Below are 122,328 nucleotides of genomic sequence, written 5' to 3' on the forward strand. Positions count from 1 at the left end.
AAAAAAAAAAAAAAGTTAAAGTATATTAAAAAAGTAAATTGACATTGAGTATTCAAAAAGTTAGAGAGAGAAACTAATTAAAGTACATGGGAAAACAAAGTTTACATGTAAAAAGTTAAATTTGCACAAATATTGTTGCAAATTTGAGGGAATTTTGGTGAAAAATAATGTTAATAGTTGTTGGAAAAAGCAAATGGGGTGAACATTTTGGAACTAAAATTTGTCCATAAGGGACTATTAAAAGGGGACGGAGAGAGTAAAAGTTAGAGCAACGTTATAAAAACTATAAAAGGTTAATTTTTTTTAATGAAATTTTTAATATAATGGTCAATATGAATAATAAAGATTACTATGTTAAAATTAGGTCACTATTCAACATAATGTCGTACTCTAAGGGCATGTTCAAATTTACTTAATTTCAATTCAGTTCAATTCAGCTCTAATCAGTTCAGTTTAGTTCAGTTCAACTCCAATCAGTTCAGTTCAGTTTCTAATTTCCTTCTCTTATAAAATATTCATTTCAGCTCAGTTCAGTTTAGCTCCAATCAGTTCAGTTTAGTTCAGTCTAGCTCCAATCAGTTCAGTTCAGCTCAGTTCAGTAAATGTGAACAGACTCTAAATTCATAATAACATTAAAGGTCACTCAAATTTTTAAAAAAGTTAATATGTTAAAAATAAGGTTACTATGTTAAAAATAAGGGTCACTATATTGAATATAATGTCAGTTACGTGTAAATAAACCTTAGGTCCACGTGAGATTTTCTGTAAAAAGAAATATAAAGTTAGCATTTTTTTTTTTGTGTTAATGAAAAATGTTGTTTTAGAGGGGAAAAAAAAGAGAGAAAGTGACATTTGTCGTTTTGGTATCTGTTTTAGTATTATGTTATTACTAGGTTAAATCCCGTGTCATGCACGGTAATAATTAAACTTTACAACAAAATTTATAAAGAATGGTGTTAATTCAACAAATTTATCCAAAAAAAAAAAAAAATATTTGTAACAAAATAATAGTATCTAATTAAAGATATTGATGGTCAAAGTTGTGTCTCAACAAATATGCAAATTCAACCATAACTTATAAAAAATCGGAGGAGTATAATATAATAAAATGATTTTGTTAAGTTGTTCATATAAACGTTATGTATATTTGTAAGCTAAGATTTATACAAATTATCCTACCAAAATTATTATTCCTATTTTTAATTAAAATAAATTTTAAGTCGGAGGAAAAAAATTATAATAATATTATGATAATCTGGATGATGATATTTGTCAATACCTTAATTTTAAAGTATGTTAGTATATTTGTAACTAAAAGATTTATAGTATATAAAATATATGTTGAAAAAGAAAAAAAACAATTGAGTATGATTGGATTAAGTGTGTTGTCAAAATGGAAATAAGTATTATGGTAGGTTATAAAATGGAAGTCATTAAAATTTGGCGAAAAAAAAATATGAAAGAAAAAAAGGCGGGAAATTTTTTTATAACATCGTGACAAGTGTCACTTTAAGTTCGCTTTTAGTATAGGTTAATTGATGATTAAAATTTGGCAAAAAAAATAGGAAAGAAAAAAAGGCGGGAAATTTTTTTATAACATCGTGACAAGTGTCACTTTAGGTTTGCTTTTAGTATAGGTTAATTGATGATTGATTGATGATGACTCACAAATATAGTTGGGCTTAGGCTGGTCCACTATGTCCATTATGCAATAGTTACTATGGGCTAAAACCTAATTTTTATTTTTATTTTTGCATATAAACCAAATTGCCAATACGGCAATACCCGATTACTTTACTATAAAGCCATGCTAAACCCTAAGAGCTTGAGAAATTTCGATTGAGCAACTATGGCGGAATTTCCGACAGAAATAATCTCCGAAATTCTTTCACGATTACCTGTAAAATCACTACTCCGCTTTATATCCGTCTGCAAATTCTGGAATTCCTTAATCAAATCCTCTAATTTCATCAAATCTCATCTCAATCAAACCCTAATTTCCAACTCCGATCGTTATCTCCTCAAATCATCAGCAGACTCCTCTTTTTTCATTTCCCAGATCGACCTCCACCATAACCATTTCTCCTTCTCGGAGCTCGACCTCCCTCTCGAATACGAGGATGTCGAATTTTTTAACTCCTGCAATGGCGTCATTTGCATTTCTGATTACCACAAAATCGACGTATTCTTATTCAATCCTCTTACTAAATCATATCGTAAACTCCCTGTTAAACGAAACCCAAAACATGATTTTGTGTTGTTCGGATTTGGGTATGACAGCAACAACGACGATTACAAAGTTTTGAGGATTCTTCAAAGGCATAATTGTGGGAAATCTAGTCATGATGATGTTCAATTGTATAGTTTGAACAACAATTCATGGAAATCTGTTCAAGGTATTCCGCATCCTTATTATCTCCCTTTTGCTGATTGTCATGGTGTTCTTGTTAATGAGGTTTTACATTACATTGTAAGTTCTGATGAATTGGAATTGCAGCAATGTAAGATGATTGCTGGTTTCGATATTCGGACCGAGAGTTTCTCGCTTATAGACTGCCCTATCCATGATGAAAAGCTAAAGACTTATTGGGAATTTGTGGAATTTCATTTGAGGGAATTGGATGGGTGTTTATCTGTTGTGTTAGCGTATCTTACTAGAGATAATGCTATTATGATGCCTATTTTTGATGATGATGGGTGTAATCGTGAACTCAAACGAGCTGATTTGTGGGTGATGAAGGAGTATGGAAACAATGAGTCCTGGGTTAAACTGTTTAGTGTTTGCAACCTGCCTGATATTGAGAGATTTGTTGGTTTTACCCCTGTTATCTACTCCAAAGATGGGCGGCGGATTTTGATAGTGATGGATTGTTTGGAGGCTGGTTGGTATGATTTAGAGTCCGGGGAATTTGAGAAAGTCACGGTTCATGGGCTGCCTTATACTTATTTCGACACTGATTATTTCGTGGGCAGCCTTGTTTCACTTGAATTTAAGCCGCACCCAACTGGAATTGTGAAAAGGAAGAACAAAAACTAGTAAACTGTCTAAACACTAATAAGAACATTTATTGATTTTCTGTGCATATATAATTTTTTTTAAAATATTTGTGCTTATCCTGTGTCTTATGACTTGTTTGGTTCCTAATTGCTACAGATATAGATCATGGAGAAATTCCTAATAGCTTTTCGTCCATGTTTGCTAGGGATGTCCATTGCTCTGATCAAGCTGAAAGTCATTAACCTGTTAGATTTAATAATGTATAGGTAGCTGGTAGCCTACTATAAGTGCATTTTGTCTGCTGTTATCAGAGATTACTCTAAATTGTTGTGTACTCTTATATGATATTTCTTGCGTCTGGAACTCTAGAATGCAGAGGTACCCATGTTTCCCTTATTGTTTAAATTGGAGATATTCATTTGACATTGTTTCTTCAATTTGAATCCTATTATAACTTGATGTAGGATATGCTCAGTATCTCCTTATTACTGATAGTATTCGATCTTTAACACCTATGAGTAATAATATTATGTCAATTATAAGTATTATTGTTATTATTTTGTTATACTCTTTATTATAAAATTGAAATTAAATAAATCATGTTAAGTGATTTTGCATCTATTTAGTTAGCATTGTTATTATCTTAGAAATACCATATTATATGCAGTGAATAGGACTTAATTCTAACTCTGAAGCTCTGCTTTCTTTTCTGCAGTAAAGATTCAGATACTTTTCTTGCTAAGGGTTTCAAGCTGAAGCTATGAGCCTATTGTTTATGCTGGGAGTTCAGAACTATATTACTGTATGTAAGTATTAAAGTATTCTTGTTCAGTTGCTTCATTAGCCCTGTTGTATCCTTGAAGACCTTGACTAAATGACTTTGAAAAGAATCATAGTGTTCTTTGTTAGATATATTTTGCCTAAGCAGAAAACCTGAATATTTGCTTACAAAATCCATATACTTCATATACTACGTATTATATTTAAATTGGACAAAACAATATGTTTCAAGCTGATAAATATAGAATGGGCATTAACCTTTTTAGGGGTGATACTAAAAGTTAAAACCCTCAACGTGTTGGTTCTATGCTTAGCTTAAATTTTAAGTCTTTTAACTTTTGCTTCTTCATAATTATTGTCTTCAACTCTTGTTTTTTACCCTTGATTGTTTTCTTTAGCTAGACTTTAACAGAGATACCTTTCGATAACAATACCTTGCAAATACTAGGATCCATGGTACCACATTCTGATAATGTATCAAGCCTACCCTGTTTCATTAATCCTTTCTTATGAATACTAGTACTGCAAGTTTTTAATGTTTATGACTTGTAAATTCAAAGGAATTCCCTACTCAAAAACCAGAGTCAGATAGAGAACCATACTGATATTGGAAGGGGAATAGTATTAATCAGTCTTTTGTGAATAGAAATACTCTGTACAATCTGGTTTGTTGGTGACAATGTACTTTTCCTGTCTATTTGCATCATCTTAGATTTTTCTAGATCCAAAACTTCTTTATGTATCTTGTTACTGGCTTCTTTGCACGTTGTGCTTGCAGTATAAACTGGGCAGAGTACTACTGAGCAATAGATCTTTCCCCTTAAGTGGTTTTACTGCATTTCATTAAGTTTGTCCATCTTGATTTTCCATAAGATGTGTATACTAAATCCAAGGTGATCTAAAAGTCATAAACTTGGTATATTGGAGCCATTGATCAGCTTGTTGGACTATCCACTGCAAGAGAGATAACCTTTTGGATCTCTTGAACTGTTGGACCCATGGTCATCAACTTCCAACTTGACTATTCTTCTAGGCGTGCATTGTTATCTTATTGGGCATTGTTTCTTACTGACGTAAAACTCTCTGCTGTAGGTCTAGATAGGCATGCAAACTGATGCTCGATTGCTCACCCTCCATGAATTTCTTGAAGGCGGAAGTACTCGGTGTTCCAGATGATATATGACCCAGATTTAAGATACAAGGTTACAGGTGCCAATCTGAGGTGAATATGCAGCATCTAGACATGTCATCCTTTCAGCTTGTAATCAGAGATGGTTCTCTTACTGCTAGAACTATGACCAATTTTAACAGTTTAACTGTTGTTTTTTTGTTGCATTTGCAAAGAACAGAAAAGGTTGATCATTTGAAGTAGATTTGCTTATTGTTTTTGGTGATGGGATTATGAGGTATTGGATTCTATTCTGCCCTTCCTAATAATAAACTCACATTGGCACCTTACATCTAAGACACTTTTATGAGGTAATAGACACTTTTCATAACTGCTAGTACTGCTACACCTTGCATAAGATTTTCTAAATGTTGAAAAACAATTAGACTTGACCTTATAAGAGAATTCAATCAAAGCATGATGTAATTGTCCTTTCAACTAGTTTATTATTTCTTAAATTTTAAGGTTTCAAATGCTACTATTTTTTTTTTTTTTTTTACGGGATCAAATGCTACTTCTTTCGTCTCAATTATTTGCTCCATTTTGAACAAATAAAATACTTACTCCGTACAATATTTGGTCATACAACACACATCACCAACTAATCTATGCAATTTTATTGATCATCTTATTATTACATCAATCAATAATTATACGCTATTTAAATTTTTTCATTTTTTTTTTGCTTCATTCGTCTTGAAAGAATGACCTTTATGACCTAAATCTAGTTCCAAAATGATCATTCCATTTGCATTAAAATACTCTTCAATTTGTAATAATATTTATGCAAAGTTAACTTATCCATCTAAATTTTGTTTTCCATGTATCTTTACTACTTTCTTTTCTACTTTTTGCACACCCATATGAATTTTCTATGTACTTATAATAGAAGTATTATATTTTTCACTATCTTAAGAGCAACTCCAATGGTTGCTTTTAGGGACTAGCTTGCAATTTTAATAATTTTCAAGCTAATAGCCAAACCATTGGAGGATAGTTTAATAATTAGCTTGGCCAAGCTAATGCCAAGCAAATTAGCTTAGCTAGGCTAATTAGCTTAGAAATTAATTGTCTCTAATAAAATACTAATTATTTAAAAAATAAAGCTGAAAAATCTAAATGCTAATTAGCTTAACCGTTGTGGCATAAATTAGCTCGAAGGAAAATAGCTTTGCAATCCTAGGTGGCATGGCAAGCTAATTTGGCCGTTGGAGTTGCTCTAATACCCGTAAAATCAATCCAAAAGAATATTTTTTGGGGAATATGAGTTATTATGACTTACAAGTATTATACATACTCTGTATCATCAATTTTAAAATTTTTATTCAACCATTACATTAAGAAATAAACATGTCCTTTCATATTACATTAATTCACTCATTACAAACGGAGTGGTAGTAAAAAAAACATGGAAAACGAAACGCTAAAATCCGTTACGTTTCCCAAAAAATATACAGCACTTGTATAAGTAAAAATAGAAAGGATTTCAAACTAATCCGAACCTTCAACTGGAGCAACAATGGCGGCACTTCCTACTGAGATAATCACCGAAATCCTCTCACGATTGCCTGTTAAATCACTTCTCCGCTTCAAATGCGTCTGCAAATCCTGGAATTCCTTGATCAAATCCCCCAATTTCATCAAACTCCACCTCAATCAAACCCTAATTTCAAATTCCGATCATCATGTACTCAGATGATCAGAATGCTCCTCACTTCATTCCGCCGAAATTGACCTCAATCTCCACCATAACCACCTCTATTTCTCTGAGCTCAACCACCCTCTTGAAACCCAGAAACTCTACTTGTTTGGCTCCTGCAACGGCGTCGTTTGCATCTCCGATCCCTCCAAAAACGATGTCTTCTTATACAATCCTCTTACCAACTCACACCGCAAGCTTCCCGCCGATCGAACAACTCCAAATCTTATCCATGAAGCTGTATTGTTTGGGTTTGGGTACGACAGTAAGAACGACGATTACAAGGTTTTGAAGATTGTTCAGGGGTTGAAATTTGAGGGATCTTTTAACAATGAAGCGAAATTGTATAGTCTGAACAATCATTCATGGAAATGTGTTGAAGGTATACCGTACTATGTCCTCTATGGTGATCGTCATGGTGTTTATTTTAATGAGGTTATACATTTTATGGTGAATTATATGGAGTCGGATTCCAAGTCGTGTAAGTTCATTGCTAGTTTCGATCTTCGAACCGAGAGTTTCGAGCTTATGGACTTCCCTAGCTATGATGATAAGTTGAGGAATCCTTTGGAGTATTTAGAGTTGTACTTGAAACAATTGGGTGGTTGTTTGTGTTTAGTTGTGAATTATGATACTGATAATTATGCTCATATGTTTCCTCCAGGTGTTGAGTTAGGTAATCAAATACTATATCGCACTGATTTATGGGTAATGAAAGAGTTTGGTAACAAAGAGTCTTGGGTTAAGTTGTTTAGTATTTGCGAGATGAACATTATTCAAAGTTGTCTATGTCTTAGGCCTGTTGTCTACTCCAAAGACGGGCGAAGAATTTTGATGGAGAAAGACTATTCTGAGTTTGCCTGGTATGATCTTGAGTCCAAAGAAGTTACGGAAACCGTATCCCATGGCCTGCCAAATAAGTTTTTCGATGCTGGATTTTTCGTGGGCAGCCTTGTTTTGCTTCAAGATAAGCAGCATTTAAAGAGGGAGTCCTTGCCAGTAAAGAGCAAAAGGAGGTATACATAATTTTCGGCTATCTTGTGTGCCTATTGGCCTATAATCATATCCCTACTGCCAAATCCATGCCTCGTCTTGAAATTGTTTGGCTTGTTATTTCAATGTAGTTATGTACTTATGTAGACTAATCCTAATAACTTGGATGGTCACAATGCATGTTAGATTAGATTATGTTTAGGTAACTTGTAACTATTGTAAGGGCATTTTTATACTTCGTAGTTGTTATCAGGGTATGCACTATCTCGCTGCTATTGTTAATTTGTTATGATATCTGCTGGAAGTCTAGAACATATTATCCACTAGGTGCCTTGGCCTACTGTCTACCATTGAATGCCTTGTCTCACCTAAGTAATTAACTAATTTTGAATAATAGATTAAAAAAATATATATATTCTCATGTATCATAATGTTTAAAACTGATTAAAACTAATTTAGAGTATATTCAGTATCTCTTTATTACTGGTATATGCTTTCTATTCTTTACTTTTTCTGATTTGAAACATCTTGTGTAGTATTTTGTACTAAGTATCATTTTTGTTTCTTTTTGTTTGAAACTACATTTAGCTTAGTAAGCATTGCTATGATCTTGGGAGGATCAAATTGTAATGGAAGTATTCATTTTGAAGCTTTTTTGTTTTTAATCTGCAGTAATGATTCAGATAACTTTCTTTCTGCGGGTTTCAAGCTGAAGCTATGAGCCTATCACCTAACTGAAGATGGGAGCTCAAGGACTATGTAAGTATGTATGCAAGTTGAATTTGCAGTCTAAAATTCTTCAACTGCTTGATTAATTAGTGCCATGACTATTGTTTATTAAAACCTTATAAACCAGTTATGTTTGTGATTCCTAAGTACCCTCGCAATTCCAATTGGGACTAAAAGAGTAACTAAGGATGAATGCATGTGGCATGTACCATTAACTAGAGAGACTGATTAGGGGTAAGAGCTGGTTCTTTTTTTTTTAATACATAAATGAAATTATGAAGGAAAGGTAAATAGATCTATATAGTCCCCCTATCTCCTGGAAAGTCCTATGATCTAAGTGCTATGGGATAAATATAAACATAACTTTTGTGCATACTGGACCTTAATTGGGTTTCATTGCATTGTAAATATATATAAGAACCTTAATAGGGTTTCATTGCATTGTAAATATAAAATCCATGAAGTTTATTTGTTCTTTTTTAATTGCCATCTATAATAAGATGTGCATACTGGATCCCCAAGGTGGTAACATTAAGAATCATAAACTTGGAATGTAGGAGCCTTTATTTAGGTTGTATGTTGGACTACTTATTTCAACAGAAAAACCTTTTGGATCTCTTGGACCCAGAAGCTAACCACACGATTGACAATACTTCAAGTAGTGTATATCATAATGTCACTGGCTTCTGGTTCAAGAAGAATTCTCTGCAATAGGTCTGGATATGCTTGCCAACTGATCTGCTCACCTTCCATAACTTTCCCAATAACTGAAGAGTTGTTACAGATAATAATTGGACTAAATAAGAATCACAAGGATAAAGGTGGCTGGTGCTTAATTTGATTAGCAGTTTAGGCATGACCAACTCTGACTCTTGTGTTTTTGTGGCCTTTGCTAAACCCGAAATGGTTGAGCCTGTGCACTTGATTGAAGCATATTTTCTTGTGGGCTATATATGGTGTGAGATATGGAGGCAAATTATATATGGCCTTCTGTATTGATAATAATTTGCTTTTATTTTTAGCTGTTTTGCCTTGTTGTTTTGCTACGTTTGAGTTCAAGAATTCATGAGCTGAGGCGTAACTGAACTTAATTGTTTTCTATTCCAGGATTGACCCATGGCCGAGGGCCTGATCAAGGTGGCCATTGGAGCACTGGCTACGTAGTGATTCCATAGGAGAGAAAAGACAGGGTAGTAGTTTGGTTTTTTTTCTTTTTTTTTGATGGCTACTGTGGGTAAATCTTTTCTACTGTAAGCCATGCTAACTTACAAATAGTACAGTAGTTTATGAACTTCTCGTAGTTTCTTGTGTTAAATCTAGTTATTTGAGTTAAATCCTGTCTGTAGTTTTATAGCAACATTGAGTTTGATGGAAACTTGTGTGCAGCATTCAGTGGAATGGTGTAGAATTGAGCTTGAAAAGCAGTATACAGCAATTATTCCTGGATGGCTGGATGTAAGGAGTTTATGCTCTATTTCTCATAGATAAGCTAGAAACATAACCAAAATTCACAATATTTTGTATTTCAGTCTAAATAAGTTGATAGTTGAGTTGTCTATACTCTGTAGTGGATTAGTGCGGCTGAAGTGGGTAGTTTGAGGGAAAATTCGTAAAGGATTCCAATGACATTAACCTAAACTATTATATTTCTTAAAATTAATAGTAATTAATATGACAAAGATTTACCAATTTGAGCTTTACTCAAAAGTCCTTAAGTATCATCTAGAAATTCCTAAAAAGGAAAAAAAAAAAAAAAAAAAAAAAAAAAAAAAAAAAAAAAAAAAAAAAGTAGTGATCAGGAAACTTATGAATATTTTGAACTTAAAAAAATATGAAAACAAATTTATATAAATCGAAAATTAAATTACTGTGAAATTCGTGTATCGCATGGGTGCTAACCTAGTAATCTAATTATCTCGTGCTTAACTTACTAATCCGTAAAAGGGAGGAAAAATCAAAACAAATACTCTTACTATGTAGAGTAGCAGTAGTAGTAATACTACTATACTACGGAGTACTACGGAGTAGTATTGAACTTTTCAAACCCTCAAAAACTGCCATAGTTTGAGCAACAACAATGGCGACTCTCCCAATTGAGATCATCACTGAAATTCTCTCTCGATTACCTGTAGAATCACTTCTAGAATTTAAGTGCGTCTCCAAGTCATGGTATTCCCTAATCAAATCCCCAAATCTTGTCAAACTTCATCTCAATCAAACCCTAATTTCCAGTTCCAATCGCAATCTTCTCCTCTCCTACTCCTCTGATCATTCTTCCGATACCAATTTCCACCATAATCATCTCATATTCTCAGATATTGATCTCAACCACAATCACCTCCTATCCTCGGAGCTCGATCACCCTCTTAAACACCGCGAAATAAACTTTGTAGGATCCTGTAACGGCGTCATTTGCATCTCCGATAAATTCAAAAACGACATTTTCTTGTTCAATCCAGTGACGAAATTTCGTCGAAAACTTCCGCCCAATCGTACTCATAACCCCAGGAATGATAAGACTTTGGTGTTTGGTTTCGGTTTCGATAGCGAAAACGATGACTATAAGGTTTTAAGGTTGATTCAGGACAGTCATTACAGTGAGGTTCACCATAGTAAGGCTGAAGTATATAGTTTGAGGGAAAATTCATGGAGATGTGTAGAAGGAATCCCATATTTTCTGTTGTTTGTGTATCGACATGGTGTTTTGGTTAATGAGGCTATGCATTACATTGTGGTTACTAAAGAACTACAAATGCAATGCAAGTTCATAGCCAGTTTCGATTTTAAGACCGAGACTTACTCGATTATGGACTGCCCGGATTATGATGATAAGTTGGGTGGGTGTTTGGATTTAGGTGAGTTGGGTGGGTGTTTGTGTTTGATGGTTATGTATCGAACATTAGTACCTGCTTCCCCTTTCGAGGACCCTGTTGATAGAATTAATTTTCGAATGAATCGTGCTGATTTGTGGCTGATGAAAGAGTATGGGAAGAAAGAGTCATGGGTTAGGTTGTTTAGTATTCCCCAGACGGCGAGTGTTGGGATGTATCTACAGATTAGGACTATTGTTTAATCTAAAGATAGGAGAAGAATTTTGTTGGAGTATGATTCTTTGGGGCTTGGTTGGTATGATTTGGAGACCCATAGTTTTAGTCCGTTTAAGGGACTGCCAGAAGCACCAATATCTTCCGGGTTTTTCGTGAGTAGCCTTGTATCCTTGGAGATTAACAAGCAGAAGTCTGATTGTGATACAAGATCGTCAATGCCAAGAAAGAACACTAAGAAGTAACAAAAACTTTTTAGCTTATGTTCCTTGCATAGTTGCATATATTCGAAGATCAAATGCATAAATTTATTTTCACATATATGAGGATGTCTTGGATCCTCACTAGCTGTTTAAAGTTCTTTATATTTAACTGTTTAAAGCAAAACACATCTATCAAATAACAATTAAATATATTTTTTTTTTCCCGTCAAAAAAAAAAATATTTAATTGTTATTTGATAGATGTGTTTTGCTTTGTGGCTTGTTCGGTTAGCATACAGATAGGAATTTTTCAAATGAATTAGAATCGATGTATGTAAGTGATGCATTGTCCTTGTTGCGTTACCTGGTTGAAAGTTGAAAGCCGTAGTGTTCTTTTTCCTTATAATTATGTACCTCCTAAATTGGACTCAAAACGTGCAAGGAAGGATCCTGAATAGCTTGTGAGTGCCTTTTGCATTAGATTTTAGTTCTGTTTCCTCTGTACTCCAACTCGCCAATGACCTTTCCAATTTGCCATACCCCTTGTGCATGCACATGTGTGATTTGTCTAACACTTAATAGAATTACTTGGATGTGATACTTGTATCAAGTAATTGGAAAAAGAAAGTGAAATCTATAGGAAAGTCAATCATGCATATTAGATACTTCTAATGTTCCCAGCACACTCGAAGAGCATGTATACATATAGATGGCTCTCAAATGTCATCAAGGATTGCAGCTCTGACTAGATCTTCTTGTTTGCTGTTCTACTTGTACTCATACATTGTTGAGTTTTGCTTCGAATAGTAGCTGTTGTAATTCTGAGAAAGCAGAGGCCACTGCCAATGTTTCCCTTATTTCACTTAAGTAGAGGTTTTCATATATGTTGAATGTTCCTTAAGGAGTTCCACTTCTTTGTTACCATTCTAAAGTTCTCCCTTCTTTCTTCAGGAAACTGTTGGATGATTTTCTTTCTACAGGATTCAAGCTCAAGCTATGACCTGATTGAGCTACTTTTGGGAATTAGTTCAGAACTATGTAATGGTAAGCCGTAAGCATGAAAGTCACATTGCTGTGATCTTATTTTTTTTGTTCTCATTAGCTTCTTTGAGTTATCTTTTTTTGTATACATATAGTAGAGATTGTGGTTTGATATCAGCTGATGAGGTTTTCTCAATCACTCAGTCACTCCTTGTTTGATAAATCTTCAGGATGATGCCTTGAAATTGGGTAAATTGTATGGTCTTATTTAATTTGAAAAATACAGACCAAGCATGGAGCATAACTTATTGTATGCTTGATATTAGAAATATCATACTTGATGAAATTATGTCAACTCGTCAAGTTAAAGCTACACAAGATTGAACTCTCATACCGATTTTTGCATTTGAAAACATGAAAAGTAACTGTTTGAAAATACCGGAGAGGTTGTTCGGGATAGGACAAACTGATATTCAGGGGGAAGTGAGGGCTGGAATAAAAAGAGTTCAGAGTGTTACCTTACTAAAGTATGAAGAGGCTTTAGTTATTTACATCTCGTTTGACCTATGCTTATTAAGTTATTATGTTCAAGTGGTTCATTTATCAGTCTTTTGCTGGTTTGAGGAAGCGCAATACTTGTAAAATGAAATTCTAGGCGTTGTCCTCTCACGTTCACACTTGGCCATATGTTTCGCTAGTGAGGAAATTGGGAGTTTTTTTTTTTTTTTTTATTTATTTAATTTTTTTTTTTATTTTGCATTGTCACGCAGTGATGTTTCCAATTTAATGTTTTGAGTTTATGAAATTAGAGAATAATCTATGCTCCTATGTCTTCCTCTCCGCACTTAGGATAGCACAAGGAATTTAGATCTAAATTAAGATAGTTTTATACTCTGTACAAGTTATGATTCGTAAGGGCCATGACTCCAGCAAGAAAGCTTGTATGTTCTTTGTTGGTAGAAGCTGTCTACAGTTCTATACTCAAGCTCAAGGTGGCCTTATTATCAAGTTTCTGACACACATAAAATATAGCAACTTTTATCATTCTATTAAATTTGTGGAGGAGAATTTGGGCTTTTTTCATGTATATTTTGTACTGCTCGTGCTAATATTAATTTGCTAGTCTCTGTGCAGTGTTAAGAATTCTGATTTGTGCACTTATGATTGTTTTTACGGTCATTTTGCTTTGACGGCTATCTTAATTTCAGAAGGCTGAAACATTTTTTTTTACTCTGTCCTCAGCGTCGAGTAACCCTTGGTTGAGGCTAACATTGGATCGAAGAGCATTGGATAAATGATTTCGGTATGAAGACCACTGCATGTTAGCTATGGTAGCTTTCTTTTGTCAATACATTTGTTATATCTGTCAACTACTCGTATGATATTGCGGGGGCGCCAATGCATCAACACTTCAGTACTTGTACGACCTCTAGTTATTTACTTATGTGTGTTTAATTTTGCTTTAATATGGATCAAAATTAATGCATTCTACTAATTAGGTGAAACTTTGTGTAAAATTAAGCTTGAGCAACCTACTACTACATGAGCTTGATCTCTCATATGCACCAAACAAGTTAAATTTTTAACGAGCCAAGTTCAATTTTGAGAGCTTTTGTGATTAATGGTGAATCTAAGATTTTCCAGCAAGGGTTAGCACCAATCATCAAAATACACTATTATGCTTTCCATAATTTAATGCACATATTATAATTTCATACATGTCAAAGTATAATGTTAACCCTTAATATTTTTATTTTATATGCAGTACTCAAGTAAAAATTATTTAAATAACATAAGAGCAACTACAATGGTAAGCTTTTTGACAATTAACTTGCCATGACACATAAGCTTCTAAGCTATTTATCATTTTAGCTACTTTTTGCTCCAATAGCTAGCTATTAGATTAGTAGTAGTCATTGGATAGAAAATACATGGAAAGAACTTAATTGGTGCAGTGAACAAAGGCGAAGCCACTCTCTTGTGAGAGGGTTCAATTGAACTCACTTGGATTCCAAAATCCAATGGAAAGTCAACAAAAAGCTGAAATTGTTGTTTAAGAAAATCCCCAAAGAACTTGAGTTGAACCCACATATCTTGCTTAATCACTCATAAATTACTTACTCTGTATTATATAAGGGAAGTTTTAGTATCGTTTTCTTGCTGCACATTTTCTGTAAAGCAGGCAAATATAAATGGCATCTTTAGAACGGCATATATTGCAATACTCCTGTGTCAAAGTGTGTAGAACTTTTTTTTTTTTTGACAGAAAGTGGTTAGAACATCATATACCTCAAACCCGCCAACATTGGTCAAATTTTGTTAACTTTGACTTTGACTTTATTGAACCCACTTGGACAAAAGTCTAAATCCGCCAGTGGCAATGAACATTTTATTTTGGCAAGTTTAATCCCAAGCAATTTTTTTATTTTTTTTAAGGAAATCCCATGCAAATTAGCTAATTGGTACAAATGCCCTCTCTAATTTGGGCACCAATGTATTTATCAATCTATCCATTTCATCTCACTTATTACAATAAAGGTGTCAAAAATAGATTCGACCAATCGATATATGTCGACACGTAAAAGCCCGATTCAAATTTTATTTGTATGGACATAATAATTTGGCATTGTTCAAATTTGAAAAATAGTTGACCTAACTTGGCCTAATCAAACTCGATCTAGTTTCCTAGATCATAAAATTGAAAATTAGTTGCAATGGTTATCAATTTCGGATCCCAATTTATTTTTTTTTTTTTTCACTTAGGATTAAGGTAATACTTTCTCCATTTTTATTTAGTAGACACATTTAAATTAGGCACACATATTAAGTAGAGGAGAAAGAGGATGATTAAGCAATTGGGGTAACACTAAGAAAAAAAAAAACTTAGGGCCTGTTCTCATTGACTGAACTGAGCTGAGCTGAACTGAACTGAGCTGAGCTGAACTAAACTGAACTGAACTGAACTGAACTGAATTTCAACGTAAGAGAACAAGCCTTTAACCAAAAAGGAAATGTTTTAATTTAAAATAAACCTCATAAAAAGAAATATGTGTCAACTACAAAAACAAGGTAAGATTTTTTTTTTTTTTTTTTTTTTGGGTAATGATATATGTAGCCCATTAGCACCTAGGACTATGTATAAGCATCAAAACTTTCAAAAATGGAATTAAATTGAAAATTCATGACAAAATCATACACAAATCGGTGTAATTAATAGTAATTTATCCTTAATATTTCCTTTTAAGTTTCTTAGGTTTATCTCCTCCTGGTGAACACCAACTTAAGTATTTAACTTGGTTCGGACATCAGAGGTTCAGACAAGAAAGGAACAAAAAAAAAAAAAAAAAAAAAAACATACTCCATCAGTCAGCCATAACTTGACACCATATCTGCTAAACCCCTCAAACTTGAGCCCGAGCTCAAGCAACAATGGCGACACTCCCAACTGATTTAATCGCCATTATTCTCTCTAAATTACCTGTCAAAATCCTACTCCGTTTTCTATCCGTCTGCAAATCCTGGAATTCCTTAATTAAAACCCCCAATTTCATCAAACTTCACCTCAATCAAACCCTAATTTCCAACTCCGAACGTCATCTTCTTCTCTACTACCCTTTTCTATATTCTGCAGAGCTCGACACCCACCATGACCAAATCACCTTCTCGGAGCTCCACCACCCTCTCAACCCTCAGCAAGTTCACCTCTTTGGCTCCTGCAATGGCGTCATTTGCATCGCCGATCCCTCCAAAACCGACATCGTCTTGTTCAATCCGATCATCAAATCGTACCGTAATCTCCCTGTTAATCAAATTTCTGAACCTAATCTTGGTTATATGTTGTTTGGTTTTGGGTACGATAGTAAGAACGACGATTACAAGGTTTTGTGTTTGGTTCAGGGGTTTACAGCTAACCAGGTTTTCTTCACTGAAGCGAAATTGTATAGTTTGAACAACAATTCATGGAAATCTGTTCAAGGTATCTCATTTTATATCCTTTATGCTGATTGTCATGGTGTTCTTGTTAATGAGGCTTTACATTACATGGTGAACTCCAATGAAGTGGGTGGTTTAGAAGGTAAATTCATTGCTAAGTTTGATCTTCAGACTGAGAGTTTCTCGCTTATTGATTGCCCGAAATTGGTTGATGAGAGTGAGAGTAATTTGATGATACAAATAACAGAATTGGGTGGGTGTTTATGTGCTATGGTGAATTATCATAAAGTAATTATACTGGATGGTCTGAAACGTGTCGATTTTTGGGTAATGAAGGAGTATGGAAACAAAGAGTCTTGGGTTAAATTGTGTAGTATTGGCCAGGATTGTATTAGGAGTAATTTGCAGATCAAGCCTATTGTTTACTCCAAAGATGGGAAAGGGATTTTGCTGGAGATAGACTCTTTGAAGTTTGGTTGGTATGATTTGGAGTCCAAAAATGTTGATAAATTTACACCTCATGGACTGCCCGGGGGAGCTTTGGAGACGGCGAGTTTTGTTGGCAGCCTTGTTTTGATCGGAAATGAGCTGTGTTCCGAAAAGGAAACCTTGCCAAAGAAGAAGAAGTAAGCTGAGTTATTAGCTATATCAATTTATTTATTTTTCTGTGCTTCCAAATTCAAATGTGCATTTTCTCTTAACAATGAGTTTGATCCTGTTTGCTTAAAAAGCTTTTTCTGTATTGTTCTGTGACTTGTTTGGTTGATATGCAGGGGAAATAACTAATAAATATTTACTAAATTACTATTGAATTGTAAGAGACGCTTATTGCTCTTGAGTCTTGGCTAAGCAATAGTCATAGTATAATGTTTAGCTAACTTATGTTTAGGTCGTTGCGAACCTATAGTAACATGGTAGCACATTGCCAAAAATCAATTGCTATTGCCTTTTATCAGGGATCTTGCTTACTTTATGGTATAAGGGTATTTACAATTTCCCTATGAAGTAGAGGCCATTACTGACAAGTTCCTCATCATATCAAATTATTGTTTAATCAATTGTCTGAAGTAACTCTGAATGTTGCTTCAATCTTTAATCCGGGATTTCATCAGGAGTGTATTCAGAAGCTCTTAATAACTCCATTTTTTGTCAATTTTACTCTCAAAACTATTCTATTTATATACCATATTTATTTTGCATCTATTAGTAAGCTTTTGGAAGGAACATTTAGAATGTAATGTCAGTAATGAATTTTCTGACTCTCTCCCTACTTTTCTTCAGAAGTGCTGTGGATAATTTTCTGTCTATGGGGTTCAAGCTGAGGCTATGACCTAATTGAAGATGTTACTGCTGGGAATGTGTTTAGAATTGTGTAATGTAAGTATGAAGCCATCTACATTAATTTGAATTTTCTGTTTGTATGTGTATTTTCGCTTCAGCCTTGTAGTAAATTTTCTATTTCTAAACATTATAAATCAACTAGGGTGTTCCCTTACACTTTGAAATGAATAGTAGTGTTTTTCTTTTTACTGATGTTGGGTGAACACTGAACAGCATATCGGAAATCTTCATTCATATTTGTAAATTCTGTAAGAAGGGTTCATTCAGAATTTAGATTGAACCAAAAAAAGACCTTCGACCTTGGTATGCATTATGTTAAATTCGTCAAACTAGGTGGTTTGTGTTTGTGTGGGATTATGCTTAGTATTGCTTTATTTACGTGAACTTTTGCTTTTCCAAAACTCTTTCTATTCTTCTATATGGAGTTTTATTGGGTAAAGAAGAAGGATCTTCATATGGTCTTTATTGATTTAGAGAAGGCATATGACAAGGTGCCAAGAGAGATACTTTGGTGGACAATGTTGAAGAAAGGTATCCCACGAAGGTATGTAGACCTAGTTAAGGATATGTATCGGGATGTGTCAACAAATGTGAGGACATGTGGAGGGTTGACAAAAGATTTCCCTATTACAATCGGATTGCATCAAGGGCCTGCATTAAGCCCTTTTCTTTTTGCAACGGTTCTAGATGAATTAACTAGACCAATTCAAGATGAGGTTCCATGGTGTATGTTGTTCGCAGATGATATCGTTTTGGTGGATGAGACTAAGGATGGGGTTAATGTCAAGTTGGAGCAATGGAGGCAAAGGTTGGAATCTAGAGGGTTTAAGCTAAGTCGGAGTAAGACTGAATATTTGGTATGTCGTTTTGGCACTCAGAGGGGGACAAGCAATGAAGTGGTGAGTTTGGATGGAAAGGATTTGACCATGAGTGAATGTTTTAAGTACCTAGGGTCGATCATCCAGAAGAATGGTGACATTGATCAAGACGTGACCCACAGGATTAAGTCAGGGTGGCTTAAATGGAGAGCGGCCACGGGAGTGTTATGCGACCGCAGCATTCCCTTAAAGTTGAAGGGAAAATTCTACAGGACTGCCATAAGACCAGTGTTCCTCTATGGTACAGAATGTTGGGCTTCTAAGAAAGAGCATATTAAAAAGATGGAGGTTACGGAAATGCGCATGTTAAGGTGGATGTGTGGAAACACTTTAAGAGATAGAATCAGAAATGAGGTTATTCGCAAGAAAGTAGGTGTGGCAGGCATTGTAGATAAATTAAGGGAAAATCGTCTGCGTTGGTTTGGACATGTAAGACGGAGACCCGAGGGTGCACCGGTGCGAAGAGTGGAAGAGTGGGACCATGGAGGGATTAAACGAGGAAGAGGGAGACCAAAGATGACTTGGTTGGAAGGAGTGAGGAAGGATATGAAGTGCATGGATTTACGTGAGGATGAAGTTTTGGATCGTAAGGGATGGAGGAGAAAGATTTATGTTGATGACTACACGGAATAATCAAATTTGGTTCATGTTAGCCGACCCCACTTTTGGGATTAAGGCTTTGATCGATTGATTTCTATTCTTCTATATCCCTATTGACCTATTTGCTAAATTTGTAAACTGAGATATTCCTGTATGAGTATGATACTTTACGAATTCCAGGGTGTGCAGTGCGACTTTGTTATGTTATGTTATGTGTGATTAGCTGTATCGTAGATGCTTCTTTTATTTGTTCAACAATTAGCTAATGCTTTAGAACTCTAAGGAACCCTCCCCTTGGAAAAGATACAGTGAAGGATACAGAAACTCAGGATGGGAACTGGCCAGGACAAAATTGATATATGTTGGGATTGGAGAAGAGTTCTGAGTAAGGCTTTGGTATATATTTCTCATGATTCTTGCTTGACAAATTCTTACTATGTTCAATTGGTATAGACGTATGGGAGTGTTCCTCTAAATGCATGTAACTTGGTGAAAGTATATCAATGACTAGCTCATTTACATAGTTTTTCAACACTTCCTCTACAATTTGGGTTGCACTTAAAGCTGTGTAATCACTACTAATTTTATTTATTAATTTTTTTAAAAAAAAGGCCCCTAAATTGATTGGTTTTTATATGCACTGGATACTTGAGCAAGAAAATTTGTGCTACTTGGTTGCTATTAATTGTAGGGAACATTATGGTTTACAGGGGGTGCAGTGTTGGAGCATTAACAGCATAGTATGGTCTAACCATTGTGTACTATGCAGGTCTTAGAGTTGTGAGTCTTTGATAGTTGAGACTAACAATAGTTAAGCTCTTCAATCATCTTAAGGAGAACTAAGGGGAAGAAAAATTCTGGTTTTGGTACTATTGTTTATGATATTCTTAATATTGCTTCTAGGTTCTCTCATGTTTCTTTCTCAAATTTCAAGAGAGATGGAAACTTGTTTGTTCATGGTTTAGCTAAGTTGCGCCTCATATTAGAGAGGAGTGGGTGCAATTAGAAGTTCCAAGGGAAGTTAACGAGTTATACTGTAAAGTGAACAAAAGGATAATCAAATTATTTAAATATTTTGCACACTTGAATTTATGTTGGTCTCGTAAGTCGTAACATAAAGAATCATAAAAGTCAAAAATATATCTTTATGGCTCCTCTATGTTCTGCCTGTAGTAGAACTCTGATGAAGGCTGGATTAAACTTACCAACTGATTTTTCTCTCTTTAACTTTTGTGATTTTCAGATTATATAAGGACTAATTAGTAGATTGGTGATATGAGGGTGAGATAATTGGTGTCAATTTTAATGTGAACTTTGCAGTATCTAGCTGGCTGGCTTACATTGGAAAGGGGCATTGTGAATATTTAGTTTTGCTTGTGGCATTAGCTTTGTTGATTTTTTGTGTGTCCACTCTTTCTACTTCTTCCACTTACAACAATAGCTTGTTCGCCAATAAAACCATATTAGCACAATCTTGTTTATGATTTGTATTTCCAGTACTTTGCCTGGGTATTTCTTGTAAATGGCAGTGCTCTTGTTGATAATTTTGATAATTGCTCCTCTCTTTGCAACTTTGAGTTTTTTTTTTCATTGCTGCTCTTGTCGACTTAATTGTTGGTCTTGTTGATGGTTATATTTGGATCACTTAAACTGACATTTGCCAATGTGTTCTTTTGTCGGAATAACAGATGGCTAAGGCGACGATTAGAGCCCTACCTTTTATGATTTTTACATGAAGAGACAGAGAAAAGGGCCATTGCAAGGATGTGGAAGCATTTCTTGTTGTAAATTTATTAATATATACCATCTGTAGTACTTATGGTGAAAACTTCTATTGGGGAAAACTTTATGCTACTTAATCTGCTACAGCAATTATTGTAACTTGACTAGAGTTGAGTAGAGCTGTCAAAGTTGACCCGATTCGAAATACCGACTGAAACCCGATTATTAACCAACCCATCTGAACCCTAAAAAATGGTGACCCAAACCCGACCTGAAACCAACCCTAGACCCAAGTTGACTTGAGTATGTGAGACTCGAACCCGAACATGAACTGGTCTGAGATGACTTGACCTAAATGTAACCCGTAAATTATTGACCTAAACCGAACCCGATTTGAACCGAAATTGACCCAAGCTCGTTTTAAACAGTCAAAATCTGAATTTAACCCAATTTGTTACAAACCTGACCCGAATTCAACCCGACCCATACCTAACCGGACTCGAATTTAACCCAACATGTTACAAATTCGACTCGAAATCAACCCGACTTGTTATTGACCTGATTCAAATACAATCTAACTTGTTATTTACTCGTCTCGAATTTTACCCTAACCAAAAAATTCAACCCGATCTGTTACAAACTCGACTCGAAATCAACACGATTTGTTATTGACCTAATTTAAATTCAACTCAAATTGTTCCTAACCCGATTTCAAATCACCTTAAATGCAATTTAGACCACCTTATTATTGTTGATCAAAACATTTTGTCTAGGGAGACCAAGTCGGTCCAGCCAGCAAAAGAAAGGAGCAACATCCTCAAATTTAAGAGTTAAATTTAGTATATATTTGTTGTATAGTCAAAGGAGATAATTATTTTCCTAAATTATAAACTATAGTTCCCAAATATATTGTCATATATATTATAGTCAAAGAAAAAATAATTAGCTTGATAAAAATGATAGTTATCTACTATCTTCGTTACAGGTTATGTGCAACGATTTGACATAAATCAGAGAGGTAAAATGTCTAATCGTTGCACATAACCTGTAACAAAGGTAGTATTTATAGTTAGTTGAAGCCAAATATGACCTGACTTGGAAATGACCCGGCCTGATTGTAACCTACAAATTATTGACTTGAACATAACTCGACTTCAATCCGAGAATCACCTGACTTGGAAATGATCCAACCTGATTATAACCTGCAAATTATTACTTGAACCGAACCCGACTTTAACCCAAGAATGACCCGACCTAATTATAACCCGCAAATTATTGACTTGAACCAAACCCGACTCAAACCCGACCTGATTCTAACCCGCAAATTATTGACGCTACTCGAACCCGAGAATTACCCTAACCCGTTTTAACCCGTGAAAACCCGAATTAAACCCGACCTATTGTTCACCCGACTCGAATGTAACCCGACCTGTTATTAACCCGACCTAAACCCTATAAGAAGTATGACCCGACTCAAGCATGGCCCAACCCAAACCCGAATCCCACAGGTTATGGAATTAATCCAAATTGACTCGACCCGAGTGGACCCGACCCACTCTTACCGACCTAAACCCAACCCGATTACTCGAATTAACAGCTCTACCCAAAACCTCCAAAATTTCTCAAAAGCGTGGATATTAACCTTCAATTTTGGAATTTTTTGACTTTTTTTCACCCGAAAATAAAAATTGCCGAAATGTTTACCATGGTCCCTAATACCCTCCGGAAGTCCAAATAGCTAGGTGGAACCATCCAATTTGCCTTTAAACGAACAATTTATCGGTTTACAACTTGCACCGATTTCATTAACTCAAGCTTACCATGAACATTTATGACAACATATAATGATCATATATGGATCCAAACGACATTATATGACCCCGAGATGTATCCCTTAAAATCTCAATGATTTTCGACACCGGACCCTGAAACATTCGAAATTTCTCAAAAAGCGTGGATATTAGCCTTTAATTTTGGAATTTTTTGACTTTTTTTCGTCCGGATATAAAAATTGTCGAAATGTTTACCATGGTCTCAAATACCCTCCGGAGGTCCAATTGGGTGGGTGGAACCATCCAATTTGCCTTAAAACGACCAATTTACTGATTTACAACTTGCACCGATTTCATCAATTCAAATCTACCACGAACATTTATGACAACATATAATGATCATATATGGTTCCAAACGGCATTAAATGACCCCGAAATTTATCCCCTAAAATCTCAAGCCTTTTCGACATCGGGCCTGAAAACCTCTAAAATTTCTCAAAAAACATGGATAATAGCCTTTAATTATGGAATTTTTTGACTTTTTTCACCCTTAAATAAAAATTGTGGAAATTTTTACCATGGTCCCTAACACCATCTGTGAGTCCAATTGGGTGGGTGGAACCAACCAAGTTGTCTTTAAACGGCCAATTTACAGATTTACAAGTTGCACCGATTTCATTAAGTTAAGTCTACCACAAACATTTATGACAACATATAATGATCATATATGGTTCCAAAACGCAATATATGACCCCGAGATGTATCCCCTAAAATCTCAAGACTTTTCGAGACCTGGCCCCGAAACCTCCAAAATTTCTCAAAAAGCATGGATATTAAGCCTTCAATTTTGGAATTTTTTGACTTTTTTTCGTCCGGAAATAAAATTTCCGAAATGTTTACCATGGTGTCTAATATCCTCCGAGAGTCCAATTTGGTGAGTGGAACCATCCAATTTGCCTTTAAACGGCCAATTTACCGGTTTACAAATTTGCAATGATTTCATTAACTCAAGCCTACCACGAACATTTATGACAACATATAATGATCATTTATGGTTCCAAACGGCATTTTATGACCCCAAGATGTATTTCCTAAAATCTCATTTCATTTCGACACCGGGCCCCGAAACTTTCGAATTTTCAAAATAAATAATGGATATTAACATTCAATTTTGGAATTTTTTGACTTTTTTTCGCTCGGAAGTTTAAATTGCTGAAATGTTTACCATGGTCCCTAATGCCCTCCGAGAGTCCAATTGGGTGGGTGGAACCATCCAATTTGCCTTTAAACAACCAATTTACCGGTGTATAACTTGCACCGATTTCATTATTCAAGCCTACCACGAACATTTGTGACAACAAATAATGATTATATTTGGTTCCAAACGGCATTATATAACACCAAGATGTATCCCATAATATTTCAAGACTTTTCGACATCGGACCCCAAAACCTCCAAAATTTCTCAAAAAGCGTGTATATAAAAATTGAAAATTCGAAAGTTTTTGACTTTTTTTCGCCTGGAAATAAAAATTGCTGAAATGTTTACCATGATCCCTAATTCCTTTCGGAAGTCCAGTTGAGTGGGTGGAACCATCCAATTTGTCTTTAAACGACCAATTTACCAATTTATAACTTGCACCGATTTAATTAATTCAAGCCAACCACGAACATTTATGATAACAAATAATGATCATATATGGTTCCAAACGGCATTATATGACCCTAAGGTTTATCTCATAGAATTTCATGACTTTTCGACACTGGGCCTCGAAACCTCCAAAATTTCTCAAAAATCGTGGATATTAAGTCTTCACTTTTTTAAGTTTTTGACTTTTTTCGCCTGGAAATAAAAATTATCGAAATGTTTACCATGCTCCCTAATACCCTCCGGGAGTCCAATTGGGTTGGTGGAACCATCATGTTTGCCTTTAAACGGCCAATTTAATTATCGATTTACAACTTGCACATATTTCATTTACTCAAGCCTACTACGAATATTTATGACAACATATAATGATCATATAAGGTTCCAAATGGCATTATATGACCCCCAAGATTTATTCCCAAGAATTTCAATATTTTTCGACACCGGGCCCCGAAACCTCCAAAATTTCTCAAAAAGCGTGGGTATTAGTCTTCAATTTTGGAATTTTTTTGACTTTTTTTCGCCTGGAAATAAAAATTGCTAAAATCTTTACCATGGTCCCTAATACCCTTTGGGAGTTCAATTGGGTTGGTGGAACCATCCTAAGCTATTTGCCTTTAAACGGTCAATTTAATTACCGGTTTACAGCTTGTATGGATTTTACTAACTAAACCCTACTACGAACATTTATGACAACATATAAAGATCATATATGGTTTTAAACGGCATTATATGACCCCAAGATGTATTCCATAAAAATTCAAGACTTTTCGACACCAAGCCCTAAAACCTCCAAATTTTCTCAAAAAACGTGGATATTAGCCTTCAATTTTGGAATTTTTTTATTTTTTTTCGTCTGGAATTAAAAATTGCTGAAATGTTTACCATGATCCCTAATATCCCCCGGGAGTCCAATTGGGTGTGTGGAACCATTCAATTTGCTTTTAAACGGCCAATTTACCAGTTTACAACTTGCACCGATTTACCGGTTTACAACGGCCAATTTAATCAACTTGCATCGAACCCGACTTGAACCGAAATTGACCCAATCCCGTTTTAACCCTTCAAAACCAGAATTTAACCTGACTTTTTACTAACCTGACCTGAATTCAACCCGACCCGTCCTTAACCCGACCTGAATTTAACCTAACCTATTACAAACCCGACCCGATATAAACCCGACTTGTTATTGACTTGACCCAAATTCAACCCGAATTGTTATTAACCTGGCCCAAATTTTACCATATCTATTACTTACCTAACCCAAAAATGCAACCTGATCTGTTACTAACCCGACTCGAAATTAACACGACTTGTTATTGACCCGACTAAATTCAACCAAAATTGTTCCTGACTCGATTTCAAATCACCTTAAATGTAATTTAAACCACCTTATTATTATTGATCAAAGCATTTTGTTTTGGGGGACCAAGTCAGTCCAGGCCAGCAAAAGAAAGGAGCATCATCCTCAAATTTAAGACTAAAATATAGTATATATTTATTGTATGGTCAAAGGAGATAGTTATCTTCCTAAATTATAGACTATAGTTCCCTAGTATATTGCCATATATATTATAGTCAAAGGAAATAATAGCTTGATAAAAATAATAATCATCTATCTATAATTAGTTGAACTCGAATATGAACTTACTTGAAAATTACCCGATCTGATTGTAACCTGCAAATTATTGAATTGAACATAACCCGACTTGAATTCGAGAATGACCCGACTTGGAAATGACCCAACCTGATTATAACCCGCAAATTATTGACTTGAACTCGAAAATGACCTGACTTGAACCCGAAAATGACCTGACTTGAACCCGAAAATGACCTGACTTGAAAATGACCCAACCTGATTATAACCCGCAAATTATTGACTTGAACCGAACCCGACTCAAACAAGAGAATGACCCGACCTGATTCTAACCTGCAAATTATTGACTTGACTCGAACCCGAGAATTACCCTAACCCGTTTTAACCCGTGAAAACCCGAATTAAACCCGACCTATTGTTCACCCGACCCGAATGTAACCTGACCTGTTATTAACCCGACCTAAACCCGACCCAAACCCGATAAGAAGTATGACCTGACGTGACCCGACTGAAGCATGACCCAACCCAAACCCGACCCGCATAAGTTATGGAATTAATCTGAATTGACCCGACTAGAATTGACCCGACCTAAACCCGACCCGTTTACCCGAATTGACTGTTCTAGAGTTGAGGTTGAACAAGCTGATCCTCTATAGCTTTTTAATTGGAAAAATTAACATAAATAATCCGAAATATTAGTCCCCTTCTCATTTTAATCTCAACTAATGTTTAAATCGGAATAATCCCAACTATAAGGGTCCCTTCTCAAATTAGTCCCTCTTACCTACAGCCTATAATACATGTAAATTTTTTTTTTTAAAAAAAAACTTTTATAAGAGAATAATCAACTTTATATTTATTTATTTAGTTAGTTTATTATTGTCACCCACCAGCGTTCACCCTCAACCTCAACCCAACCATAGCCACACTTAGCCAACCACTAGTCCACCAACCCAAATCTTGCAACCACCATGGAACCAACACCTCTTCACTACCACAATGCCAGACCACCACGACCGTATACCACAACAATAACCCCATCCACCATCTTTGTATCACCCACCTCTTCCGTCCCTCAACCAGTGGCGCCCCCCCCCCCCCCCCCCCCCAACCACCTAACCCCACCTATATCCAATTTGCTACCTCGCCAATCCGCCATCAACCGCGTCTCCTCCCCCTTCTGCGCATCCCATTTCATCTCCTCGTCCAACCGCTCTATTCCTCTCCCCTCTCTCAAATCGCCTCCATTTTCTCTCATATCTCCTCTTCCTGTTCAACAGTCGTTGGTGTGATTAATGTCGATGGTTAGTAGCGCTTGATGGTGATTCATGGCCGGGGTGGTAGAAATGATGGTTTCGGTGGATGGGCTTGGCTGGAAAGATTCTTTAAGTTGCTGGGGGTGGATGTTAAGGTGGTTGCTGGGGGTGGATGTTAAGGTGGTTTTAGTGGAAGGACTAGGTTGGGTAGGTGGTGAGATCGGAACATTTAGAAGGTGGTGGTATGAATTTAGATTTAAGAGGATGTAGGTTTTTTTTTTTTTTTTTTTTTTTGGGGGGGGGGGGGTGGGTGGGTAAATTATAATAATGTGAATAATAAAACAAATAATATGTTGAAAAATGGCTCTATTTACCTGATTAATTGGTTAATAAAAGTTTGAAACTAATTTAGGAAGGGACTCTTATAGTTGGCATTATTCTGATTTAAAAAGTGGTTGGGAAGTACAGCCAAAAAACGCAAAAAGAACATGTAACTATTTTGAAAATAACATACAGTTATTTTGTAATAAACATATGTAATATTAATAAAGAACATGATAATATTATGTAATAAACATTAGATTTCATTCATACGATTAAAATGAGAAGGGAGCCAATAGTTTGGATTATTTTTTGTTAATTTTTCCTTTATTGGTATCTTTTTATGAAATAAAGCTTACCTTTTGAAGTCAAGTGAATAAGTGCATTTGGAATGTATATTATTAGGGCTGGCAAATGGATCAGGTCGGGTCGGGTTCGTGTTCGGGTCAGCTGATTTCGGGTCAGCTACCCCTCAACCCGAACCTGATCCATTTAAGTTTTCGGGTTGAGAACCCCAACCTGAACCTGATATTTTCGGGTTCGGGTCAACCCGAAAGTAACCTGAATTGACCTGATTTTTTTATTTGGGTTTAAATCAGGTCATTTTGACCTGAAAATGATCTGATATTAGCCGGGTTCGGGTCAACCCGAATTTAACTTGATTTTTAAATTAAGTTATTTAGCAATTCTAATTAAAGATTAGATACAAAAATATAGTACACTAAATAAATTACAAACCAGAATTAATGTTTTTAATTTTTTTATAAGACTTTATACAAAGTAGTTCTAAAATAATGTACAATGATGGAGACTTGAAGCAAGTTGAAGCAGGGGCTACGTATGTTTGTGGCGTGTGAGGATCAAAATCTGCCAAAATCAATAAAAGCAAACATCAATAATAAAGGACTCAATCCCTACAATACAATAATATAACAAACACAAACAACAAATAACAAATAACAAAAAATACAATATCATATAAATTATGGTTTGAATAACAATTAAAACAGCAAACAACATCAAAATTAGGCTTTGAATAGCAAAGAAAACAACAACAACAAACATGTAAGAATATTCAAACAAAAAAAAAAAAAATCGTATAAAAGCAAACTTCAAAATAGCAAGTACTATACCTTAAAAGTTGAAGTGGTAAATCTTTAAACACTTAAATTATGAAGGAGAGGAAGATCTAAGGATTATAAAAACCGAGAATTGTTGATTTAGATCTGAGGTTTGAAGAGATGAGAGTTGAAGAGAGAGAAAGAGAGAGAGAGAGAGAGAGAGAGAGAGAGAGAGAGGAGCCTAAACGGCTGATTGTGTGTGAGGAGGAGGCATTTAGGATTTTAGGGTTTTCGTCTTTTAGATACTAGTTACATATATTATTGGGCTTGGGCTGAATTTAATCAGTTTTGGTTTTTTTATATATTTTTTTTAACCTTAAAATATTCGGGTTATCAGGTCGGGTTCGGGTTGACCTGACCTGATTTTGACCTGAAATTTATTTCGGGTTAAGTGGGTCGTTTTCGGGTTGAGATTTTCAACCTTAACCTAACCCATTTAATTTCGGGTTCGGGTTCGTGTTGACCCATTTAAGTTTTCGGGTCGAAAAACTCAACCCTAACCCACTTTTTTCGGGTCGGGTTCGGGTCGGGTTTTCGGGTCGGGTCAGTTTTTGCCAGCCCTATATATTATTAACTTGTCCTCAAAACAAATTGTCTGGGCTCATCCCCAAGTCTATTGGATTACTTTCAAGCTTGATGTTTTAAAACTGAAACAATTCACTTGAAGGGAAAATTCTAGAGACATCAAACAAGTTTAGAGGTTTGATAATTCTGGAACTTAGTGAAATAAGCTATTAGGGGAGAAGCCAAGGTTTAGTGCAAAAACTCATCCCTCTCTTCTGATTATCAGATAACAAGTAAATCAACTTCTTGGAGCAATTGCAGTGCCACTTTGCTCACTCCGTTGGCTTCACATCTCTTTACTCACTCATCCGCATATTGGCATTGCAAAATTTGCAATATTACGATTATTAACCAATTGTAATATACAGGTACACTGTAACAACTGTAAGCAGGATCTATTCATAAACTATAACTCCATGTTGAAAATGATCAACAAGGTTTATCCAAAAAACATCAGTCAAATCAAACAAAACTTAACTAGAGTATTTTACAGTATTTTAGACCCATAATTTGAGGTCAATCCAAGATATAAAAAGTACTTAAACTAATACCCCTAACTCAAAATTTCCTTCCTATTTGATCAGCCTAGAATTGTATCTAATCAGTCTCAGCCATAGCTTACTCCTCTTCAACAATCCTTCCCTTCTCGCTGACATAGATACCGTCCAAGAACTTCCTGATATCCTTGTTCTTAACATGACATTTCTAATCAAATACATACATGACAATTAGAAAACTTGTGATGCAGAGTCAAGAATAAAATGCAACCACAAATAATAATAATGAAAAAAAATAAAAAAAAATACCTGGTTAATTAAAGCAGCAGATCGAGAAACAAGTTCAATGTCGCTTCCATCCAAGACAAGCTCATCCTTAACCTTCTCGGATCTCAAGATAGTAACACCGTCCAACATGTCAACCTTCCTGACCTGAAAACATTTAGAGGTCAGTAAAGAAAAATAGTTTGCATCAATGGGGAGTAGAAATCATAAATCAATAACAATGTTCAACTCCTTTAACGTTTACTCATAATATAATTAACAATTGTGTTGATAAATTTATAAACTTTCTTGCTTCTTGCATCCACGAGCATTAGAAATGAATGGAACGAGAATGGATGATGTATGAGAAAATCAGGAAAGCAAAAAAAATACTACACATAAGAGAACCTCATTTGATCATTTGGAGCTCTACCAAATAAGGAAATGTGCCCGAAGTACTCGATTGTAATCAAAGGTACAATAGAATTGTCGAATCAATACTGAGTTCCTTAGCTCTCTAAATCAAAGACGCGGTTCTTCTATAAGGAATTGGAAAAAAAATATATATTGTATTCAATCCTAGTTCTTGTTGCAATTTGTCTAAAATCAATTGAATAATTCCTATTGAATATTCTGGTGTACACTTACAATAAGAGATTCGATTGGATTGGGATTATGATGGCAATTTTAACTTACTGAATTCTGTGACAGTTCTTATGATGCATAACTATAGTTCAACCAATTGTTATGTTTCATCACCCACTAAAACATATACAATGATCTAAATCATGAATCCCATATAGAAAAGCAAAAACAGTCAAATATGATAACAAACAATTCTGGAAAAGGTCAACAAATTAGCAATTCTAATTACTCTTCAAATTATAAACAAATTGATAATATTATAAAAGCAGAACAAAAATCGATCATTTTAATCAAGAAGCAACCAAAAAAATTAACTGAGAAAAAAAAAGATTACCCTCTTCTCGCCGAGAAAGTTACGGATCTCAATACTCTTGTTAGAGTTAGTAATACTGGCATTGATGGGAAAATGAGCATAAACCATCCTCATTTTGTAGCGATAACCCTTGGTAACACCGGTGATAAGATTCTCAATGTGACTGATAGCAGTACGAATAGCAGCTGAAGTTTTCCTGGTTCCAAACCATGAATCAATGTTCAGCTTCCTCTTACCTTCTTCATCAGTAACCAATTGGAAATCAAGGTTCAGATGCTTGAAGTTGCGGGTGAGGGTGCCCCTTGGTCCTGAAACGACGATGATCTTAGCGTCGACCTTGATGTCGATCCCATCTGGGATTTCCATGGAGTCGGCGGATAGTACTTGCTTCATTCTTGAGGGTGTCTGGTTTTTCTCTCTCCTAGGGTTTTTTCCGATGAAGAACAACAGGCGTTGGGGTGGAGGTGGACTGAGAAATCAGGATTATTGATAGAAGGGATTATGGGCTGGTTGGAATATACGAAGGTGTTGTGTTGTTTGGGCTTTGCCTTTCTTTGTTTTTGTTTGTTTTTTATTGGTTTTAATTAGATTAAAGACATGTTCTCTTACGTTGAAATTCAGTTCAGTTCAGCTTTCAATTTCCTTCTCTTATAAAATATTCATTTCAGTTCAGTTCAGCTTTCAATTTCCTTCTCTTATAAAATATTCAGTTCAGTTCAGCTCAGTTCGAACTCAGTTGAACTGAACTGAACTGAATATTTTATAAGAGAAGGAAATTAGGAGCTGAACTGAACTGAACTGAACTGAACTGAGCTGAACTGAATATTTTATAAGAGAAGGAAATTAGGAGCTGAGCTGAACTGAATATTTTATAAGAGAAGGAAATTAGGAGCTGAGCCGAACTGAACTGAACTGAACTGAGCTGAACTGAACTGAACTGAATTTCAACGTAAGAGAACAGGCCCTAAGTCTCGTGTTACACACGATTTTTACAAAATTTTATAATGAATTATAATGTTAATTGAAAATCTACCAAAAAATATTCTCATATTTATAAATGAAATTGAAAAAGTTTGAATCTTAATTTATGCCCGTAATTGAGCCTCAAATCTTGGTGTTTGTTTTAGTATTATGTTATCGATTGATTAGTTTTAAATCTTCTACGGGATTAGCCCCGTGTTGTCTTGAAAAATACATGAAAATTAAAAGTATATTAAAAAAAATTGTTGCAAATGTACTCAAATTATGGACTAAAAGACATATATGGCCGTACAACAAAGTAGTTTAGATTTTCTAGTATGGTTTAGATTTTCTTTAAAAAAGTTTAACTTACAAACATTAGTCAAGAACTCGAGATCAAGTGAATAGTGCAAAAATTGCCAATAAAGCATTTATTAATACAAAGGGAATACGAGGTGTGGTACATAATATTAGATGTATACGTACATTAAGCATACTTTAAATTTCAAAAAACATGTGTAACAATCTTATTAACATTAACATGTTTTGACAATAGAGAATAATAACACAAATTACCATTTTTTTATTATTTTTTTTTTGTGTATGATTTATCATGTAAATCATGGTTGAATTAGCCTCTTTATACATTTTTCCATATGTAAGCTTTAACTTGAAACGAAATGTTTCGCGATATTTGTTTTCAAATTCCACACACATAGCAATTAACAATAAAGAGTGAAGAATATCCTACGTGGTTAGACCGTTAGAGCTTCTTTCTCTGTTCGATTTTTACCATTCGCTTTTATGGTAGAATTTGTTAAATAAATCCGGGTGTACGGTGTACTATACAACCGACGGGTGTACAGAACAGACTCTCCCTCTATAGCTCTCTAAAAAGTAAACACCAAAAATATATTAAAAAAATATAATAATAATAATAATAATAATAATAATAATAATAATAATAATAATAATAATAATAATACCAAAAACCCAAAAAAAAAAGGGAGGGAGATAAAGAGTCGTTGATTTCTCGTCTTTCCAGTTCCCACTACAAATATATTTGCAGCTCTAATCAAACCCAGAGGCCAGAGCTCAAGCTAGAGCAACAATGGCGGCACTCCCCACTGAGATTATCACCGAAATTCTCTCACGATTACCTGTTAAATCACTTCTCCGCTTCAAATGCGTTTGCAAACCCTGTAATTCCTTAATCAAATCCCCTAATTTCATCAAAATTCACCTCAATCAAACCCTAGTTTCCAATTCTGATCGTCATCTTCTCATTTCTTCAGAAACGTCTCTCTTCATTCTGCGGAGCTTGACCCACATCGTAACCATGTCTCTTTCTCGAAGCTCAATCATCCTCTTTAACGCCGCGACGTCGTGTTCTTTGGTTCCTGCAACGGCATACTCTGTTTCTCCGATAAATCAAAAATCGACATTTTATTGTTCAATCCTCTCATCAAATCATGTCGTAGGTTGCCCTCTAATTACATTCCAGAACCTTCTATGGGTTCGGTCTGGTCCGGGTTCGGGTATGACAGCAAAAACGACGATTACAAGGTTTTGAGGATGATTCAAAAGTATATAAATGACAAAGTTTACTACAATGAAGCCAAAGTATACAGTCTCAACACCAATTCATGGAAAAGTATTCAAGGTATTCCATATTATATCTTTTGTGAAGATTATCATGGTGTTCTTGTTAATGAGGCTTTACATTATACTGTGATTACTAATGAATCGGATTTGGTATGTAATTTCATTGCGAGTTTTGATCTTAACACTGAGAAATTCTCACTTATTGAATGCCCCAATCATAATGAAAATTCTAGGAGTGATTTGGTGCCACTTTTGTTGGAAATGGGTGGGTGTTTATGTTTGGTGGCTAATCATCACACAAGTGCTCTTTATCACCCTCCTCCTAATAACTGTGTGTTGAGTAATCCTCTAGTCGAAAGTGTCGATATTTGGATGATGAAGGAATATGGAATGAAAGAGTCTTGGATTATGTTGTTTAGAATTTGCCAGCTGCAGAGTTTAGGGATTTATGTACAGATTAAGCCGGTTTTTTACTCGAAAGACGGGAGGAAAATTTTGATAGAGATAGACTGTAAGGGACTTGGTTGGTATGATTTGAAGTCCAAAAGTGTTGAGAGACTCAGAGCTCATTGTATTCCGAATGGATTTATGGAGATGACGTATTTCGTGGGCAGCCTTGTTTCCCTTGAAGAGAAGCAGCATCAAGAGAAGAAAGCCTTGCCAAAGAAGAACAAAAAGAAGTATGCATATTTATTCTTGCTGTCAAATCCAGATGCATGTTTTTTTTTTCCTTAATTTATACCTTTGAATGCTATTCTTATTGCTCTCAAAACATGTTAAACATATCCTAGTTGTTCTATGACTTGTTTGTTTCGTGTTTGCTATGCAAAGAACGAAAATTCCTTATAGCTTACTATTGATGTCTGAAACAAATGCCAGTTTCTATTAGCTTGGAAATAGTCTTATTTAAATGTTATATATTTGGCAAAAACACAATTCATGGTAAGGCAGCTGCTGACTTATAGTAAGTGCATTTCTCTCATTCCACCAAAGTATGGATTTAATTTTTTAATCTTCTGCATGTGTTTGTTGAAGCAGATTTAAATTAATGAATTTGTAGTATTCTCTATTAGAAAGCATTGCTAATATCTTGGATGGGCTATTTGTATGCAATTATTGCTATGGACTATTCTGAATCGCTTCTTTTTTTTCAGGAATGATTTGGATGATTATCTTTCTGCAGGGTTCAAGCTGAGGTTGTGACCTAGAAGATGCTACTGCTTGGGCTTTATTTGGAACTGTGTTATGTAAGTGTAAAAGCTGTCTTTCATCGGTCTCAACCCCCCCCCCCCCCCCTTTTTTTTTTATAAAGGCTGTTATAGTACTGTAAATTGATGTTGTGGTTAAGTTGACAAAATGCATAAAAAAAAATCATTATCCTGGATGATCAAATTATTATTTTACATACTCCATAAGTAAACATCATTTCCTGGTCCTATTGAAGTATTACAATCATTGGGTAAGCCATCATCCCAGTTCCTACTATGTACTGGCATCTGAGTCTTGTGATCGGGTCTGACTCCTTCACTTGTTCATTCTTGACACATGTACACAAATGTTCCTTCTAATTGTTGGTGTAACTTCCTGCATGATGCATATAGGTTAGACTAACCATCGAAGATTAGGTTCTCATTGTTGCCCTTTTATTCCTTTTTATAGTCTGAGAGGATTGTTTAATCTTGCCAACCATTTGTTTGTCAAAATCCATTTTAGTGCCTCTTTAATCTGCCACAATAGTCATGGCTTGGCAGTTGCTCCCTAAGCACCAGTGTTTCAAGTTACTTTCAACAACTATTGAGTTAGGTCTCAATAACCTGTTGACATGACCTTTTTTAATTTGCTTCATCACTTTTGCGCCTTTTTTAATTTATTATATATTTGGTCTAAAATACAAAGTACTTATTTGTTGAGCTATTATAACCTTTCCTTTGAAAGTGATCTGTCGGATTAGTGTTTGCTGGGCTGTTATTAGGCTGAACAGAAAATCTTATTTTACCTTTACTATAAAGATACAAAAGTACTCAGAAAAGTCATAATGTTTGGTTTTGGAATCATAAATCTATGATTAAGGATGTATTTCAAATTGAAAAACTGCATAATTTAGGCTAAAATACAAAATAAGACCAATCTTAGATCTTTTTGGGCATGGTTTTTAAAGTTTCAAACCCTCGAACTAGATGGAAAGCACAACCCCTCCTCCCTCCCCAAAAGGAGTGATTGTAAATTTAAAGCAAGGGAGCATTAGGCTAGGACAGGATTGATATTCAGAGTAAAGTGAGGAATGGAAAAGTGTTCCAAAGAACATTAGAATTATATTAGATTACTCTAATCAATTGGTTTGTGTCAATCAGCATTTTGAGAATAAGATGTTTCCTTTAAATGCCTGTGACTTGTTTGTGAGAGTATCCTTTCTAATGTTTGTGGTCTTTTGTTTGTTAATTTGCGAATTTCATTTTTGAAATTTGGATATCAATTATACTTCTCTGCAATTAGGGCTTAAACAATAAAGTTGGCATGGATCTATTATACTAAGAGGGCCCGTTGCTTTAGTGATTCTTATTTGTTTAAGGCCAGGGCGCCTTGAGTTTCTAAGAAATTTTGTTACATCCTAATTGAGAATATAAATTTTTAGATTAATTGCACATGATAGTTCATGGAATTGTCATGCTGATTGCTGATTTTGAAAATATCTGTGTTTTTGCACTTCTGCAGTGTTGGGATTTTGCTCGTCAAAGGTTGAACTATTGGTTGTTTTTTTTGCCATGCCATGATCATGGCCTTTGGAGGAGAAGTGACTAGTTGATTTCGCATGAAGGCCATTGCAAATAGTTTTAAGTGTGGCTTTTTTGTAGTATATATATAAATACCTTGTTAAAGTGGTGGATGTTTTTTGGAGCTACTGGTTTTTTATCCTAATCTAAGATGATAGTGCAAATGTGCAATGCAAACTGCAGGTGTCCCAGTATAGATTACCGTAGCTTTATGCTGTAATCTGATTTACTAGTTCTCTTGAGCTTCTCTGAAGTCTACTGCGATGTAAGAATGTTTCTAGTCTAGCAGTGAAGTTTGAGTATAATTGAACAAGCTGTTCGTTGCTGAAGTACTTGATATTACTGCTCATTACTTCGTACACATTTCTATGATTTTAATTTGCAACCTCTAATTCAGATGCATTCAGATACCAAGCTTCTAATATCATCATTAAAAGGAATTGAAGCTTGTTAATACTTGCTCTGCTTTGTATTAGTCGACATTCTATTCATAAAAATTAACTTTCGTGATTTATACAAGTTGATAAAAAAACGTACTCCATTGTTATACGAGGTCATATTAGCAAATGTAAAATCATTACGAATATAATTTTTTTCTTTATCGATAATTGGAGATTTTAAGTATAGAAAATTTGAATTTATGCACTGGCAAACCGTAAACCTATCTAAAGAATCAAATTTTACTGTGTGCGTGATGGATACTCTAGGCTTCCATTTTGGTGGTACTCTAATAGAATCTTCCCCAAGAAGCTTCACAAAAACAGATCAAAGTAGTGTGCAAGAGACACTTCTTCTACTAGACTACTACAAGTATACTAGAACAACACTGTATTTCTCGAGCTTGAGATTGAGCAACAATGGCGGTACTTCCTACTGAATTGATCATTGAAATTCTCTCAAAATTACCCGTCAAAACACTTCTTCGCTTTCTATGCGTTTGCAAATCTTGGAATTCCTTAATTAAATCCCCCAATTTCATCAATATCCACCTCAATCAAACCTTAATTTCTAACTCTGATCGTCATCTCCTACTATTTTACCCGTCTCTTCGATCTGCTGAGCTCGACCTCCACTATAATCAACTCTCTTTCTCTGAAATCCACCACCCTCTGCAACCCCACAATTTAAGCTTGTTTGGTTCCTGTAATGGCATTGTTTGCCTCTCCGACAATTCAAATAATGATGTTGTCCTGTTCAATCCTCTTACTAAGTCTCATCGTAAGCTGAAACTCCCATCTGTTAGCATTTCTGCAGACTACATTGTTAAGTTTGAGTGGTTTGGGTTTGGGTACGATAGTGGAAATGACGATTACAAGATACTTAGGATGGTTCAAAAGCATAAAAATGACACGATTTTCAGCAATGAAGCGAAAGTGTATAGTCTGAACAACAATTCATGGAAATGTGTCCAAGGTATACCATATTATCTATTCTATAAAGATTTTCATGGTGTGCTTGTTAATGAAGTTTTACATTTTATAGTTACCAAGGAGTTGGATTTTCAATGTCAGTTGATTGCTTGTTTTAATCTTAGTACTGAAAGCTTCTCGTACATGGAGTGTACTGGTTATGATAAGGAGTTGATGAGGACTGAGAGGCTTTTGTCGGAATTGGGTGGATGTTTGTGTGTGGTTGTTACGTATCATGTTCGGGATTCTTGTATAATGGAAGAGGCTGATTTTTGGGTGATGAATGAGTACGGAAATAAAGAGTCTTGGGTTAGGTTGTTTAGTATTAGTCTGCCAGGAAATATTGGGGCTTATCTACAGATAAAGCCTCTAGTTTACTCCAGAGATGGGCGAAGAGTTTTGTTGGAGATTGATAGTTTGAGACTTGTTTGGTATGATTTAGAATCCAACAAAGTTGTTGGTTGTTGCAAAGCTCATGGACTGCCAGACGGAGCTTTGGAGATGACTAAGTTCGTGGGCAGCCTTGTTTCACTTGAAGTTGAAGATAAGCTCGGTCAGGAAAAGGGAACCTTGCCAAGGAAGAACAAATTGAAGTAAACAGATTTCTAAAGCTATATTACTTGCATTTCCCTTTTTCCTAATCCAAATTTCTGTTATGCTATTCAGTGTGTTGCTATGACTTTTGTTTGTGTTTGCTATGTAGGGGATATTTCTTATAGCTTACTGATTGTCTGATTGATGTCTGAAATGAATGCATAAAGCACTTTGCTAGGTGACAGTCATATTACTGTCACATTATGTGATTGGCTAAGTTCTAATTCATATATATGTCATCTATTTTAATTGCATGCATTTCAACAAATTTTATCAGGGACACAATTCACCATTATAATTTCATGATTTCTGTTAAAAGTTCGGACTGAAGAGGCCACATTGAACGTTTCCCTCGTTTCACCCAAGTAGCTTTTCTATTTTCTTAATGAATGTTTGTTGAAGTATAATGCTAGAGCAACTTAATAGAGGATTTGTTCATAAGTAATTTATTACAAATTAGAAAATTTTGATTCTTACTTTATTTCTTTGTAATTGTTAAACTTAATATTAATTTGTGTCTTCTCTCTTCGACCATTTGGTTTTATTTGATTTTCGAAAGTTGACATATTCAAATTTAGTAATGTTGCATCAATTAGTAAGCATTGCCATAATCTTGGAAAGACAAATTTGTATGTAATGAGACTAATGACTTTTATACTCTTCTGAAGCACTTTCTTCTTTTTCTTCAGGAATGATTTGGAAAATTATCTTTCTGTGGGGTTCAAGTTGAGGCTGTGAAGATGCTAATTGAACTAGTTCTGAACTGTGTAATGTAAGTATGAAGTTGTCTTTTATTGATCAAATCTTCTGTTCACGTGACCTTTTTTTGCTGCATTCTCACTCATGTTTGTTATTGTTAATGCACGTAACCCTTCACTTGAAAGGAATCATAGTGTATTGTTTGGACTATGCTGGCCAGCCTGCTGTTGGCAATCTTAATCCCTTCTTTATAAAGAAGATGCATTTACATTAGACAAAAAGTACGGTCTTAGGCCATTTCCACTTCCAAATTAAAGAAAAATTAATAAAGAAAACAGACAAGAAGCATTATATTAGGCCAGGATAGCAGGTCTTATATATATATTCAGATGAGTTTGAAGAGTTGAAATGATTTCAGTGTGTTAGTCCACAAATAAATAGGCTTTGCTTTTTAGTTCTCGCTTAGAAGATAACTTCTATGCTCAATTAGTTTATTAATTTGTCTTTTAAGGATGAGACAATTCCATGTAGTTGACTTGTTAATTACATAGATTGATGCTGAAGTCCAACTTCTAAGTAATTGGGGCTTATACCATGTATTGACATAGCACAACTAAACTAAGAAGACCCATTAAATTAATTAAGCAAGTTTTATTTTCTTAAGTATCGATCAAGATTTCTGCTAGAAAGCTTGTGCTTCCTTGGTTCGGAGATGTCCATACTAGAGCCCAAGGCTGTCTAAACAGCAAGGATATGAGAAACTTAGGATATGGGAGATAGAAAGCTTGTTATCATTGTTAGAAAGAAAAACTTTTGGAAAATTTTCCTCTTAACATGTTCATGGATATCTTGCATGGCTCTTGCTGATTTTAAATTGCTTGTCTTTGTGCAGTGTTTGGATTTTGCATTGTTAATATTTGCACTTTTGGTTGGTTTATATGTCACTACTGCGCGACTTGTGCCTTGATCATGAAGTGACCATTGGTTGAGTAGGTGGCCATTGTAGAGAACTGGGCTGATGATTTGATGTAGAGGCCATTGGAAGTAATTTCATGATGTAATACATAAACTAAATATTCTAGATATATGGTTAATGTATTTTGGCTTGTATTGTTGGTAGACTGATAGTGTTTTGTACTGATGTGTGAAGGGTATTTCTGAGTTCCTTGTAAGCTATGCTAATGAATCAAAAAAACTCCGTAGTATTTGGTGTAATATGTAATCTGACCGGTTTCATGGTGTTTGATTCTGTTTGTGGTCTGATGTTATTTTTTTTTTTCTTTTCAAATACTTGTATGTGTAGAGTTGTGCTTAATCAAGCCGATTAATTCTAGTACGTGATTGATCATTTAGGAATGGGGCTCAGTTGTCACAAAGCTGATTGGCAGTTTGCTGGTTTGCAACAAATTTCACCCAACCAAACATACTTATATATACTGACTTGTTTAGCTAGAAGGGCCTCAGGTACTATTGATTAAAGTGATTACTATTTTAGGTTAAAGAAAGCAATTAGATTAACTTAATACAGCACAAAGCAGCCAATTACAGTACATAGATACTGCTCATTAAGGAGAGAGTCAAAACACAGTGTCGCAGCACTCACATAGTTCAACAAAAGACTACTAGTAGCACAATTAGCACTAGAATTTGTTCATCTCATTTGAATACAAAAGTTGCTATTTTACTTAAGTAGCCTAAAAAGAAACAGCATCAGCTTCAGTTTTGTCAGACGGCAGGATTGGATTGGAGGCCAACCAAGTAGGCACAGGCCAGAAAATCTTGGTAAACTTGGAAGGCAAATCAACACCAGTCATCACTCGGCCGTCTTTCAAAGTATGGAGTCCACAAAATCTGCTGAACATTTGCAACTCTGACTTATAGCTGTGATCAATATCATCACAATGCACGTCTCCATAGCAGTAGTATCCATGCCCCTTGAATCCTTCTTGGGTGAAAAATATGCAATTCCCTCGACTCCAACCTATTTCTCGAGCTGATAGAGAGAAGCTTACATATTCGCTCACAAACAACAGTCGGTCTCCTAGATTCTTCACTGTCTCCCAATAGTACTCCTTTTCGCTATTTGGTGAGCTCGAGCAAGAACAGCTCAAGGTAGATACCATAAACTCAAGTGGTTCTCCTACTTCACTCAAGTAGTCATGAATGACAAACTTCTTTTTTACCTTGTCATAGAAAGTAGCCTCCATAATACGGGCACTCATGTTAACAACTTTGTTAACCAGGCAAAGTTTCCCACACGATTCCACCAAATAGGAGTAAATCATAAACCCTTCACTTTCCACTTCCTCCAAATGTGGCCTTGCAATTGTTTTCACCTCGAATGTTCGAGGATCAATCGATATCAGCTTACCCTTGTAATCAATAGCATAAAATTCACCCTTATAAGCAATAACATCACTGAAACGACGGCTTTCGAAAGGGATGATAACCCATTCCTCTGCTCCAGACTTTAACAACCCCAAATTCCCATCAACATACAAAGCCAGAAGCGAGTAATTTTCAGCAGTGGCGCCTGATTTTGGAAGCATAACAATCTTAACAGCTCTAGGACTGTCATCAGAAAAACTGTAACAGGACAAACTGTATGATCTTGCAACTTCAGAGATTCTATAATCTAAGAAGCTAACCTCAGCTTTGAAATCTGGCATTGGTAAAAATACATGAGCAGGAGAAATGGGATTCTGAAGTGTCCATGTATGAAAAGGGCCTGACATTTCATCGACTCGAGTGAGCCAGACATCAGTACTGGTACTGCTGGTTTCAGTTTCTGCAGGTTTAGAAATGAGGTAAAAGACACTCTGGTGTAAATATCCAGTGTCATTGTCGATGCAATGGTCGGATCGTGGTGTGTTAATCTTATTATGGGTAGGGAGGATTACCTCAAGAGGGAAATGCAGAGGGGGGTTAGGAGGAAAAATAGAGGCACGCCAAGAGGTGCAGACACTACGCAGCCTACGACGGTCAGTTTCGGTGTTGTTTAGGCCTCGAAGGACTAGGGAGAGGATGTCAACAGGGAGACTACTCCAATCTCTTACAATTTGTGGTTGGTTAGCCATATTTGATGGGATAATTTGGATGATTTGTAAAGGGTTTATCCGTTTATCAGTTTATGGTTTACTTGTGTAAGAGAAAGTGGTGAAGACAGTAGTTTGTATGGAGTAGTGCTTTTTATAATGCTGGGTTTTGATAGATTTTTCTAGGGAAAGTTCAAGAAATGGGGGAAGCGGCGCTTCATCAACATATTTTGGAAGATGGATGGTGTGTATACTGTATAGCCGTATGGGGAATTTATGAGTTTTAGGTTAATGAAATATTGGGTATGCACTTCTTTCAAAAAAAATATATATATATATATATTGTGACGTTGGAATATGTAGAGATACGGAGTATCATTTTCTTTTGAACAAAGAAATATCAGTATTGATGTTATGATATCATAGCAAAATAATACAGTACCTTATTTTTTTAAAATAAATAGCAAAATAATACAGTACCTTATTTTTTAAAAATAAATAGCAAAATAATACTCATAATAGAGAGTATAATTTATTGGTAAAAAAAAAATTGGTGTCATTATATACTCAAATTTAATGATAACTAGCGTTCAGACTCAAGCAATACACGAATTATTTATAGGTGTACAATATAAGTTTTTATTTTGTACTACCTGTGTTTCATATATTTTGCAACTTTTATAAAAAAATGGATGCTACATATTGTTTGCAACTAATGTTTTCTTTCTTTTTTAGGTTGTTATTTCTCTCTATATATCTCTCTTCTTATCACATTTATTTCAATTTTTCTCTCTTTATCTTACACGCACAAACAAATTTTGGCTAGAAGTTCGTGCACCCTTCAAAGTTGTGTGAAATAGAGGTAGTAATACATTTTATTAGAAAAATGAATAGTTTATAAAAGAGAAGAAGGGGTAATACATTTTGATTCACCTTCTACAATTACAAGTTGGAGGAAAGTGAATAAAAAAATAAACATGCATCCATTTATTTAATTAAAGCTAGTGTCTTTTTCTTTTACTTATGAGAAATGATATTAATTAATAAAAAGCTGAGGTGACATTAAAATAAAGTTTACACTTTATATGTGACATGATGGTTTGTGTTTTTAAATAATACTCGTAAGTATAGATACATAATAATAATACAATATTAACAAGTAAGAGCTAAGGAATTTAGGGCTGAGCAAAACTACCCGAACACCCGATCCGTAATCGTTCCGAAAATTAGGGTACCCATTCCGATAATCATCACAATCAAGTATGATTTGTTATCAGGTATGGTTATTAAGTATCATTTTAAAATTAACGGTTAACCGATCCGATTTGATAAACAGTTTTTTTTTCCTACTTAAATATATTTTTCATTAGTAATATTATGAATGGATTTGGTCAAGATCATGTGGTATTATTGTTAATTAGTGTTAAATGATATCATAATAATTGTTGGATCCCCGATAACCGATTTGAAAATCCAGGTACCCGAAGTTCGGATACCCAAACTTATCGGTTCGGCTTATAAATATCACTTTTAGTGATATTGAGTATCGATTATCTGAACCGTTAGTACTAACGATACGGATATTCGCCCCGTGCATCTTTTCAAGTTTCACAGTCCGTGATCCTAAAATCAATTTTCATCAAAAAAAAAAAAAAAAAAAAAAAAAAAAAAGTTAAAACCCTAACATTCTAAATTGACTTTAATTACTCGATCAACAATTGCGCCTTTGATCACAAAGTTTCGAACCTTAGGGCTTGAATTCAATCAACAATGGCGGCACTCCCTTCTGAGATACTTGCCGATATTCTGTCAAGAATTCCAGCGAAACCTCTTCTCCGCTTCAAATGCGTCTGCAAATCCTGGAATTCCTTGATCAAATCCCCTAATTTCATCAAACTACACCTCAAACAAACCCTAATTTCTAATTCCGATCGTCATCTCCTCGTTTCATCTGAATACTCATCATCTCTTCATACCGCCGACCTCGACCTCAACCTTAACCGTATCTCTTACTCGGAGCTCCACCACCCTCTGAAACACCACAATGCTGTCAAATTGGTTGGTTCCTGCAACGGCGTCGTTTGCATCTCTGATGAATCCAAAAACGACGTCGTTTAATACAATCCTCTTACCAAATCACGTCGTGAAATCCCCGTCGATCAAATTTCAAACCCTAGTAATGATTTCATTGTGTTAGGGTTTGGATACGATAGCAAGAACGACGATTACAAGGTTTTGAGGGTGGTTGATGAGAGTGAAGTGATATTGTATAGTTCGAACAACAATTCATGGAAAACTGTTGGAAGTTTTCCATATTATCTCTGTTATAGAGGATTCAGTGGTTTGCTTGTTAATGAGGCTTTACATTTCATGGTAACCAAGGAATTGGAGTCGCAATTTAAGTTCATTGTCAGTTTTAATCTTCAGACTGAGAGTTTCTCGCTTATTGAATGCCCGAAAGATGATGATATGTTAAGGAGTGATTTGATGTTTTTCTTGGCTGAATTGGGTGGGTGTTTGTGTTTGGTGCTTAATATTCATAATGAAAATCTTGCTGATTTAACCCCTGAGATGTTGACTGTAAGACAGTTTGCGAATCGTGTCGATTTGTGGGTGATGAAAGAGCATGGAAAGAAAGAGTCTTGGACTAGATTGTTTAGGATTTGCAAACCGGAGAATTTTGGGGCTCTTATTGAGATTAAGCCTGTTGTTTATGCTAAAGATGGTCGGAAGATTTTGTTGGAGATAGACGGTGAGAGACTTGGATGGTATGATGTCAAGTCCAACAAATTTGATAGATGCACGGTTCGTGGGCGGCCAAATGAAGTTGTGGAGACTGTGTGTTTCATTGGCAGCCTTGTTTCGTTTGGAGATAAGCCGCGTCTTGAAAGGGGAACCTCGCCAAAGAAGAACAAAAAGAAGTAAAAAGTTTAATTTAATCTATTTTTTCGCATTTCCTTTTCGCCAAATCCCAAATGTATGATCCCTCTTTGTGCTGTACTTTCTTTTACTTGGTTGTGGTTCATTTTTAGGTTGATCATCTATTCTATGTGTCTTTAAACAGATTAGGTGGCCCTTTTATTTTACTACTATATGTTTGTTATGGATTGTTGTTTTTTATTTTGGAGTGAGGTTAGACCTAAATTACAATAGTATCACATAAGTTATGCGTTACAAAACTGTTAAATTAGACTAAGGTGGTGATGTAGCACCATAATGTCAATGCCACACAGGACCAAAAGTAGAGAGTGAGATAAGGGCGGGGGAAATACTACAACAAAATTCACCAGCAGTGATTGCTGTTAGAAGTTAGAAAGCAGAAGCTGCTACCAACGTTTCTAACGTCTCACTCAAGTAATTTTTTTCTGAGTGTTTGCTGAAGCTAGCATGTTTTATTATCTTAAAATGATATGATTATAAAATTTTGATTCTCTACCTTGATCTGGTTTTTTTCTTCCTTAATCAATATTCTAATGTTGTTATTTTGTAACTATTAAGTATTGTCATTTTCTTGGAATAGGATGTTCTTTTAGCTAGGTGAAAGGCATAGGATTTGTTGGCCTTAATGATGTTTTTGTAGAATTGTAGCTGCTGTTTGGGATACTAAGTATGAGAGCAAGATTGAAGAATCCTGAATAGCTTTTGAATGATGTTCTTTCTATCAAAGTGAGATTCTGATCAAAGATTTATGAGGCCTTTGTTATGCATCTTTGACATTAGAGTTTCAAAGTTCTCACTGCTACCGGACAAATTGTTTGCTTTATTACTCCTACTCTCAATTACATTTCCATACCCTTTCATCACATGTATCTATCACTTCAATCAGGTAGTCACTTAGATGTGATTTCTAATGTATATAAATGCAGGAAAGCCATCCATGTCTTAGATCCTTTTAATGATTAACACTCACAAAAAAAGACGAATTTAGATGCCTCATTAGGGGTGAGTGCAGCTCTGACTAATCCTTCTGATTTTCGTGTCATCCTAATAGGACAAGTAGACTAGGAGAGGTGCAATATTTGGTTGATTTAGCAAAACGAAAGTTGATACATTGCAATCCATGAGAACCTTTGAGGGCTGAAGAAAGCTCGTTCAATCGAATTACCTGTGTGCTGTGTCATAGTTTGTTTAAGATTATGTCAATTGTAATTGCGCTTCTGTGTTGTACTTTTACATGGATACATTTATAAGTTTTTAATGGCTGTTGTGGTATCTATGAGAATGCAGAGGCCACTGCCAATGTTGCTCTCATCTCATCTAAAAAGAGGCTTATATATGATGAATCTTGAATGTTCTGTCAATCAAGCTGTATTCCTATGTTAATTTAATCTACATATTGACCTAATGACTTATGGAGCTCTTTGTGAATCGGTTATGATGATCCTAGCATGTTGCCTATTCTGAAATTGTGTTTCATCTATTTTATAGGTGTCCCATTATCCATCCCTCCTCCCCCCCCCCCCCCCCCCTCTCTTCTCTTTTTTTGTGTTTTTGTTTGCGTCTAAATAGATGCATGTTTCCTCTTGCATCAGTTGATATTTGGGTAGCTTTGATAGGGTCTTCTTTCATTATTTTGTCTAGTAAGTATCCATGATAAATTATTAATGCACATTCTGAAGCTCTCCCTTCTTTTATTCAGGGATAATTTGGATAACTTTCTATCTAAGGGGTTCAAGCTCAGGCTATGAGAATTGGTTACTGATGAGATAGTTCAGAATTATATGGTAAGTATGGAAGTCATCTTGCAGTGATCTAAATTTCTGTAAACATACACAAGATTGCTTGAACTTTTGCATCAAAAGGTCATAGTCTGCTTCAATTTGACCTATAAGTTTTCGTTCATAATTATTTGTGAAGTACCTTTATCGGCTTATGAACTAATTTCTTTTACAATTTCCAGGGCTACAACTTCTTATGTGGCAAAAGGCTCATAACATGTTTCTCTTTACTTACTGTCGTTGAAATGACCCTTGGTGGAGGCGGTATATTGGACCGAGGAGCTTTGTCTAGATGAATCCAGTATATGAGGAATTTGCAAGTAACCTACTTTGTATGTTTTGTTGTACATTTATCTACGTATGATCATATGGAGTATTAGGTACTTTATTTGACAACTACTGTTGGATAGATGATATGCTTTAATAATCTTGGGATTCTATTATTTTGTGTTTTGTGGCTTGTTTGGTTCATTGTTGCTTTGCTGAGGAAATTCTTAATACTCTGTAGCTTACTATTGAAGTATTGATGATTGAAAAAGATGCTTGTTGCTCATTTGAACCAATTAGCAAATTTTTTTGTTCAAAATTTCTCGACAAGTAGACCTTGAGATGGAATTGCTTTGTGTTCAAGTGCCCAAAATTCTCACTTGTTTCTGGTTTAATTAAAGTTTATAAACTCAATTGATGATATTCAAGTGCTGGAGTTGCATGTGTGGTAGTTGTGTATCTTATATTTTGATGAAAAACTTTTATGTTCTTTAATCCGCTGCATTAAATAGTTGCTTGTGTAGTCTAGTACTTTTTTTGATGTTGCGGAAGATGTTAGTTCTCCATCTACAATTAATTGGATTGAGTCAAATTCTACTTTAAAACCATGACTAATCTCAATAATTTGTAACAAATTATTTGTTTTTATTTTTAAATTGTCGTTTCTTTTCATCTCTCTCTTCATCACATGTAACTTTAGTCTTTTAAGTCCTTTACCAAAATGTTGTTCTTAATTAGGAAAAAAAAAAAAAAAGAAAAAGGATATGTACGTAGTATTGAATTGGGGAGTGTTTCCAAAATAAATAAATACATAAATTGGGGGGAGCATATGTAGTACGAGTACGAGTAGTATAAATACATGTGCATGAGGTGATTCAAAATATTTTGTATATGCTAATCTATTTTCAATAAGAATTGGAGCAGTCTAAAGAATTTGAAGAGTTCAATCAACTTCCGATCGATCTTGGTAATACAAGTAATTGTTTTACTCGTTGTAATGTAAAGCAATTGATTAGTCAGATACGAAGCACGAGAATCTTACTCGATAACCAAAAAATGGCATAAATACACATCAACTGCCAAAGGCTCTTCAGTTTCCTATGCATTACGGATCTTCCAAATTCATGTTCCCACTAAATTAATACTCGTACATACGATTCCCCTATATATTATAAGAGAGGTAGATCTCTCATTTTATACCATCCAAATTCCATCTCTTTAGCCAACACCATTCAGTAAATTATCATAACCAAGCTAAATGGCTGATACATTAGAGAGCCTTAGAGACTGGAGATATTATATTACCAAAAGCTAAATGCCCTTACTCGGATCAGTAGCTAAATGGCTGATACATTAGAGGGCAGATTTTATGCTACTGATCCGAGTAAGGGCAAGGCTGCTAGTTATTGATCCTGTGACAGTCGAGGTGAAAGAGATCATTAATGGTCACTTGGAAGAGTACAACTCTTATGGGCTTTACCATTACTTGGTGGAATCATGTGGGAGGTTATACCTGGTTCATAAAGTGAATGATATTGGTTATTACTATGATTCTGATATAGGAGGTTATGATGGTGATTTTGAATGTGGAGAGCCGCTTGAGCTTAAAGTATTCGCTTTGGGGTGTTCCATTTCACTAAATGGGGAGGCTAATTACTTTTGGGAGCAAGTTAAGGGTTTGGGTGACCGAGTGTTTTTTTTGAGTAAGTACGTTACATTTTCTGTTTCAGCTCAAGATTTTGGTTGGGATCAAGGGAATTGCATATTTTTCACCCAAGAAGGGTTTGAGGGGGATGTATCTTCCTATTTAAACGCCTACAAATCAAAGCCGGAGTATTGTGGCAGAATTAGCAAATTCTTTGGAGTCTATACCTTAGAAGATGGTAGAATTATCACTGCTGATGATTTGCCTTCTAAATACACCAGCATTTTTTGGCCTGTTCCAGGTTGGATTGACTCCGGCCATTTCAACTAGCTAGCTAGGCAATGGTTAGATAAGAGCAGAAGACTTGTTCATTGTTGGTGCCTTTGTTTTATTAGAGTAAATTATTATGGAAACTTGTCATTTTTGTTATGAACTCTAGTCCGATGATTTTTGTATGTCACTGTAAAATAAAATAAAAGTCGCGCATCTTTAAATTATGCTTAATACATATATGCTCATATATACATCATACATTTGGTTGATTGCTACTTGCTACCCCTGTATAGTGTATCCTGTAAAATGTATGCATAGATAGGTTATGGTAGATTTGTAACTGTAGTAAAAAAACCAAATTATACACTCACTTATCCTAATTATAAAACTTCAGTTTGAACCAAGTTGGATTGAGTTTCACAGCTTATATTTTACAACCTTATTAAATTGAAATCATGAATTCATGATATCAATCTAAATAATGCCACAAGTTACATTATGAGCTTGTGCATAATGTTAACACCAAATTCTATCTTTTTTCCTACAAAGTCAAATCTATTGAAGGCAAAGTCACCATCATTTGACAATTATACTCATACATGTTAAACATGTTAATGTTGAATAATTAATAAATAGAGGAAGTCTATATCATGTATTGACAAACACGAAAAAAGAAGAAACGAAGCTATATACTCGTATATTTGTATCATTGTGTCAACTACCTATATCCCTTGGCCCTAAAATCCTACATTAAGGAGGGAAAGTAATAAAAGAGAGTGAGGAGAAAAATAAAATAAAGAGGGAAAGAAAAGGAGGGAAAAAAAAGAGCGGGAATTGGAAAAGGTTAGAGTAGAACTATAAAACCACTTTTGTCGTTTCATTTCAAAACCCTCTTCATAAACACTCATAACTTGTCTTCAGCTCAAGCTTGATCAACAATGGCGGATCTCCCAATTGAAATTATCACCCAAATTCTCTCTCAACTCCCTGTTAAATCACTTCTTAGCTTCCTATGCGTCTGCAAATCCTGGTATTCCCTAATCAAAAACCCTAATTTCATCAAATTACACCTCAATCAATCCCTAATTTCCAACTCCAATCGTCATCTCCTCCTCCATTACTCTTCTCTTCATTCCGCCGAGCTCGATCTCGAACCTAATCGGATCTCTTTCTCGGAGCTCCGCCACCCCCTCAAACCTCGTAAAACTGTGATTTTTATTGGTTCTTGCAACGGCGTCGTTTGCATTTCCGACGAATCGGGAAACGACGTATTCTTGTACAATCCTCTTACCGGATCACACCGTAAGCTCCCCTCTATTCCAACCATAGACCTTGACAAAGATTGTTTAGTTTACGGGTTCGGGTATGACAGCAAGAACGACGATTACAAGGTTTTGATGATGATTCAAGGGCTTAAAAACCGTAAGAATTCCAGAAATGAAGCGAAAGTGTATAGCCTGAAAGAGAATTCGTGGAAATGTGTGAAAGGTATTCCATACTATCTCTACTATGCTGATTGCAATGGTGTTCTTGTTAATGAGGCTTTACATTACATGGTAAAAAGAAGGATATTGGGTTCGAAGCTGTGTAAGTTTATTGCAAGTTTCGATCTTCGAACCGAGAGTTTCTCGCTTATGAAATGCCCCAAATATGATGTTAACCTAAAGACTTATTGGCTGATGCGTTTGTATGAATTGGGTGGGTGTTTAAGTCTATTTATCAATCATCATTCATGTGACATTAATAAACTTTCTCCTTATGAGTTACATGATCCTATACTGGAATCTGCTGAGGTGTGGGTAATGAAGGAGCATGGAAGGAATGATTCCTGGACTAAGGTATACAGTATTCGCGAGCCTAGGAAGATGTTGAGTATGGTACAGCTTAAGCCTCTTGTTTACTCCGACGAGCAAAGAGTGTTGCTAGAGATTGACGGTAGGATACTAGGTTGGTATGATTTGAAGTCCGAGAAATTTAATGAATACACAGTTCAGGGGATGCCATTTGAACCTGTGGGGATGGAGTATTTCGTGGGCAGCCTTGTCTCGGTTGAAGATGAGTCGCGATTTCAAAGTGGAACCTTACCAAAGAAGAACAAAAAGAAGTAAACAAATTTTCTTCTATGTTGTTTGCATATATATTTTGTTGTTCAATGATGGATTGTGTTGTTCTGTGACTTGTTTGGTTAATGTTTGCTATGCAGGGGAAATTCCTTAAGAGTTTACTGGTGATTTTTAAAGTAGCTGCCTAATGATCTTAGCTTTGTGATAGTGTTACTTTCATTATTGTATATGCTCTTAGTTGTGTGGCAGTCATACACTCATGGCTTATGTTTGGTATGATTACGATTAATGTCTAGAAAGCCGAGGCCACTACCAACATCTCCATTCCCCTTCTTACCTAAGTATGGATTGTTATCGTCTAAATGTCTATTCAAGTTATAATGCTATGTTTGGAAGCTATTATCACTAGTAGAGTAATAAATCTTTACCATTTTTCTTCTGATTGTTTGACATTTAACAAAAATTGTGTTATTCTTCTCTTACTTTGTGGTTACTTTTATTTTCCGGAACTAAATAGGTTCTAATTAGTAATTTTGCTTTGCTATTATCTTGGATAGATTAATTTCTATGTAATGACTCTTATTGACCCTTCTAAAGAACTTCATTCTTTTCATCAGGAATGATTTGGATAATTATCTTTCTGTGGGGTTCAAGCTGAAGCTGTGATCTTTTTTTGAGGATGCTACCAGCTAATTGGATTTTGATCTGAATTGCGTGTTGTAAGTATGAAATTTGTCTTTCATTGGTCTGAATATTGTCTTTACACTTTTTATTTTATTTTTTTGGTTTCATCCTTGTTGACATGTTTTATTGCTAACATGCAACTGCTTCACTCTGAGATTATTCATATTTCAATGACACTATTGGATGAGGAAAAAGAATGTGTTAAATCCTTTTTTAAAATCCATATATACAAAAAAAATAATAAGATGCACTTAAGTTGGACAAAAGATACTTCGTTTAGACCAAGTATACACCTTATGCATGATATGTATAGATTAAAATACTCATTTGCATCCAAGAGAGGATCGAGAAAGTCTGTCACGAAAGCCACACAAAAGACTTATGTCATCATCATTATGTGTTCCAATCTAACCAAAATTCATGAACCATCTCTGCCATAAGATATGTGACTGTAATAGTTGAAAGTTTCATAATGTCCAATGGTTGTGTTCATTTGCTTGTTAATTCACAACTTACATGTAAAATTTAGTCAATGATTGATGCTTAGTAGTCCAACTTATCTACATTGGGGATTATATCTGTAATTGATATAACAGTCCAACTTCAATAATAGCACTATTAAACTAAGAAGATCCTTTGATTGAGTCTTGTAAATTCAAGGACCCTGACTTTGGCATTGAGAAGCTTAGAATGCATTCATTAGCCATTGAGTTTGAAGGGAAAACTTTAGATTTCTTGCATATGATATGCTCATGAATATGTGTTGCTGCTATTGAATTGCTCTTTTTTTTTTTTTTTTCCTGTTTTTTGCAGGGTTGGGAATTGGCATTGTTAAAGCTTGCACTTTTGATCTCTCAAGGAGCTTGCACTTTTGGTTGTTTTTTAGTGCCATTAGAGAAGCGCTGATGATGTGCTATGTAGGCCTTTGGAAGTAATTAAATGGCGGCTATCTTTTGTAGTACATTTGTTAATATCTGGTGAAGGCACGGTAATATTCTATTTTCTACTGCTTTTGCTGCTAATCTACTTTTGGTAGACTGATAATGTAATGCATCAATCTGTACTTGTTTGTGCCTAATGTGGCCTCTACTGAACTACTGAACCAATAGATTAGCATTGTTGTAGTCTGTTTCCGGTGGATGTCATCTGAATGATCTGATTCAGTAGATGAATTGTAATGTGAAACTTTAGTATGAATTTGAGTAAAGCCACTATCAAACTGTTCTTTGTTGAACATTATTAGTAACTGAAACAGAAATGAGGACGGAGGAACAATTACAACTTTTATAGATCGTTACTAATTAAAATAACCATAGATTTTGGCATTTAGTCATGATTACACAAATTATTCAAACATACAAAATCCTTGATTCATGATGGTAAACCCTCCGTCTACAATAAGATTATGTCCAGTAATAAACTTTGAAGCATCACTTGCAAGAAATAAAGCCGCATTAGCAACATCCTCCTTTTTACACCAAGCCCCTTTAAGACTAGAGTGGACCTTAGTTATAGTTTCATCGTCTACATTAGCTTTTCTTGTCAAAGGGGTTGCAACCAAATGTGGTGATACACAATTCACTCTAATCCCATACTTTCCAAGTTCCACGGCAATATTTCTTGTAAGACCCAACACCCCATGCTTCGAGCTTGTGTAGGCATGGGTTCCTATACCTCCTATAATAGAGCAAATACTAGCCGTCGTAATTATGCTACCTTGTTGAGCTGGAATCATTACTCGAGCCGCATGCTTGGTGCCCAAAAATGGTCCAACAAGATTCACCTTGACAACCTCTTCAAAGTCGGATTGTGTGACATCAAGGATGTTAGGATTGAGAATGTCTACTATTCCTGCATTATTGAACATGATGTCTAGTTTTCCATGTTGGGCCATGGTTGAGTCCACTGCATTTTGAACATGGGCTTCATTAGTGACATCGCAATGGATATATGACGCCATTGATGGGCCTAAATCCTTACAAACGGATTGGCCCAAATCATCTTGGATATCAGCAATCATAACCTTGGCACCATTTTCTGTAAAAAGTTTAGCGGTGTATTCTCCGATTCCACTAGCACCTCCTGTGATGAGAACAACCTTGCCTTCTAACCTAAGAATAATAGAAAAGACGTATTGGTTCAGTAGGGTCTATGTTACAAAAAAAAAAAAAAAAAAAAAAAAAAAAAAAAAAAAAAAAAAAAACTGTGAACAATACAAAAAATCATTATCAATGTTAAAAGTATAGTACCAACTACCAAGTGATAAGTGTAAGAAATATTTAAATCATCATTAATATGCTTACCTTCTTGCAATAGCAGAGAAAACTGAGACGGTTGTCATTCGAAATTATGAATGTACTATGATATATGGTATCGTTTAAAGTGGATGATTAAATTGAGGCTTTAGAAATAAAGAGTAATATTTTGTTGAGAATACTACTGATGATTAGTGATTGCTTATAATCTCAATTTTATTTTTTATAAAGCTTGTTGTATGAACATGATGTGGATAGATAAGGTTGTTGGACAAATGGCACCTCCTTTTATCGACTATATCATTATATTGGGTGGGACGTGGGTAGTTAGGTACTAGTGTACTGCTAGTATAATTAGCAGACCATGAAACAGTACGATGTTATCACATAGGCGGTCCATATTATTTAATTGAGTAGTTTAGTGACTTTAGTTCTTGTAAAAAACAAAAAAGAAAAAAATTGCAGGACTTTAATCACTAATTGATACTCCGTATTGATTATTGAATTGACTGTTGACGAGTGACAATGAAAATTTAAAAAGAAAAACGTAAGGTAGAAGATTTAAAAAATAATTATTAAAAAAAAAAAAAAAAAACACATTAATTTTTGTATTATAAAATATTACTCGTAATTTTTATTAAAAAAAATTAAATTTTTTTGTACTTTTTTTCCTTTAATTCCTCCCTAGAAAATCATAACTAAAAGTAAAGTAATAAAAGCATAACTAAATCAACATAGAACATAGGAACTTGCTAACGAACGTGCATTTAAAATATCACCTAAAGTGATATTAATTTGGGAAAGCATGATAAAATCACGCGTCGATCGATGTAATTAATGTTAATTTTAATATAATCTTATTACTTTTAATTAACTTATCCAACGGCCCCGGCGTTCGTTAGCTTTTGCCTAGAACATAACTAAAAGTTAAAGAAAAAAAAAACCTATTTCATTCAAAATATAAACTATTTCACTAAAAAAACTTAATCATAGTATCACAAAAAATAAAACTACTTCTTTAGGGTTCGTTTGGCATTGCAATGGTTTTCTGTTTTTTGGTTTTTTGTTTTCTAAAAGTATATGATATGAGTCCAATAATGAATCAAAAATTATATAAACTTATTAAAATTATGATAATTGTGAAAACAGACAACAGAAAAGTGGAAACACCTTTTTTTTGTTTCCTGTTTTTGGTTTTTGGTTTTCAAAAAAACAGGAAACTAAAAAGCAAAACAGATGCCAAACAAGCCCTTAGGAAACCTTTTTTTTTTTGTTTTTTTTTTTTGGCTACTTTAAGAAAAAATAGAATCTAAAATAATCCAGCCTTAAACTGGTCTTCCTTTAATAGTCCAAACCTTTCATGAGCAAAACCACGCTCACATTGGTTTTTTCTTTTAGCAAAACCACGCTCACATAAAGTCCCTGTCTCACGATACAGGGAGAGTCGTTTTTTTCTTTTCCTTACTTTTTTAACATTGCCAAATAAAATATATTTTCTTGACATCGGGATATATGATGCCCACTTCATTTGATCTTTAAACACTTACAAACCATCGTCTAACAAAGTTGATGTGAATAAATCACACCCCAACAAATAATTCTCCAACTCACTCAGTATCATATATCAAACTATCTACTAAAACCACGAACATGGTCTTAAATAATTAAGTAATTTTAGCGGGTAAACCAAAAATTCATGAATCCCGCCAGTGGGTATACCGCAGTGGCGATTCCAGGAATTGCTTGTTATGGGTTCGGACTCTCCAAGCAAATACCGGATATCAAATAGTATCATATAATTCAAAATAAAATTTGCATTTGCTAATTCGGGTGTGCACAATATATGTCATGTACAACGACAATAAAAAATTAAAAAAAAAAAAAAAAAAAAAAAAAACACAATAAAAAGTTTAACAAAATTACAATTAAACTCGACTTTCTACGATTTTTGCGATTTTGACACACGTTCTTTCCAAAAAATATTCTAATCCTTTCATCTCCAAATTATAAAACACAATTCCAAAATATATACACATTAACATTCTACTTTCTATTTCACGAATTCTGATATCACATTTTCACAATTCACATCATTTACCCAAATACCCATTTATTAATTAACAACTTTACAATTCCAATCAACACAACTTCAAATCTTCAATTAACAGTATAACTAAAAATATAATTATATAACAAATTTTGAATTCAATAACAATTTAAAACTTAAAAATAAAATTAAAAATTAAAAGCTAAAAGCTAAACTTAAATTGAAGAACAGATACAAACTTTCAAGATATGAAAAGAAGTTCACGAATTGAAGGGTGTTAGACTGTGAGGGTGATGCTTCGTATAATTGGGATTTGGGGGGAATTGGAGATTTTGAGATAAGTTTTTTTGTAAATAAAAAAAACAAAAAAAAAAAAACAAAAAGGAAAAAAAAAAACCGAGATTTGGGGTTTGTGGGTTCCGAACCCCTGACTTTTCTCCTTAAAAGTAATGCTCTAACCAGCAGTCCACATGTTGTGTATTGTACTTATGCGCATAATTTAATATTTAACCCTTTATAAATTATTATTTTTTTTACAGAAAATCTATTCGTTTTTTTCCAGATCTAGTATGGGTTCAGCTGAACCCACTGAACCCATACTAGAATCGCCACTAGTATACCGTATAATTTGATAACCCATTGGCACATGAAATTTTGGTAAACTATTCCAAGATCTAACCGGACTAAACCAATAAATCATCATGTACTTATACAAAAGATAATCTAGCCACTTTATTAGAAAATAATCCTAACACCTTACAAATTTCCATAAAATAATACTAAATAGACTAATATATATTATTTACTAAATCGTATCTTAACATAAATTACCTATTATTATTTTCCTAATATTAATACGGAAAATATATCACACAAATATCTCATCTCTAGCAATTCTTCACACTCAGTAAACTAAATTCTAGCCAACCACGGTGCACTCGTACTTACAAATTAAAATGCTAGATTTCTAGCTGAATCATCCTCAACAAGCCACTTAATTTTATGAATATATTATTTTATATATGCCAACTTTAGCTTTGTCATCCAATAATTGGTTTGTAACTATTGTAGGATGCGAAAGACATAAAGAAATCCTCGAGCACAATCACAAGTAGCTTAATTACCTAACGGAGCGTTTGGTACGTGTGATTAAGGGGGTGTTTTGTTCACGAAATCTATATATAGTATGAGGTATGGGTTTAGAATGGTTCAAACTCATACTATGTGTTTGGTTAATGGTTTTTATAATTTAAAATCCGTACATCAAACCTCTAGGTTGTGGTTTAGAAACCTATAGGGGAGGTAGGTTTGACTCATACCTATACATTTAGGTATCAAATTTTAAAAAAAAAATAAAAAATCAATCAATAATATAATAGTAAAACAAACACCAAGAGTCCAAGAATGACATGTATCACTTCTTGGTGCTACTTTTTTCCTCCAAAATATTTTCTCTATACTTTTTTTAATTCACTTCCTATAAAAAAATTCATTTTTTATATAATTGTGATTCACTTCTTTACAAAAATATTCACCAAATCATATAATTGTAGTATTCATTTCCTAAAAAAATATTCTCATATTTTCCATATCTTTCATTTTATAAAATATTTTTTACCAGTATATCTTTTACTTTTTGATTTGGAACTTAATTTTAGATATAAATTAAGATTTAAACTTTTTCAATTTCATTTAATAATATGAGAATTATTTTTTTGGTAGATTTTGAATTAACATTATAATTCGTTATAAATTTTTTTAAAAATTGTGCATGACACGGGATTTAATTTAATTCATTTTAAAATTGAACCAAGCACATGGTATATGGTATCAAGTTCCAAACAACCATATCATCATGAATTCATTTCTGATTCTAACCCCATACCGCTATGTGAATCAAACGTCCCCTAAGAGGGTGGGAAAGGTAATAAGAAAGAAACTCCCACTCAATAACTCAATTCCCATATTTCTATTGCCTAGTAGAGCTGGTAACTTGGGAAAGGAATTTAGAGGGATATGTGTTTAGAGTAAAAAAATACCCTTTACACGTGGTCCAATCCTATAGTGACACGTGGCCCAGTCAAATGATGATACGTGTCCCAATGGGTAGATGACACATGTAATAAGCTCATAAAGAGCACCTGAAATGAGAGAAAAAGGGCCTTTTTTACATCAGAGCCCAAATCCCGAGATTCCTGTAGATAGCCGCAAAACGGCGCCCCCCCCCCCATTTGACACGTGTCAGTACCTGATTGCGCAACCAATCAGGACACGGAAATTTAGGGCACAAACCCTTAAGGGGCACAAACTCCCACCCCTATAAATACCACAATTATTTATGATGGGGGGGGGGGGGTGGATTAACATAACATTTAATAGAGCATCAAAACAGCTCCAACTTCTCTCTACTTTCTCTCTGTAGCTTTTTCCGTTTCCCGTTACTAACTTAACCGTCAAAGGCGAATATTCCAATAACGGAATATTCGTTGTTTTGCAGGTGTCAAGTCTCGTTGCTAGCAGTACGTGACTAGTGTTCCGAGGAATTCAAAAAACCCCCTGAAACAATGTGAAATGACTAAATTGCCATTAATGAGAAAGGGGAGGAGGAAGGTGAAAGACATTAGTAAGGGCAATGATGTAAATTTCTTAGTTAATTTCAACATATTTATAGCAATTACCAAACAATGGATTATTACTCACTTTCATTACTCCACCTTAATTCCCCAAAATCCCATCTATACCCCACCTTAATTCCCCAAATTTCCTTTCTCACATACCAAACGCTCTGTAAGGACAGTGGAAAATCCAGTATCCATACTGAAATTTTTATTTTAAAAACAAAAAAACAAAACAAAACAAAACTGCAGTTAGAAACAAGCTTTATAACAATTTCCGCTTGTTATAGTTAAAATGGAGTATAGCTGATTGATGGTGGCTGAAAGTCTGCAACACGCATGAACACAAAGTCCGTACAACAAAAAATGGGCTACCTCTTTTATGATTAAAATGTTTTCTTCAAAAGTACGACCTTGATTGAAACTAGACTGAATAAAAGGATGCAAAAGGAAAAGGGACGAAGTTAATCCCTTAGATCAAGCCATCACGGACCTTGCCAGAGCTGGGGTACACGAAGCTTAACGTGTATGCCTCTTGGCTAGGGCTTGGAAAACAAGTAGTGGGGTTGTTCTCGAGAAGGAAGATGGCTCATGGATCAGTGGAATGTCTATAAAACTAATGGCTAAAGCCCAGCGGAAACTGAGATTCTCACCATTAGTGAAGCAATGTTGCTAGCAAAAGAATATGAGGTGCCTAAACTTTAAGGAGATAACTTAACCCATGAATTTGTTGTGGTCATTGCGGACGTAGCTACTCTTGTAACTAGACCGTGGAACTGTATTCTAAATAACGTCAGGAGAGTTGTAGCACATGGGCTTGCAAAATGTAGGATACAAAAGTTGAGGACATCAAGAAGATTCACTCGCTCATACCCCCCAAATGTAGATACATACTTTCAGAGAGATATAGATGGAATTGCGATTCAAGGACAACCTTAATTCTTTCATGGATTGTTATTTATTTCAGTTAGTTATGAGATTGAATTTGGTGTTATTTACGTTTCTCTAATTCTGAGGTGACCGGTGTAAGAAGAAGTATAATTATGATCTGAGATCTCTTAATGATGTAAAACTTTGCTTGCTAATTAAATGGTTTTAATTCTCAACTTCATTTTTTTTTTAAATACAACCTAATTGAGGAATTAAGGAATTAAGAGAACCAAATAAACCAAAATTAAAATATGAATGATATTTGAAAGTCGGTATACCGTATCATCAAAAGGTACTATACGCCATTTTATGAATGCTTATTGAGCAATCGCAGCCCATGTATGACAAAATTAATATAACCATGCTCCCATGACCACGTCAAAAAACTTCACTGCCTTTGGAAACCGCAATATAAGTTTAAATTCCAAATGTTAATGAACTTTTTTTTTTAATTATATGTATCAATAGCGTGTAATATACTACATACACAGTTTTATGTAATTTGTTAATTTATAAATAATTTTAATATAATTTATTTTGAAGTGGGTTCAGGCTTATTTCAAAATACACAGTTTCATGTAATAATATAATTTATAAATAATTATAATATAATATAACAACAAAAAATAAAAAAATTAATATTAAGAGAAAATAATTTTATCGACGCACAAAACTCAAATGTACGAGTGGAAGCAGCAGCTGACGTACTCTAATTTGTTGGATCGGATAGTAGGTAACATCAACTCACTTATAGTGGGCCTCTATGGAATTCTCGGATGAGAAGCCTGAAACAAGGTAGTTTTCCCCCTCCCCGCAACAAGTATGTCCATTGACGATGGGGTGGCTCGGATGGCTGACCATCCCCTCCAGTAGGGTGTGTATTTCTAGCTGCAATAAGAACCCAATAAACAAACAAGCTGCAATAAATCGACGAACAAGAAAACAATCATCTTCTAAACCCTATCCAACTGGCTGGGTGGAACCATCCCATTTGCCTTTAAAAGACCAATTTACTGGTTTACAACTTGCACTGATTTCATTAACTCAAGCTTACCACGAACATTTATGACAACATATAATGATCATATATGGATCCAACGGCATTATATGACCCCGATATGTATCCCCTAAAATCTTAATGCTTTTCAACATTCAAAATTTCTCAAAAAGTGTGGATATTAGCCTTCAATTTTGGAATTTTTTGACTTTTTTTTGCTCGGATATAAAAATTGCCGAAATTTTTACCATGGACCCTTATACTCTCCGGGTGTCCAATAGGGTGGGTGGAACCATCCAATTTGCCTTTAAACGACCAATTCACTGGTTTACAACTTGCATCGATTTCATTAATTCAAGCCTACCACGAACATTTATGACAACAAATAATGATCATATATGGTTCCAAACAATATTATATGACCACGAGATGTATTCCCTAGAATTTCAAGACTTATTGACACCGGGCCCTAAAGACTCCAAAAATTCTCAAAAAGCGTGGATTTTAGCCTTTGATTATTGAATATTTTGACTTTTTTTTCGGCCGAAAACAAAAATTGCCGAAATGTTTACCATGGTCTCTAATACCCTTCGGAAGTCCAATTGGGTGGGTGAAACCATCCAATTTGCCTTTAAACGGCCAATTTACTAGTTGACAAATTACGCTGATTTCATTAACCCAAGCCTAACACAAACATTTATTACAACATATAATGATCATATATGGTTCTAAACGGCATTATATGACCCAGATATTTATCCCCTAAAATATAAAGCCTTTTCGACACCGGGCCCTAAAATCTTAAAAAAAAATTCAAAAAGCGTGGATAGTAGCCTTCAATTTTGGAATTTTTTTACATTTTTTCGCCAGGAAATAAAAATGGTCGAAATGTTTACCGTGGTCCCTAATATCTTCCGGGAGTCCAATTGGGTGGGTGGAACCATCCTATTTTTCTTTAAACGACCAATTTACCGGTTTACAACTTGCACTGATAAATTAACTCAAGCCTACTACGAACATTTATGAAAAAATATAATGATCATATATGGTTCCAAACGACATTTTATGACCTCGGGATGTATCCCCTTAAATCTCAAAAAATTTCGACATTGGGCCTCGAAACATTCCAAATTTCTCAAAAATCGTGGATTTCAATTTTTGAAATTTTTTTCGCCCAGAAATAAAAATTACTGAAATGTTTACCATGGTCCCTAATACCGTCCGGGAGTCTCATTAGGTGGGTGGAACCAACCAATTTGACTTTAAACGACCAATTTACCGGTTTACAACTTGCACCGATTTCATTAACTCAAGTGTACCACGAACATATATGACAACATATAATGATCATTTATATTTCCAAACGGCATTATATGACCACGAGCTGTATCCCCTAATATCTCATTTCATTTCGACACCAGGCCTGAAACCTTCGAACTTTCTCAAAAAGCATGGATATTAGTCTTCAATTTTGGAATTTTTTTACTTTTTTTCGCCAGGAAATAAAAACTGTCGAAATGTTCACCATGGTCCCTAATACCCTCTGGGAGACCAATTAGGTGGGTGGAACTATCCAATTTGTAGTTAAACGACTAATTTACCGATTTACAACTTGCACCGATTTCATTAACTCAAGCCTACCACGAACATTTATGGCAACAAATAATGATCATATATGGTTCCAAACAGCATTTTATGACCCCGAGACGTATCCCCTAAAATTTCAAGACTTTTAGACACCGGGTCCCGAAACCTCCAAAATTTCTCAAAAAGCGTGGATATTAGTCTTCAATTTTGGAATTTTTTGACTTTTTTTTCGCTCGAAAATAAAAATTTCCGAAATATTTTTCATGGTCCTTAATAACCTCCGGGAGTCCAATTGGGTTGGTGGAACCATCCAATTTGCCTTTAAACGGCCAATTTAATTACCAGTTTACAACTTGCACAAATTTCATTAACTCAAGCCTACTACGAATATTTATGACAACATATAATGATCATATATGATTCCAAACGGCATTATATGACCCCGAGATGTATCCCCTAAAATATTAATACTTTTCTACACCGGGCTCCGAAACCTCAAAAATTTCTCAAAAAGCGTGGATATATGCCTTCAAATTTGAATTTTTTTGATTTTTTTTCGCCCGAAAATAAAAATTGCCGAAATGTTTTCCATGGTTCCTAGTACCCTCAGGGAGTCCAATTAGGTGGGAGAAACCATCCAATTTTGCCTTTAAACGACAAAATTACCGGTTTACAACTTGTACCGATTTCATGAATTCAAGCATACCACGAACATTTATGACAACAAATAATGAACATATATGGTTCCAAATGGCATTATATGATCCCGAGATGTATCTTATAGAATTTCAAGACTTTTCGACACCGGGCTCCGAAACCTCCAAAATTTCTCAAAAAGCGTGGATAATAGCCTTTAATTTTGGAATTTTTTGACTTTTTTTTTCGCCCTAAAATAAAAATTGCCGAAATGTTTACCATGGTCCCTAACACCCTCCGGGAGTCCAATTGGGTGTGTGGAACCATTCAATTTGCTTTTAAACGACCAATTTACCTGTTTACAACTTGCACCGATTTATTTACCGATTTACAATGGCCAATTTAATTAACTTGCACCAAACCCGACTTGAAACGAAATTAACCCAAAACCCGTTTTAATCCGTCAAAACCCGAATTTAACCCGACTTGTTATGAACCTGACCTGAATGCAACCCGACCCGTTCCTAACCCGACCCGAATTTAACCTAACCTGTTACAAACCCGACCCAAATTCAACCCGACTTGTTATTGACCTGACCCAAATTCAACCCGACTTGTTATTGATCCGACACAAATTTTACCATACCCATTACTTACCCCATTCAAAAATTCAACCCGATCTGTTACTAACCCGACTCAAAATTAACACGACTTGTTATTGACCTGACCTAAATTCAACCCAAATTGTTCCTGACCCGATTTCAAATCACCTTAAATGCAATTTAGACCACCTTATTATTGTTGATCAAAGCATGCATTTTGTCTTGGGAGACCAAGTCGGTCTAGGCCAGCAAAAGAAATTAAAGGAGCATCATCCTCAAATTTAAGAGTTAAATATAGTATATATTTGTTATATGGTCAAAGGAGATAATTATCTTTCTAAATTATAGACTATACTTCCCTATTATATATATTTCCATATATATTATAGTCAAAGGAAATAATTAGCTTGATAAAAATGATAATTATCTATTTATAGTTAGTTGAACCCGAATATAACCTGACTTGGAAATGACCCGAACTAATTGTAACCTGTAAATTATTAACTTGAACATAACCCGACTTGAATCCGAGAATGACCCGACTTGGAAATGATCCAACCTGATTATAACTCGTAAATTATTGACTTGAACCAAACCCGACTTGAACCCGAGAATAATGACCCGACCTGATTATAATCTGCAAATTATTTACTTGAACCGAACCCGACTCAAACCTGAGAATTACCCTAACCCGTTTTAACCCGTGTAAACCCGAATTAAACCTGACCTATTGTTCACCGGACCCGAATGTAACCCGACCTAAACACGACCCAAACCCGATAAGAAGTATGACCCGACGTGACCAGACTCAAGCATGACCCAACCCAAACCCAACGCGCATAGGTTATGGAATTAATCTGAATTGACTCGAACCGAGTTGACCCGACCCATTCTTACCCGACCTGTTTACCCAAATTGACAGCTCAAATTATGTGATAGATTACAAATAATTTTAATTTAATTTAATTTAATAATTCAACCTTTCACTAGTTTTTTTTTTTTTTTTAGTCCCAACCTAACCTTTCATGAGCAAAACCACGCTCACATCAAGTAAGTCCCTGTAGGGAGAGTCCATTTTTTCTGTTCCTTTTTTTTTTAACATTGCCAAGATAATTTTTTTTTTCGCTTCGTTTCATTTGATATTCAAACACATACGAACCATAGTCTAACAAAATTGATGTGAATAAATCACACCCCAACAAATAATTCTCCAACTCACCCAGTATCATATCTCAAACTATCTACTAAGGGCCTATTCTCATTGATTGAACTTAGCTGAACTGAATTGCACTTATTAGAGCTTAACTGAAATGAATATTTTATAAGAGAAGGAAATTAGGAGCTGAACTAAACTGAACTGAACTTATTAGAACTGAACTGAACTGAACTGAAGTGAAAATAATCGCATGAGAACAAACCCTAAAACCACGAACATAGTCTTTAAAAATCAAGTAATTTTAGCAGGTATACTTAAAACTCATGAATCCTGCCGGACCCACCGACACGGGAAATTTTGGTAAACTATTCCAAGATTTCACGTCCCTTACTTTTTAAGAAATTATTATTCAACTACTACCTCCGTTTCCTATTATGTGCAACAAAGGAATATTTTATGTCTCACAAATAATGGAATATTTTATGTCTCACAAATAATAACCCTTTGTTGCACATAATAAGAATCGTTGGTAGTATTTTTTTTTTCAATAACATTTTTAATTTCCCAATAGACCCCACTTACAAACTCACCTTCCTAAAACTATGTGCCGGTCAAATCGATGCAATTAAAAAAACAGAGGAAGTACCCTTTCATAAAATCATAAAATTTCGACCATGCATATTCGTTCCTTAATACAAAGCCTCTTTTTAGCATTTAAGAGGCTTTGTATTAAGGAACAATGGAAGTAGTTTATTTAAAATAATACGAAACAAACATGTGTAAGTGTTTTGTGGTTTGGATTTGCCGAAAAGAAGTCTAATGCTGAGTACATGTTTTGTGGTTTGGATTTGCCGAAAAGAAGTCTAATGCTGAGTACATTACTAACTAATATCGTGCTAAAAGAGAAAATAATGGTACAAAGTTACCTAAGCCAGAAAAATGAGGAAGTAGTTACTAATCCTTTACTTTAAACTGAATTGAATTGATGCATTTTTGCTGCCATTGTTTTAATTAGAATAAAATTAACCACTAATTAATACAAAGTACGTAACAATTTGTGTTCTAGAGATATTCTTTCTACTTATAGCATCCCCTCTAAATATTCTCTAATGACATCTTGGCGTAGATGAGGATCACCAATTTCTCGAAAAGCCTTGGGTCCATCATAAGTAAGGTGATATTGAGCTCGAAATGAACAAATCTTTCCATCTGATCCAAATTTAACCAAGGTTTCACGTACTCTATTATGCCCGACGATAAATATTTTCTCCCGTAAAATTTTTGAGTGCTCAGGATCATAGGGACATACATACCAAGGCTTCACACTTTCAGCTAATTCGAGATCATCATAAGCTGCAGCAAGGTCATCTTCTAACCGAACAAAGACTACTTCAAGATCGTCAACATCTGCCTTAATCTCAGGATACCATGTTAACAGTGGATGATAAAGATCTTTACTTCTTTCAGCAAAATAAACAAGGACATTCTTTCCTAGGAGATCAGCCAGAGGATATGTTGTGCTGCCTTTATAAACATAATTCTTTGACCCAATAACCAACAACGACTCCAAGGTGAGTCCATGAAGCCGCTTCAGTTCCTTTTCGATAAGGCCCTCCCTAGTGAACGGATAACCATCAATTCCGCGTCTCTTCAGGATTTCTTCACCGTGCAGATCCACATATTCATTATCAGGTCCTACTATGACGAGCTTAAAGTCATCACGACAGCCTACAAGTCGCTTAAACTTTAAGCTAACATTGTTGTTGATGGGCAAGCACCACCACGATATTCTCTTCTTCTTCAACAATCTATCAATTTTACCCTTGTGAGCCCGTGGGTCAAGGCAGTTGTCATAGGGCATGTAGAACAGCACAATCTCAAACGATAGCTGATTTTCTATACATTGTTGATGGACCATATGGAGAGTGGAAGTGAACATTCCATCAATACACAAGTACAATGCAACGACCTTCTTGTTAAGTTCTGAGATGGTGATCGTTTCCTCGTTGCCATTTTCAAGAACATAAGAGGAATCGCACTCCAAAAGTCCTTCAAGGCTCGAGTGAGATATTCTGGCAACACATACTTGATCGAATTTGAAACCGGACACTTTCCTTCCAATAGTCTAGGGCCTTTGGCCTCAGAACTGACAACAGGCCATGTTGATCTAATAAGCCTGTTAATGAAAGTTACAAAATCCATAGGGCTTACAGGGAAAAGATCCTGCAGATACTGTCTTGCAGCATTAGAATCGTAATGCAAGATGTTTTGATTAGCATTGACAAGCAACCAATTAGAGGAGCCGTGAGCATTGACACCAAGGTAATCGCATAGAGAGGCCCTGATCTTGGAATGCTCATATGGTACAACAAGAGAGAAATGAGGTAAGAAAAGAAGCAAGTGGTTGAAACCAGCCTCTCCGAGATCTGAATCATTGCCCGTTAAGGCCACAACCATCTCAAAATCGTCTCTGAAGCGATACAATTCTGAACATACACCCACCGGGTCTTTAGGAAAGACCTCACGGAAGTTGAATTCTCCTTGAGGCGCTTTATAAGCAAAAACCAGAACGTATTTGGATTGAAACGTATCTTTGATAATAACTTGGTCGCCATTAATTCGATCAAGATAATCCAAATCAGAAAAATAGGTCAGCAAAGATTCAACAGTGGAGGAAACATCTTTCTTTTTTGACAGAACCTCCTTTGGAGAAACAAATACCGCAAGGTCTGAGGAAATTTGTCTTTGCTCAAGGCAACCACCAATTTCAAACTCTACCCTACTTTCCATCCTGTAATTCAATCAATTTCAACTTTAAATTAATTCCAGACCAATGTTTCATCTACAATCTAGTTCTCACCGCACAAAAACTAAATTCAATCAATCAAACATTTTACTAGAATAATAATAAACTTTACTAAATATGAATATCTTAATAAAATAATAATAATAAACTTTAGAAGTTGAAATCCAAGAATAATAAACTTAAATTGAAATTCAAGGATAATAAATTTTAATAAAATGAAATTCCCTAATCCAGGGGAAAAAGGTCCATTTTCATTGTTCCGTCCTAACATTAAAGGGTCATAAACAAAACACATTAGCAACCAAATTTGAATCAATCATCAAAATTAGGCTTGAAAATTCGCATAAAAATTCTTCTCGCTCAAGAATATCAACATTGAAATTTTATAGCAGCAAAATCGGTCGTTATAATCTTGAGTAATTATAACGAATACTTGAGTAGTCCAGAACCCTAAATCGACTATACTTACAATAAAAACAAACTAAACCCTAGATTGTGAAATTGATATTCGATGCTTAAAAAAAATCTTACCTGTTTCAATGGAGAGAGAAAACTCAGAAGCCGCTTCAATGGAGAATTCAGAGTACGCTTAAATAGAGGAGAGAGATAGAGATAGAAGGCTAAGATGTGTTTTTTAATTTTCCTCCAATCTCATTCATTGATTCATTGACTATACCTGCTGTACTCAGAAAGTATATATGGAACTTTATTAATTAATTAAAACTCTGAATCATTTAATTGGACAATCAAGCACCAGTGGTCTAGTGGTAGAATAGTACCCTGCCACGGTACAGACCCGGGTTCGATTCCCGGCTGGTGCATTTTTTTTTATAATTTTTTTTTAAATATCATTATACTCTTTTTTTTTAGGGAATATCATTATACTCTTTTTTTTTTTTTAGGGAATATCATTATACTCTTGCATTTTACTTGTATTTTTTAGGAAGCTTGCACTATTTTAATTGTACGCGGATGAAAAGGAACAAAACGCACAAAAGTATAATGTACTTGACACTTACACTTATTTAGGAATGTCTTTTGATATACTTCATAGTTCATATATAGTATTAGCATGATGATGCTTGTAATTCCAACATATACTATATATATATATCAAGTACAATAACACTAACTAATAAAACAAAACCTTTATTTTCCCTATTTTATTAACATTACTCATTTAATTATTTAAACAAACAAATGAAACATTTTTATTACAGACCATAAGTCCATAACAATCTTTACTTGATTTATTCAAACATACAAAATCCGGAATTCATAATAGTAAATCCTCCATCTACAAAAAGATTATGACCACTAACATATCTTGATTCATCACTAGCAAGAAATAAAGCCGTATTCGCAATATCCTCCTTTTTACACCAAGTATCCTCGAGATTAGAGTATACCTTAGCAATATTTTCATCATCTAGATTTAAAATGGTCTTAGTCATAGAAGTCACAACCGCGTGTGGTGAGACACAATTCACCCTAATCCCATACTTTCCAAGTTCTACCGACGTGTTTCTCGTGAGCCCCACCACGCCATGCTTGGAGCTAGTGTAGGCATGGGCGGCCGCTCCTCCTATGGTGGAGCAAGTACTAGCTATTGTAATAATACTACCTTTTTGGGCCGGGATCATTACTCAGGCCGCATGCTTTATACCCAAAAATGGCCCAACAAGATTAACCTTAATGACATTAAGACATCTTCAAACTCCGACTGCGTGTTGTCAAGGATGGGCTTGGGATAGCATGCTGCTATGCCAGCATTATTCAACATGATGTCGAGTTTTCCGTATTGGGCCATTGTTGAATCAATTACGTTTTTTACGTGGGCTTCATTTGTGACATTGCAATTAATGAATGTACGAGGCTACTAATGGGCCTAATTCTTTGCAAACTTCTTGGCCCAAATCATCTTAGATGTCAGAAATCATGACTTTTGCACCATTTCGTGTGAAAATTTTGGCAGTGTGTTCACCGATTCCACTAGCACCTCCTAAGGGCAACCTTGCCTTCCAATTTGAAAATAAACCATTTTAAAATTTTGTACTCAAGAAAGATCACTGATAAACTTTAGTATATAAAAAAAAATTCTAAATGTAAGTACTCTAGAAGAGTAAAAATCACTTCCTTTTTGGATTTACAAATAGTGGACCTTACATTTTTGTCCTTTAATTAATACGTATATATAATGAGAATAATCACAAGCTTAGTATTACAGGTATTTATATTTCAAATGAAAGATATTTTAGTCTTAAATCATACATTGTTCGGGACTAACCTAACATTTAATATTCTAACCAATTGTACTATGAATAATATGATTAAGATATACTTCCTCCGTTCTTTTTTACCTGACCCGCTTTAACTTTTACACTATTCACCACCTCTCCTTTGACCGTCTTTTGTTAATGATATTTAAGGAGAAATATATTCAAATGATATTTTTTTAATTCGTCTAAATAAGTACAATCGTAATATACAACTTTTATAATTTTTATTTATGAATAATTAAAGTTATTGATCGCTAAAGTTTTGCATTGACAAGCGTGATAAAAGAAACATCTCAAGTAAAAAAAGAACAGAGAAAGTAGAACAATAAAACGAGTCAAGGGTTTACTTTCTTCCATTCTTAGGTGTGAGACCTAGTCAAGGGATTTTTTTTCTGCCATATTTCCCAATCATATATTCATATCTTTCTTTCATTCTACATTTCTACTCTCTTTCTTTCTTGCTTCTTTATTTTGTCTTTAATGTTTTTTTTTTTTTTGAATAGTATTTTGTCTTTAATGTTTTTTTTAATAGTATTTTGTCTTTAATGTTGACTACTGCCCACTGCTCATACATTTTCTTTTCCTCCCAAGTGCTTTGTTTTTTCAATACAAAATTACGATTATACCCGTATAGGGAGAGTGGTAGGTTTTGGAAGCCCTACTAGCTCATATATATATATATATAAAACACACACACAAAACATAGAATACATTTGTATTAACTACTACTCGTACTACTAATCATATTTAATTAAATTAAATTACACATCAAAAACATGGAGGATCTAATTATTTCAGCTATAATAAGGCAAGCTAGGCAACCACTTCATCCACAGCATCGATTGAAGCACTCACTTCATCCACAGCATCAATTGATATTCAACACCATTATTGATGTCGGGTTAGATTTACGACATTGCATTATATTATTGTGTGTTTTATGGGAGCTTTATACCAAAATAATCATGTTGGCCTATTTTATGAATTATGAGTAATAAGCTTTTAAAATAACTTTTGAATAAGCTTTATACCGAATTAGCTAATTTAGCAAAACTTTTTACCAAAATGGCTATTTATAAATTCAATTTCAAAACTATCTAAATTATTAACAAAATTATAACTTGGAGGGGAATTTCTTTTTTTTTTCCCTTCCATATGTAACGCTTTGGTTTACATTATTATTATTTTTTTGTTTTTTTTAGGTTGATTTGGTTTTTGCCAGATTTTGATATATATATATATATATATATATATATATATATATATATATATATTTGTGAAAAAAAAGATATAATAGCGTTTTCTAAGTATTCATGCTCTAAAAATGAAACGAAATACAATCAGATATAAAGCACCCCTGTTCCAAACTTTTAATTATTTAAATCTTGTGAAAGTTACTAGAAAAAATTACATTAATATATATGCAAAAAATTTAGCATCAATCACATTAATAATAATAAAAAAAAAAAAATCAATTCAGAGATGAATTCAGAGTCTCTAACTACTGTATTATGCTCAATTTAAAATAGTAGTAAAATAAAAAAAAAATACAAAAAAAAAAAAAAATCATAGACCTACAACATGAGAATGATCCAAAGAAAATTTATGATTATGTAATCGTCGTATAATTTCAGTTACTTGGATAGAACAATTCTTAAAACTAGGATAGCATGAAAATAAACTTACAACCATTCAATCATATAAACAAAACAAAACAAAACAAAATACTTCCATAGTACGAAAATTAGATAAAAATGTATAATGGGAATGGTAGTATTGTGCGGCTATAATTAAATTATAAATTCAAATTAAAAATGAAAGCCAATAATTTATTTTTAAAAAACCAGCCGTTTACATGTAAATAAAAATAGGGGAAAAAATCCTTCCAAGGTCGATATTTTACTTTTAGAATATGAATTTATAAATAGTTGTTTTGGTAAATAGTTTTGCTAAATTAGCTAATTCAGTAAAAGATCATTTGAATAATGCTTATAGGTGTGGTGTTATTTTTCGGTGTGATGCATGCAATAAGAAGGCGGAAGCCTTCATGTATAGTTGCACAGAATGCAACTTTGATTTGCACAAGGAGTGTGCTCTCCAAGTTGGTAGTTGTACGATAACAAACGACAATATGATATGTGGTACCGGTAATCCTACAGCAGTCGTTGACTCTTCTCTCCAAACTGTAATAAGGCACTCACTTCATCCACAACATCAATTGGAATACTCCTCCTTAGGTGGCAAAATCGGGTTAGATATTTTTTTAGAAGCTATGTGTAGTTCATCTTATTTTTGCTTATCTGATCTAAACTTATATTTTTCATTATAATTAATTATACTGATTGTGATATAATAAGCTTCTAGATAACTTATGAAATCATACATGTAAATGATTATTATAGGTATTATACTTATTGGTGTAATGCATGCCTAAAGAAAGACGAAGGGTTAAGGTATTGTTGCAAGGAATGCAACTTTGACTTGCACAAGGAGTGTGCGGCGGCTGTCCCAGTTGGTAGTAGTAGTATGATACTCCAAGCATCTGCCCGCAAAGACAATATGACCGAAGACGACGACGACGACGATGTTCCTTACCCCAAAATATCCAAGAGAGCATTGATAAAAAGAGCCAAGGATCAACTAATGGAAGAAGTCAAGGATAAATTCAAGGAACTGCTTTATGAGGATACCACTTGGGAAGTAGTTTTTGATATTTTGCAGACTTTGTTTATGTAATCTCAATAATTATGCTGTTATGCATATGCAATAACAAAATGGAAAAATACACTTTATTAATCTCAATTTTGACCAATTTACTTTGAATAATCCCAACAATCGATTATTCTGCAATAATCTCAACTTTCACCTCCATTTTCTTCTATCAATCCTAAAAACCAATTATCTGCTGAAAAGCTTTTTAAAAAATTAAAATGCCACGTGTCACTCTTGCATTTGTCCAAAAAAATAAAAAATAAAAGAAAAAACCCGCGGCCTTCATTACCAGATCCGGCCACTAGCCCCGTCCCCTCCTTCCTAGCCTCACCGGGAAACCATCCCCCATCCCCTTTTCTCCGCTGCAAGCACGCAACCACTGTACTGTCTCTCCTCCACCGCAAGTGCGCAACCACCAGGCCACCATAGTTAACCTCATCCTCTTTCCACTATACCCTAACCATCTCTTCTCCGCCGCAAGCCCGCAACCACCGGTCCACCATGTTGCCCGCCTTCGTTCTCGCAGATTGGGTCTCACACCATTAACGTTCTTCTCCATTTGTTTCTTGTTTCTTTCTCGGCGGATCTGGATCACCTTCCCATCTAGCTTCCACCTTCGTCCTCGCCGATCGAGTGTTGACGGAAGCAGCTATGTCGCGAGCAGATGAGAGTTGTTTCAAGGGGAAGGGTTTAGGGTTTTGCCGATTTCGACGGTGGATCTGCGAATAGGGTGTCATTTTGGTAGGGGAAGGAGGTGGTTTACTGGTATAGATGGGTTGGGTGGTCAGGGAAGGAGGTGGTTTAGGTGTGTTAGTTGGGTGGTCAGGGAAGGAGGTGGGTTGGCTGAGTTAGTTTTTGTTAATATTACACATTATTATTATTATCAAATGAAGCATCTTTATTATTATCAACCATAAGTCCATAACAATCTTTACTTGATTATTCAAACATACAAAATCCTGAATTCATAATAGTAAATCCTCCATCTACAAAAAGATTATGACCACTAACATATTTTGATTCATCACTAGCAAGAAATAAAGCCGCATTCGCAATATCCTCCTTTTTACACCAAGTACCCTTAAGATTAGAGTATACCTTAGCTATATTATCATCATCTAGATTTAAGATAGTCTTAGTCATAAAAGTCGCAACTGCATGTGGTGAGACACAATTCACCCTAATCCCATATTTTCCAAGTTCTACCGACGTGTTTCTCGTGAGCCCCACCACGCCGTGCTTGGAGCTAGTGTAGGCATGGGCGGCAGCTCCTCCAAGGGTGGAGCAAGTACTAGCTGTTGTAATAATACTACCTTTTCGGGCCGGGATCATTACTCGGGCCGCATGCTTTATACCCAAAAATGGCCCAACAAGATTAACCTTAATGACATCTTCAAACTCCGACTGTGTGTTGTCACGGATGGGCTTAGGATAGCATGCAGCTATGCCAGCATTATTGAACATGATGTCGAGTTTTCCGTATTGAGCCATTGTTGAATCAACTGCGTTTTTTACGTGGGCTTCATTTGTGACATTGCAATGAATGTATGAGGCTACTAATGGGCCCAATTCTTTGCAAATTTCTTGGCCCAAACCATCTTGGATGTCAGCAATCATGACTTTTGCACCATTTTGTGTGAAAATTTTGGCAGTGTATTCACCAATTCCACTAGCACCTCCTGTGATTAGGGCAACCTTGCCTTCCAACCTGAAAATAAACCATTTTAAAGTATTGTACTCAAGAAAGATCGCTGATAAACTTTGTATAAAAAAGTTTCTAAATGTAAGTACTCTAGAAGAGTAAAAATCATTTCCTTTTTGGATTTACAAATAGTGGACCTACAAAGCATCACTATGATTCACAAATAGCTTGAAAGCAGGGCCGGCCCGGAGGGGTAGGCCTCGAGTGCGACAGCCTAGGGCCCACGCCAGAAAGGGGCCCAAAAATTCAAAAAAAAAAAATCAATTTACATAGCTGTAGAATTTAAACTATCTAAACTGTAGTTTTTACTCGTTAAAAAATAAGCTACTTTTAAAAAAGATAATAAATGCATTTAGTTAGCAATTAATATTAAATTACTTAGATGTCAATTAGGTGGAGATAATTATGCAATATAACCTCTTCTTCTTCTTCTATTCTTCCGATTTTATGAGTATCTATTTCAAAATATTAATCTTTTCAATTACACCATTTCATATCTATACAATTACCGAAATATTATGCAAAGTTATTACTTCAGTATTGTGTATGGAGACTTATTATTCAAATAATTTAAGTTATTTTTATTTAAAGCTATTGCGTGTTCTCTCAAAAAAAAAAAAAAAGCTATTGCGTGTAAAAATATTTGTTTACGTAAGGGGCCCTTTTCTTACATTATGCCTAGGGCCCATAAATTTCTAGGAACGGGTCTGCTTGAAAGATGAATGGTTTTTACAATTTGAGATCAAATCTCGACTGGATCATTTAATCTTTATAAGTTATTATTGACAACTAAAAAAATACTATTAGAGAAAGAAAAAAAATATATAGATAAGCTGATAATATACATGTTTAATTACCTTTTGGCCATGTTTAATTACCTTTTGGCCACAGCAGAAAAAGCTGAGATGCCTGCCATTTAATTTACTAGTATAAATAGTACTTCCTTGTTCCTAAATGCTAGTAGTTGTTTTCTTAAATCTTAAGAGTTACTATAATTGTTTATTGTCTAAGACAACCTATTTATAAAGTCTCTTGTATGTAGTATTGTATCCAGAGATTCATTCATAAAGCTTATCGTCCATGTTGGGCTATTTTAGTATTATTAAGAGTAGTTGCCATAGTTCATTAGTACAAAAACACAAAAAACAAGAAAAACACCCTGAAAACTGTAGTCTGTAGATGTTTGGCATAGTTCACAAAGTGATAAAACGAAAAATGCATGGTTTGTATGTTTATAACAGTATAAGACTTGGATAGTTGGATGGCCATTAATTATTGTGGTCACAAGTCTATTCTAGTTTTGGAAATTCCAATTGCGTACATTTAGAGAAAATAGTAAATAAATATATACATTTATACATTTTTCTTTACACAAAACATAATTATTTATTTAAATATATGCAATTAGAAAATATATTAAATAAATGTACTCCCTCCAATTCATAATGTTAGTCCCATATGGAATCAATCACATAAAATAAGAAAATAAATATATTTGGAATCTAACATTAAAGTACAACATATTTCATAATTAGTTTACCTTAATTAACTTTTTTTTATTTTTTATTAGGAAAGCACAAGTCATAATTGCATAATTTAAGGTAAAAATTTCCTTAATTAGAGTCATGTCATCAATCCACAATAAATTAATTCCAAAAAAAATCAAGTCATAAATGAAATATATTCAATATGAGTAGAACTTTTTGAAACGCCCAAAATAGTATATGGGACTAACGTTATGAAACGGAGGGAGTATTATTTATTAAATTATTAAGCATTAGTGGTTTTTTTTTTAAAAAAAATGACTTTTTTTTTTTTGATAAAATGACCGTTATCCTTAGCTTAAATACGAATACAAAAATCCAATGATGCTTGAAATTTCACTTACAACATAAAATGAAGGAATAAAAAAATGAGAATCGCGGCATTAATTAAGAAATAAAAAGTGATTAAATCTTATTATTCCCGCTAGTAATTTATGATAGAATATAAAACATATTCTTGAACCTCAACCATCGGCTTAACCTATAGAGTATAAAATATATTCTTGAACCTCAACCAAAAGCTTAAAAGGTTCAAGAATATGTTTTATACTCTATCAATTTCAACAAATCTTTACATAGGTTGTTCAAACATACAAAATGCAGGATTAACAATAGTAAATCCTCCATCAACAATAAGATTATGTCCACTAATGAACTTAGATTCATCACTTGCAAGAAATAAAGCCGCATTAGCAACATCCTCCTTTTTACACCAAGCACCTTTGAGATTAGAGTATAACTTAGCTATACGTTCTTCGTCTAGTTCAAAAAGGGTCTTAGTCATAGAGGTTGCAGTCACATGTGGTGACACACAATTCACCCTAATCCCATATCTTCCAAGTTCCACGGCTGTGTTCCTTACGAGCCCCAACACGCCATGCTTCGAGCTAGTGTAGGCATGGGGCGCGACACCAGCTATGGTAGAGCAAGTACTAGCCATTGTAATTATAGTACCTTGTTTGGCCGGGATCATTACTCGAGCCGCATGTTTGGTCCCCAAAAACGGCCCAACAAGATTGACTTTTACAACTTCTTCAAACTCCGATAACGTGTTGTCAAGGATATTTGGCTTAGGAAAGCAATTTATGCCCGCGTTATTGAACATGATGTCGAGTTTTCCGTATTGTATCATTGTTGAATCGACTGCGTTTTGTACATGGGATTCATTAGTGACATTGCAGTGGGTGTATGAGGCTACTGATGAGCCTAAATCTTTGCAAACAGAGTGACCCAAATCATCTTGAATGTCAGCAATCATGACTTTTGCTCCATTTTGTGTAAAAATTTTAGCTGCATATTCACCAATACCACTAGCCCCTCCTGTAATAAGGGCAACTTTGCCTTCCAACCTAAAAACAAAATCACATCAATATTGTATTCTTCAACAGAAGGTTGAAACCCGGGACTGGTTTATATACTCAATCAAATTATATGGATTTACAAATCGTGAACCTACAATTTGAACTTAGAAATTGAGTAAAAAAAAAAAAACAAACATCGAATTTAACAAGTTTAATTAGTTACTCCTTCCGTTCCTAAATTACATTTCTACTTCTCTCTATTATGTGAGGAATAAATGCTAAAAATAAGAATGTAATTTAGGGACGGAGGAAGTACCTTTTAGCTGCTGCAGAAAAAATTGAGACATTTGCCATCCGATTAACGGAGATAGGATATTATTGTTTGAATTTTGCAGAGTTTAATTTGCTGTTGATATATGTGTGTGATTGCATAGTGTCTTATGAACCTATTTATAAAGCCTTTTATATCCACACATTCAAATTCGGATTGCGAATTGTCAAGGATGTTGGGCTTTGGAAAGCCCACTATACCCGCGTTGTTGAACATGATGTCGAGTTTTCCATATTGGGCCATCGTTGAGTCAACTGCGTTTTGGACATGGGCTTCATTAGTGACATTGCAATGGATGTAGGATGATGCAGATAAGCCCAAGTTCTTGCATACAGTTTGGCCCAATTCATCTTGGATATCAGCAATCATGACTTTGGCACCATGTTTAGTAAAAAGTTTTGCAGCATATTCTCCGATTCCACTAGCACCACCTGTGATGAGTGCAACCTTACCTTCCAACCTATAAACAAAAACATAAATTAAAAAAAAATAAAAATGGTATTGATAATAACTATTTTTTTTAATGTAAAAAGAAAAAACTTTAAAAGTGAGAATTAAATAATAATAATAAAGAAAAGGTCGGCATTATCCAAGATATGACTCGGGAGATGATATTAAGCTGGGTTTCCATCTAAGAAGAAGAAAATGTAAGGAAATTCATTGCATTCTATATATGTAACTCATTACCTAAAGCTTATACCCATACAAGTGTTAAGCATGGAATAGAGTATTACCTTCTAGCAGCAGCTGATAACACTGAGATACTTGCCATATTTGGTATCTCAGCTCTTATGTAGCTCTTCTCTTCACGTTTAGAGCTTTCAATTTTTAGTCACAATTTAGTAACTTACATAAATCTCAATGCCTTGGCCTTACATAAATCTCTTGTATAAGTTGTACCATTTTATCACTGGTCACTAGTAACGTTTTAGGTAACTAATTCATTTATTGAATCATAAAAGCCTAGCCCCACTTGATACAATGACAACCAGCCACACTCATACAATCATACCGACTTATCTCCAATACTTACTCCTTTTCTTTTAATTTATATGTAATTTTGTAGTATTGGGATTTTACGCTTGTTTATACATATCTTCAATTGTATTTAAATAAAAGTTATAGCTAGTTGTCAAATATTGACACGATCTAACTTGAAATAGACACAACACTTGATACAATCCGACTTCATCCAACCCATTATTACCCGACACCTCATTTGTTATATAAAATAATAATAATAATAATAAAATAATAATAATTGTGATTACCAACCCAAAAGGCCAAAAGGCCAAAACAACAACAGAGTGACCAACTGAACCAAGGGTCAACATCTTTCGATCCCAAAAACCCAATCAAATAATGATGTCGTGCGACACCACCGCAAAACAGATCTTCCTCCTCTCCGGCCAAAGCAACATGGCCGGCCGAGGAGGCGTCGTTAAATACACCGACCACCATCACCACCACCACAAGAAATGGGACGGCGTTATTCCGCCGGAATGTCAACCCCACCCTTCAATCCTCCGCCTCAACGCGCACCTCCATTGGGAGCAAGCGCGTGATCCACTACATTCCGACATCGATAGCCGTAAGGTTTGTGGGGTGGGACCCGGAATGCCATTCGCCAACGTGGTTAGGGAGCGCGTGGGTGGGCCAATTGGACTTGTCCCGTGTGCCGTGGGCGGGACCGCGATAAGAGAGTGGGCGCGTGGGGAACACCTGTATGAGAATATGGTGAAGAGAGCTAAATGTAGTGTGGAGAGTGGTGGGGGTGAGATTAAAGCAATGTTGTGGTATCAAGGTGAGAGTGATGCCACGGCGAGTGACGCTGACGCGTATAAAGGGCGATTGGAGAAGTTTATTTGTGATGTTAGGGAAGATCTTCAGTTGCCATTGCTTCCCATCATTCAGGTACTATTCTACATTTGTACTTCTTTACTTTATTGTTGTTTGTTTTGGTATTGTATTTGTTGGTAATCATTTATTTTAGGAATGTTCAAATTTGGAAAAGTCTTGTGTATGGTTTCAAGCACAATTAGAGATAAAAGAGATGTTACATACGTCTTGAAAACCATAAAAAGTCAAATTAAACGATCTTTAAAAGATTGATATGCATTGTGAACTTAAACTCTAATTCAAACGTTAAGTTGACACCTCTAACATGGTAAATTGGTAATGTTGGTGTAGTTTAGTATGTCTACATTTTATGTCATTTCTAATTTTCTATAGTGTATGAAGTCATTATGAATTTTATTGTATACCGCCCAGCTATTTGATGAGAATTGCCTTGCTTGATCAGAACCAAGAATTCAAACAATGCTTGTTGTAGTTATGAAAACATTGATGTGTGAATATATATACTTGGTATATTATAAAATTTAGGAATTACTGAAAATGCTTAATTTGTTCAGGTGGCACTTGCATCAGGGGATGAAAAATACATAGATAAGGTGAGAGAAGCACAACTAGGGATCAAACTCCCAAATGTTGTATGTGTGGATGCCAAAGGATTGAAACTCAACGACGACAATCTTCATTTATCTACTGAAGCCCAGGTTCAATTAGGTCAGATGTTGGCTGATGCCTACCTCTGCCATTTTAATCCTTCCTCCTCTTAGGCTTTACCTCTACATATGCAGATATTTACATGCTGCATTACTGCTTGCATATGTTGTCATTTGGATAACTTGCACTTCTTATACGGTTTTATATTTCTTGGTATTCAATAAATCAAAATGTTTTTGATCTGTCTCTATTGCTCTCATTGCTGTGTATGTGTGGAAATCGTCTTTATTTTTTTTTTCTCTATAATCGTTGTTACTATCATGACTGTTTTTATACAATGGATATATTTGCATACAATGATTGAAGTTTCCTCAAATCTTATAAATTTATTCATCAGTACCTAATCTTATCGATTGCATACTCTGCATCAGTTTGTTACAAGACTTACTTTTCGAATATCTGAATATTGCTATCTAAGATTCTAAGTGATGAATGCATGCTTTATATAGCTAACATAAGTAATGTAATGCTAGTCAAGTAGTTGTTGGAGACCTTGGGGTACCATGAAGATGCTTGTTATTGACTTAATGTATAGAGGCTTGGATTCTATCTGCAAGGGTTTAGAGTTCAGAATTTTAAATTTGCAAGTTGCAAATTGTAAGTCAATGTTTATACTTTATACCATACATCTCCGGAAATGACGGGGAGACAACTGTAAAATGTTAAAGAAATGGAATGAATTGCATAAAAGAACCTAGATTAGAAGAGTGATGCATTTTCAATAGAATACTTCATCTTCCATAGCTAGGCAATCATGTCATGTGAGGACTCCAAAGAGATCTTCATCCTCTCAGGGCAGAGCAACATGTCAGGCCGTGGAGGAGTCATTAAGTACTCCGAGACTGACCAGAAATGGGATAGTGTTGTTCCACCCGAATGTCAGCCTAACCCTTCGATCCTCCGCTTCAGCGCTCAACTCCTTTGGGAGGAGGCACATGAGCCTCTACATGTTGATATTGATACGCAGAAGGTTTGCGGGGTTGGGCCTGGCATGCCCTTTGCTCATAAGCTTATAGAGCACGGGGCTGGCACTGTTGGACTCGTGCCCTGTACTGTGGGTGCATCTCCGATCAGTGAGTGGGCACGCGGAACACCCTTGTACAAGAGTATGGTGAAGAGGTCTAAAGCTGCAGTGAGGAGAGGTGGGGATGAGAGTGAGATTAAGGCATTGGTGTGGTACCAAGGAGAGAGTGATACGTTGACAGAGCATGATGCAGATGAATATAAAGATAGGATGGAGGAGTTTATTTGTAATGTCAGGGAGGATCTTCAGTTGCCGTTGCTTCCAATTATTCAGGTAATCTACTTCTAATTTAAGACCAGATTTCTATGTGTGTTCATGGTTTTGTTATAAGAGCAATCACCATAATGTTTCTATCTTGACTTAATATTTTGGATAATATTTATAATTGGTAAATATATAGGCGTGGCAATTTGTCATTTTTAGGTCAAGTCTTGTATGAAATAATCTCACAATTTTCAACTTTACTGGGCTAGAGTGTTTTTAGTTTCTAATTTCGCAAGTAATTTTTTATACACGGGTTTAGGTCAATGCAAGATAGTCTCGTCAAATAGCTACTCTATTAACTTATTCACAAGAAAGTTATAGCTTGTAATATATGATAAGAGAATGGTTAATTTCTGTAGGTGGCACTTGCATCCGGGGTGGACGAACAATACACAGAAAAGGTAAGAGAAGCACAGCTTGAGATCAATCTCCCCAATGTGATATGTGTAGATGCCAAGGGGTTGAAGCTAAAAGATGATAATATGCATTTAACTACTGAATCCCAAGTTCATTTAGGACAAATGTTGGCTGATGCCTACCTTAGCCATTTTTAATCCTTCTTTGTTTGGTTAACTCATGTATTTGCATCTTGTACCTTCTTTTCAAAAAGGAATGAAACAAACCTGTAAAATCATGGTTTTTTTTACACAACTTGTTAGTCTCGTGTGTATTCTTATTTTACATGAACCAATTTCTACTTGTGCTGAGTATGTATTTATTCCTCTTTATATCCCTTTTATTCTACTTTACAAGTGTTTGTATCGGGTGAAATTAATACAAGTAGATACAGAGCATAAAGAGAAAAGTTCAAGGTGTTTTGACTCTTGCACAAGGATGACTATTACGAAGAATGTATCAGTGTATCACCAAAGTCTTCTTCTCAACCAAATGCGGTTTTTTTTCCTTTCTTTTCGTCAGAATGATCTCCTAGTTTATTCGTGTTTTCATTTAATATTCAAAAATACTCCGTATCACGTATGCGTTTCACGTAAAGTGCATCGTATTAGTTTAATACAAGATGCTTAAAAAAGACCCAAATAATGGTTGGTTGTAAACGTGCAGAGCAATAAAGCATGCGGGCCGATGCGTTAAAAGGGGATGGAATCAGGACTCAGGATCCCAAATTTGCAAGTTGCTAGTCAAAATTTACAATACACCACAATTATAATACACAATACCCCAAACTTTGAAGGCTGAAAAGCACAGCACAGAGAATGAGGCTGATACAAATATAAAATGTTGAGTACGATCCAATGTAAAAGAAAAAAGAATCAAATTTGAAGGCTATACCAAAATGAGTCCCACCATTTAATGCTTTTGTTAGGTGAAATTTGCTTTAGCCGCAAATCACTGAATGACAAGTGATTAAGCGGACTAATTTAACTCATTAAGCTGCCCTTTGTTGCTTTTAATAGTTCTTAGTGCACTTTAGCACTAAATCTATTACTTATGATTTAAGTGATCAAGTCTATAGTTGAAAAGGATTCACGCCTCACACGGTCATTAAAAGGCGATAAAATCACTTTCAGATGATTTACGAACTTATGGTTATTTTAAAACTTATTTACACTTTTGCGTCAGAATGAAACTTAATTACGGAATTAATGTCCATGTAGGCTCGGATAAGTTTTTTTTATTTTTTTTTATTTTCAGAGTAAAACTGCTACCTCAAGTAGCGGTTTATGTACTAAAACCGCTACCTCCCTTTATAAATTGATTAACTGTATCTTTACTTAGAGCACTATAGACAAACTGCTACCTCAAGTAGCGGTTAGCGGTTTTAGACTATAACCGCTACTTATGGTAGTGGTTTGTTTCTAAAGAAAAAAATTACCCCAAATGTATTTTCAATTCTACGTGGACTGTATTTTCGTAAATAAGTTTCATTCAAATGCAAAACCGTAAATAAGTTTTTTAAAAGCTATATTTTTGTAAATCATCCATCACTTTCCTGCTTAAAATAACAATTAATATAAACCTGAGATCAACTGATCGATTATTTGTGTCAGGCACTTTAAATATGAAGAGGAAGGATAAGGAAAATTTGTACCTTTAAAATGCCCTAATAAAAATAAACTATTTAATTTAAAAGTAGAGACGATCAACTATGACCTGAAACCTAAAAAAATGTGAAATCTAAAAACACAATTAAACCCTAAAGGCCAATTTGGCTTGACAAACCCTGTATTAAGACCCATGCACTCAAACCCAACCTTAAGATTTAAGATTGAAAAGACTCGATTAGACGATTACCATTGCCAATTTGTTTTACCAACCCTAAATTACAACACTTACCAGTCACCAACCCCAAATACAAGGAATCAACCATAATTCCACTCTCAAACCCTCCGTCAATTTCACGCTCCACCTTCTCAACTACCACACTCCCCATTTTCCCGCGCAGTTTCACAGCACGTGAACTCACATCTCCCTCTTTCTCTCTCCTCCCTCTTCACCTCTCTTTCTCTCTCCTCCCCAAAACCCCCTTTAAAACCCCACCATCTTCCTCACCCCATAAATCCTCCCTCCTACGGCGGCGCACCTTCCTTTAAACCCCAGAAAAAAAGCTTCATCTCTCCCATTTCTTCCTCAACAATGGCGGCCGCTTCTTCATCTGCTTCAACAACTTTACTCTCCAAACGATCTCTTACCCCTAAACACAGATTCCTCCACCCCACCTCCATTTCTCCCAATTCCCAACTTTCTCTCTCCTCTAAACTCTCCCTTTCTCCCTCGATCTCCCTCTTCTCGCACAACCCTTATCGCCACCTTACCCCCACTACCCCCCGCCAAAAACTCGTCGTTTCCGCCTCCCTTGAATCGAAACCCACCGTTTTGGTCGCCGAAAAGCTCGGTGACGCTGGGTTGGATCTTCTGAAATCGTTTGCGAATGTTGATTGTTCGTATAATCTTAGCCCAGAAGAGCTTTGCACTAAGATCTCTCTTTGTGACGCTTTGATTGTTCGGAGTGGGACTAAGGTTACGAGGGAGGTGTTTGAGTCGTCTGCTGGGAGGTTGAAGGTGGTTGGAAGAGCGGGTGTTGGGATTGATAATGTAGATCTGGGTGCTGCGACTGAGCATGGGTGTTTGGTTGTTAATGCACCGACGGCTAACACCATTGCGGCGGCTGAACATGGGATTGCTCTTTTGACTGCTATGTCTAGGAATGTTGCTCAAGCTGATGCTTCTGTTAAGGCTGGTTAGTTTTTCTGTGCATTTTCTTTTTGAGGCATTTTGTCGAACAGATTGTGGGCATTATTATAATCTTTTGTTTAATATTTAATTTTTGGTGTTTTGGGGGTTACGTTTAATGGGTTCTTAGATCTGTTTAATGGGAATTCTGGGTTTTGATTGTTTTGATTGAATCTGGTTCCTTGCATGTCGGATTGATTGATCTGATTTTAGGTGTTTATTGTAAATGGTATTTCAAGGTAGGTTGAATTTGGTACTGATTGGTTCATTTAGAGATGGTAGTTGTTAAGATTAATGCAGGGTTTAAGTTATTCTTATTGAATTATAGCTATACAAATGGTCATGAATAGATATTAGTATCCTCTCTTTTGGTGTTAATTTGTTGCCTAATTATATATGATTATTATGGATTGTCAAATTCTTTTCAATGATGTGTATATTGTTTTATCTATGACAATGCAGGGGAGTGGAAGAGGAATAAGTATGTGGGTGTATCACTTGTGGGAAAGAAGCTTGCTGTTTTGGGTTTCGGAAAGGTCGGGTCTGAGGTTGCGAGGCGTGCCAAGGGGCTTGGCATGCATGTGATTGCTCATGATCCCTATGCACCAGCTGACCGTGCCCGAGCTATTGGAGTGGACCTTGTTTCCTTTGATGAGGCCTTAGCAACAGCAGATTTCATTTCCCTACACATGCCTCTCACCTCTTCTACAACAAAGGTGCTAAATGATGACACTTTTGCTAAGATGAAGAAAGGTGTTATGATTGTGAATGTCGCTCGTGGTGGAGTGATTGATGAAGATGCTCTTGTTAGGGCTCTGGATTCTGGGATTGTTGCTCAGGTAACTATTAGATATTGGTTAAAAGAGTGCTTTTTTTCTTTGTTTTTTTTGGAAGATAAGAAGTATATAACATGGAAATTCTTTTGCAGGCTGCACTTGATGTCTTCACACAAGAGCCCCCAGCAAAGGACAGTAAGTTGATACAGCACGAAAGAGTTACTGCAACTCCACATCTTGGTGCTAGTACCATGGAAGCTCAGGTAGGTTAAGTGATACACACTGAGAATTGATTATAGTATAATTTATTGTGTCATTACAAAGTAATGTTTGTTCTGCAGGAAGGAGTAGCCATTGAAATCGCAGAAGCAGTTATAGGGGCTTTGAATGGAGAGCTTGCTGCAACTGCCGTGAATGCGCCAATGGTTCCTGCTGAGGTACACCTATTGCCTTAATTCTTCAGAAGCTATTCAACCTTAACTATTTTGTGATTGATTATCTAGAGTTCTAGACTAGTTCATAGTTATTACAGCTGCATTATTTCATTTTTTGTATTAGGAATATGCTACTATTTGTTGATAGTTGCTCTTTGCATGGTTCTATGGTTGGTTTTGAATATAAATACACAAAGCGATCGTTGCACAGTAGTTGTTACAGTTAGCCATCTTTACCATCACATACATGCTTCTTAAACTTGTTTCTAATAATACTTGGTACTTTTAGAAGTGTGGGTAGAGAAATAACCAAAATCAATGAAGAAAATATACATGCTTGTAGGGAAGATACAGTATCATGTATTCATGTTACATATGACATTTGTGTAATTTGCTCACAAAGTTACTGCCATCCCTTTAATCAATCTATTACCTTGTAGGAGCGAGTGCCGTATCACTACTACACTACATGTTTTCAGTAACAATGTTGGATTGTGTTTGCCTAATGCCTATCAATTTCGGTGCACTTTAAGTTTGTAAGCTTATTGATTAGGTGGCTGACCTGGCTGTGGGTCTGGTGTGCTTGAAATATTCTGTCATGAACTCATGATCAAAATAGATCTCGTGCCACTTTGTTTGTAGATAAATTGAAAATTTATAAATTTCTGCAAAAAATATTTTTTTTTGCAAATGGTACATTACTTTTCATTCTTTGAAGATACTCTGTGATGCTTGGTTGTTGTTAGAGGTTGACCTTGAAGTACACTATTAACTTCACTACCTGACCATCTTAAGCAGCCTATGAGACCTTGCGTATAATTTTGGTACCACATTTGTTTCATGTAGCCGACTTCACTTATGGGATTAAGGCTTTGATTGATTGATTTGGTTCTAGAATTTAGTGTTCTGCTGTTTGTTTAACTTTGAGTCCTTGAGTACTTCCAATGATCATTGATTCATTGAATTACCGAAAACTTCTTGTGTTTCATTTATTTAGCAGCCAGTAGGCCCAGTACTGAAACGGTTGATACTTACATTGGTCAAATTAGTTCGTGGCTTGTCATTTATTTAAATGATTGCATTTGGTGTCTGAGAAGAACCCAAGGATTTGTTTTCTGCAGAAACAAAATATTTTCATTAGCTGAAGACCCTTTCTTCCGTTGGTCCTGTATTGGCCTTAACCTTTAGATATCTCCATGGTCTCAAGTGATGTTCCTGTGTATGTTTCAAGAGTGTGCATGCTGTTTGCAATACTGCTAAGTGCTTGTGTCCTAAAGCTTTGAATATTGCATGGGTTTGATTTCCATCTTTACTTGTTTGCTCAGGTCCTTAATGAGCTGAAACCTTATGTTGACCTTGCTGAGAAACTTGGTAGACTGGCTATCCAACTGGTAGCAGGTGGAAGTGGTGTTAAATCTGTGAAGGTGGGTTATGCAACCTCAAGAGCACCTGATGATCTTGACACTAGGGTGCTCCGGGCCATGATTACCAAGGGTCTGATTGAGCCAATTTCCAGCACCTTTGTAAACTTGGTAAATGCTGATTTCACCGCAAAGCAGAGAGGACTTCGTATTACCGAAGAGCGCATTCTTCTGGATGGATCACCTGAAAGCCCACTGGAGTCGATCCAGATCCAGATCGCCAATGTGGAATCTAAATTTGCCAGTGCAATTTCAGATTCCGGGGAGATTAGACTTGAGGGAAGAGTTAAAGATGGAATTCCACATTTGATAAAGGTTGGCTCGTTTGAGGTCGATGTCAGTTTGGAGGGTAGCATTATTCTCTGCCGACAGGTTGATCAACCTGGAATGATTGGAAGGGTGGGAAGCGTTTTGGGAGAAGAGAATGTGAATGTCAGTTTCATGAGTGTTGGAAGACTGGCTCCAAGAACCCATGCTGTGATGGCTATCGGGGTTGATGAACCACCTAGCAGTCAGGTATTGAAGAAGATTGGTGAGATTCCAGCTGTTGAAGAGTTCGTATTTTTGAAGTCATGATGTTCTTTCCTACACCACTGTGGAAGTGCTAGCTCTGAGAATTCATCTTCTCTGATGGCAGCAACACAGATTAGCTTAGCTATTGAATTTTGAAATGGACTGAGGATATATTGGCGATTGGAGACTTGTATTTCTGAAGTTATGATGCTCTAGTTACTAGTTAATAGTTCAAGATGAAACCAATTTTGGTGGAATTTGTTGAATGCCACAAACTTGTATCTTGTATCCGGAGTTTTTAATAATTTTGAGTTGAGGAAGAGTTTGCTCGTTTTAGCACCTGCTACTCATCCTTTTTTTTGTCTCAATCGCAATGACTAGAATATTTGGTTAGCCATGAAAGTAATCGGAATTTGTGAGAAATGGTGGTTGGTGATAATTTGGTAATAAAAAGCGAGGTGACACAAATTTGGACTAAGCTTGCAAAATACCTAGTGTATTTGCATGGTTTACACAAATTTTTCCTTTGATCTTATTTACGGACTTCTACGTGTTTCTAATTTTCCCCCTCTGTTACCTTCTTCCAACCATTACAAATTGTCATCTACGAGAAAGAAATTGTTAACCTTCAGTTGTATACTTGCATTTGCTTTTGTCAATTATAATTCCAAAGAGCATTAAAAAAATTAATAAAGGGGTTAAGTTATTAACACATTAGCTTATACTCTGTATTTTGTTCATATGCATGTTACTCCTGAATAAATTTAAGTCCAAACTCTAAAATTTTAATGGAGTAAGGGCTTCTCATTTACTGAGCTGAACTGAACTGAATTCTCATTTACTGAGCTGAACTGAACTGAATTCTCATTTACTGAGCTGAACTGAACTGAATTGAAATTGTTTATGAGAGAAGAAAATTAGAAACAGAGCTGAACAGAATCGAAATTCAGTTGAAGAGAACAGACTCTAAATTGTGGAAAAAACTTACCAAATTACCAAATTTAATGGTGTATGTTGGGGAAAAATAAAGTTTGACTTCGCTTCTCGAACTATTGTAAGATTATACACAAAATGAGCATACGAATTAATACTCTATATGTTCATTCGTTACATTTGCATGTTCTTTATCTCATCAATGTAAAAAAAAAAAAAAAAAAAAAGGGTGTAATGATCTTTACAAACTATCTTTAAATTGAAATAAAAATAACATTTTGGATCTCCAAAATAGAAGCGGTAACGTGGGTAGGAAGGAGAGGAGAATATATTAAAAAAAAAAAAAAAAAGTGTTTGCTGAAATTCTTTTCTTTGTCTTCTGCAGACCCCTCGAACCCTAGACCTTCCCCATCTCCCTCATCTTCCACCACTTCTCCATCAAAACCACCAGAAAAACCCCCAATTTGCCAACCGTTAACTCCAATTCCCGCCTTTCTCAATCCCCAATTTCATCCCCAAACATTCAAATTCCTCCTTAAACCACCGTCAATTCCATCTTCTGATGATTATGATCATCACCCACTGAAATCAATGGACACGATCATCCACGCTGCAATCGAGGAGATCTGCTCACAAGGTGTTAATGGCGTCTCACTCTCTCTCCTCTGGCCTCGCCTTCACTCTTCTCTCTCCTCTGCAGAAATCAACCTCTGCCCTGCTGTTAAGCGGGCCGTATGGTCGGGCCTTGCTGCTGTTCCGGGCCTCCAATTTAGGGATGTTAATGGGTCGGAATTACCCGACCCGAAATCGAAGTCGGTTGAAGAGTGTGAGAGTTTGGGAGTGAAGGTGGTTGCTAATGAGCAGCTTCGAGGATGCTTTGTTGGGTTGTATGATGTTAAAGCTTCCAATATTACTGCTCCTCAGCAACGTGTTCTTGAGCGTCTTGCTCTTGCTAGGTATTGCTATTTGTTTTTTTTTTTGGGAAATTGGTTGTGATTTCTTATAAATGACTTAATTTGATTTTCCAGTTATCATCATTTTTTCAATTGGTTTGAAGGTATTTTAGAATCAAGATACAACTTTTGTCTGATTTCAGATTATTGTAGAATCAAGATACAACTTTTGTCTGATTTTAGGTTATTGTAGGCTTAAAATTCTTACACTATACTAATTTGAAGTGTCTTTGCCACTTATAATGACATAGATTGATTGAATTTGTTAAGGGAAACTGGAGTGACACAGGTTCAACTCTCTAAGGACCTTGGGATACCTGGAAACAATATCTTTTATGTGGTAAAGAGGCTTCAGTCCTGGGGTTTGGTTGTTCGGCAGGAAACAATAGTGAGAACAAAAGAAAATAGGCAACCTGTGCGTACCAATCTGATCCACTTACATCGCTACGCGCTGCCTTTGAGCTCTCAACAAAGACTTGAGATTACAAAAGAAAACAAGAATTTGGAAGAAAACCATGTCAGTGGTGCTGACCTTGAAGAATGTGGCCAAGATGATGTGCGTGTCAAGGATTTCTTGCCTGCAATCAAAGCTGTTTGTGATAGACTTGAGCAAGCTGAAGGCAAGGTCTGTTCTATTTGAATTTGTGAATCTGAATAATTTTTGTCAAGGCATCTTTGAATTATTGGTTACCTAGTATTATTGATTGCAATGGTCACCTTATTTTTCAATGCCACTTTTTTCCCTTTAAGGTTCTCGTGGTCTCAGATATAAAACAGGAACTTGGTTATCGAGAAACAAAAGGACATAGAGCTTGGAGAAACGTAATATTTTCTTTATCTCATAGTCTCATACCCATCGGTTATGTTATATGACCGCTAATGCACTCTCAGAAAATTGTCTGTCTGTCTTCATGATGCTGGTTTCCAGATTAGCAACAGGTTGAAGCAGGCTGGTCTTGTTGAAGTATTTGAGGCGAAAGTAGATAGCAAAGTGGAAACCCCTACGAAATCCAAAAAGGGCAGATCTAGAGGGCAAAACAAGGTATTACTGCTTCATAATGACCCTCATTGCCTGGGAGTTCAATATGTTCTTTTCGGTCTCTCATGAAATCTAAATATTATATTTTTGGTCATGATTGTACTGTGATATGAATGAGATCTGAATTGAAATATTCATCACATGAAGCCAAAAGGATATAGAAATTGGAGAAATGACAAAAAAAAATAAATAAATAAAAAAATGGAGAAAGTTTTAAGCACACCGAATTTCTCATAGCAGCTAATTGTGAGGGTCCTATGAACTACTATGTATTTATTCATTGAAAGTTAGTGTATATTTTTTCAAACCTGACTAGTGACAAATGGCTCTAGGAAATGTTGAATGAAGGATAAGTTTTATAAACTCAATAGCCCAAGATTTCAAAATAGTTGCTCCTTATCTTTGTTGATACCAGCCTAGTAACTACTCCCTCCGTTTCTTAACTGTTTCAAATGACTTTTCACGGTTTCCTATGCATAAATTTGACCATAGATATCTGTATAGATATCTATATGTAATGATTATAAATATCTGATAGTAGGAAAATAGAAAGCAAACATTGAGATGAATTCAATAACAGTATACAATGGATATAATATCACTTGTTATATATTTGTTGAAAAATATGGTCAAAGGAAGATACATAAATATTGTCATAACTCATAAGTCAATATGGAATAGTTCAAAAAAGGGACATAGGCATGTTCTTTGTCGATATCCTATTTAAAGTATTCTTGATTTACTCATCCCAAGTCTTTAAATATGATGTTATCAATAGTCAGTCTTGAGTTCCTCTCTTTTTTTTTTTTTTTTGGTCCTATAATTTTCTTATTCTAAGTATGTCTCTTGTTACTCTTTTTAAGATGAATAATATATTTCTTTTTTTTGGCATTGGGCAGCCTGTCAGCTGTTTGCGATTGCTGAAGAGTTTTTCTCCAAAGTATTTTCAACAAAAGAATCGAGATGGCAAGTATATTGCCTCAGAGCAGCTTGTGGAGCTTCCTTTTGAGCAACAAATATATGACATGATTGATATTGAAGGATCTAAGGGGCTGCTTGGAGTTGATGTATGTTCATATCTTTCTTGATATTTTTTTCAGACTAATGACTATATGTCTTTACCTGTTTCTTATTAATCATCCCGTGCATTATTTAAAGCTTTTATTGTTCCCATGAATATCCAAAGAGTCATAGAGAAAGTTTAAAGGATGTTACTTTTGAATGAGTATTGTGGAGTTCACATTTGATAACAGATTTGTGTCCATGATTATTACTGTTAGCTAATTGAAACCAGTTAGGTATATGTTACTACATTATATCATTTCACAGTGGGAAGTGTACCTCTATCTGTTTTATCAAGTGGAAGTGGCAGACTGGCAGTGAAATTAATGTTTAGAGAATTGGGTATTGTGTGTTGGGAACATGCGTTTAGGTACTTTGGAATACTTTTGGGGTATATTAACATAATAAGGAAGCATATTGCGATCTCGTACTCATACTACATATTAAGTTACTGCAATAGACCAGCCCAACACTACACCTCCAACCCAAGTTTACTCAAGGCGCAAGAAGAAGGGAGCAGGACAACAATAGCAGCAATATGAGAAGGCAACAAAAGAGAGATTTCAGAGCAGCAAAAGAGGACAAAATTAATTATTATTCCACTAAGTGTTGTGGTGAATGAATGTGATTGTGTATAGCCACTCTGGCAAAATAGTACATAGTACAGCTTTACAATTGCTAGGTTACATGAGGGAGAGGGGAATGTCTAATATTTAAGGGGAAGAAAGAATGTGAGAGGGTATGAGATTTTTGATGTTAATCCTAGAGTAGCATAGTAGTAAAGTAGCCTCCAAGCTTCCATCTTTATTGTAGTAGCAGCAACCAGTAGTTTGTAACCGTTGCCTTCAAAAAAATCAATCAAATAGTCCTCAAGCTTCCTCTATTTTCTATTTGCTGTGTTGACTAATCTGTTGAGACTTGAGTCTATTGCAAGTGGTATCAGAGCAGTTCCTTCATGGTGACCCCAACGCTGTCCCAGCGCGCTGACGCCGCCGATGAGAAAATCGGGGAGGTGGAAGGCCGATTGCAATCCATTGAACAGAAGTTTGAGGCACAGGAAACTCACCTTAAAACAATAGCTGAGAAGCTCGGTACGCAGGAGGCCACCATTGAGAAGGCGGTGCAGGCGGCGGTGGCCGGAGTATTGGAGGCCGAGAGGAAGAGAACGGAGGAGAATCTGGCCAAAACCGCCCACCGGTTGGAGGAGAGACTCGACCGGTTTCGGATGGAGCACGACCGTTTGGCTGCGATTGAGAAAGAAAACAAATTGAAGTTCAGGGAGGAACTGAAAAGAGCGGCAGGTGGTGGGGGTCAAGGGATTCGAACTCCTCTGCCACCACCGGTGTTCAACCACCCCATTAACTTGGAGGGTGAAGGCAGCCACAACCACGGGTTGGGAGAGAACGAAATTCGCTCTCCGATAAGGAGGGGCTGGAGAGGAGGCGGTCACGGCGAAGAGGAGCCCTTTGAGTTCCGCCAGTGGCCGGGCGGCGGCGGCGGAGATGGTGGCGGCGATAATAGGAACCATTGGAAGCGTCGGAAGCTTGACATGCCCATTTTCGAGGGTAAGGACCCCGATAATTGGTTGTTGAGGGCTGAAATGTTCTTCGACTTCTACCAGTTGCAAGAGAGGGAGAAGTTAGACGCCGCGGTGGTGGCGATGGATGGTGATGCCCTTAAATGGTATCAATGGGAGAAGAAGAGGCGGCTGGTTACGGGATGGCTGGACCTCAAACAGAGGGTGTTGTGCGAGTTCCGACCGTCTCATTCTGGGTCGTTGTATGAACAGTGGATGGCGGTGCAACAGGTGGGGTCAGTGGTGGAATATCGAAGACGATACATTGAGATGGCTGCTCCTTTGGAGGGAATTCCTGAGAACATAATGTTAGCCCAATTTATAAATGGGTTGAAGGAGGATGTGAAGTCGGAGCTCCGGATGTTAAATCCGTTCAATTTGGAGGGGGCTATGAAGTTGGCGGGTCGGATAGAGGAGAAGAATCGGATCCAACAAGCTAAGAAGGCTCCAGTGGCTGGATTTAGATTTGGGCCGGCCCAAAGCTCTCCGCAGGCCTCTAACCCATCTAAATCTAGTGGATCTGGGCTGATCCAAACTTACGGGGTTCCAAACCATACGAATTCGCCTAAGTCGTGGTCTAGAAACTCAGAAACTCAAGCCTCTGTTAATATGGCGACAAATCCAACGGGAAATTCCCAAAATCGGAGCTCCGGTTACACCCGCCGCTTGACGGAAGCCGAGATACAGGAGAGAGCGAAAAATTTGTGCTTTAGGTGTGATGAAAAGTGGGGAGTGGGGCATAGGTGTAAAAGGAAGGAGTTGAGTGTTCTTCTAGTGGCAGGGGAAGAAGAGACGCCACTGGAAGAGGAGGAGGAAGCTGCGGCGGGTACGGAAGAGTTGGGGGCGTCGCTGTGCGCGGTGATTGGAATCTCTAACCCAAAAACCATGAAATTGAAGGGGAAATAGGAGGAAGAGAGGTAGTGGTGATGGTAGATCCCGGAGCGACACACAATTTCATGTCACTCCACTTGGTGGCGGAAGCGGCGGTGCCGATAACGAAGGGTGGTGCTTTTTGTGTAACCTTAGGAAACGGAGAAGTGGTGAGAGGGCAAGGTGTTTGCCAGAGCGTGGAGGTGAAATTGAACGGCGGGGTGATAGTTGTTGAGGATTTCCTACCACTCGACTTGGGCAACGCCGACCTTATACTCGGCATACAGTGGCTGGAAAAATTGGGGTCGGTCACGACAAACTGGAGAACTCATATCATGAAATTCTGGAAGAACGGACAGTTGATTACCCTCAAGGGTGATCCCTCACTTGAAAAGACACAGGTTACCTTGAAAGCTATGATCAGGACCCTATGTAAGGAGAAGCAGGGCCTTTGGGTGGAGTTGAGTAAAATTGAAAAAAAGGGTAAAGAAGAAGAACTGACAGAAGGGGTTACCCAGCCACCACCACCGTTCCTGGCAGACCTATTGCATCAGCATGTCTTTGACATGCCAAGTGGACTTCCACCCCACCGGAACCACGAGCATTCCATTGTCTTGAAAGGGGGGAGTGATCCGGTTAGTGTGAGACCGTATCGATACCCCCAAATTCAAAAGGATGAGATCGAAAAGTTGATTCAAGAGATGCTTCAAGCCGGCATCGTCCGACCTTCCACAAGTCCTTTCTCAAGCCCGGTCATTCTAGTGAAGAAAAAGGACGGTTCTTGGCGGTTTTGCGTCGATTACCGGGCCTTGAATAAGGAGACGGTGCCGGATAAGTTTCCTATTCCGGTAATAGATGAATTGCTTGATGAATTGCATGGAGCTAAATGGTTCTCAAAGCTTGACTTGAAATCAGGGTATCATCAAATTAGAGTGAAAGAGAGTGACATTCACAAAACCGCGTTTCGAACGCATGAGGGTCACTACGAATTTTTAGTGATGCCTTTCGGGCTTACTAATGCCCCCGCGACCTTCCAATCTCTAATGAACGAAGTGTTCAAACCATTTTTGAGGAGGTTCGTACTCGTGTTCTTTGATGACATCTTGGTGTATAGCAAAGGGGAGGAAGAACATAAGGAACATGTGAAGTTAGTATTGGAGTTGTTGTCCAAGCATAGCTTTTATGCTAACTTGAAGAAGTGTGAATTTGGGAAGAGGGAAGTGGCAATTTGTGGCTAACTATGCACAAATAGCCGGCCCCTTAACCATACAATTAAAGAAGGATAACTTTGGGTGGAACCAAGAGGCATCCCAAGCTTTTGAGGCATTAAAATCTGCCATGGTAACAGCCCCGGTTTTGGCCATGCCTAATTTCCAACTTGAGTTCATCTTGGAGACCGATGCTTCGGGGTATGGGGTTGGTGCCGTGATGATGCAATTAGGAAGACCAATTGCGTACTTTAGCAAGTTGCTTGGAGTGAGGAATCAAGCCAAATCAATTTATGATAAAGAACTCATGGCCATTAGTTTGCCCGTCATGAAATGGAGGCACTACCTTTTAGGGAGGAGATTCATCATTCGCACCGATCAACAAAGTTTGAGGTTTCTAACTCAACAACGGGAAGTGGGAGGGGAATACCAAAAATGGATGCGAAAATTGATGGGAATGGACTTCGATATACAATACAAACCCGGGCCGTCAAATAGGGTGGCCGATGCTTTGTCAAGGAAAGGAGGGGTGCAAAGTCAGTTGGCTGTTTTGATTTCCGCCCAAGGGGTGGATTGGGCCGAATTGGAAGCTGAAATATCTAGTGATCCATGTCTTAGTGAGCTAAGAACAAAATTGGCAGCAAATCCGAGTGATGGCAGGGGTTTTACACTGTGTGGCAGTAGAGTTTTGTACAAAGGGCGCATGGTACTTTCCAAAAATTCGAAATTCATCCCCAAGCTCTTGAAAGAATATCATGATTCTCCAATGGGAGGGCACGAAGGTGAGGTTAAGACCTACCTTAGAGTGGCTACGGATTGTTTTTGGCCGAATATGAGGAAGGGGGTAGGGGAGTATGTGCGGGGGTGTGAAATCTGCCAGAGGAGCAAAACATCTCCACAAGCACCTGCTGGATTGCTTCAACCACTACCGGTGCCGGAGGTGGTGTGGGAAGACATCTCTATGGACTTCATAGAGGGCTTACCACTCTCTAAGGGGGTCAACGTGATTCTAGTGGTGGTGGATAGACTGTCCAAGTACAGCCACTTCATGGGTCTCAAGCATCCTTTCAATGCTCTCAAAGTGGCAGATTTATTTGTAAAGGAGATCGTCTGCTTACATGGCTTCCCATCCACCATAGTCTCCGATCGAGACAAGGTTTTCATGAGTCTTTTTTGGAAAGAACTTTTCCGGTTGCAAGGGACGCATCTCCATAGAAGCACCTCTTATCACCCGCAATCGGATGGACAAACCGAGGTAGTAAACAAGTGTTTGGAAGCTTACCTCCGTTGCTTTGTTGCCAACCCACCCAAGTCTTGGGCTCAATGGTTGCCGTGGGCCGAATACTCATACAACACCTCACCCCATATTTCCACCAAGATGACTCCCTTTAAGGTGGTGTATGGTCGTGATCCACCAAAAATCTGGAAAGCGAAGGAAGATGCTACTATGGTGAAAAGCTTGGAAGATGGGTTGAAGGAAAGAGACTTTATTTTGGATGAATTGAAGATGAACCTTAATCGAGCACAACAGTTGATGAAAGAGAGTGCTGACAGTAGGCGGAGAGAGCTAGAATTTCAGATTGGGGATTGGGTTTACTTGAAGCTACAGCCCTATAGACAACAGTCCCTTGCTAGCCGCCCTTTTGAGAAGCTTGCTGCTCGTTATTATGGGCCTTTTGAAGTTGTGCAACGAGTGGGGAAGGTCGCTTATCGCTTGAATTTACCTGAAAACAGCAAGGTTCACCCTGTGTTCCATATTTCCCAGCTGAAGAAAGTTGTGGGGGACACACCAATCAACCCCACCCTTCCCACTCAGCTGACTGCCAGTTTAGAGCTGGAAGTAGAGCCTGAGAAAGTGTTGGCTGTGCGCAACAAAGAGGAGCGGGGAAAACTTCAGGTGGAAGTGCTGCTCAAGTGGGTTGGTCTACCCGAGTTTGAAGCTACATGGGAGGATTATGAGGCAATTAAATTGCGGTTTCCATCTTTCCACCTTGAGGACAAGGTGGATGTTCCGGGGGGGAGTAATGCAATAGACCAGCCCAACACTACACCTCCAACCCAAGTTTACTCAAGGCGCAAGAAGAAGGGAGCAGGACAACAATAGCAGCAATATGAGAAGGCAACAAAAGAGAGATTTCAGAGCAGCAAAAGAGGACAAAATTAATTATTATTCCACTAAGTGTTGTGTTGAATGAATGTGATTGTGTATAGCCACTCTGGCAAAATAGTACATAGTACAGCTTTACAATTGCTAGGTTACATGAGGGAGAGGGGAATGTCTAATATTTAAGGGGAAGAAAGAATGTGAGAGGGTATGAGATTTTTGATGTTAATCCTAGAGTAGCATAGTAGTAGAGTAGCCTCCAAGCTTCCATCTTTATTGTAGTAGCAGCAGCCAGTAGTTTGTAACCGTTGCCTTCAAAAAAATCAATCAAATAGTCCTCAAGCTTCCTCTATTTTCTATTTGCTCTGTTGACTAATCTGTTGAGACCTGAGTCTATTGCAGTTACCCTGGTCATAAACAAGGACTTGTAATTTGACTTTTTTTTTTTTTTTTTTTTTTTGGGTATTTATTTGACTTTAATGTAAGGAAATAATAACTGGAAAGGAATGCTGTAAGGACAAGTGAAATGGAACTCTATTAGAACCTAGGTTTGAAAGTTGACTAATTTGTATTTATTACTAGGTGTTTTTATTTTATGTGTGTGTGTGTGTGTAGGTGTTTCTATTTTATGTGTGTGTGTGTAGGTGTTTTTATTTTATGTGTGTGTGTGTGTGTAGGTGTTTTTATTTTATGTGTGTGTGTGTGTGTGTGTATGTGTAGGTGTTTTTATTTTATGTGTGTGTGTGTGTGTGTAATCTTATTTTAAATGAATGTATTCATGGACACCCTTTATTTCTCTTGGATGCTCTTTCTTTTTCTCACTTTACTCACCTTTTTTTCAAACTCATTCAACTGATTATCTTGTTATGTCCCTTATTATATAGTACAGTTCCTTATGACTATTCATGTTAGCCGACCCCAAATCATTTTGGGACTAAGGCTTTGTTGTTGTAATTTATTTATGCACAATTGCATTTAAGTATATTTTACTTTTGTACTCTACATGTGTTTGCGTGAATTAGTTTCTTAAGTTTCATTCACATCTAAATGAGCAGGTTTGCGGAAGGCTTGGTATCAGCACCAAAATGCTCGACAACCTGACCAATACAATGGTCTCTCGGTTTGGTTTGCATCAACTTTCAGAAAATCTTGAGAGAGGGTTAGCTTATCGGTTTTGGACAAAAGGAAACTTCTGTCCTGAATTACCTAATTCATCATTCAACAGATTACAAGATGGCTCTGATGGGAATCCTTTAGCTTTAGCATCTATTCAAGAGCCAACTCATGGTACAAGCTCCCAAAGAACCATTGCTGACATGGATTCCTTAAACTCACAAAAATGGCTAACTGAAGATAATATGGAGAAGATAGACACTGAAGAAGAACTTGAGCATGAATCTCAGCAGGTCAGAGGATCAGTCCAAATTGTTGCTTGTCCTGGAGGCTCACTAGGTTTAGTCCTTGACACGAGCAATATTGTACCTGGTTCAGCTAGTGGAAATGAATGTAATGGTACAACTGAGGCGTTAGCAAATCCAGTATTAAAGCCATTTGAACTTCAAGAAGGCCAAAGATATCCATCATTGACTAATGCTCAGAGAGAGATACGTTTACTTGAAAGACTCGAGGTTTGTTTATAGTCTTTTCATTCTCTGTAGTCTGTACTTGTTTCTGGTCCAGGTTATAAATCTTGCAGCATCAGATAAGTTTATAGTCTAATAGGCAATAAAGAAAATATTGTTTGCTATGTAGCAAGATGTTACTACTATATTATCTTACTGATGTATGAAAAGAAGGTATAGTAGGGTTTTTGTCTTGTTTTGCACATGTTCTGTGCAAAATTGCAGAAGCCCTACGAATTACTTACTTGTGAAACCTGGGAAGGATGTCGACGGGGGTTGGCTGGTGGATGACATATTCAGTTTGCTAGTGGTAGCCTGGTAGGTACTGGTAAGTTTCACAGGCCTATGCTAGAGGTTATGGAAAATGTCTACTCCCTCCGTTTCGTGTTAATCACAACGCTTTCCTTTTACATCTGTTATTAATTGCAACACTTCTATATTTGGAAGGGACATGCAATTATTTTATAATTTCTCTCTCCCAATAACCCCACTTTCAGAAATATTTTATTATTTCTCTTTCCTACCAACCCCACCCACACTACTTTTTTATTATTTCTCACTCTTATTGACAATACTTCATATTATAAGCCTATAAGCCTAGTCTATAATATTCTTAAACTTTGAGCCAACCCTACCGTTGCAACTAATGCAAAACGGAGGGAGTAAAACATAACTTTAACCTATGATTCCTACTGCTGTATGTCTGTGAAAAATTATACAGCTAATCCTATTGATCTTGATGAATTGCATCATTTTAGTAGTTTTTGTTGAAATAATAGACTGACATGAGTTAGCAATAGCATGATCTTTGTATATATTCTTTGGCTGTGCTCTTCAGTTCTTTTGTATATACCTCAATTATGTACTTGCATTTTTGTCCAAAATTTCTTCACTTTTGCAGACTGAGAAAATCATTGTTAAACCTGAGCTGCAAAGGTGGCTTGAGAGTTTTGAGAAGGACAAGAAGACAAGAATGGACAGAAAGACCTTGACACATTGTCTGAATAAGCTTGAACGAGAAGGGAAGTGTAAACTCATGGTCTTTAGTATACCAGGTGTCTCAAATTGTGGACATCTCCGTCAAATACTTGTGGTTCTTCATCCTTCTGTCCAAGGTTCGGCTAGTGAGTTGTCAGACCAAGTGCATGATAGACTGAGATCATTTGAGATGCAAACCCGTGGTGCCTTATCTCAGTCAAAGAAGGAACTTCCCATTCCTGTACTTCATGGTATTGAGAGAATACAGATTAATGCACACTCTGACACTCAAAGTGCTAAATCTGAAGTTATGCGTGCTAATGGATTTGTCTTGGCAAAAATGGTTCGAACAAAGCTCTTGCATCGTTTTTTATGGGATTATGTGAATAGTTCAGCTGCATGCACTGAGGAGTCAACATCGACTAAAAGTGTAAATCCCACGAAAAACAGTTCTTGCGTATTGTTTGGTTTAGATGTTGCTATAAAAGCTATGCCTTTTGAACTATTTTTGCAAGTTGTGGGCTCTCCTCTTAAATGGACTGATATGATTGAGAAGTGCAAGACTGGCCTTCTTCTGTCTGATCTTTCTGACGAAGAATTCAAGAGCATGATGGATACTCGAGCAACTGGAAGGCTATCGTGGCTTATTGATATATTGCGCCGTCTCAAGGTATATACAGTGTTATTATTTTTCATCCTTGTTGCCTACTTCTCTTTGCCTGTGACTTTTTTGCCTTTGATCATTTATATTTTGGATGTTAACTATTTATTTATGATGAAAATGAGTAAAGCTGTATATGTTTGAAAGTTAACATGTATGCAGTTATGCACATTTTTTGGCATCACTGACACCATGAACTAATTTGGCCTCATTAAAGATGAGTTTTTCTTTTTCTTAAGGTATGTGGTGGGCCCCACCTTCATTTCCTATATCAGGAATAGCAAGGGGTTAATACCCATGGGGAGGTGGGTAATGTGCATTAAACTCGAAGCAGAGCCATTAGAACTGAAGCTCGCTCCAACTTAGCTGAACTTCTTGTACTGATTATTTGAGATGAATTGTACTCTACTGATGGGCACCTTTTGATTCTAGCTTTTGGTTTTGCCACAACTGAATTAGGTGTAGATTCAACACCTGGAGATTCCATCTGGGTGTTAACAATTTGACCGAAAGACCAATTATGGATGCCATAATTAAGTGTTTATGTTTCTTCCAGAAAGTATCAATTTATTTTAGATTACTAATTAATTTTCCCATAATATCATTCTTTGGATGCTTTAACATGGGAAACCTTTCGTAAAGGTATTTACTTTGAAAACTTTAACAATAATTAGGAAATAAGAAGCATGTTGGAGCATTAGTTAAAACTGGATAATTGCTTACAATAGCAATAAGCTAAAGGAATGGAAAATTTCTCCAAGCTATCTATATTCTATATCAAAAGACAATAATACTTTTTACAGAAGATATCATTCTTTAATAGGCACTCAAGTATCAGGCTACTTTGTTTAATGCTGAATAATTACGAAGTTAATGTGAATTATTTTATTATTTTATGGACTTCAATGTCAGGAGTCAGCTACATTGTTTGATGCAATTTTTTAGTTTTTTTGTTAAAAAAAAATTCATTTTCTTTTTTAAATGTTGAAGGAAGTTATATTTTTTGTTATTGCAACTTTGTTATTGCAGACCATTTGTGTAAGGCTGAATTGATCTAATTTTCAATGTCCAAACATTTTGACTTCCATGCGCACATGACTATCCTGCTCTTAGCATGAAATTAAGAAGTTTCTGCAATATTAAGATGTTGTATCCAGATTTATTTCCATGGAAGCCCTGATAACAAGTTTATCATGGACTAACCCTTGCAACCTGGGTCACCTTTTACTATATCTTGCATGTCCAATTAAAGAGAAGTTTAATTCACCTTGCGAATTATTTAGGATTTGTCATTCCTTCAGTTTTGGTTTTGAAAAGAAAGCTGAACCTTCTGGGATTTGTAATATTTTTTGTTTTTTTTGTTTTTCCTCATCTCTATCATTTTGAATTGATAATCTAGCTTATCCGGCTGGTAGCTGATGAAAGTCCCACGGATGCAACCAAGATCTCACACGCTAAACTTATATATGCTTTAGAGTTGAAACCATACATTGAGGAACCGCTATCAATGGACTTGTTGCCTCGAGGCCCTAGGCATGACTTTGTGTTGTCCACTGGCGAAGCTGTTGAAAAATATTGGCAGACTTTAGAGTATTGCTATGCTGCTGCTGACACAAAAGCTGCTATACGTGCGTTCCCTGGATCTGTGGTTTTTGAGGTAATGATCTGACAATAATTTATCCATACAATTCATGTACTCTCTTTTTGGTCATATGACTGTCTGCCCTTGTATATATATGACTTCACTTTAAGCTTAAGTGTAGTATTTCCTTAAAAAAAAAAAACAAAACAAAAAATATCTTTGGCTTCATTCTTCTTTTTAATCTCTAAGTTTGAGGGTGATAGCCCTTTTAGATAGTTGATACATTTTTTTTTTTCCATTATGTTGTTCGACTTGTGCATACCGACATACATGTGCATGTACTTCTCTATGTACAAAATTCGAAGCATTGTTACCCAAAACCAGCTTGTCTTGCCCCCTGTTTCTTAGTCCTGTATTCTCAGCTTGTAATTGATAAATTCAATCATTTGAGTCTGCAGGTTTGTCTTTATCGGTCATGGACTACAGTCAGGGTGATGAAGGCAGAGCAACGTGCTGAGCTCCTCAAGCGCATTAAGGATCAGCAAAGTAAAAAACTCAGCTTTCAGGAGTGTAGAGAAATCGCCAAAGATCTCAATCTTTCTTTAGAGCAGGTGAAGGAGCCTTATAGGCCATAGCTCTTTATTGTCATGAAATTCTGTAGGCTTGAATTATACCACTCCTTACCTATCTCGTTACCTTTATCTTAATTTTAAGCTTTATTATCTGAATGTTATTCAGTGTTAGGATGGAAAAATGACGTTTATGAAAAGAACTATCTATAAAATTATAAGAATAAAGATGATGCAGCTGTTGATTGTTTTAATGTTCTGAAAAGTCATTGAATGTAGTTTTGCAGATGGATGCCAAAAAGTTTTTTTTTTTTTTTTTTTTTTTTTTTCCATATTGACTACACCACAAAACATCAGTCTGGTCATGTCTCATGTGATCAAAACCTTTCTTATTAAAATTCATATTACCAAGAGAGATTAATGTTACCTCACTTGCCTGTAATCATGTTGATGTTCCTCACCGGTCAAACCACAGCTGCTAGTTCATGATGAATGATCAACCTCTTGATAAAATTTGATCTTGTTATTGCTTTGATGTTCTTGTAATGGAAAAAGAATTGGAAATTGGTCTTCTTTCTCTCTATAGAAATTAAGATATCCTCTTTGACCTGCTTTAACATATCCTTCTTACTAAAGTTGGTGTAGAAAATCTGCTAAGACAGTTATAGGAAAGAGTGAGCAAATCTTACCAAAAATCAAGGGTGAAAGTGTCTTTGTAGACTGTTATATAAAGTTGAACTAAGTCGGATGGAGCTGATGGACTATCAATTATTGATCGAGTAAAGTGTTTTATTTGCTGCAATTAGTTTACACTGAGGTATATGCACCAAATCCTAAGTTTCATTAAATTATTTGCAGGTGCTTCGTGTATATTATGATAATCGGCAACAACGTCTTAACAGATTTCAGGGAGATTTCAATATTCAGGGCGTGGTTTCAGATGCTAGAAGTGACAGGCATCCTCAATCTCGGCGCAAAAGGAAGGTATCTGAAGAAGAAAGATTGGCAAAGCGTGCAAAAGCCAATCATACAAGTGGTTTGTTGAAATTAAATTTTGTTGTTTTTTGCTGGAGGTATTAGCCGAGCCTACTTGCCAGTGTACTAAAGCATGTTGTTTCTTTGATGGCATGCTGGATTCTAGAATCCCATGAAGATAGTGAAGAAGAGGAGTTGGAGGAGCCTGAAGTTGTTGAACATGAGGAACAACAGGAGTCATTAATCGGGCAGTGTATCATGCCAATGTTGAAACCAACTCGTCAGCAAAAGTTCTCATGGACAGAAGAAGCAGACAGGTATGTCAATATAGAATCTAAATTTTGTAATTACCAGTCTGCCAATATAATTACTTTGGTTTGGAGCTTGGTGACTAATATGAACAACAGAAGAGAGTTAGGAAATTGATGGCCTTTAGGTGGTTGTAAATTATTGGTATTTTACGTCACTTCATCCTCCTATTGACACAGGTTTTTGAAGTTGAAATTTGTGTATATATGTCATTCATTTACAGGAGTATTAGTTTCATTAGTAGTCATATTGCTTAATTGCTTTTTGTCTCTCCTATTGTTGTCAGGCTTTTACTAATTCAGTATGCAAGACAAAGAGCAATTCAAGGTGCAAGGCGCGGCACAGATTGGGCTTCAATTAGCGATCTTCCTGCTCCTCCAAATACCTGTCGTAGAAGAGTTTCTGTTCTGAGAAGGGACATTAAATTTGCAGAATCTTTGATGAGGCTGTGTAAGTTGCTTACTCAGAGGTATGCTCAGCAGCTGGATCAAGAAAAAAATGAGTGTGGTCAAGAGTCCCATTCTCAGGGAAAACGCTGGGATGACTTTGATGATAGTACAATTAAGGTAGCCCTTAAGGAGGTTCTTGTACAAAAGCAGATGATGAAATTGGAATCTGCCAAGAGAAGTGAATCTGCATCTCAGGTATTCAATATTTATCAGTTTTTGGCACAGATGCTTAAATAACCTCTATGCAATGAAGCAGCTTAAGACTACCCATAGCTCAAACTAACTAACTTTACACTTTGTTGATTTTATTTTGTACCAAACTGCTAAATGCTTCCCTTATTCCCTATCTAAATAGATCAACTGTCTATCATTCAGCCTTTTGTGATTTTTCCAATTTTGAATATGCATTTATTCTCTCTCCATTCCATGTTATCAACCCCCCCCCCCCCCCCTTTTTTTTTTTTTTTCTTTTTTTAGTTTTAAAAAAATCCCTTATATTAATTTATTTAATAATTTCAATGCTATATAATTTTTTTCTTTTAAGTATCAATGAAATTCTTGTAGTTTATAATTTTTTTTTTTTTTTTTTTAATACCAATGCAATAACTTACACATCCATCAGGCATATGCATAACCTTGAAAGACTTTTTTATTGTAGATTGTTCTACCTTGACTTTGTGAATGTTTCTCCTCAAGGTTGGGAGTCATTGTAACTTCATCAGCCAAAAATTTATCGACATGGAGTAATCTTTGTAAAATATTTTGAATCCTATGCAATTTAGTGCTTATAAAGCTATCTATGGTTGTAGGGAGCCCACAATATTGTTGCAAGTAGTCCAGGTGAGTTTGACAATGACTCTGAAAAGCAACAGATAGATTCCAGTCAAAGATCCAGACGCCACCGCCTTCCTCAGAAGTTTGTCATGCATTTGAAGGAGGGGGTTAGCATAACCAAACGAATGAATCAATCATTGGCTGTTTCTTGTGCTGTTGAGCTTTTTAAGCTGGTCTTCTTGACCAACTCAAAAGCAGCTGAAATGCCAAATTTGCTAGCGGAAACGTTATGTTGCTATTCGGAGCATGATCTTTTCTCAGCTTTTGACTACCTCAGGCAGAAAAAAATTCTGGTATGGCTTAATTTATGGACCCCACTTATGGGACTAAGGCTTTGATTGATTGATTGTTTTTTAATTTTTGCTCTCAACTGCTTTCTTTCTTCTAGTAAGTGTTATGATATTATTGTACATGATTAGAAATGCATTGGCTCAGACAATATGCTTTGAGAGTTTGAGTTTCTATTGCTTAGCCTAATAATTTATATTGTCAACTCTGGAAGTTTGATTTTCACCTGAGGAAGAGAAAAACTCACATGAGGAAGGGAAAAACTTGGGCCATCTTCCCCTCCCCTAAATCCAAAAGAAGATAGAAGGATCATGCTTTGGTTATGCTTATGCTCATGTTATGGAAACTACTGCTACTTTATTATTGTTGTCATTTTATGAATCAAGGTTGCCTTTTTGGGGGGCTAACGTAATGTGTAACAGGTAGGAAGTGGTCCCAGTCAACCATTTGTCCTGTCTCAAAATTTCTTGAGGAGCCTTTCATTGTCTCAATTTCCAGCAAATACGGGGAAGCGAGCTTCTAAGTTAGCAAGATGGATAAGTGAAAAGGAGAAGAAGTTGATGGAAGGAATGGTGGATTTACCTTCAGATCTGCAGTGTGGAGATGTTTTCCATTTGTTTGCTTTAATATCTTCTGGAGAGCTGTCCATTATGCCGGTTCTACCTCTTGAAGGTGTTGGGGAGGCTGAGGACTCAAGAAGTACAAAACGTAAATATGATGACCATGAATTTGAGGACAGTGGTGTTAGCAAGAAACATAAATGTAACTCTTTGCAAGAAAGTGAGATCTTTTCCCGCCGAGAGAAAGGCTTCCCTGGTTTAAAAGTTTCTCTAAGTCGAGCAACAATTTTGAGGTCCAGTACTGTTGAATTTTTCAAAGATGAAGGTCATGCAATGCTGTTCAGTGAAAATGATCAGTTTTACTCGACTTTGGGTCAGACAGTCAGCTGCACATTATCCTCCATTGAAAGTGTGAAAGAATCCCCTGATTTTGGCAGTATTATTCCAGCTACTATTATTTCTGGTAATTCATTATGGGAAGTTATGGCAAATTTCACTATTCAAGATCTGTCTAAACATAGTGGAAAAGAATATGCTCAATTGCATCCAGAGCTTTTTAAAATTGCACACACAAATATTCAGAAAGCTGGTGATCAGGGCTTAACCATGTCAAAGGTTTCTGAGTGCTTGGGAATTCAAGGTATTCTGTTTTAGAGTTGGGTTTATGTTCTTTTTTTAAAAAAAAAAAAAAACTTTCTTACTCTAAAGATCAGTCATCATACTGATTATTTGGTTTCTCTTACCAGGTACAATTCTGGCTGAACATGTTGTTGATGTGCTTCAATTGTTTGGCCTTGTATTGAAGGTTGGTGTCATTTCTGATTTCAGGATGGTGATTCTGATACTTCTCTACGATTTTATTATATAAAGTGAGCTGATAAGCTTTCAAAAAAATAGAGTGAGCTGATAATATTTTCTGTGATTTAGGTCAATGGTTACAATTCTATTCATGTAGTTGATGGTCAATATCTCACCAAGTACTTTCTGGCCTCAAAGACAACTTATTCTCAAGGTCCTGGAATGGCTTCATCTTCAGTTCCTCAGAGAGATGAGACACATATAGTTGAAGGGACTGCAGATTGTAAAGATAAAGTGAATTACTCAGTTGATTGGGAAGTGCATAGTCGTAATTCATCTGAAGAGGTCTCACCACTCTTTAATGTAGTTCAGGCTCACAAAAAGCTTGAAGGAAGCAGCTCTAGAACATCCACTGAAGATGGGGAGAATATCCAAAACTTTGACAAATCAACTGCTGCTTTTCGGCCAATTTTGCCTTGGATCAACGGGGATGGAACTATTAATAGGATTGTCTACAGGGGGCTTACACGTCGTATACTTGGTATTGTGACTCAAAATCCTGCCATACTAGAGGTAATATTACTTTATCCACTATTTTGTATGAGGGGCCGGTCCTGAAATTATCTCTGCTGTTGTACTGTTAAGGTCAAAATTGCATGAATTCTGGACTTCTCCAGATCCTGTTAAAGGAAGAAGTGATATACATGTTTTTTTTGAGGGGGATGGGGGGCAGTTACTTAATCTTTGAACAAGTTGTAAATTAGAATGGTTTTCTGTTTATGTATTTGGGCATGGAATAGTCCAATTTAAACTTTACATGGTCCTTCTTTTCTTGTTGATCTTTGTATGATCGTGGTTTTCCTTTTTTTTTTTTTGTTCCCTCTGCTGATCGTATGATTCTGACAGGGTGATATTCTCAGTCAAATGGAAGTATTAAACCCACAGGTATCCTTTTCTTGTATGATTTGTCTGTTTAAACAAGATATTATCCTTAAAGTTTTATGTTGCTGAACATATCATCAATTTTCATTAAGTAATTATTTAACTGACTTCCTTAATTGTCCTTAATTCAAAGAATTTTCTTTTTCATTAAATTGCATGCTGCTGTGAAATTATCCAGTTAGACATGGAGTTGTTGCAAGAGTATACACAAAGATTCTAGTGCCTGTGTAAAAATGTGTTTGCATCTTATTCATGATGAAGTATTAAAGGGTGGATGCATTTTGTATATATACTACTCCAAGACTACAACTACATGGATGTTATATTTAAGAAGACAGATATATGATATACAAGTATGCATGTTCTGATTCTAATTACTTGTCAATTGAAAGGCTTCCTACAGGACTAAATCTTAAGCTCTTATTATTTGCTGTCTCCGAAGTCTTAATCTTTTAATTTGTCTTCAAAACTTATTTGACATATTCATGGATTTTCAGAGTGGAAATTTGTCACTGTATTGTCTAAAGAAGTTAAAGTTAAGTAATTCGCAGCATCTTAAAATGTCATGGGTTATATCTAAATTCAATGTAACGCTGCCAATTGAAAGAGAATGAAATTATGAATCATGACATTAAATTTGGTCTTTTCATTGAATTGTTTTAGTTGATCAGCTGACAACATGATGTTGGCATTCGTATACGCCTCTTCCCAGAGGAAAAATTTTCGGATAAGGAATTCTGCTTGAATCTTTGAATTTAAACTCTCATAAATTAGTTATGCTAGAAGATGTGGAGATTTAGTGGTGTGATTATAGGTTAGATCACAGTTAGAACTTAGAGCTTGGGAGGCTCCTTACCTAGATTATTCATGGCAAAAAAATCTTTGGCGGTAAATGTGGTCATGTAGACATGGAGAATATGACTTGACACTGAAGTGTCAGAGAGAATGTTCTTGTTAATTTGGTCTTATATGGTGCAGATGAAAATATTTCTACTACTAAGCCACAAATTTTTGGTTCCCTGCTTGATTCATTATGTGTTTACCTTTTCTTTCTTTATTAATTAAAAGGTGCATCTGTTTATGCTTTGTTCACACTTTCTTCAGAGTTGCCGAAAGCTGTTGGAATTGATGGTTTTGGATAAACACCTTATTATGCGGAAGATGACTCAAAGAACTTCTTCAACACCCCCTGCCTTGCTGGAGAGTCTCATTGGCAGCCACTCTAGACCTAAGTTTGTTTGTCGACAGCATTACTTTGCAAATCCAATGAGTACTTCACTACTATGATTTTAGGATCCTTGCAGTTTGCTTAGGAGTCGTATCATATGCTGTACAAGAGCTCTTGCTCGGCAGTCTTTTTCCTTTTGGCGTAGAGGCTTCTAGTGGTTTAGTCCCTGGCGCAAACAATGTGTACAGTTTCTGTCAATATATGGTTCTACTGTTGCAAATTATTTAGATCATTAATCTTAAAGACTTGATCCAGTAATTAAGACTGATAGCATGTGTACGAATGTCACGGGGTCAAATTCTCCCATCCCTACCCTTGTGACTCATTTGGAAAAAATTAAAAGGAAAAGAAAAAAAGAAAAGAAATTATGAAAAACTACCTTATAAAAACCAATTTTGTGAATGAGAACATACATGAGGGCTTTGAGAAAGATAAAAATTTAGGTTGAAAATGGAGGGGCAAAGGAAAAAAAGGCAATCAACAATAAGTCAACGCCAGCAAAATATTCAAACTCCTGAAATCCGACAATAAATCTCTTTTTAGAACAATTTATGCGTTATAAGGTTAATTACAACTTTTTTTTTTTTAATAAGATACGGGGTAATTATCACAGAAACAGATTATTACATGGTAATTTGATTTCCCACAAAATTTCCTTCCCAAAACAAGAAAGTATACTCAGCTGTGAACTCAGTTATTCAGCTGTAATTGTCTAATTGACTATAAATTGCAGAATATGAGTAGTCTATTTTTACTGAACAACTCGAACAATATTAGTCTATTTTTAAGATTTTTGTTTTCAAAGCATAATAACAACCTTAAGCTACGCTGGATTTATTTCCTATTAACCTAGCTAATCTCTTGACGTATTTGGGAAGCTTCCCGTGATTCTCATCTGCTTATTCACAATTGCTTTGAGTCTCAACACTAGAGGTTCCAGACCGTGTCTAGCTAGAGTTCTTGCTTCAAGCAAATCATATTTGCTGTCTTTAAGGAAGAAATTCATCCAGACAGGAACGGGACATGAGCGAGTGTAGTAGGCAGGGAGATATCAAGGTTATGTATAGCCAAATAAGCTGCAATTCCAGCAGCATACCCAGCAAAAGCAAAACCACTCACCTGCGCAAAACAGACTTGTGTGATGAGCTCAATTTAAAAGATTAAAACTGATAAAATTGATATGTCAACATGATGAATGTATTACCTTCTTGAAATACCAAAAAAAATCAACCTTTTCCATGCCCATGTAGGCAACTCCGGCTGCAGATCCTATAATTAACATGGAGCCACCAGTACCAGCACAATATGCAATTAGCTGCCAGAATTCAGAATCTTGCGGAAATGAAGTAACATCATACATTCCCATTGTTGCTGCAACAATAGGAACATTATCTATAATTGCTGAAACCACCCCTACTGCACTGGCAATGAGCTCAACATTTGGTATTTGAGCATCAAGGTAATTTGCCAGCTCCCGAAGGATTCCTGCTGCTTCCAAGCTACAGCCATAAAAATTTGAAAAGAGGACTCCATCAGAATGTTGATGAAAATGTGAAAGTTTTAGTCCACTGTAATCCGTGGATATGTGCAAGTGCAAATTCATTCATTAATTATCAAAGATTTGAGCACCTCATTTAACCAACCCCCTCGGTACACCCCAATTCCCCAAACAAAAAGAAAGTACGCAATGCAGTCAAGCCACAAATAAGACAAGACAGCTCAAACACCCAAAAGAAAAAAGAAAAAAAAAAAAAAAAAAAAAAAAAAAAAAAAAAGAATAAACACAGTTTAACAGAGATGCAAAATTAATAAATGGGTTTGAAATCACCTTGCAACAGACAAAAGAATTCCTAAGAAGAAAAGAGCCCCTTGAGTATCAATTCGAGACAAAGCTTGAGGTACTTTCAGTCTCTGCCTTTCAGATTCACCAAAGTGAATGGCATCTGTTAATAGCCAGAGAACACCAAGTCCTAAAAGCATGCCCATATACGGAGGCAGACCAGTAAGGGATTTGAACACGGGAACAAAGACCAAAGCACCAATACCTACTGCAAAAACAAGCTGCCCTCGAGGTGCCATCTGCTCAGATGCCAAGACACCAGCAGATTCTGTTGCCTTTCCATTAGCTTCACTGTGATGGGGAAAAAAGAGATTGGTATAGCTTAAGAATCATTTTTCTCAGCTGACAGAATATACTGCACTCATAAGTAAGAAACATACCTTGTAAGTGACATAAGGGCCAACGGAACAGCCAAAGAAACAGCAGAAGGTATAAACAAGGCCTACAAAACCCAAAGACATGTCAAGATTGGGAAGCTATAATGAAATTAGAAGCAGTTGTCAGGAATCTCAACTTATGACAGGCAGATATGCTTAGTACTTTCAACATGTGAGACGTAATTCTAGACCTAGATTGAATGTTGCAGAATGTAGGACAGTGGCCACCACAACAATGAAACTCCCTAGGACATGACTGACATCAACCTAACCCCTCATGATTGACTAATAAAATTATTCATCACACATATTACTTCTATAATTGTATGAAAATTTCCGATCCTCCCCGTACACTCAAATCTTAATAAGAGTTTTGGGAGAAATGGAAAACCTATCAAGCTATCACAAACCATTACTATTTTAGGAAATCTGATTCATCAACCATGACAAACCTTAATTGTGGGCAGTGTGGATATCTGACCATGAATCCAAAGCATGGTAGTTGTGACATCACCAATGGGAGTCCAAGCACCCCCAGCATTTGCAGCTATGACAACAACACCTCCAAGAATCCTGCCAGAGATATTATTAAGTATAATCTTATACTCTCATGAAGTCATGAGTACAGTATGGGATGTACAGGGGCACAAGCTGTTTGAAGAATGCAGACAAATCTGGCCGCAAGTGTTATTGGCGCATTTTAAAAATGGATCTAAACACAGACAACACACAAAAGGGAAACCATAAGTGGGTCTTTTTTGAGAATTAAGAATAATAATTGAAATGAAGCTATATTGACAGGAACCAACTTTCCATATGACTGACAGTTATAAGGTTGTCCATGTAAAATTGTAATACGTCGCAGTTTTCTCTTGCACAGCTCAGGCCCCAATTAGAAAATTTCTAGGAATAAAAGCCCCTGTGTTGCAAAATAAGTGGATAACCTCTACTATCACAAAACATCCCCCACCCCGCCAAAAAAAAAAAAAAAAAAAAAAAAAAAAAAACCTCTTGAATATTCTTTTAGCTTGATTGGGTTCTATTAATTGACATTCATTAGTAACCAGCTTCTAGAGATTGACATTCATGAGAACTTGGCTTTTATGGATTGGCATTCATAGGCATCTTGTCGGTTAACTTTCTGAGATTTTCTATTTTCAGTGTAATTTTCTTGTAAGAAGAATAACTCTCAACCTAGGGAAGGCCTATATGGAAATCAACAAAAGTAATAATGAAAAATTGATTCCCACTAGGGAAGGCCTATATGGAAATCATCTACTTCTAAATATTTCCAACTCCTGTGGTACTTGTAAATAAACATTTCATGTTATAAATAACATGAAATGTTTATAGCTAGTACATTTCATGTTTCATTTGCACAAACATACAGGTATGAAGACAGTATTTTCTTTTACTCCAGCAAATTTTAAGGTTCAACGACTAATGACTTTGTAACATTAAGCAAATTTGAGCACCTTCATTACAACAAAGTGACAAACAAAGCCTTAATCCCGAAATGATTTAAGGTCGGCTAACATGAATCGTACGATATAAAGACAAGGACATAACAATATAATCATTTGAAAGAGTTTGAAAAAAGGTGAGTAAAGTGGGAAAACGAAAGAGTATTTAGGAAAAAATAAGGGAGTTTTAAAGGATAACCAAGAATAAAATTCAAGAAAGTTTTAAAAGAATGGCTTAGAATTCAAAATTCAATATTATTTCACTTAAAGCTAGTAGACCCCAAAAAAAAGTTAGGGAGCTTACTTGCGGTACTCAGATGGGGGAACTAGTTTCCTCAGCAAAGAAACCATGACTATTGTAGAAGTTAGGTTGTCAAGAATTGAACTCAGAAAAAAGGTTACAAAACCAACCTGCAGTGTGGTAGAATACAGAATATCATATCACAACTTAACAACTTGTAAAGTTAAGTTAGCAAGAATATACAATAGATTCAATACAGGGGAAAAAAAAGAGACACATATAGTCTTATGTCTATAATTTAAGAGAGATTGTTAATATTAAAATAATATAGTATTATTATTACCTCCACATTTATTTTAATTATTTGTTTGACTCACAAATTGTAGATATGTAGTTTCAAAAAACTTCCAAAACCATGAGTGGGTGTAAGAAAAAATAAGAAAGAGCGTAAAAATGGATGAGTGTAAGACTAAGCAAGAGAAAATGTGTAAAAAGGTGGGTGGATATAAGAAGATTGTGAATACGGTTAGAGAGAGTGTGGAAAAGTGGATATATTGTGGGGTATGACTGTATGAGAGGTAAGATGGTGGAATTCCACAAATAAATGGAGTTAAGAAAAGTGAGAATAGCAAAAAAAAAAAAAAAAAAAAAAAAAAAAAAAAAACCTACATAAACAGAAAGTGAGTAGAACAAAAGCTTTTGTTTTTAGTATTATACAATAGCCTTCCCTCAAGCCTCACCCTAACTCCAACCCAAACAGGGGTTGCAGACTCACTCTAACCCCAAGCTGCAAGTAGATGCTCAAATTAAGTTCAGCCATAAATCCTTTGTCAGTCCAATGAAGTGAACACTTAAATTTTCCTTAGATTTTGAAAATAAAATGTGTAGTCTGCCTTTCACTTCTAGATTCGATGATCATTACTTTTTCGGCAGAATGACCAACATGTTGAGCAACATATCTCTAATTAAGTAATAAACGTGAGCTATTTATGCTATTCAAACATTTTTCCAAAGCACTTGTAGAGACATGCAATAGAAGAAAAGGTGCCATTGCAAAGAATATCCGGACGTTAGTAAAGTTGTAAGTATACCGAGGGGAAAACAGAAGACATGAGAAACCAAAATAAATAAATATTAACAAACAGTAAAGTAAAGACCATAGCTTTAATCTCGGATATTGCTTAGAAAGATATCTTCATCTTTTAATCTAAAGTAGCTGCTAAAGCCACTGTTGTTTGCACTATTTATTGCTGGACATGAAAATTTCCCCTTCACCAAATGTGTTGGATTTGAACGTCTAGTAACTAATCAAACAAAGAACTTACCACCCATAAGAGGGTACGTGGTTTACGCGTTGTAATATTCTCAGTGACAAGCTTAAAGCCTTGATGAGCATCAACTATTTCAACGATTGTCATCGCACCTAACAGAAAGAAAACAATTTGGCTGACTTCAGCAGTGGCATGCTCTAGCTCTGACAAAGCAACCTCAGTAGATGGAGCCTACAAAATATTTAGATACAAATAAATGATATGTTATGAAATGACTGTCTAATATGCAAAAGATATGGGGGACTGATAACTTCTATTGATCTTAGTATTGGTATAGTTATTTAATTATTGATTATTATATGATTATATCACATATGCAGTGCTACAAACTCACACCAGATATAACGAGTATACAATGCACAGCTTTTTGCTTCTCATTCGTGGGGAGCACTAGAGTCAATAAATTTATTGTAACTGCTATTCTGCTAACTCCACTTATTCAAGCTGCAAATCACTCCTTGCTATTACTCTAATTGCTTTAGCTACTTCCATGAGAAGATAGAAAACAAGTAAATTTGGTGCTGTAAACATTTCCTCTGTACGTGACTAGCATAATAGAACGTCTAGAGCATTTAACTTAGCAACTAGCAAACTAACATGTTAAAGAGAGCATGTTAGGCATTTAAAATATTTACCATCTACTTCCTTTGTTTCCCAAATATTGCATTGTGGGAATGGGACACAGATTTTAAGAAGAGGAGATAGATAGAGAATTATAAAGATAGAGACCTATGTGATGAGGTGAGAGAAAGAGAGAAAACATGTGCAAATAAGGAAAAGTTGCAATAGTTGTGAAACTTCCTTAGATGGTAATTGTTGCAATATTTGTGAAACAGCAAAGTATTAAACTGCCAGAAAATTCCACAAGTAAAGAAAAACTTACCCCTATGCTTCTTACAGCCCACAAGCTTACTGCCATGATCAAACCTACTCCACTTTTATTGAAAGCCAGAGATTCCTCAAATATGATCCCGGCATATCCTATTCCAAATAGCAATGTCATAGCAAGATCCTGCATCACAAGATTTTATCAATAATCTTCTATCAGCATGCTACTTCAGGTCTAAAGCAATATGCATAAGCAAAGCTTGCAATAGTGCAATCAAACATTAAAACAAAATTAACCTGATTAGCAGCAACCCAGGAATGATTAATGGCTACAGCGCCTGTCAAAGCAGCAGCAAAAATAGCAAGAGCTTTCAGCAAATCAGTCTTTGGCCGATAACTGGCTTCGAAATCTTGGGAACTTGTTTCATCAGCTGAGCATATTGGATCACATTCCCCTGATGAATTTATCAGCTCCTGAGTATACACTAATAAGGTAAATGCACAACTCAGAAGTAGTCACGTCAAGAAATTATAATACACAATACTCTATTAATGAAATAATGAGCAATTACATGAATTTTAAGGTCCAGCCAACTATGCTACATTGCTAAATGCACGCGGCTCAGGAATCCAACTTCCATACATGTCAAACATCATGTTTATGATGGTCTGACCTACATAAGAAATGTCTGTTTCCCTACCCCACAATGTTCAGTATTCAACACAAATACAGTGAGTTGAACAATACATGTAACATACTAACACATATATGCAGTGGACTACAGCAAAACTATGTTCCTCAGACAAGATTAGTCACCCAATCCAAGTATCATTGTGTCAAACATAGCTATATCAGCGTATTAAAGTTCTGATGTAAAGCGTCTAGTGTTTATGTTTGATTGGGAATCGATCATCAAACGTGAGTATATACTATATAGGTGAAAAGAAGGTTACAAGTAACATAGCAGCAAAATACAAATAGGATTTTGCTCAACTCATTATATCCATTTACAGTATCCAACCTCAGCCAATTCAACTTTCTAAGCCTGCACTCTACCATTACAACCCGATTTTCGGATATCCATGACAATTAATGCGCAATTCCAGTAATTCAATTTGCTATTTAACAGTAAAAATACCCAAGCAACCTCCAATTACCCCCAAAACCATGTCAGCAAGAAAGAACCTCACCACAAAATAAATAAATAAATAAACTCATACCAGAAGCAAGCTCAAATACTCTATATTAGAATTCAAGATAATAACAATGGTTTTCTTTTCCAATATAATCCAATAGCGTTGAACCGTAAAACTGTCAAAACAAGATCAATTCCACCATTTCTAATTACAAACAATTAATCCCTATTTTTCTCAAGTCAACGCAAAAACAATCATACTAATTCAGTAGTAATTCATCAATCTATTCCAAGAAATCAACAATTACAATATTAAAAATAATTCAAAAATAAAATAAAATAAAATAAATCAAAAATGAGAAGACCTTAAGTTGTGGCGGAGGTGACGAGCCTCTGGCCTTATCTTCAGCTCTGACAATAACACCTTCCCTATACAAAAAGTTCCTACTTTTGTTGCCCAAAAAGCTCAAACTCAAGTTCGCCGGAGAATGAGAAATCGCCGGCCGGAGAAGTACCGGCGACGGGAATGATGGTGGTAGAAATGGGCGTTTAAGTGATGGAAGTGAAGTCGACAAGTAGTGGGGTGGCAAGGAGAGAGAGGACGCCATTGGAGAGGTAGAGAGCAGTGAGAGTAGAGGGAGCAAGAATGGAAGTTAGAGTTGGAGAGAGTGTATTGAAATGATCATGGAATTTTATGGATAATGCAATTTCACTATTCCCTCCTCTCTCGTATTGTATTTAAAGATGCACACATTTGAAACAAGTCTATGTTAGAATTAGGGGCTCAAATTAGCCAATATGGAATTTAAAGTCTTGAATTTTGGACAATTTTCATAAGTATTTTCATAAACTCCAAAGTACCCTCGAAATCTATTTAGGTGGTTGAAACCGTCCATTATGTCTTTTATCAACTCAAGGTCAACACATGACTCTATATGACCGACTAGTGGTCATTTATGTTTCCAAACAATATCATTTGACACCGAGTCTCGAAAACTTCTAAAATTGGTCCCAAAGTATGAATTATATCTTTCAAACTTGGATAAATTTGGAGTTTTACCGAACTTAAAAAGTAAAAAGTTTGAGGTGCTTTTTATGGACCCCAACTAACCTGGGAGGTCCTTTGAATGGTTAGAACTATCTACTTTGTCTTTAAACAATCAATATAACTGATTTTGTATACGCCTTCTTTCATCAGTTATACAAGTAGGTCATATCAGGCCTTTATGCGGGCGACTAATGGTCTTATATCGTTTAAAACAATATTATAGAACCTCTAATTGTGTTCCCTACAACTCCATGAGCTTTCGACACCAAATTCCAAAACATTCAAAATTAGTCTTGGCAAGATTTTGCATCCCAAGGTTCTCAAAGTCTTAACTTGGTCTTCTTTCATTGTGGCTTGTGTTAGCCTTAATTTGTGTTGCCTTGCCTTTGGCCTTAAATTGAGACAAACCAATTCATTAGCCTCAAATTACCTATTATTATTTTTATTTTTATTTTTTTTATGGATGAGTTGTTTTATCCTTGGGTACATCTATTATACCCATGTTACACGCCTATAACACGGTCGTGCCTTAGCAGGCTTGCACCATCCATCACACCAAGAATAGCCGTTATGCTTTATCCCGATCCCATACTTAGCATTTTTTTTAGCACCTAGGGTGCATTGCTAACCTCATTTAGTAAAATACACGAAGTAGGTTTTTTTAGGGAATAAGGTATGGTATATAATTTGTCCTAACTTAATAGTTGTTTTTCTTCATTATAATAAAAATCAATATTTCTAAAAAAAATACTTATATAAAAAATTACAAAGTACTCCGTAATAGGTAGAGCTGTCAATTCAGGTAAACGGGTCGGGTTTGGGTCGGGTAAGAGTGGGTCGGATCAACTCGGGTCGGGTCAATTCAGATTAATTTCATAACCTATGCAGGTCAGGTTTGGGTTAGGCCATGCTTGAGTCGGGTCACGTCGGGTCATACTTCTATATGGGGTCTGGGTCGGGTTTAAGTCAGGTTAATAACAGGTCGGTTTACATTCGGGTCAGGTGAACAATAGGTCGGGTTTAATTCGGATTAAAACGGGTTAGGGTAATTATCGGGTTCAAGTCGGGTTCGGTTCAAGTCAATAATTTGCGGATTAGAATCAGGTCGGGTCATTCTCGGGTTTGAGTCGGGTTCGGTTCAAGTCAATAATTTGCGGATTATAATCAGGTCGAGAGATTCTTGGGTTCAAGTCGGGTACGGTTCAAGTCAATAATTTGCAGGTTATAATCAGGTTGGATCATTTCCAAGTCGGGTCATTCTCGGATTCAAGTCGGGTTATGTTCAAGTCAATAATTTGCAGGTTACAATCAGGTCGGGTCTTTTTCAAGTCAGGTCATATTCGGGTTCAACTAACTATAAATAGATAATTATCATTTTTATCAAGCTAATTATTTCCTTTGACTATAATATATATGGAAATATACTAGGGAACTATAGTCTATAATTTAGGAAAATAATTATCTCCTTTGACCATACAACAAATATATACTATATTTAACTCTTAAATTTGAGGATGATGCTCCTTTCTTTTGCTGGCCTGGACCGAATTGGTCTCCCAAGACAAAATACTTTGATCAACAATAATAATGTGGTCTAAATTGCATTTAAGGTGATTTGAAATCGGGTCAGGTTCAATTTGGGTTGAATTTAGGTCGAGCAATAACAAGTCGTGTTAATTTCGAGTCGGGTTAGTAAACGATCGGGTTGAATTTTTGGGTTAGGTAAGTAATAGGTATGATAAAATTCGGGTCAGGTCAATAACAAGTTGGGTTGAATTTGTGTCAGGTCAATAACAAGTCGGGTTGATTTCGGGTCGGGTTTGTAACAGGTTGGGTTAAATTCAGATCGGGTCAGGTTGAATTCAGGTCAGGTTCGTAACAAGTCGAGTTAAATTTGGGATTTGACTGGTTAAAACGGTTTTGGGTAAATTTCGATTCAAGTCGGGTTTGGTGCAAGTTAATTAAATTGGCTGTTGTAAACCGGTAAATCGGTGCAAGTTGTAAACCGGTAAATTGGTCGTTTAAAAGTAAATTGAATGGTTCCACACACCCAATTGGACTCCTAGAGGGTATTAGGGACCATGGTAAACATTTCGACAATTTTTATTTTCGGGCGAAAAAAAGTAAAAAAATTCCAAAATTGAAGACTAATATCCACGCTTTTTGAGAAATTTTGGAGGTTTCGGAGCCGGGTGGCGAAAAGTCTTGAAATTCTATGGGATACATCTCGGGGTCATATTATGTCATTTGGAACCATATATGATCATTATTTGTTGTCATAAATGTTCGCGGTAGGCTTAAATTAATGAAATCGATGCAAGTTGTACACCGGTAATTTGGTCGTTTAAAGGCAAATTAAAAGGTTCCACCCACCCAATGGGACTCCCGGAGGGTATTAGGGATCATGGTAAACATTTCGGAAATTTTGATTTCCGGGCGAAAAAAAATCAAAAAATTTCAAAATTGAAGGTTAATATCCACGCTTTTTGAGAAATTTTGGAGGTTTCAGGGCACGGTGTAGAAAAGTATTAATATTTTAGGGGATACATCTCGGGGTCATATAATGCCGTTTGGAACCATATATGATCATTATATATTTTCATAAATGTTCGTAGTAGGCTTGATTTAATGAAATCCGTGTAAGTTGTAAACCGGTGATTAAATTGGTCGTTTAAAGGCAAATTGGATGGTTCCACCAACCCAATTGGACTCCCGGAGGGTATTAGGGATCATAAAAAATATTTCGGCAATTTTTATTTCCGAAAGAAAAAAAAGTCAAAAAAATCCAAAATTAAAGACTAATATCTACGCTTTTTGAGAAATTTTGGAGGATTCGGGGCCCGGTGTCGAAAAGTCTTGAAATTCTAGAGAATACATCTTGGGCCATTTAATGCCGTTTGGAACCATATATGATCATTATTTGTTGTCATAAATGTTCGTGGTAGGCTTGAGTTAATGAAATCGGTGCAAGTTATAAACCGATAAATAGGTCGTTTAAAGGCAAATTGGATAATTCCACCCACCCAATTGGACTACCGGAGGGTATTAGCGACCATGGTAAAAATTTCAGCAATTTTTATTTTCGGGCGAAATAAAGTCAAAAAATTCCAAAATTAAAGGCTTATATCCACGTTTTTTGAGAAAATTTTGAGGTTGGGTACGGTGTCGAAAAACCTTGAGATTTTAGGGAATACATCTCGGGGTCATGTAATGCCGTTCAGAACCATATATGATCATTATACGTTTACATAAATGTTCGTAGTACGCTTGAGTTAATGAAATCGGTGCAAGTTGTATATCGGTAAATTGGTCGTTTAAAGGCAAATTGGACGGTTCCACCCACCCAATTGGACTCCCGGAGCGTATTAGTGACCATGGTAAATATTTCGGCAATTTTTATTTCCAAGAGAAAAAAAGTTAAAAAAATCCAAAATTGAAGTCTAATATTCACGCTTTTTGAGAAATTTTGGAGGTTTCAAAGTCCGGTGACGAAAAGTCTTGAAATTAGGGAATTCATTTCGAGGTCATATAATGCCGTTTGGAACCATATATGTTCATTATTTGTTGTCATAAATATACGTGGTAGGCTTGAGTCATTGAAATCGGTGCAAGTTCTAAACCGGTAAATCGGTTGTTTAAAGACAAATTGGATGGTTCCACCCAGGTGTACTCCCGAAGGGTATTAGGGACCATTGTAAACATTGCGGAAATTTTTATTTCTGGGCGAATAAAAGTCAAAAAATTCCAAAATTGAAGTCTATCCACGCATTTTACGAAATGTCAAAAAGTATTAAAATTCTAGGGAATACATCTTGGGGTCATATAATGCCATTTGGAACCATATATGATCATTATGTATGTGTCATAAATGTTCGTGGTAGGCTTGAGTTAATGAAATCAGTGCAAGTTGTAAATCAATAAATTTACCGTTTAAAGGCAAATTGGATAGTTCCACCCACCCAATTGGACGCGGTATTAGGGACCATGGTAAACATTTCGGGAACTTTTTATTTTCAAGCGAAAATAAGTTAAAAATTCCAAAATTGAAGGCTAATATCCACGTTTTTTGAGTAATTTTGGAGGTTTCGGGGCCCGGTGTTGAAAAGACTTAAGAATTAGGGGATACATCTCTGGGTCATATCAGCTGTTTGGAACCGTATATGATCATTATATATTGTCATAAATGTTCGTGGTAGGCTTGAGTTAATGAAATCGGTACAAGTTGTAAACCGGTAAATTGGTCGTTTAAAGGCAAATTGGATGATTCCACCCATCCATTTGGCCTCCCGAAGGATATTAGGGACCATGGTAAACATTTTGGCAAATTTTATTTTCGGGCGAAAAAAAGTCAAAAAATTCCAAAATTAAAGTCTTAGATCCATGCTTGTTGAAAAATTTTGTAGATTTCGAGGCCCGGTGTCAAAAGGCCTTGAAATTTTAGGATTACATCTCGGGGTCATATAATACCGTTTTAAACCATAAATGATCATTATATGTTGTCATAAATGTTCGTGGTAGGCTTGAGTTAATGAAATTAGTTCAAGTTCTTACCGGTAAATTCTCAATTTAAAGGCAAATTGGATAGTTCCACCCACCTAATTGGACTCTCGGATTGTATTAGGGACTATGTTAAACATTTCGACAATTTTTATTTACAGGCGAAAAAAAGTCAAAAAATTCAAAAATTTAAGGCTAATTATCCACGCTTTTTGAGAAATGTTGGAGATTTCAAGGCCTGATATCGAAAATCCTTGAGATTTTAGGAGATACATCTCGGGGTTATATAATGCCGTTTGGAATGATCATTATATGTTGTCATAAATGTTCGTGGTAGGCTTGAGTTAATAAAATCGGTGCAAGTTGTAAATCGGTAAATTGGTCATTTAAAGGCAAATTGGATGGTTCCGCCAGCCAATTGGACTCCCAGAGGATATTAGGGACCATGGTAAACATTTTGGCAATTTTTATTTTCGAGCAAAAAAAGTCAAAAAAATTCCAAAATTGAAGACTAATATCCACGCATTTTGCGAAATTTTGAAGGTTT

At 35.9% G+C, this 122,328-nt stretch overlaps 20 protein-coding genes, 1 long non-coding RNA gene, 1 other non-coding gene and 3 pseudogenes across 28 annotated transcripts; 15 read left to right on the forward strand and 10 right to left on the reverse strand.

Moving 5' to 3' along the window:
- The first annotated feature begins 1,807 nt into the window (after positions 1-1,807).
- Positions 1,808-5,172, forward strand: LOC145558937 (F-box protein CPR1-like). Of its 4 annotated transcripts, none has more exons than XR_014092629.1 (3): positions 1,808-3,036; positions 3,719-3,804; positions 4,871-5,172. XR_014092629.1 is itself a non-coding variant. In XM_081620312.1 (3 exons), the coding sequence occupies exons 1-2, from the start codon at positions 1,850-1,852 to the stop codon at positions 3,760-3,762; spliced, it is 1,236 nt and encodes a 411-aa protein (XP_081476438.1). In that variant the 5' UTR covers positions 1,808-1,849; the 3' UTR covers positions 3,763-3,804; positions 4,871-5,172. The 4 variants fall into 4 exon arrangements, 3 of the variants coding, with proteins under 3 accessions (XP_081476438.1, XP_081476439.1, XP_081476440.1); XM_081620312.1 differs by having other exon boundaries at positions 3,714-3,804; XM_081620313.1 differs by having other exon boundaries at positions 3,714-3,800.
- A 1,470-nt stretch (positions 5,173-6,642) lies between these two features.
- On the forward strand, positions 6,643-10,116 carry LOC145558948 (F-box protein CPR1-like). 2 transcript variants are annotated; one of them, XM_081620327.1, is made up of 3 exons: positions 6,643-7,661; positions 8,311-8,401; positions 9,475-10,116. In XM_081620327.1, the coding sequence occupies exons 1-2, from the start codon at positions 7,093-7,095 to the stop codon at positions 8,357-8,359; spliced, it is 618 nt and encodes a 205-aa protein (XP_081476453.1). In that variant the 5' UTR covers positions 6,643-7,092; the 3' UTR covers positions 8,360-8,401; positions 9,475-10,116. The 2 variants fall into 2 exon arrangements, with proteins under 2 accessions (XP_081476453.1, XP_081476452.1); XM_081620326.1 differs by having other exon boundaries at positions 8,311-8,397.
- A 328-nt stretch (positions 10,117-10,444) lies between these two features.
- LOC145558936 (F-box protein CPR1-like) lies at positions 10,445-12,613 on the forward strand (annotated as a pseudogene).
- A 3,305-nt stretch (positions 12,614-15,918) lies between these two features.
- On the forward strand, positions 15,919-21,214 carry LOC145558939 (F-box protein CPR1-like). Of its 2 annotated transcripts, XM_081620316.1 has the most exons (3): positions 15,919-17,153; positions 17,809-17,904; positions 21,035-21,214. In XM_081620316.1, exons 1-2 carry the CDS (start codon positions 16,024-16,026, stop codon positions 17,855-17,857), a joined length of 1,179 nt encoding a protein of 392 aa, XP_081476442.1. In that variant the 5' UTR covers positions 15,919-16,023; the 3' UTR covers positions 17,858-17,904; positions 21,035-21,214. The 2 variants fall into 2 exon arrangements, with proteins under 2 accessions (XP_081476442.1, XP_081476443.1); XM_081620317.1 differs by lacking the exon at positions 17,809-17,904.
- A 7,151-nt stretch (positions 21,215-28,365) lies between these two features.
- Positions 28,366-29,004, reverse strand: LOC145558953 (uncharacterized). Its single transcript, XR_014092630.1, has 2 exons — positions 28,795-29,004; positions 28,366-28,528 (listed from the first exon to the last, which is right to left on the reverse strand). It is a non-coding gene; the product is annotated as an uncharacterized LOC145558953 (long non-coding RNA).
- A 716-nt stretch (positions 29,005-29,720) lies between these two features.
- LOC145558952 (large ribosomal subunit protein uL6-like) lies at positions 29,721-31,583 on the reverse strand. Its single transcript, XM_081620329.1, has 3 exons — positions 31,087-31,583; positions 30,153-30,275; positions 29,721-30,051 (listed from the first exon to the last, which is right to left on the reverse strand). The coding sequence occupies exons 1-3, from the start codon at positions 31,456-31,458 to the stop codon at positions 29,965-29,967; spliced, it is 582 nt and encodes a 193-aa protein (XP_081476455.1). The 5' UTR covers positions 31,459-31,583; the 3' UTR covers positions 29,721-29,964.
- Positions 31,584-33,537: 1,954 nt separating this feature from the next.
- Positions 33,538-36,735, forward strand: LOC145558045 (F-box protein CPR1-like). Its single transcript, XM_081619197.1, has 3 exons — positions 33,538-34,310; positions 34,785-34,877; positions 36,343-36,735. The coding sequence occupies exons 1-2, from the start codon at positions 33,538-33,540 to the stop codon at positions 34,831-34,833; spliced, it is 822 nt and encodes a 273-aa protein (XP_081475323.1). The 3' UTR covers positions 34,834-34,877; positions 36,343-36,735.
- A 462-nt stretch (positions 36,736-37,197) lies between these two features.
- LOC145558938 (F-box protein CPR1-like) lies at positions 37,198-40,535 on the forward strand. The gene is made up of 3 exons (XM_081620315.1): positions 37,198-38,403; positions 39,094-39,176; positions 39,996-40,535. The coding sequence occupies exons 1-2, from the start codon at positions 37,259-37,261 to the stop codon at positions 39,140-39,142; spliced, it is 1,194 nt and encodes a 397-aa protein (XP_081476441.1). The 5' UTR covers positions 37,198-37,258; the 3' UTR covers positions 39,143-39,176; positions 39,996-40,535.
- A 262-nt stretch (positions 40,536-40,797) lies between these two features.
- Positions 40,798-42,180, reverse strand: LOC145558046 (F-box protein SKIP23-like). The gene has a single exon (XM_081619198.1). The coding sequence runs from the start codon at positions 42,178-42,180 to the stop codon at positions 40,798-40,800; it is 1,383 nt and encodes a 460-aa protein (XP_081475324.1).
- A 1,728-nt stretch (positions 42,181-43,908) lies between these two features.
- On the forward strand, positions 43,909-44,256 carry LOC145558047 (F-box protein CPR1-like). The gene has a single exon (XM_081619199.1). The coding sequence runs from the start codon at positions 43,909-43,911 to the stop codon at positions 44,254-44,256; it is 348 nt and encodes a 115-aa protein (XP_081475325.1).
- LOC145558949 (F-box protein CPR1-like) lies at positions 44,150-47,353 on the forward strand. The gene is made up of 3 exons (XM_081620328.1): positions 44,150-45,059; positions 46,778-46,862; positions 47,039-47,353. Exons 1-2 carry the CDS (start codon positions 44,509-44,511, stop codon positions 46,824-46,826), a joined length of 600 nt encoding a protein of 199 aa, XP_081476454.1. The 5' UTR covers positions 44,150-44,508; the 3' UTR covers positions 46,827-46,862; positions 47,039-47,353.
- A 2,626-nt stretch (positions 47,354-49,979) lies between these two features.
- Positions 49,980-51,149, forward strand: LOC145558048 (F-box protein CPR1-like). Its single transcript, XM_081619201.1, has one exon. The coding sequence runs from the start codon at positions 49,980-49,982 to the stop codon at positions 51,147-51,149; it is 1,170 nt and encodes a 389-aa protein (XP_081475327.1).
- A 1,851-nt stretch (positions 51,150-53,000) lies between these two features.
- LOC145558943 (secoisolariciresinol dehydrogenase-like) lies at positions 53,001-54,319 on the reverse strand. Its single transcript, XM_081620320.1, has 2 exons — positions 54,092-54,319; positions 53,001-53,899 (listed from the first exon to the last, which is right to left on the reverse strand). Exons 1-2 carry the CDS (start codon positions 54,127-54,129, stop codon positions 53,134-53,136), a joined length of 804 nt encoding a protein of 267 aa, XP_081476446.1. The 5' UTR covers positions 54,130-54,319; the 3' UTR covers positions 53,001-53,133.
- Positions 54,320-65,580: 11,261 nt separating this feature from the next.
- On the reverse strand, positions 65,581-68,061 carry LOC145558941 (putative nucleoredoxin 1-1). Its single transcript, XM_081620318.1, has 2 exons — positions 67,951-68,061; positions 65,581-67,404 (listed from the first exon to the last, which is right to left on the reverse strand). Exon 2 carries the CDS (start codon positions 66,550-66,552, stop codon positions 65,695-65,697), a length of 858 nt encoding a protein of 285 aa, XP_081476444.1. The 5' UTR covers positions 66,553-67,404; positions 67,951-68,061; the 3' UTR covers positions 65,581-65,694.
- Positions 68,062-68,169: 108 nt separating this feature from the next.
- Positions 68,170-68,240, forward strand: TRNAG-GCC (transfer RNA glycine (anticodon GCC)). The gene has a single exon. It is a non-coding gene; the product is annotated as a tRNA-Gly (tRNA).
- A 429-nt stretch (positions 68,241-68,669) lies between these two features.
- LOC145558049 (borneol dehydrogenase, mitochondrial pseudogene) lies at positions 68,670-70,055 on the reverse strand (annotated as a pseudogene).
- Positions 70,056-70,423: 368 nt separating this feature from the next.
- On the forward strand, positions 70,424-73,272 carry LOC145558947 (uncharacterized). The gene is made up of 3 exons (XM_081620325.1): positions 70,424-70,599; positions 71,694-71,948; positions 72,101-73,272. Exons 1-3 carry the CDS (start codon positions 70,475-70,477, stop codon positions 72,432-72,434), a joined length of 714 nt encoding a protein of 237 aa, XP_081476451.1. The 5' UTR covers positions 70,424-70,474; the 3' UTR covers positions 72,435-73,272.
- A 51-nt stretch (positions 73,273-73,323) lies between these two features.
- LOC145558944 (secoisolariciresinol dehydrogenase-like) lies at positions 73,324-75,028 on the reverse strand. The gene is made up of 2 exons (XM_081620322.1): positions 74,991-75,028; positions 73,324-74,118 (listed from the first exon to the last, which is right to left on the reverse strand). Exons 1-2 carry the CDS (start codon positions 75,026-75,028, stop codon positions 73,350-73,352), a joined length of 807 nt encoding a protein of 268 aa, XP_081476448.1. The 3' UTR covers positions 73,324-73,349.
- A 1,015-nt stretch (positions 75,029-76,043) lies between these two features.
- On the reverse strand, positions 76,044-77,416 carry LOC145558942 (borneol dehydrogenase, mitochondrial-like). The gene is made up of 2 exons (XM_081620319.1): positions 77,274-77,416; positions 76,044-77,005 (listed from the first exon to the last, which is right to left on the reverse strand). The coding sequence occupies exons 1-2, from the start codon at positions 77,309-77,311 to the stop codon at positions 76,228-76,230; spliced, it is 816 nt and encodes a 271-aa protein (XP_081476445.1). The 5' UTR covers positions 77,312-77,416; the 3' UTR covers positions 76,044-76,227.
- Positions 77,316-78,145, reverse strand: LOC145558050 (secoisolariciresinol dehydrogenase pseudogene; annotated as a pseudogene). The gene is made up of 2 exons (XR_014092353.1): positions 78,023-78,145; positions 77,316-77,748 (listed from the first exon to the last, which is right to left on the reverse strand). The product of XR_014092353.1 is annotated as a secoisolariciresinol dehydrogenase pseudogene (transcript).
- A 425-nt stretch (positions 78,146-78,570) lies between these two features.
- LOC145558945 (putative carbohydrate esterase At4g34215) lies at positions 78,571-80,042 on the forward strand. Its single transcript, XM_081620323.1, has 2 exons — positions 78,571-79,202; positions 79,703-80,042. Exons 1-2 carry the CDS (start codon positions 78,651-78,653, stop codon positions 79,907-79,909), a joined length of 759 nt encoding a protein of 252 aa, XP_081476449.1. The 5' UTR covers positions 78,571-78,650; the 3' UTR covers positions 79,910-80,042.
- Positions 80,043-80,177: 135 nt separating this feature from the next.
- LOC145558946 (putative carbohydrate esterase At4g34215) lies at positions 80,178-81,829 on the forward strand. The gene is made up of 2 exons (XM_081620324.1): positions 80,178-81,153; positions 81,504-81,829. The coding sequence occupies exons 1-2, from the start codon at positions 80,611-80,613 to the stop codon at positions 81,696-81,698; spliced, it is 738 nt and encodes a 245-aa protein (XP_081476450.1). The 5' UTR covers positions 80,178-80,610; the 3' UTR covers positions 81,699-81,829.
- A 1,749-nt stretch (positions 81,830-83,578) lies between these two features.
- LOC145558930 (D-3-phosphoglycerate dehydrogenase 1, chloroplastic-like) lies at positions 83,579-87,848 on the forward strand. Its single transcript, XM_081620305.1, has 5 exons — positions 83,579-84,343; positions 84,799-85,175; positions 85,265-85,375; positions 85,454-85,549; positions 86,872-87,848. The coding sequence occupies exons 1-5, from the start codon at positions 83,740-83,742 to the stop codon at positions 87,541-87,543; spliced, it is 1,860 nt and encodes a 619-aa protein (XP_081476431.1). The 5' UTR covers positions 83,579-83,739; the 3' UTR covers positions 87,544-87,848.
- Positions 87,849-88,939: 1,091 nt separating this feature from the next.
- LOC145558931 (uncharacterized) lies at positions 88,940-109,247 on the forward strand. The gene is made up of 18 exons (XM_081620306.1): positions 88,940-89,369; positions 89,637-89,991; positions 90,117-90,188; positions 90,295-90,408; positions 91,305-91,472; positions 98,281-98,853; positions 99,749-100,495; positions 101,886-102,143; positions 102,527-102,679; positions 103,496-103,673; positions 103,779-103,929; positions 104,208-104,565; positions 105,180-105,497; positions 105,915-106,692; positions 106,799-106,857; positions 106,980-107,423; positions 107,757-107,795; positions 108,897-109,247. The coding sequence occupies exons 1-18, from the start codon at positions 89,005-89,007 to the stop codon at positions 109,077-109,079; spliced, it is 5,313 nt and encodes a 1,770-aa protein (XP_081476432.1). The 5' UTR covers positions 88,940-89,004; the 3' UTR covers positions 109,080-109,247.
- Positions 109,248-109,540: 293 nt separating this feature from the next.
- LOC145558932 (sodium/proton antiporter 1-like) lies at positions 109,541-116,955 on the reverse strand. The gene is made up of 10 exons (XM_081620307.1): positions 116,602-116,955; positions 115,398-115,574; positions 115,156-115,284; positions 114,267-114,443; positions 113,005-113,111; positions 111,690-111,810; positions 111,241-111,302; positions 110,849-111,151; positions 110,225-110,519; positions 109,541-110,139 (listed from the first exon to the last, which is right to left on the reverse strand). The coding sequence occupies exons 1-10, from the start codon at positions 116,842-116,844 to the stop codon at positions 110,023-110,025; spliced, it is 1,731 nt and encodes a 576-aa protein (XP_081476433.1). The 5' UTR covers positions 116,845-116,955; the 3' UTR covers positions 109,541-110,022.
- Between the last annotated feature and the right edge of the window lie 5,373 nt (positions 116,956-122,328).

This window comes from Chenopodium album, chromosome 9 (genome assembly GCF_948465745.1).
Source record: "Chenopodium album chromosome 9, dcCheAlbu1.1, whole genome shotgun sequence".
NCBI lineage: Eukaryota > Viridiplantae > Streptophyta > Magnoliopsida > Caryophyllales > Amaranthaceae > Chenopodium > Chenopodium album.

What these genes read in the sequence shown, in the direction of transcription:
- LOC145558939 (XM_081620316.1), top strand. Translation starts at nt 16,024, where the DNA reads ATGGCGACACTCCCAACTGATTTAATCGCCATTATTCTCTCTAAATTA. An exon ending in ACCTTGCCAAAGAAGAAGAA is followed by an intron (nt 17,154 to 17,808) that starts GTAAGCTGAGTT and finishes ACTTTTCTTCAG; the next exon opens with AAGTGCTGTGGATAATTTTC.
- LOC145558045 (XM_081619197.1), top strand. Translation starts at nt 33,538, where the DNA reads ATGGGTTCGGTCTGGTCCGGGTTCGGGTATGACAGCAAAAACGACGAT. An exon ending in CCAAAGAAGAACAAAAAGAA is followed by an intron (nt 34,311 to 34,784) that starts GTATGCATATTT and finishes CTTTTTTTTCAG; the next exon opens with GAATGATTTGGATGATTATC.
- LOC145558047 (XM_081619199.1), top strand. Translation starts at nt 43,909, where the DNA reads ATGGCGGCACTCCCTTCTGAGATACTTGCCGATATTCTGTCAAGAATT.
- LOC145558941 (XM_081620318.1), bottom strand. Translation starts at nt 66,552, where the DNA reads ATGTTCACTTCCACTCTCCATATGGTCCATCAACAATGTATAGAAAAT.
- LOC145558944 (XM_081620322.1), bottom strand. Translation starts at nt 75,028, where the DNA reads ATGGCAGGCATCTCAGCTTTTTCTGCTGTGGCCAAAAG. An exon ending in TTTTCTGCTGTGGCCAAAAG is followed by an intron (nt 74,119 to 74,990) that starts GTAATTAAACAT and finishes GTTTATTTTCAG; the next exon opens with GTTGGAAGGCAAGGTTGCCC.
- LOC145558947 (XM_081620325.1), top strand. Translation starts at nt 70,475, where the DNA reads ATGGAGGATCTAATTATTTCAGCTATAATAAGGCAAGCTAGGCAACCA. An exon ending in AACACCATTATTGATGTCGG is followed by an intron (nt 70,600 to 71,693) that starts GTTAGATTTACG and finishes TAATGCTTATAG; the next exon opens with GTGTGGTGTTATTTTTCGGT. An exon ending in TCCTTAGGTGGCAAAATCGG is followed by an intron (nt 71,949 to 72,100) that starts GTTAGATATTTT and finishes TGATTATTATAG; the next exon opens with GTATTATACTTATTGGTGTA.
- LOC145558948 (XM_081620327.1), top strand. Translation starts at nt 7,093, where the DNA reads ATGGTGAATTATATGGAGTCGGATTCCAAGTCGTGTAAGTTCATTGCT. An exon ending in CCAGTAAAGAGCAAAAGGAG is followed by an intron (nt 7,662 to 8,310) that starts GTATACATAATT and finishes TTTAATCTGCAG; the next exon opens with TAATGATTCAGATAACTTTC.
- LOC145558931 (XM_081620306.1), top strand. Translation starts at nt 89,005, where the DNA reads ATGGACACGATCATCCACGCTGCAATCGAGGAGATCTGCTCACAAGGT. An exon ending in TGAGTGCTTGGGAATTCAAG is followed by an intron (nt 106,693 to 106,798) that starts GTATTCTGTTTT and finishes TTCTCTTACCAG; the next exon opens with GTACAATTCTGGCTGAACAT. An exon ending in TGTTTGGCCTTGTATTGAAG is followed by an intron (nt 106,858 to 106,979) that starts GTTGGTGTCATT and finishes TCTGTGATTTAG; the next exon opens with GTCAATGGTTACAATTCTAT.
- LOC145558945 (XM_081620323.1), top strand. Translation starts at nt 78,651, where the DNA reads ATGATGTCGTGCGACACCACCGCAAAACAGATCTTCCTCCTCTCCGGC. An exon ending in CATTGCTTCCCATCATTCAG is followed by an intron (nt 79,203 to 79,702) that starts GTACTATTCTAC and finishes TAATTTGTTCAG; the next exon opens with GTGGCACTTGCATCAGGGGA.
- LOC145558952 (XM_081620329.1), bottom strand. Translation starts at nt 31,458, where the DNA reads ATGAAGCAAGTACTATCCGCCGACTCCATGGAAATCCCAGATGGGATC. An exon ending in ACTTTCTCGGCGAGAAGAGG is followed by an intron (nt 30,276 to 31,086) that starts GTAATCTTTTTT and finishes AAATGTTTTCAG; the next exon opens with GTCAGGAAGGTTGACATGTT. An exon ending in CTGCTGCTTTAATTAACCAG is followed by an intron (nt 30,052 to 30,152) that starts GTATTTTTTTTT and finishes GTATTTGATTAG; the next exon opens with AAATGTCATGTTAAGAACAA.
- LOC145558932 (XM_081620307.1), bottom strand. Translation starts at nt 116,844, where the DNA reads ATGGCGTCCTCTCTCTCCTTGCCACCCCACTACTTGTCGACTTCACTT. An exon ending in CACCTCCGCCACAACTTAAG is followed by an intron (nt 115,575 to 116,601) that starts GTCTTCTCATTT and finishes GTGTATACTCAG; the next exon opens with GAGCTGATAAATTCATCAGG. An exon ending in GCCCTTATGTCACTTACAAG is followed by an intron (nt 111,152 to 111,240) that starts GTATGTTTCTTA and finishes TCCCCATCACAG; the next exon opens with TGAAGCTAATGGAAAGGCAA.
- LOC145558938 (XM_081620315.1), top strand. Translation starts at nt 37,259, where the DNA reads ATGGCGGTACTTCCTACTGAATTGATCATTGAAATTCTCTCAAAATTA. An exon ending in CCAAGGAAGAACAAATTGAA is followed by an intron (nt 38,404 to 39,093) that starts GTAAACAGATTT and finishes CTTTTTCTTCAG; the next exon opens with GAATGATTTGGAAAATTATC.
- LOC145558943 (XM_081620320.1), bottom strand. Translation starts at nt 54,129, where the DNA reads ATGACAACCGTCTCAGTTTTCTCTGCTATTGCAAGAAG. An exon ending in TTCTCTGCTATTGCAAGAAG is followed by an intron (nt 53,900 to 54,091) that starts GTAAGCATATTA and finishes TATTATTCTTAG; the next exon opens with GTTAGAAGGCAAGGTTGTTC.
- LOC145558946 (XM_081620324.1), top strand. Translation starts at nt 80,611, where the DNA reads ATGTCATGTGAGGACTCCAAAGAGATCTTCATCCTCTCAGGGCAGAGC. An exon ending in CGTTGCTTCCAATTATTCAG is followed by an intron (nt 81,154 to 81,503) that starts GTAATCTACTTC and finishes TAATTTCTGTAG; the next exon opens with GTGGCACTTGCATCCGGGGT.
- LOC145558048 (XM_081619201.1), top strand. Translation starts at nt 49,980, where the DNA reads ATGGCGGATCTCCCAATTGAAATTATCACCCAAATTCTCTCTCAACTC.
- LOC145558046 (XM_081619198.1), bottom strand. Translation starts at nt 42,180, where the DNA reads ATGGCTAACCAACCACAAATTGTAAGAGATTGGAGTAGTCTCCCTGTT.
- LOC145558949 (XM_081620328.1), top strand. Translation starts at nt 44,509, where the DNA reads ATGGTAACCAAGGAATTGGAGTCGCAATTTAAGTTCATTGTCAGTTTT. An exon ending in CCAAAGAAGAACAAAAAGAA is followed by an intron (nt 45,060 to 46,777) that starts GTAAAAAGTTTA and finishes TCTTTTATTCAG; the next exon opens with GGATAATTTGGATAACTTTC.
- LOC145558942 (XM_081620319.1), bottom strand. Translation starts at nt 77,311, where the DNA reads ATGGCAAATGTCTCAATTTTTTCTGCAGCAGCTAAAAG. An exon ending in TTTTCTGCAGCAGCTAAAAG is followed by an intron (nt 77,006 to 77,273) that starts GTACTTCCTCCG and finishes TTTTGTTTTTAG; the next exon opens with GTTGGAAGGCAAAGTTGCCC.
- LOC145558937 (XM_081620312.1), top strand. Translation starts at nt 1,850, where the DNA reads ATGGCGGAATTTCCGACAGAAATAATCTCCGAAATTCTTTCACGATTA. An exon ending in AAAAGGAAGAACAAAAACTA is followed by an intron (nt 3,037 to 3,713) that starts GTAAACTGTCTA and finishes TCTTTTCTGCAG; the next exon opens with TAAAGATTCAGATACTTTTC.
- LOC145558930 (XM_081620305.1), top strand. Translation starts at nt 83,740, where the DNA reads ATGGCGGCCGCTTCTTCATCTGCTTCAACAACTTTACTCTCCAAACGA. An exon ending in TGATGCTTCTGTTAAGGCTG is followed by an intron (nt 84,344 to 84,798) that starts GTTAGTTTTTCT and finishes ATGACAATGCAG; the next exon opens with GGGAGTGGAAGAGGAATAAG. An exon ending in CGCCAATGGTTCCTGCTGAG is followed by an intron (nt 85,550 to 86,871) that starts GTACACCTATTG and finishes TTGTTTGCTCAG; the next exon opens with GTCCTTAATGAGCTGAAACC.